Source organism: Cyprinus carpio, chromosome B22 (genome assembly GCF_018340385.1).
Source record: "Cyprinus carpio isolate SPL01 chromosome B22, ASM1834038v1, whole genome shotgun sequence".
In the NCBI taxonomy this organism is placed as follows: domain Eukaryota; kingdom Metazoa; phylum Chordata; class Actinopteri; order Cypriniformes; family Cyprinidae; genus Cyprinus; species Cyprinus carpio.
In genome coordinates this window covers 14,060,537-14,204,051 of record NC_056618.1, presented here as the reverse complement: position 1 = coordinate 14,204,051, position 143,515 = coordinate 14,060,537, and the positions used below count along the sequence as shown (strand labels likewise).

Sequence of the window (143,515 nt, the reverse complement as noted above, 5' to 3'; positions counted from 1 at the left end):
TTTCATGTGCTGTTAAAATATCATTTAGTGACTTCATCACGTAGACATAAGGTCAGATGCTGTATTATTATAGTTATCTACAATTATTAAATTGAAAAAAAAAAGTTTGTACAACTGAAACAAAATATATTAAGTTATTAAATCAGCTAAAACATCTCATTTTCATTTTCAAAGTAATGAGACCTGAAGTTAGTTATTAACACGTTACACAATTACTGAAACTCAAAATCCAATTCAAAAACAAAATTAATCTATATCGGAAAAAGATTTAAAATCTCAAATTAATGAATTAAATAAAACTATATTAGTATCTCAACTTTACTAAAATATCACTGGTCAGATATGAGTAATGTCCTTTAGTATCAGAAAAACAAAATTTGGACTGAAAAATTCAGTCATTTACAAAAAACAAATCGTCATTCCTCCAATACCATCTTTTTTTAGACTTTGTACAACACTTCAGTTGTTTCAAAGATGTTTTCTTTCAAATTAAATCAACGCACATGGATATAAACGATATAAAATTAATAAAATGCTGCACAATTTGTGATATGATGTGAATAAAACCCACACTTTGTTACACGTGACAAAAAAATGACTGGCTTGCAAAAAAATTGCTAATAAATTTCTTATGCTATATTACAGCATTTTTGCCAACTTCTCTTTCAATTAGCACAGGTTTTGGATTTATTTGTGTTTGTTTTTTGGAACAAAAAATCTGTATGTAAGCCATTTAAACCCACTCAAAAACTTATTTTTTTTTTAATTTTAAAATTTTATTTCAAAAGGTTATTGCGAATTTTTCCACAACAATTCTAAAAATTCAAAACTCTCGCAACTTTCAGAACTCTGTGATAAACTAAAAATTGTCAAAAAAACAAAAAACTTCAATTCTTCACTCAGTGTCTCTCAGAATAAGTCTATATCTCACAATTATGACTTTATAACCCGGAATTGTGAGTTTATATCACAATTCTGAGGAAAAAAAGTCAGAACTGTGAGATAAAAAGTCGCAATTACCTTGTTTATTTTTTTACTCAGTGGCGGAAATGGGCTTCCATAGAGCCGAGATGAGTAAGGGCCAAAAAATATATAATAGCACCATGTGTGGATAATTTTGGCAATATTCACTCAAAACAAACACTGTGTTGACTGAAAGACAACAGGTTGACAAAAGACTGAACCCTTATAGCTCATCACGAGACACTGACACGCCACCGGGAGCACCAGACTAGGTAAACCTGCCGAACTGAGCACGCACCCTTTTCTTGATGAACTTGAGCGCGCGTTTGTCCTTGGACACCTTGAGCAGCTCCATCGCGCGCCTCTCGTACGGCGCGAAGCCGCACACCTCGCGGATCATGTCGCGCACGAACTTGGTGTGTTTGGTCAGACGCTGAAACACAAGAACAACGTCGCGTTAAACAAGATAACAGTGAGGAACCCCAGGCCTTCTCTTCACACACAGAAAAACACTAAAACATAGAGCGTGCAGCACTCATCATAAGTCTATAATAACCATTAATAAACACACTTACTCCTCGCCTGCGGCTCTGCTTGGGCTTGGCGACGTTTTTGGTCACTGGGTGGCCTTTGTTGAGACCCACCGCCATAGGATACCTGATGGCCATGTCTGAGGAGAGAAATGAGTTTAATATGCATCAGAAACAGATTAAATATGAAAGCGCGCTCATGTGTGCGGAGAGGATAGAGCGCGCTCATGTGTCCGGCAGCGGGCCGTGTAGCGGCTCAAAGTCAATATTTCACGATTCGAGCGCATACCTAGCAACATTTTCACCACGTTTTGGGTTTGGAGAGCTCTTATTATGATTTATTAATAATTAAAGCGTTTGAGAATCACGTCAGGAGCGCTACTCGGAGATAAAGCCTCCAAACCACGCGAACATCAGGATTAAATCTCGCGATATCAGCTCGAAACAGCTTCGTATAGTCTATATTTTACAAAGCAAACGCTTTTGGGTTGGTTTGAGACGCGATGGATTAGATTTTAACACGATTTTATCACTTGTGCTTCTCCGGCGATTCATACCTGCGTCTTGCTAATGGCGTCCAAACCGGAAGGACCGCTGCCAGGCGGAAGCTGAGCTTTCACACGCGACGACAAGAAAGGAGTTCGCGGGAATACACGTGGCGCCGCCTAGAAGCGAAGAAAAATACTGCTCTTTGATAGAAGTGAGCAAAAGAGCTTATTAAACAACATCGAGGCCGGTGTGTGAAGAGATTACTATAAAGGTATTATTTTTAACGCATGTTTTTTTTTATCTTAATAATAGATCGAGTAAAATCGATACGATAATTTTATTTTCCTTCTACATTTTTCATCGAAATAAAAATATAATATAAGAAAATGGCACGTTTGGACATTTCTACTTATTTTTATATTATTGTTGTATATCGGTGATTTAGTTCTTAAAATAATAATAAAAGGCTTTTATTAGATTTATTTAGATTTTTAAACGTATTTCAGTGCCTTACCGAGTCTTACAGATTCATAATAATAATAATAATTATTATTATTATAATATCAGTGCGTGAATTATGAACCACAAACAAAATAAAAAAAAAAAAGTTTTGAAAAATATTGAACACATCAAAATCTAAACATGAAAAAAAAAACAGAATAGAAAAAGGGGAAAACATATAATAATATAATATGAAAAAATCCACCTTGTTCATGAATTATGAGCTACATACAAATGTAAAAATACGGAGAAAACTTAAAAACGAAATATGAAAATACACCACGGGAAAAAAAAATAGTTGCTAAGGCTCTTCGAAAAGTAAAAAATAATAAAACACTATAAAAATAACGACAATTAAATATTTTCCACATGCCTGTTTAATGTTCCACATCGCTTTTTAAGTTTCGGACTACATCTCCCATGAGCACTCGCGCTGAATTTTGGCGCGGTTTTACGTTAGCGGCGGCCATTTTCTTCTCACACCTCCGTTTCAAAGACAGCCAACCAGCTCTCGGACTACAAAACACAGTTTCATTCAAAAAACTCCGCAAACTATAATTTCCAGACGTTTCCGGAGAACCGTTCCAAGCGCGACTCGGACGCCGCTGCGTACACCGGGCCGAAGTGGAACTCGGAGGAGCGTTTATCTGAGCTGAAGTGGGTGTCTAGCGTGAAGCGATATGGCGACCGCAACCCCGAGCCGCGAGAAGAGCCGCGCGTCGGCCGCGCAGACGCCGCTGAGCCCCGCGCGCATCTCGCGCCTGCAGGAGAAAGAGGAGCTGAGCGCGCTCAACGACCGCCTTGCCGTCTACATCGACCGCGTGCGCTCCCTCGAGCTCGAGAACGACCGGCTGCTCGTCAAAGTCTCGGAGAAGGAGGAAGTCACGACCAGAGAGGTAACCGCGTTACCGAGCCGTTCCTTTGTGCTCCGTTCACGATCAATACATCTGCCCTGCGTGCCATCCACACGTACAGAGATGCCTAAGTGTCGCGCTTTTTGACATTGCTTGCGTTTAGCGTTCACTTTGTGCTTTTAACGTGCGTTTAAGCCTTTTTAAGTGTTGCGCGTGATGCACAACATTTGAAAAGTCGCGCGAGGAAGTCATGCATTTTGACACAATCAAGCCCTGTGCTTTGGAAAACGTGCTTTGCGTATGCAAATCCACGCACAAATCTGTACATAAATGCATAGCATGTGAAAGCTAATGTTTGGGAGCTCGTGATAATGCACGCAGGGAGTGGCCACTGGTCACTCAATAGCGTCCATATGCTTCTAATTTGTGCACTTTATTTTTTACCTATGCATGAGTTGATCTCTTTGTCATGCACTTCTGTGTTAAAATGCACGCGAAAGCACGTTAAACTGCTCTTCGTGTGCGTTTAGAGTGTGTTTATCGTGGATCCCGGACTTTGAGAGTTGTCCTGGAGTGCTTTGGGCGTTTTCCTCGCAGTCTGGGAGTGGCCAGAAATGCTCTTTTCAAATTTGAATCTAATCTCCAGCATCTGCTGCCTTGTTGACCACCGCATCACACTCAGCTCAACATGGTTTAACTCTAGACTTGCTGGGTCCTGAAATCATCAGATTACTTGTTATAGAGTAATGTGAAAATAACAGCGAGTCAAGTTTGGATAGGTGTTTTTAGTTTTCGTTAATATTTCGAATGAATTTAGTCTTTATGGAAACCAGTTTCCTCTACAGAATAATAATAAATAATAATAATAATAAGACTCACGATCCTGAGGAAAAAAGTCAGAATTGTTTGAGAAAGAGTTGCAATCACCTTTTATATTTTAAAATCCAGAATCACAACTTGTAAACTTAGAATTGCAAACAAAAAAAAAAGTCTAAATGATCTTGATATCTTGCAGTTATGGCTTTTTTTTTCCTTCAAAATTGCGAGTTTATTTCTCGTAATTCTGTTCACGTCTCCTAAAGTACGAATTTTGAGAAATTTGCCATTGATATTATTTTGTCACAGAAATGGCCCTCTCTCTCTCTCTCCTTCTCTCTCTCTCTCTCATCTTTCATGCCTCTTTCATCTTTGGGCACAAACTATAGTTACGTCTAGATTTTGTCATTTTAAACCTGTTAAAATAAAGTTATTAACCATTTTATAAAGATGAACTTAAAATGACGAGCGTCAGTTATTATTTAAAGTCTGTTTATGAAGGATTTACATAGACGTGTGGAAGAGCTTTTTTAATAAATTTCATGTAATGTTTAGTAAATTGGCAGTATTTTGTAAAATAAATAATCTAGGTCATGTATTAAGGTTATACATATTTTAATACAAACAACTATAATTGAAAATATGTATGAAATTATACTTTTTTCTTACTGATGTCACACTGAAGGTGTGATTTTCATAGTAGTGCACCCTTTAAGCTCACTTTAAAATAACATGCAATCTTTAAAAATTACAGCACTGTAAAACCACAGACCGGCAGTAAACTGGTAATTTATAATATTATGGATTTAATGCATGTGAAGTATCTTTTGGATCGAACTGTAATTATCTCCCACATCCAAGTTCTTGGTTATAATATGCAAAAGTCTAAACATTAATCTCTTAATATAACGTATATATACGTAGTGAAAAACACCCCAAATAAAGGCTTAAATATCAAAAAAAAAAAAAGCACTTTTAAGGAGCTCCTCTTTTGGTTAAGGTTTTCAGACAGTATGAACACACAGAGACTCGTATCTCAGTGTGCACTGATCTGATTGACTTGAAATCGCAGGAGGCATGTGGTTAAAAACACATCAATTTGCTCAGACATCAAGTATGATAATACATAATTCTTTCAAGCAGCAGGTGTTCTTCAATGCTCTTGTTTAACACTAATGACTCTGGTTTGAGGGCCAGCGGCGTGTGAGTCTCTGACGGTGTGGGGGTTTTGTCTTCCTTCAGGTGTCTGGGATCAAGTCTCTTTACGAGGCCGAGCTCGCGGACGCCAGGCGTGTGCTTGACGAAACGGCGCGTGAAAGAGCCAAACTTCAGATCAATCTGGGAAAAGCCAACTCTGAGCTCGAGGAGGTCACCCGCAAGTGAGTATTGCTCCAAAACACACTCGTGATGTGAGAAGACTATTATCATCTCTGGATTACCCGCGAGGCTTTAAGTCAGTGGTCGTCTTAAACTTAAGTTGGTCTTAACTAACCTGACTTAAATCCGCCTCCATCTGCTGCTGTGAATAAGGCCACCAGAAGATCAGCGTCTCAGAGTCTCTTCTTCTTGCACTTGACGTTTGGTTGATTTTGTTGCTAATGAGCGCGTATAAACAGGAAGTCTGACGCTTCGTGCCTGATTGCGGGTGGCTGGTTTAACCGCAGGAGTGTGTCACATCATGCTACCAACCTGCAGTTGTCACGCAGATTTCACCAGTTTTATCTGCACTTAGGGGATTTTTTTCTTTCTATTCTCGTAGGATGAGCATCTCGATTACGTCATATGAAATGTTCGCTGAGCTTGTGTTGTAGCAACTGGAAAAAAAATACAGGAACTTATTTGTAGAGGGATTAAACGTTTTGTTCATTGATAGGCACGCAGAAACATGTGAAACCCAGCCCGCGTTATTATTAATCTAACTTACACACATTTTTATAGTATTTCTTGTATTCATTTTAATAAAAAGAGACAATAGTATTATTTTATGCTTTTATTATTATTTTTGTGGTTTGCATATTTATATTTACATAATCTGTTTTTAAAATTTGTCTTTTAATGTAATTCATACATTTCTATCGCTAATATTTGTTGTTGTATAGTATTAAAAAATACAACATTATTTTATTATTATTATTATTTATGTGGTTTCTATTTTTTGTTTTATTAATACCATCTGTATTTAAAGTTTATATTTTTATTGGTCATTATCTGTTATTTTTTATATAATATATTGCTTATTTTTATTATACTTTTTTATAACCTTTTGTTTTTATATATTTTTGTAATTTGTCAATTTTTTTTGTCAAGAAGTAACATTTCTGTAACTTATTTTTTTGTAATGATTTTATTATCACTGAAAAATTTTATAAATTAATGTTTTTATATATATATATATTTACATTTTGTAATCTTTACCATTACATATTTTTAACTGTAACCTGTTTATGTTGTTGATTTATACAATTTATATTTTTATAACTTTTTCGTTATCAATATCATAATTAATTGTGTAACTTAATATTTTTCTTATTTTATATATTTACTTTTTCATCACATATAACTATATATTATTATTACTATATAATATATATGTATATTTATATTTTTGTTACTGGTAATTTTTATGTTTATGTAATTAAATTTTTTATAACTAAATTATTATTATTGTATTGAACATTTGAGTACAGTTGTTTATTTTGGGATTAGTGAGATCAACATATTTCAATGCACTAATATAATAAACAAGTACTTCTTGTTCAGTAGAGCATCTTTTATTGATATTTGGCGTCAATAAAATATTTTTATCAGACATTTTCTGTAGCTTGTTTAAAGAAATAAATTAAAATAAAGCAGTGCATTAAAACTGAACCCAATACATTTTGATATGAAAACACATTAAGAAGCACATTCAAGTGTAATGAATGTAATGCACTAACCATTCCTAAAGACTGGTTTTGATTTTTTATTCACCCAAAGACTGGCCGTCTGAATTTGTTTTCCAGCTATAAGAAGAAGGATGGAGACCTGGCTCTGGCTCAGGCTCGAATCAAGGAGCTGGAAGCGCAGTACAACAAGAAAGAGGCGGCTCTCAACACGGCGCTCAGCGAGAACAAGTCTTTATCCGCAGAACTCGCCGACCTGAAGGCTCAGCTGGCCAAAGTAAGTCCCTCGACCCTCATTTCAGCCGCCTCCGCTTCAGAATAACCTCTAACGGAGGCGCTGGTCTCGCCGTTTCAGGCTGAAGACGCTCACGGCGTGGCTAAGAAACAGCTGGAGGCGGAGACGCTAATGAGGGTGGATCTGGAGAACCGCTGCCAGAGTCTGGCGGAGGAGCTGGAGTTCAGGAAGACCATGTTTGAGGAGGTCAGTGCGGCTCCCTGCTACTATTAAAAGACAATCAAACTGCGCTAGGGGTGTGCGAGTATATCGCCAAAACCAAACAAAACACACCTACACAGTGCACAGACACACATTATATGATGAAGTGCGCATTTAGAGTGTGTTCTTTCACCACATGATGTGGTTTATTAAAATGCATTTAAAATCATCTCAAAATTCAAGGTATGGGGGCAGAAAATGTATGTATTTATATCATTTTGATAGAGTTGATTCAATATTTTACACTCAAAAATTGGCATCATTACTTAATTTCTTTTACAACAGTTCATATTGCCTGTTTTTGCGCAATTTCGACAACAAAAGTCTCTGAGCAACTTGACAGCGTTTTGTTCCTGAATGAATGAACTGTTTGAATGATTCGGTTCAATCACAATGACTCTCTTATTAACAGTGACTTGCTGCCACCAACTGACTTTAAATATCTTTTCATTAACAATTCAAGTGACTTGATACTGCACTTTACAGAAAATACTGGCGGTTTTAGATGTTATAGCAGAAATGGTCGTTTAAAGTATCTTTGCATTAAAATGTGGTAGTTCTGTATGTTCAAATCTGATCAGCGTTTCTGGAAACTGGAGCTGTAAATCCTATGGGATGTAATCCCGTGGCATAGAGACATAATTAGCGTAGCTGAAAAGTAAAAATTAATTCGTTTATTTATGCACATTTGATGATAAACTGCAGATTATGAGATGCATTATGAATGCATGTGTTTTTAATCTAGTCCCCAAACATGCAGGAGTTTTGGGAAACAGCTGTGTGGGACTTTGCTAACTTTGTGACATGATGGGTTTGTAGCTACACTAGTTAGTTACGCAGAGCTAAGCCATTAAATGGTCCTGCTGATACGGAACTTAATAGGTAGCCAGTGCAGAGACTGTATGTATGGGGTAAATATGATCATATGTTCAATATCAAAATGACATTAGGAGTCAGCCATCAGGAACAGGTAAACATGTTTTCGTATGGCATGGGAATCCTTTTCAAAGATACCAACACCCAATAACACGCTCAGCAAAAATTTTAAATATCATCTAATGTTATGTGTAATATATCTAAACGTTATCGGTAAAAAAATTTTTAAACAATATGTTGACAAAAAAAAATTCAAAAAAAAGACAAAATTAGCGGAAGACATAAAAAAATATGTTGTCAAAATAAGAGTCAGACAGAAGACAATATTAGCTGATCATTTAAAAAATGCTAAATATCGGCCGATATATCGGTGGCCATTTCTTTCTCAAGTCAAAGTTGGGCTCTAAAACATGAATGTGTAATGCAGGAGGTGCGTGAGACTCGGCAGCGTCGCGAGAAGCGCATGGTGGAGGTGGACTCGGGCATACAGCAGGACTACGAGTTCAAGCTGGCGCAGGCGCTGCAGGATCTGCGCAGACAGCACGAGGAGCAAGTGCAGATCTACAAGGACGAGCTGCAGCAGACCTTCAGGGCCAAGGTCAGAAACGCTAGCTTCGCAAATAAAGTTGCTTTTGGAAGCGTGGTGCGTTTAAGCTAACGGAAAGCTTCCCTCTGCAGCTGGATAACGCCAAGGTGTCGTCTGACCTGAACGATAAGGCAGTGCTCACCGCCCGCGAGGAGCTGCAGGAAGCACACATGAGGATCGAGGGCCTGAGCTATCAGCTGAGCGCTCTGCAGAAACAGGTACGCACGGCCTGCCGTGTCCTGAATAAAGTTACAGCATCTTCACTCCTAATACTAGGTCCTGTGCACGTTCTAATCAGTCAAGTATGCTTGGTTTTTAGGGTTAATGTTGCTTATAAACTCTTGCACTAGTGACGTTATGGCAAGAGTAGTTTCCATTTCAGAGTACTACATGTACTTTTTCAGGCAGGCTTTAGCCAGTGTTTCTGTAATACAGGGCCTGACGGTGAATGTTTTCACTCGCATATAAGACTACGGGTCCTTAAAAAAATTAAAAGGTTAAAGGTCATAAGTAGTTCATTTTAATACATTTTACGTTATTTATATAACTAACTTTTAAAATTTCTTATTTTTATGTAATATTATAATTTATATTTTATTTATATACATTAATTTTTTTACATTTTGTCATGAAGTGTATAGCTTTTATTATTTAATTTTTTATTTACTTTTTTTATAAAGTATTTTACATTTACAAATATCTTTAATGGCCTTATAAATATTATATTATATTTTAATATTTAATGTTATATTTAAGAGATCTCACAAATTGAAGATAGAAAAACAGGAATCCCGATACAGCTTAATGTTGATTTTATTAAATATAGTAGGATTAAATTAACAGTAAATCAGTCATTTAAAAAAATGTCATGTCATATATATATATATATAATATATATATATATATAATATTATATATATACATGCATATATACATAGTCGTAATAGGTTACACATAAGTTATAAAACATTTAAATTTTTACAAAAACAAATCAAATTTTTTTTTAAAAACCTTTGTATTATAATAAATTTAAATTATTAAATACATTTTCATTGAGCCATTTTCATTTCAAGTTTTTCAAATCCGGAGCACATGTGCTCTTTGGGGGAAAAAAATGAAAGTCAAAACTGGCAGAAACCCAAAAGCTGATGCCTAAATGTCCAAGTTGAAAGCCTTTTGAGTTGAAACTGTTCTCTCTGTAGTGTTAGAGGAAAGCAGCACACACTGTTGTAACGCCGAGCAGCAGAAATGATCCAGTGACTTGCTACCTGTCATTCACGACCTGTTTTTGTCCCTCCGCAGGCGTCTGCCGCCGAGGAGCGCATCCGCGAGCTGGAGGACATGCTGTCCAGCGACCGGGACAAGTACCGCCGACAGCTGGACGCCAAGGAGCGCGAGATGGCCGAGCTGAGGGAGTGCATGCAGCAGCAGCTCAACGAGTACCAGGAGCTGCTGGACGTCAAACTGGCCCTGGACATGGAGATCAACGCCTACAGGAAGCTGCTGGAGGGCGAGGAGGACAGGTGAGCATCTAAACCACACCTTGATTTCTGTGATGCACAATCCAGTCATTAAAAACAGGCTTATAGCTTTTAAATGATTGTCTGTGGCCGTATGATGCACAATCCAGTCATTAAAAACAGAACTTAATGTATATTTAAATGTATACAAAATTTTAGAATAAATTAAGTTGTTTTTATGCATTTTAAATAATGTTAAAACAGAATTTGGAAACAAATCATGCAGTGAAAGCCCTAAACATATCTTTGTGTAAGTTTCATGATTCTAATCAATTAGACATACTTTCTGATTAATAAAATTGAATTGAACCATTTAAAAAGTAGTTGGGAAAAAATAAATAAAACTGATTTCATAGGGCCTTATGTCTGAAATTGCGGTCTAATTGGCTCGCTAGGCTTTGAAACGCATTCAAACAGACTTGTGGCCAAAAGTGCTGCCTATTGAGAAAGCATATTGGGCATCAGACACATCAGAGTGCGTTTCTAATGTCTAAAATGCTTCCAAACCTAAGAGTGCTGTACCTTTTCTACAAATGGTGGCTTGTCAGGCAGTTTGTTAGCTTTTGAAACACATTTGAACACACCGAATAATAGGTTTGGACAAGCCTGTGTCAGAAAACGCCATCAAGGTAGGAAGCTCACTTCGTTTTGTGACGCATTCAAGTCAGCGAGGCACACAAACTAGGCGTTTCTGAGCCTTTTGCATCTGCTGATGGAGTTCTGACAGCTGGTTATTATCATTGTTTGTCTTCACGGACACCTGCGGTCTGTAACTGGTTCAGAAACGCTCGTCAAACACACTTCACAGTTTTGCGCTGCGTTCTTGACATACTCTGCGTGTGCTGGAGGAGTACGGTAGGTTGTAAAATGTCACGCTGGAACGATAATTATGTGTTTCGCTCGTGCGCGAGCGAACTGATAGCGGCGTTGTCGGAAAAACGAGAGGTCAGAGCTGATTTAGCGCACAGACTTGAAGACCAGCAGGCACAGCTAGACCATCTTGAAGATTGGGACGAGTTAAAGATAGTCTGCAGTTGAGATATTTGGAGCACAGATGATAGGAAGGAAAGGTAAGACAACAGAGTAGCTGCATAAACAATCGCTTCATGGTGCAGTTGCCCCTTTATTGTTCTTGCTATCATATATGCGATTTAACACGTGCGTCCCGTCTCCTGTAGGCTGAAGTTGTCCCCCAGCCCGTCCTCACGGGTCACAGTGTCCCGCAGCACAGCGAGCAGCACTTCTATGTCTTCACGTAGCACCCGCGCCAAAAGAAAGCGCGTGGAGCTGGAGGAAGCGTCCACCGCGGCTCCTAAAGTGCAGATCAGCCAGGAGGCCGAAGCCACGGGCAGCGTCAGTGTCGAGGAGATCGACCTGGAGGGGAAATCAGTGACCCTCAGGAACAACTCTGACAAGGTACATGTTTTAAGGGGAAGACGCTACAGGTGAAAGCACAGTTTTCTCTCATGCGCTGGTCAGTTTTGATATTTTGGCTTTTCATAAAGTGGAAAGAAAATGTCTAAAATACTCTTAAGTGTTATTGCACTTGCAATTGCAGTACATTTACTTCAGTTTTTGTCTGCACTTCAGCAGCGTTTACACCAAACTTAAGTTTTATTTCTATCTATATGCTGAAGGTCTTTTGTAGAGGGGTTTGTTTGTATCAGTCGCCTGATTTTATAACATTTTATTCCTAAATATCTTTTTTCTTTTTTTCTGGATTTTTGACAGTATTTTCTGATTTGCGGAGTGACAAAAAGGAATCCAAAATAATTATAAATCCCCCTTATTTATATATATATATATATATATATATATATATATATATATATATATATATATATATATATATATATATATATATATATATATATATATATATATATATTTTTTTTTTTTTTTTTTTTTTTTTTTTTTTTTTTTTTTTTAACAAAAATAAATATAAATCATGAACCTGGCTTTATCCACTTATGTTCTGGAAATATATGCATATTAGTGCAAACTTAATTAGATAATGCGTCATTTACATATTTAAACATTACATTTAAGAAAACGTAATCAGTCAACTGGGGAAGTATGGTATGGAAGCATGTTTCTGCCACTAAATTAAAAATAAAAAAGAAGGTAATTGCTACTTTTTGTCTCATAACTCATAATTTTTTTTTCTTGCAATTTGTGAGAGACCTCTGGCTTTTTTATCAATTATGTGATGATAACTAGCAATTATAACTTTTTTTTTCAAAGAGATTCAGTTTTTTTTTTATACCTCACATTTCTGGCTTTCGCAGAATTGCGAGTTTCTGAAAGTCAAAACGGTGAGAAGTTGTAATTACCTTTTTACTACGTTTATTCAATGGCAGAAACAGGCTTCCATAGTATGGTGATGTTTATTAGCTAAAATTTTTACCATGTGGTGCCTTGCTTTACAAAAGAACAAAGGAAAAAGTATTTCATTGTGTATTCTTTTTTTTATTTGTATTTTTTCTTCCAAATTTAGGATCAATCTCTGGGCAGCTGGCGACTAAAGAGACAAATTGGAGATGGAGAGGAAATCACCTATAAATTCAGTCCCAAGTTTGTCCTGAAGGCCGGCCAGACGGTAACGGTAAGCAGACAGGACTGTATTTCATTTTAAATCCATCTCAGTACGTTGACTGGATGTTAAAATGTTGGTTCTGTGAAAGGTGTGGAGCGCCGATGCCGGCGTGTCCCACAGTCCTCCTTCAGACCTGCTGTGGAAGAGCCAGAGCTCTTGGGGCACCGGAGAGAAGATCCTCACCTTACTGGTTAATTCCAGCGGAGAGGTATGAAGAATAAGAACACGTGAGGCCACAAAACCAGTCATAAGGGTCCATTTTATGAAACTGAGATTTATGCATCATCTGAAAGCTGAATAAATAAGCGTCCCATTGATGTATGGTTTATTAGGAGGACAATATTTTTTATTATAATTAATATTAATTATTTATTATTTATGAATTAACAAAATATCTTCATGGAACATGATCTTTACATAATATCCAAATAATATCCTAAATTTACTAATCAAAAATGAACTTTCAGGTAGGAAATTTACAAAATATCTTCATGGAACATGATCTTTACTTAATATCCTAATGATTTTTGGAATGAAAGAAAAATTTATAATTCTGACCCGTACAGTGTATTTTTAGCTATTGCTGCAAATACCCCCCAGCGACTTATGACTAGTTCTGTGCTCCAGAGTCACATGTTTCTGGCTTTTCCTTCGTTTTTTTGAATCCAATAATGAAACGTGAACTTTGGTTTCCAGGAAGTGGCAAAGCGAACCGTCACGAAAAGCGTGATAGAAATGGAGAACGGCGATGACGAGGAGGGAGACTTTGGAGACGAAGATCTCTTCCATCAGCAGGTTCGTAAAAGAAGGTCTTAATGTGAAACAGCGATCTTGAGATGTTGAATTATATCCGTAACCAAAATTTCTCTTGGTTCCAGGGCGATCCAAAGACCGGACAAAGAGAATGTGCCGTCATGTGATGGAGCCGCGCACCTTTAGTATTTTCCTCCCCAACATTCAGTCTTTTTTTGTAGAGCCACTACTTTTGTATTCTTCGAATCATGAGTTCATAACGCCCCTCCCTCGATCCTTTATTTGTACAGACCTCATTTGTAAAGCCAGTTAATCTTGAGCTGCGATGCTATTTCGAACATCCCATTACGTACCGTTGGCGAATGCCATCCGAGAATGAGTCAAACGACCTGAAATTAGAGAGTATTTGTGCGAGCCGATGACTAACGAATCTGCATATTCATGTCAATGAATCATGCATTTTCTGGTCACCGTGAGGTTATGAATGGGGGAATTATTATTGTTCTGTAGTGCACTATAGCGCGTAACTGACAGCTGTGCTTAGCGTACCTTATGTTTTTGTGCTTTGCCAACCAGATGAACAGGGTGGAAACGAAACTAGATTATTCTGAATGACCGTCTAAGCGTCATGTTTTGATTCATGCTTTACATAGTATTATGTATGTTTGAATCGGAGAGACATTTGAGATCCCTGCTCAACCTAAATGCATAACATACACAAATGGTAACCAGAATGGTGCTTTCTGATGAGTACACCGTAAAAAGACTTCGAGAAGCTACTCCATTCAGTATTCAAAGGAGTTTGAGTTCATTTAAATATTCAAAAGATTTTCCGTTTATTCAAATGTTCCGTTGGAATGTAGTGTTGAATGTTAAATTTGAACGAATTTAGCATGTGAAAAATGGTTGTTGAATTCTGCATTGAAATTGGACCCGATTTACAAAAGCACAGATGCTTGTGCAGAATAACCAAAGAAATGGACGACGAATGAAACCAATTTGACTTGTCAAATTTGCCTTTGTTTCTTGCTTGCTTTGTGCAATTTGCAAACATGAGACTCTAAATAAACTAAAACCTTTTAGTTGTCAGATCCAGTGAGTAATCTGCATCCATCCACCCTGTCGATTCTGTTGCATTTAAGTTTTAAAATAAACTCTTACTTTTTTTATTCTAAATGTTTCTCTGACAATTATGCATGCAGCAAATATTTTTTATAAGAAACTGATCTGAGTGTAACTGTGTGCTTTAGGGTTGACGTTTAAAATTTCCGACAAACTACGTAAAACAAATAGTTTGTTTTTTAGCTACAATCGTATATTTTTGATAGTTTTTCCTCAGGATTTTTAAAACCCTAGTGCACAAGAATCTTTAAATGCATTTCAAATTTACATTAAACGTCTTAGAAATTAGTGAATATATTCAGTGCAGTGTGTACAAAAAACTGACCTGGGAAACATTTTTACAATTTCTTTTGTAAGGTAATGCAGTGCGGAACTATTTTGTTATTTTAATGGGGTTATCATTATCTACAGGTTTACTTTTTAGGGATATTTTGAAGGTTGTGCGAGAACGAATTGTTTGATAGTGTATCAATTGGGGCACACAGAATTGTGTAAAATTTACGTGAAATTAAGCTCTAGTAAAGTTGTATTTGTGTACATTTGTTACTTGGCCTCTGAGCTAATAAAATCAACCTTTTTGTTTAGATTTTAACATCATGTGACATGAATGGAAACTGTTTTCTTTGCCAAACACTCCACATCTGTGAATTATAAATTTAGCTTCTTTTAGTTACATACACTGTTTTCAAGAGGAAAGCCATTTCCTTGTTCTTTCAGGTTTTATTAGACAGGGCTGTGACTTATGTAACGGATACAATGTGCTTTGGTGTATTTAATAGGCTATGAAATTGTCAATCTGTCGTAATAATCTACTGTAAAGTAAAAATTGCTATTTGAACTACCATCAAAAGCATACAAATGTGAGTTTAAGGCTGTAAAATTGAGCCATAAATTGTGAACTATTAATCCGATTTGTTAGGGGGTAAATTGTACGAAGACTTTTGAAGGCCTACAAGAGGAGGGCGCATGCCAAAAGTGTCTCATTAATTGTGATCTATTTTACTTTGATTTGTCTTTTTTTGTATGCAATATCCAATAAATGTTTTACATATTAAGCTGTGCCATTGTCGAACTCTGAATGACTCCGCAAAACACTGTTTGTAACATTGGCTCCAAAGTAAACCACTTTGTTGTTTTATTTGAAGTTGGAGGTTGGTAGATTGATGCAATGAAACACTTGGCTGTGATTTTAATATGGTTAAAGGATTTTAAGCACTTAATGTGCCAAATAACACTTTATACACTGAAATTAACAGCCTCGGGTGGCTTATTTTGGGTTTTTGTTTATATAATGTGGAAGCAACGGATAGAGATGGAAATATCAGTTTTATACTATATTTAATAACTCCTAGTCTTGCTGAAATATGGCACAATCTACAGAATTCCTGCGACATTCAACTTGAGCCTGCTACATGAATTATTCATGTGTGTATACATGCAATGATCTATACCCTGATAGCACACGTACATCACAGAGACTTGTATTTTTTAGAGTGTTTGCTCATTTGCAATACGTCTGTAAGGCATTTTCTATCAGATGTTTAGAAGATGTCTTTTAAGATGTTAATGATTTAGAATAAATGTAAAACTGACATCTTAGAGACGTCTATCAGATGTTTGTACAAAGCAGATGCTTTCCAGATAAAGCAATCTTTAACAGACATCTTACAGAGATACCGGTGCTGTCTGGGATATGTTGCAGATATGAATAATTCAAGAAATTGCCATGTTTATTTGAAATACGCAGATACACTCTGCCGCAGTTAAATTAAGGTATAGAAATATTATACCTTATATGGCATTATATCATACGTCCAAGGATCAGTCAGTTGTGAATTTGTTGTGTATTACTGTTTGATTTGGTTACTCTTTACCCACAAGCCATTTCACCACTAGAGCGCACCACACTCCTAAAGCACATGTTTTCCAACGTTTGATCACTCAGTTGATGACAGATGCGATATCTCTGGCTGTTTTTCTTTCCGTTTTCACTCGGTGACCTCTATATGTCGGGGGCTGTTTCCAGCAACGCCTCTGAAAACTGTAATATTACGTTCTTCACACAGCCAGCGCTAGAAAAGCGATCAACAGCTCCTCTTCAATGTTCCAGAAGAAAAGGGCTTTCAGTGTGTTTGTACCAGACTGCCCACGCACACCTCAATTTCTGCTCTTGCCGCTGTCTCTCAGTCATTAGTGTGCCGTGCCACTGCCTGCAGTAGGAACCCGGCCGTCTAGCCCTTTCTGTTGTGCCTGCAGTGAGGAAGGGTCTTTCGTTCTCTCTTTCTTCCTCACATCCACCCCCAATCAAACGAACGCTGGCTGTGGCTCCCACACACCCACTGTTTCAACACCCACACTGTGTGCTGATAGCCGGAGCGTGTTAAGTACTCCGCATTGGACATGTACCAGGCGACTCTGGCTCTTGTCAGTAAACAAATCAATGGGGGAGTGCGTACCATTGCTAGTTAGCTGCATGGACTGCATTACTATGCACTCTTAAAAATAAAGATTCCAAACTTGGTTTTCGAAGTGATGCCATTGAACAGGGGTCTACTGGAGAGCTACATTCTTGCAGACCTCAAGATCCAACCCTGCTCCAACACACATGCCTGTAATTATCAATTAACCTCGAAGACCTTGACCTAGCTCTCCAGAAGCAGTTTTGGAGACCCTTGCAATCGATGAACCATTTTTGGGCTTAGTGAGTTTGTCTAGTTGTGTTTGATTAGAGTTGGAGCTGAACTTTGCTGGAATGTAGACCTCCAGTAACAGGATTAGACATCCCTGATCTAAAGTGGTGGTTCCCAACCATGTTCATGGAGCCCCAGACCCAACAGTGCATGTTTTGGATGTCTCTTTAATCAAACATCTGACAGAAGCAAACATGCAAGATTTCCAGTGTTGGTGGGGCCCCAGGAACGTGGGTGAGAACCACTGATAAAGAACCCTTTGCTGGGGTGTACAAACGTGGTCCTAGAGTTTGGCTCCAACTTGCCTGGAGGTTTATGGTATGCCTAATAAGACCTTGATTAGCAGTTTCAGGTGTGCATAATTAGAGTTTGAGTTAAACTCTGCAGGACAGTGGCCCTCCAGGAGCAGAATTGGACCATTTTTGTGCATCATTGTTGGGGTATTATAATTTAATATCATTGTTGTACCTTTGTTATATGTCCAAACAGCATAGTAGTACCATTTTAGTATCCTACACTCTCAAAAATAAAGGTTTCAAAAGGGGCTTTCACAGCGATTTAACAGAAGAACTATTTTTGGTTCCCGATTTAAGTAAACAATTCTTAATAGATCATTTTAAAAAATATAAAGAACCTTTTTTTACTAAACAGAACCTTTTGAAGAATGGAGATGTTCCATGGATGTTAAAAGTTCTTACCAATAAAGAACCTTTTTTGTTGTTTTTAAAGGGGATGTCTAATGCTATTTCATGCATTGCTACTTATTTACACTGCTAAAGAGTTTGATTCTCATGCTAAACGTGAAAAGTTTCAAAAAAATTAGTTGGACATATGACAGTATTTCTGTGCCAAATACACTCCTTCAGGGTTCAAATAAGTTTCAGAATGTTTTTTTGTTTTGTTTTGTTTTTTTAAGTATGGCCCTGTGTGATTTCATAAAGGGAGGAATGTCTTTTATGGCCAATTCTACCAATAGAGTGCGTGGACACACCAACCACCAACATGCTTCATGCTCTGCCCACAGCATGCCTCCAAAAAAAGCTTGACTGTTTTTGGAGATTAGCGTTAAGCTGTATCTTTCGTTGACAAATCAGATAAAACTAAAGACCCCTAGGAGACATGAAGGATGCAATACTAAGTTCTTCAAGATTAACATGAGCTCGGCAGAAACTGTGTTATGTCCTCTTTAAGTACTATGTGTGTATATAATAACTATTACTATTTGGAATTGTAAATCTAAATAGGCATTGTGCTTGTGCTTGTTTTAGTTGTGAGTGCACGTCCAATGTCCAATTACTTGTTAATGTCAGCTGAAGCGAAAGAACATCACTGCCCTTTTGTTGACTGTCAGCGTCTTGCTGCAAATTGCATCAAAATCCAGCCGAATGCTATTGTGTTGTGTCTTTGTCACATTCCTACAAATGTCCAGTTTGAACACCCACCAACCAACTGACAGCACCCCCACTGTGAGTGAGAATGGGGCATCTTTCACCTGCTGTTCACCAACAAAACAACACAGCGAAACACCCCTTCACAGTCCCATTCATTATTCTACCCTCTCCCATTTCATCTGGTGCTCTCTAACCTTCAGTGCTATTGACAAGTTACTGTTAATTATGTATTCCCTCAATAAAGGTCATCTAATAGGTATTTTTCACACATTCATGCCATATTTAATGCAGTAGGCTTTCAAATATCCCAAGCTTTGCACTACCAAATGCCTCTCACAGATTGCATTTTGGTCCCAAAGGTCCAATTTCAGCCTATCTCTTAAAGGCTCAATATCAGAAAATAAGACCAATTTCTTCTAAATCTAAATATGAACTTAAAATTGGGATTCGATAATCTCCAAAAAGAGAACTGGGAATTAATTTAGGACCATGAATCAAAATGCATCGGTTATTCAACCATTTGCACAGTACCAAGCCAGACCCATTTTAAAATTCACTGCAGCAGCACGGACTCGAGAGCATGGGGCAAATTGTGCCATTGTCACTGTGGACAGTTCTCCTGTTGATAAAGTTCGCCGTGGACACGCAACACAACAGTATGCTTACCTTTTTCATCTGCTTCATCACAACATGCCTTGGAACTTGCTGCCGTGCTAAGGACTCTTAAATGAATCCCCATAACCTAAATTCATATTTCCTTCATTTTCCTTGTATTCTCCGGCATGGCACTTAACCACGTTCCGCTACATTGCACAGTAAATCCGACCCTGTCCTCTGTTAAGACAAGAAGTCTTCACCTTGTAGGCAGGAGTAGTCTACCTTGAGAGAGAAAAACTTTCTCTGTATGACAGTGGAAGTTATAGAGTTTGTGTCAGGCCAAGTCAAGTCAGGCAGTCTTCAAGTCTTAATGATGAAGTAAACGAACTATGATTTTAGTTTCAATAGGTTTCGCTGGTACATTGCAGAAACAACCTAAAAGCAGTTCAGCAAGTATTTCTAGCTGTTTTTATAAAACATGTTTGGATAGCACACATTTTCAATTCACATACAAGAGAGTTTATATTGTAGTCTTGATTTCTTGACTCCGCCATTTTTACGTCACGCGCATCATAGCAAACACTAGCAGACTCACGGACGCGGAAAGTATAACACAGGCTTAAGATCTGAAAATAATGCATAAATAATGACTCTTTTCAAACAGTGCTCCCTGTTTATCACTGGCTGGACAAACACATTCTCATCCCCCAAACATTGATGCAAAAGAGCAACGGGGTTTGATAGAGCCACACTTCAGAGGAAATCCACCTACAAAAGGCTTACTTATAGCTGTCTCTGCATATTAAGATTGCAAGAGAGTATTTTAACTCTAAAAGTTGCATCAGCTCTACACTTACACAAAAAAATGTCAATGCTGAGAAATGAAAGGGAATTTAGATGTTCTGATTTGATCAAAGGTGGTACTTCACCTCAAAGTACTGAAAAGCACTGATTCACAACACAGCTAAAATATTTTTTATCTTTCAACAAGATTAACCTGTAGCTAAAAGAGAACAAAAGAGTCCTGGAACAAATTAACTGTCCATCTGTCTAAAGAAAGTCTGTTTCTTTCTTTTTTATTTGTTGCAGCAGAGTGTGTGTGGGAGGGTGGTTGGATGTGTAGACGATGTTGTGCATTTGTAAAGGGGTCTGAATAAGTTATCATCATTCATAAACATAAATAAATATAACAGTAGTCTTTTTAACAGTTGTAAGCCAGCAGTCATTTAGTGTATGTCTTTATCCAAAGCGACCTGACATCCAACAATTCTGACATTTACTTACCACCGTGTCAATCCATATTTTTTGCATTAGAATGCATTCAAAATATGACGTTAGTGCACTGCCATAAAGCTGTAGTATGTATTCAATATAGTGTAAGACATCTGGAGCACTTCTGTGGTGCCCTTTTTTGTCATTTTTGGAGTTTAACTTAAAAAACAATTCTCTCGATGGGGAATATTGCCACACATTGACAACATCCACACTTCTTAAATGGGTTTTTCGGGGGATGAAATTGAAATGTGGACTTGCCAAAAATCGATCGCCCACCATGAATCTAATCAAACTTGCATTTTACCACAGAAAACACAGCAAACGCTGCGTGACAGAAGGAAATCAAACTGGCACCAAAATAATACTCACATCTGCTCAGAAGCTCTAATGTAAGATAAAAAACAATCACATTCATCTTGACAAAATACAATGCATAACGTAGTGGTATGAAAATGACGGCACGTTAAGCACATCAGGTTGCTATGCAGTACAGCTTCCCCCTGTTGAGTTTGTTGTGCTTGTATGATTTTAAATTGGCGCAAACTGTGTCCTTTAGTGCCCTATCATGCCTCTGACTTTATCATGCCGCTGTCTGTTAGCCTTAATGACTGTTGTGGTGCCTGCTGTGCCGGAAGGTGAACAATGGTGTGAACGCCTGTGACATTCACTGCAAAGGTCTCACAAAATCTGGGCCATAATCTACAGGAGCCGCAGGTGCTGTTAGAATCTTTGGGATTGTGGAACCCCAGGGACTGAGAATTTCCATATTAGTAATCTGAGTAAGAACATCTAGCCCAGTGTTTCCCAACCTGTTTTGCTCTATGTACCCCCTAAATCCCATTAAGTTAGGCTATTTGAACTAAATAGGGTTCATTTGAACTAATCTGATTCCACTACACAAGTTACCCACAAAAAACTTTCCACCAAGAGTAACCTAACCTAACCCTTACCAAGTTTTAAAAGCTATAGCAGATTGGTTGTCCTTTTAATTAATATACTTCTATCTGGTGACTGTTTTGCCAGAGCACATCTCCCACAAAAATCTACCACCAAGACACTTAACTAGCATAGCCAGCAAGATTTAAATGCCATTACCAAAAAGTAGTATACCTCAAGTTTATTTTATTAAGTATACTTAAGTAAAGTTCAAGTATATTTAGACTTTTTGTAAGTATAAGCCAAGTACACTTAAATGACATTTTAAGTATATTTCTGAGGAGTACATAAATCCCATTTCTGAGAAGTACATAAAAAGTAAACTAAAAGCACAAAATAATAATACTAATATCAACACATGAATAAACAAAATCACACAAAAATAAACCAAACTATAAAAAATCAACTAGCTTCATCAAAAAACATGCTGTAAGACAAGTTTTACCAGTTAAATTTTGCAGGTGATTTTAATGGTTAAAGTTGTTCAATTTTACCACATTAAAAACAGCAAATCATGGTCAAAAACACATTATCCTTGATCAAATCCAATGCGTAATCAAGTACATCCAACCATCAAACCAGAGACAGGTTCATTTGAACCAGTCTACTTCTGTCTGGTGACTGTTTTGCTGGAATTAGCATTTGCCAGAACTAGCATAGCCACCAAACCTACCATGGTCAATCAGCTTTATCAGAAAGACCATGCTGGTAGACATAATAATAATAATAATAATTCCTTATATTTATATAGCATTTTCTGGGCACTCAAAGCTCTTTACATAGAAGGGGGGAATCTCCTCAACCACCACCAGTGTTTTACCAGCTGAGTTTTGCAGGTGATCAGCATGGTTGATCCAGTTGTTCCAATACCTAGACCAGCACCAAACTAGCATAAACCAGCTTGAACCCCTAAAGAGCGGTGGTCTAAGCTGGTCTTTTGAGTGAAGTAAATTAGCTTCTTATAGCTGTAAGGGCATTAATTATGATATAAGCCCCTGATCAAACTTGTCCCCAACATTGCATTGTAATGTTAAACCCTTAAGCTTGGTTCTTGCGAACAGCTTGAGTCAGTCAGACTTCCGCAATTCAGTGGAACGTCTTCAAAGGAGTTTGGCCACAAATGTATTTCTGTGCGTCTTATTCTATCAGCGTAAATTCAGGATAGACTGACATCCACACATTTATGTGGGAGGTTATCATCTGTAGGCAATGGAAAGCTCAGAGGGAAGGTTCATGCTGATCTGTTTCAATGGAAGTATGACCTGTTCCCAGCCGTTTCCTTTGATAGTTTTTGAAGAATTGTGTGCATATACACAATGCCTAATAATCTAAAACCAACATTCCCGCTCCCCGACTGTCGTGCCAATTTTCTGCTTTTCTATTTGCGGCACAGCTACAAAAGGAACATCCAAGAAAGATACATTTAACCACATCTTTTCTTGAACTGTCAAGTAGAAAATATCAAGAAGTCACTTCAAACGCTGCTCTCTAAATGCTCGAACCATTGATCATGTAAACAACCATGTCTGTCCCCTCATTCACTTTACATAGACACCATATAGTGCAACAGCATCACCTGGTTAAGAGATTCAAGATTTTCAAATTCAAGGATCTGATGAGGATGCTTGTCATTGGGGTTTAATTAACTTGATCTCCAAACAGCACTGATAAATGGAGTGCACTCAAAGCCATCTGAAAAAAAAAAAAAGACTAATTCACTGAAGCAAAAAAGCAGATCAGAGCCGCAGAAGCGTGGCGACTGCTCCAGAGATAAGACCTGAGCTTTTAGAGGTGTATGCAAAATTCTACTGTGATTGCTAGGTGTTTTGGGCTTTTTTAATTCAGGCTATAATTATTGACCAATATAGTTTGAATATCAAATATAAGATCATCCTGTTGCCTCTTCTGGGGAAAACAAAAACCTTGCCTTTGGAGATTGTTAAACCTTTTTTGTAGAGCTTTTTGGAGATTATCCATGTTGCTCCTCTGTGATATGAACAAATTCAGTAAAATTAATCTCAAAGAACTGCGGAGGCACTGAATCGTGGGTACAAATATGAAATTGGCCTCAGTTGGATAACTTGGTTAAATCCATAAAGAACATAATTTAGAAAGTCTCCTGACGACTTTGAAATTGAATGCACAGTCTGACTGGTCCAAGATGAAAACTTGGCATGTACAAAACCACAAAATATATTTGCGTTACTTTTATAAGGATCCCCCTCCCCCCAAAAACACCAAAAAAAAATAAATAAAAAAATTTAAATGGTTGTAAACAAGTTTTAAAGCATTCGAAGTCATACAGTTATACTCATAAAGCCATTTTAATGATTTCAGTGTTGTTGACAATGACACTGTAACCATGAATCTAGTCAAGAAAAAAAACAAATCATAAAGAGATATACCCCAAAATTAAATTTGTTTCATGTCCTTCCAAAGCTGTATTACACTATTTCCTCTGTTAAACACAAAAAGAACACATTATTGAAAGTCCAGAGAGTGCTTAAAAAAAAAGGGGGATCAGGGCTGATCACTATAAATGACGGAAAAAAGCACCATAAAAATTGTCCACATGACACAGTTGCTACATTCCAATTCTTTCATATAAGAATTGATTGACATTTTCAAGATTTTCAGCTTATAAAAATGATGAGAACTTAATTCACATTTCACAAAACTTCCATTCAAAAACATTATTAGTTTCAATCTTGTCCACAGCAGGTGATATAGATTTCAGAGTTTGACTGAGAAGCTCATGTTTTTAGTGGTAGAACACACCTTATATTTTTCTTTTCTCATTTGAGCTGTAATGCCATCTCACATAGATCACCTCTTCTTCGCTTATCTATGTGAGTCAAGGAAGTGGAATATACAGTCAATAAATAATGTTGATATGGGCGAGACTGTCAACTGAATATGTTCTGAACACAAGCTGCATCACTTTTTCACCACAGATGTCCCAGAACATGCAACTTACATTAGCTAACAAGAGTGAAACAACTCTGTTCCTATTTTACTGCAAGACAAGAGATAGACAAATAACAACAGCACTGTTAGTTGCACTGTTTATATCCATCAATAAAAGGTCAAATCTTCATAAAGAATCTAATGTCGGGAAGTTTCAACAAAGAAGAACAAAACATGCATCAAGTAATGACATGGATTTCCATTGCGGAATTTGCTTGGGCGAAAATGTTTCACTTTCTTGCCTTGGTGCTTTTATTTCATCCTTAATACTCAGTGTGAAAGTATTAAATCCCTTCAGTTGCCATCAGATTGTCACTGGCAGGAAGGGCTTTCCTCGTGTGGCCGAACAGACTGCCGCTTGGGGCACAAAATCTTGGCAAAAGCCCGGCGAAAGCTGCTGTGGCAAAGCGGGTAGAGGAAAGGGTTGATGGCCGAGTTGAGCCAAAGGAGCCAAAAAGTGACTTCATACCAATGATGTTCCACACAGCTACCACTGCAGGCCGCCCGTATGATCATAAGGAGAGTGTACGGTGCCCAACACACCCCAAAAACGCACACTATGATTGCCAAGGACTTGGCAATCTTCTTATCTCTCGAGAGACGTGCTTGTCCTCCGCTTCTGCATGGGGCGCATGGATTTGATGCCTCCTGCGCTCGTATTATGCGCGTCCTTACCCAACCGCTGAGCAACCCTCGCTTTTTAATGGTTGTCTTCATTGTCAAAGACACGGAGTGGGTGCTGCTGGGATCGCCGCTGGATGATGGCGAAACCTCCTCGTCATCTTTGATCACGGCTGAAACGGTTGCTGGCTCGCTAGAGGACACCTTGCGTGTTTTGACGAAGAAAACAGACGAGGCCTGTCCGTCGATGACCCTCCAGCCGTCCTCCTTCTCAGCTTCCACATGAGCCATACGACTCCGGTTCCGCCGCTGGATGTTGAGATAGATGCTGAAGTTGAAGAAGGCCACGGAGATGAACGGAGAGAAGAACTCGAAGGTAGACGCGGAGAGCAGAAAGTACCAGGTGCAGTAGAACTCGGCGAAACATTCGTCCTCTGGAACGATGCTTTCTCCAACCATCAGTTCCCAGAAGATGATGGCTGGTCCGTAGAGGAGGAATGCCAAAACCCACACCGCCAACATCTTGACCACGGCCAGACGAGTGACTCCCTGCTGGGCCCGGTACCTCACCTATGGAATAAGAAGAAAGATTAAAGTCAAACGAGAGAGACACATAAAATAGCCATAGTTCAGAGTCATAAATTGGTATGAGAGTGATCCCTGGCAGCTATCGCACTCAATAAAGTCTATGCACACTCAGTGTGACTGCCTCTTCTTTTCATGATTTACTCAATTCACAGCCTAGGATTCAGAGCACCGCGAGGAAAAAGAACCAATTTCAGTACTGCAGAACTGATCGGTTATACAGTGAGCTAATGATTTGGACCAGTTCGACTAATGTGGCTATTATAAGTTAATCAGCATGTCCGATTAATCTGATGACATGAAAATACAATTTACATTTAATAAAAGATCAAGACACATGACTAAATCACTTTACACCATGAATACCATTTTTTTCCTACCTTTTTTTAGAAACAACTTCCTGTGGCTCTGTTTCAAAACCTAGCAAGCTGCCTTTCTCTCTACTGCCTTTATTAAAAAAGAACGCAAAATAGGAGGATTACACATAGCATAAATATATATATATGTTTGCTGAATCTTCAGACAAAATATTTTTTAAAATTTTATACATGATATATATATATATATATATATATATATTTATATACCCATATAAATATAAAATATAAATATAAAAATAATATAAATATAAATATTAAAATACAAAACATTTTTTAAAATATTATAAATTTATGTTTGCTGAATCTTCAGACAAAATATTTTTTAAAATTTTATACATGTTTTTGTTGAGTATCATATTTGATACATCAGGCATTTATGGCTCATATATAGTCTGATATAGTGATATCTTTATAACAATACAGCAGATACTTACGTAAAATGGTATAAATATTAGTTGTCACTCTATATCTCCAATAACATGTCTTAGTAAGATGTGATTTAATGATCCAAACCAATCCAATAATGATTGAGAGATGAAGAAATAAACATTCCTCAAAAGTCGGAGATGTTTTGGAGGCTTGGGAAGATTATTCCTCCAGTGCAAAACAGTAAAAGTAAAGCTTCTGGAAACAAACGTTTCTCAAAAGATCCTGATGATAAGATTTGAGACTCACTGTTTTTTTCTAAAATATGATTGATGGAGAATCAAGTAATGCTGAGCTGCTTCAGTCCAGTAAGTGTTAATATTGAAATATTACTACAGTTATTCTGACATTTACTTGATAAAAAATAGCAAAGATTTGAAAGCAAAAAGACACTTGAAGCATGAGCTGAAGGTGGACATTTGTACAATTACTCTAAAAGAGCTTTTACTGTATAAAAAAGTATCAACTATCAATCATGTTTTTCAAAGTTTTGAACATGTTTGTAATTTAGAGGCCATTGAAATGAACTGTAAATCTTCTGAAATATAGCAATGAATAATTGACAAGCGTAATTGTCTTCACTGATGGACAGTGTGACAATAAGGCTGTCTTCGCCATAGCACCTCACTCTCTAGAGTCCGGCCCGAAACACTTTTCATTTCAGTAATTTAAAAATGACAATTGGAAAGATGACAACCAGAGAAATGAATCATCTATTCGAAAAAGACTGGAGCCCTCAAGGGTGTTTTCTTGTTATGAACTAATGCCATTTCAGCCCTGAAATTACAGCAAATTACTACCTCAGACAAACATCACGGTATTTCACACCTTCTAAAGCCCTTGAACTGGATTCTGGGACGCTGGAGATGGTGAAGTTTTGTTGACATACTGCCCATTTCAGTTTTGATGTGTCGCCCAATGGAAAAGCACTAATGCTTTAATAGAGAAGAAGCTTTTTATATACAATTCATTCGTCTAGATTATATTTCACCCCAAAAACAAATAATTATTAAATGTAAATAATATTTGTTGCATTGTGACATTGTTTTTTTATTTTTTATTTTACATGTAACCATTTTATTATTAACAATAATTGATTATTTTGCAATGACATATGACTGAGACAGCTTGACCAACAAATCTGCACAACAAAAATAATCTTATTTAATAGTACTTATGAGAAAACATATCATATGTAGACCTCAGAGGTCGGGGATTGTTGTTATGATAATCCCTATGCATTGCATAATCTCGAAAAACACACAACCTTTGGAAAACACACTATCTTTCCTGAACCTTATTCTGTACAGAACATACTTAAGGAAAGAACCATCTCTGACTTAAATAATTCACCACCAAGGAGAATGATTAAAGCCAGACATTCTTGTCAAATGCCACTGATACTATCACATAAACCGCTACTTTCAATTACTGACAAGTCTTTTTGAAATGACATTTGAGGTTTGAAAAGCATTTAACTTTGTCATTTATGACGGATGACGGATCGCTACTCTTTCAAAAGCAATCTCAGATAAAGCCCATAGACATGTTGTCAACAGGAAGTAACAACATTAAACAATGAGTACTTCAGAAGAGCTGGATAAGAAATGTATTCGCAAAATATGCAAATTCTAATACATTATGCATGAAGCCACGGCGGAATAAACTGCTGAGATGTCGTTGCATAATCTATTAAAAGTTATTCTCCAGATATTCAGTCACAAGCAGTTAAATTACCTTTCAACACATCTGCAAGATCTCGTAAATTTGTTATTGTAGCGCATATCTATGCCTTAATGTTTCTTAACAATTTTGATTCTACATTTTCCACAGGAAATCAATATTTGCGTTTCATAATTCGCCCAAACCCTGCTCTGGAACGTCAAAAGCTGTTTAAGGACTGGGAAATGGGCTTTAACACCATTTTCGCTCAGCGCATTCGTCTTTCACAGTAGGGCATCATTCCCATGTTTTCTGAGCTTATTTTGCTCAACAGTTTAGTTGAATGTGAAGAGAGGTTATTTAAGGACCTCAAGAACCCAAATTCAACATCGTTTCACTGTTTGCAATGGAGATAAATGCACACACTGAATGGAAAAAAATATTGAACTTCCTTCCCCTTCCTTCCTTCCTTTTATGATTTCACCAGAAGAGCTGGTGTACAGCCACGTGGTTTTCAAAGCTACTTCAGATCCAGCTACTTTAAAACTGTACAAGCAACTCATGATTTAAAGTAGTTAATCGATGGGCAGGTACTCCTTAAAACCAGTTAGAAACACAACAAGCTATGAACAAAAAGCAGACAAGTACATTAAAGCAATTCAAACGGGTGATATTTTTTAAATATATAACTTTTGGACTATATAATTAATAATTTAATCAGAGCAGTATTTAGCTCGCTCAAAAATGATGGATTTGAATGAATGAATCTTGATTAAAGTGACAGCATTAAACTTATAAATTTACACTTTTACATCCGAATGAATCAGTTCAATATAACGTCTTGCCAGTGCTATGTTTGAGAGAGATAGAAGCGCATAATTGATTACTTCCTCATATTACGACATAAAATAGTGACTTTGGATAAAGTAGCTTGGTACTGAAAAAGATAGTTAAGTTAGTAGCATTAGTAGGTTTTACTCTTCAACCCAGATGAAAAAAGTGCACTAAAATACACTTAAGCTAACCTTAAAGTGTACTCAACTGTGCTATTTTGAGCCACCATGAATATGAACTAAAAAGCACTTTTAACATTCTATCTTTGTATTAAAATTGTATTTAGTTACCACTTTTAAACCCTTCTGTATATTTGGTGTACTACAACGCATAAAATCAACTTAAGTGTTAGTGCTAATTAGTGCATTTATATTAAGTGTACTTAAGTACCACAGTTGGGAAAATATAACTAGTACATTAGAAATATATTTTTAATAAAATCAGTTTAATTTAAACATATGATTACTATATAAAAGTCTACTAAGATTGAGCGATTTTTAAAGCATTCAGAGCACACTTAAGAAATACACTAATAGAAGATTTTTGCACTTTATTTCAATGCACTAAAAATCTATTTAAATATCAGTGGTATTTAGTATACTTTTTCAAGTGCACTGAAGTACTACTGAAGTAGAAATATACTTTTAATTAGTGTATAATGTATAACTTACACAATTTATGTACTTGCTTGTACTTAAGTATTGTTTAGTGCATTCAAGTATACTTTATTTGTACCTGGGTATCCCTCTTCAGATCACCGACTAAACTGTAACACAGAGGCACATATATGTGGTTTCCTTACAGTAGCCATTTTGGTGGGTAGGTGCCTGTTTTAGACATGACTTTTAGCCATGTGGTTTTCATCAGAGGCCTCTCTCAGGATGTAAAGGTCAGGAGAGGGGGCAGCCTTGTTATAGTCGCTCCCCGTGAGTCATTATAGCCTCACAGAATCACTGGGCAGCTGCCTGCATGTCCAAAATAGCTGTCTGCAGCATGCCAGTCATAAACCAGAATTCAGTCAAGCCACTAGAACGACTGAGAGGGACACTTAAAAAGCACTTATGCAACAATACAGCAGTGCATTGCAATACAAGACCAAAGAGTACTTCCTGTACTTTTTACATTTGTTACAAAACATGTAGGAAGCAGTTTAAGGCATTGTCTGCACACTTTCTGACGCAAAAGCTGTTCTAAAAGATAGGAGGCATAATTATACTGCAAAGAATCGGCCAAATTCTATGGCAGCCATTCATAAACTCTTAAAAATAAAGGCTCTTTATTGGCATCAGTGGTTCCATGAAGAATCTTTTAAGGGTTAGTTCACCCAAAAAATAAAAATTCTGTCATTAATTACTCATCCTCATGTCATTCCAAACCAATAAGACCTTCATTCCTCTTTGGAACACAAGACATTTTTGATGAAATTGTTTCTGATGAGATCTGAGAGCTTTCTGACCCTGCATAGACAACAGGGGAACTACTACATTCAAGGCCCAGAAAGGTAGTAAGAACATTGTTAAAATAGTCCATGTGACATCAGTGGTTCAACCGTAATTTATGAAGCTACGAGAATACTTTTTCTGCACAAAGAAAACAAAAATGATGACTTTATTCAACTGTTTGTTCTCTTCTGGGTTCTCTTGCAGTCTATGGAGGGTTAGAAAGCTATCGGATTTCATCAAAAATATCTTAATTTGTTTTCTGCAGATGAACAAAGGTCTTAAAGGTTTGGAACGACAGGAGGGTGAGTAATTAATGACAGAATTTTCCTTTTTCGAGGGAACTATCCCTTTAACATCAATGGAAACATTCCATTACACAAAAGCTTCTTTAGATGATTCAAATGTTCTTTACTCACTCTAAGAAAGAATTGCTCTTTTATGAACTGTTCACTGAAAGGTTCTTTGGGAACCTAAAGTGGATCTTTTATGGCATTGCTGTGAAAACCTTACTTTGTAAATAAAGAATTGGTCATTTATGAGGTACATTTCAGTTGGGATGAAGACAGCAAGGCAGCTCAATTGGTTTTGGAACAGAGCCCAAGTTTGGATTTTTAATAACCCACTGGTCTTAAGGTTGACTCACTATGAAGTATGAATATGAATTGATGATGTCGTCCGTGACTAACATAGCAGATATTTGCAGTAAATTGCACTGAAAAATTCATGACCATAGAGCAGTTGAACGCTGGATCCACCGAGGATGTGAGCATCATGCGTTGGGTGGGCCGCTATTATCTAAGATCTGTCGCCGGGGCAGCAAGTCATTTGCTTATTATTCATCTGATTGCAATAACACTGTCTTCAGTGTCTTGTGGGTTTTGTGAACAACTCATTTGTTTCAGACAAAAGGGAAATGTGCAGTGCATCATCTGAGGCACCAAGCGAAAACTTGGTTTGTATGCATTTGTAGGAGACAACAATTAGAATATTTGAAGAACATAAAATGCTTCTGACATAACGGACAAAAAAATGGGTTGCAAACACTGAATATTGCAATTGCTTACAAGTTTTGCTTTGTGTCTCAGATTATGTACTGGAAATTTCTCTTTGAAACAAATGAGATGTTTACACAACTCGCAAAACAGTATTTTTTTTTTACATGAAAAAAGTGGCAAGACTTGTCTATCATGAATTGATTGTGATCGAGAAATGTTTGTGTAAGGTGGTTGAAGAGCAGAGGTTGGCTTATTTTTGGTCTATTTTGATGAAAAACTACTACGATTTTGTCTTTGGAAGAACAGATATGCCAGAATGCATCGTGTTGAGATAACATTAACACAATATGGTGGACGAAGCAAGAATAATGTCAACCTTTAATATATTTAATGCAATACTGAAGAGTCCTGATAAAAATAGTTCAATCTAATCTAACGTCTGGAGCTCAACGACGCTGCACTGTAAACATAACATGCAGGTTTGGAGTGGCATTTACTGACTATTACTTTAAGTAGACTAATTGGATGTTGATACTTACAGCTCGGGTAACGGACAGGAAGCGATCGTAGCTGATTAAGACGATATTGAAGACAGAAGCCGTGCACAACAAGTAGTCCATCACAAGCCACAGCTTACACAGTCCACGGCCCAGCATCCACCTGCCCGTCAAGATATAGGGCATATAGACCGGGATGCAAAAAGCCCCTGGAAAGAGAGAGAGACATCACATTTTACTGTATTATATACAGCCCTCGACTGGTATCAATGGCCACATGCTTCTCCTGGTCAGGATATAATAGGCTCTTCAGAGCACAAAATCAATGGATCATGTCACGAAGGAGTCGCTTCACAATGTGACCGATAAACCTGAGCCATTATCAAAAAGCCATCGAGCTGCAAAGGGAACGCTGACTGCTTTCTGAGCTCTCTACCTCTTTCTCTTGCTTTTCCACACCTAGAAGCATCAAGAGAAAGCTTTTTCACAAAGCCATACAAAACAGCAATCTCATCACCGCCTAGTCTTTGAAGGACACTGAGATTTCACATCTATCATACTGTCAAATACACAGCCATGGCTCCATTATTTAGAGCTTTTAAACTGGTTGGCATCTGAGGAAAAAAGCAGCGCTTTGTCACACTTTGTTCATCTAAACTACGTGGGCATGTTTTCGGGTAGAGCGGCACCTCTTATCTCTCAAACCAAGTTGTTTAATTTTTTTTTTTCAAAGAACTTCCACTGAGCACTACATCGGCTGAGCACTAATGCCTATGAGCCGTAAATAAACACTCAAGCAGGCAGAGAGGGTTTGGTGAATAGACCACGAGGCTGTGCGGATCTTGAAATGAACCGCAGATAGGATCTCGTTTCTTAATGCACTCTTAATCCAAGCCAATAATTGATGGTGCCAGCACACCACAGAGCAGCAGAGAACTAAAGGTCTCTGTCTTGGTACTGCAGATGGATGGGTGTAATCATTCCTTTTTCCACCGCAGAACCTGCTTTGCTAAGAAAGCATGACAAGAATATGATCTGAAAACAAAAGAAAATGTATGGCTCATTGGGAAATTTGAGTCTTCACCCATATAGTGGATGAAGCAATATTATAATAATATTATTAATACATATATATGCAATACTGAAAATTACTGATAAAAATAGTTGACAACCTGGATCCCCTTTCACTTTGAGTTACTGGAAATTATAAAAATGTATGGCACTTTGGGAAATTTGGATCTGGTTAGCTTCAGGACAGCCATTGTGGGGTTTTCATTGCCAAATATAATGGTGATATAATACACAAAATAAAATTTAATGACAGCAAATAAGACAAACACTTACCCTCACCCTATACTCACCCTATATATCTACTCATAATTCACAAGCAAAAAGAAAATTAGACCAAAGAAAATCATGTCGAAATTGCAAAATGAGGATGCAGGTCCATTTCAGTGGATTTGAGAGGTTTGACCTACTAGTTTTGTATTCCTTGGAGAACAAACTTTTGTTGTGGTTGCTGTTATGAGTGGTCTAATCACTCTCCTGGTTTTCAAGATGAGGTCAAAGCAGACAAAACCAGAGAAATGTGGTTTATGTAATAATTCACTCTGAATCCATTTCCTGCAAAGCAGTGATGTGGTCAGGACTGCAAATCATGTGTAATCAGGTTTATGAACATACATCACTTTTATGACATACACTCTAAAAGCAAGCACAGCTACAATAATTTACATTTATCATTTGGCAACAGGCCATGCTAATGAGTACTGACTTTCAAAACTGAGCAAGAAACCAATACACAATACCTAGACCAATATATTGGCCATTGTTGACCATTTTGAGATTCCCAACACTGAATGAAAACTTGGTTGTACAAGTATCATATTAATGTTCTTTTTGTACATTTTGGGTACTCATTGTGCAAAACCAAACATTTCATTTAAAAAATGTTGTTCATATTTGATTTGCTGTTATTAAATTTCATTATGTACACATCATTCACGCTGCACTCTAGATTGGCGTTGACTGTGATTTCATCAAGTACAACATGTTCCTGGATCAACATCCTTATTGATCCTGGAACAACATTCCAATTAACCAATCAGAATTGAGGGATAACTTTTCAGGAAATATCAGTTTTAGGCTTACAGTCAGGGTTAGGTGCTTCTACACTCTTGTTAATCAGCTATCATTTCCCACTGATTTTAGGAATAAATTATAGGTAGGGTTAGGTTTAGAGGAGTGGGGTAGGGATGAGGTTTAGTCTACATTTTTGGACAGTAATGTTGATTCACGATCAACAAAAGATGTTGATCCAGGAACATGGCTTACTTGGTAAAATCAAGGCGACCATAGATTGGTATCGATCTCTCTGTTGCATATCCAGTACATATGTTTGATCGATCCGGCATTACTCATCAGCTACACTTGCGTGTTTTATCGAGTAAGGTCTAGTCTAATCTATGTAACTTTTCTTTGCACTATCATTTGGGTGTCTATCAAAGCCAATATTCCCACAGATCTCATCAGATGTACAGTAAATATGATCTCCAGAACGCTTTGATCCTGTAGAACAAAGGGGCTTCTATTGCTCGATGCCATGCATATCATTTTTTAAGAGATGCAATATCTTATATTCACATGCACATTTGCAATGCAAAAACAAGCGCATATGAAGCTTTTTGAGTTGGTTAATTCAAATGCACATTTATACATACCAACAAGGAAGTCCGATATAGCCAAATTAAGGAAGAAGTAATTGCATTGATTTCTGAGGCTCTTGTCCACGACGAACGCGAGAATAACCAACGCGTTCCCGACCACCACCACGACCACCAGAGTTATCATGAGGATCGCCAGAATGACCATCGTGTACCCTGGGAACGGAGCCCCATCCGAGCTGACGGCCGTGCTGTTGGAGCTAGAGGAATTGAAGCAGTTAACCATTGTCAGATCGAGGACATTTGGAGAACCAGCAACAGGTCTGAAGTCATCATGTGAACCTTTTCCCGCTGACGATGATGACAGCAGAGTTTTCATCCCTTTAGGGCTGCGTTAACTTGAGCGCGCGCGGAATAAGCATCCAGTTGGAGTCTCCAAACCTCTGTGGAGTGCGCGCATCTTTGATGCGTCCAGTGCAATACCAGAAACACATGACGTGAAATGACTCCTTCCTGAGGGGAACTCCAAGTCCTTGCACTGAGACTGAGCGCAAAGTTTGTGCTCTACGATTTTTCAACATAATAGCGCGTTCCTGTCATGCGCGCACATCAAATGTTGCGCTCTCGCGCCTCCCGTTGGATCGCGCGCTGTCCTCAGATAGATACGAGGTGTACGCGGTCCACTTTGTAACTTACCTTTGTGAGGATCTGGTTGAAGTATGATATCCAGAATTGCATAAAGTGCAATGAACCTTTTCCTCTCTCTCCATTTGTCCAAGTACAGAGAATATTGTTTTTATACAATCACACAGTGTGATTATGTATATTGCTCTGCTTGAATAGTTGTTATACACATATGAATGACCCATGCGTTGAGAGTCAACATACATTTAATTAAAAAGCAAAGACAGTATAAATTGTTTTCAGATAGCCTAGTCTATCTCAAATATAATTGTGACCCTGGACCACAAAACCATTCGTAGGGGACAATTTTTTTGAAATTGAGTTTTATACATCATCTGAAAACGGAATAAATATTTTATTGCGTTTTATCAATGTTTAGACATTTTTAGAGAAAATAACAAAGATACTCATTATGAATGTTTATAATGGCAATAATTTAGTATTTTTCAAGTTCACCCAAAATTCAAATCATTTACACGTCATTCAAATCGATTTCTCTTTCTTCTGCATAACACATAAGATATTTTGAGAAATGTCTCTGTGTTTTTGCCAATGGGGTCCAATGTCAGTCTTCAAAATATCTTCTTTTGTGTTCTGCAGATTAAAGTAAGGCACTCCTGTGCTTTAAAAGATCTAGTTTTTGTGTTATGCTAAAATCCTATGAACCAATTCCCCTTCCCATTCTTTAGGACTGGCTTTGAATGATGACAGAAATTCCAACGGGAATCCTGGTCACATTTTTTTGACTAGTGTATTAGTGCTCTTGTACTGTTCATTGGTTTCAGAACCATGGACAGCAGCTACTACCATCCACTCAAGGCAAAGCTCAGGCAGGTTATTTTCTTCAAAGCATTCCTTCCCTACCCAGTGGCTGTGCCTCAACTACATTACATACTATGTCGGCTTTTATGAGGCATGATGAAAAAAGAGACTGTAAATTCAAGCATTTAGGGACAAAAAAAGAGAAAATGTTAATGCCTCAATCAGCCGAGTACATGACGTTAAAGGCATGACAAATAAACATCCTAATTGCACTTTTAAGTTTTAAATTGCACACCATGTACAGTACGCCTCCTCTTCCTAAAGTCTGTGTTCTAGGTATAAAAAAAAAATCTTAATTACACTCGCTGTCAGAGATGTGGTCTTCTTTTCCTGTGTGAGTCATTTCCCTACTGACACAAAAGACCGACTTTAGCCCTGTGTGCTTTTCCTCAGCTGTGCACCAGAGCAAGACGATAGCAGACACTTTGCCCCTGCATTTCACACACACGTGCGTGACATTGATACTGAAATAATGGTGCATCTGTGAAATCCAATTTAGCGGCACTGCATGGTGCACTCCTTTAACTTCCATTAGTCCAGCAGTTGTGCAGTTAAATTCTGTCTAAAACCCTTTTAAATGTGTCATTCTACTTTAATTATGAAGTGCTAATTAAGCCCTGGGCTCTTAACCCAGGATTTCTTGTCTAGGCCCCACAGTGATTCCAATCACTTCCAAAGAGGGTCACTTGAGAGGCTGGGGAACGATTTGATTAGCTTAAGTGTGTTGTTAAAACGTGAAACAAATGCTATAAAAGCACAGTGGAAGATCTCTCTGCCAAACCTGACACAAGTGTCCAACTAATTTAAAGACTTAAAAGTCAACATGAGCTCAAAACGGATGCTATTTCATTGATGCATTTTATTCTAAAGAATAAAAGCTTTCATTTCACCTTTTTTCGAGCGAGTTGTAGTATTTGAAAGGGTTAAAGCCTTCATAGTCTTGTTTCAGGTTGCCACATTTCATGTTGCTAATTAGCAGGGATTTCAAACATTAAAGCATTTGGACTAAAAACATAGAGGCAGGTGGCAGAAGAAGATAACATGGAAAGAGGCTAAGTGCAATCAAGTTCTTTGTTGTATTATTCTTGCAGCGGAAGCAGAATTCTGCGTATTCCAAAGGCCCAGAGCGAGAGCTTCAACTCATTTCAACAGGGATCTGCTCTATCACCTTCTAAAGAAGTATAGGAGAGACTCTTATGAAACAAGCTTTGTCTGCTCCCTTCTGATGTTTGATCTCCAGAGATGAAGAGGCCTGACCCTTACTTAAACAAACAACAACGGCCATCTCCCAGTGCCACTTGAGGCAATAAAACAACATGAATTATCATTCTGCTCTGGTCTTCTTGCTCCTCAAGGCCTCAACGGAGGACAGCTAATGTGCTGATTTGATTTCTCCCACGATTAATATTATTCATTGATACTGTTGTCAGCTAGGATACAAAAGGGAAGGGTTTCTTATCCACTATGCAAATTAGCCACTTTCATGCAATGCTAATGGTTCACTCTTGGTGTCTATATATGGAAGGATATTATCTGGTCAAGTCGAGTTGTGAAGTTCAATATTGCATTTACTCTCACAGTGGGTTGCATCAAACAGATGATTAGCATGTCGGAGATCTGGCTTAGGCTACTTAAAATGTACCTTAAAAAAAGCATGGTATTTTCTTACATACTGTAATGATATTTGTATTTAAGGTTAGCTAGAAGTGTTTCTGACCTGGCATTAGTGGTATGTGATAAAGTTGTCCTTTGGGTAAACTCTGCTTGCTGTGGTAGAAAGAATTGTGTAAACATTGGTTAGTTGGAGCATTGATAAGAAGCCAAACAATCCTTGAGCAAGTTTTGCCCAGTCAAATCAATAATTAGCATGTTGGAGATCAATTTTAGGCTGGCGAAACACAGCACTGCATGTTCAAGCATACAGTCCAGCTATCTGTACCAAAGAAAAAAACAACTCTTTGGCAGAAATTAATCTTCGAATGTCACAATAAAACTTTTTAGCCATCAAATTGGCCATTTTCATGACACATATTTGGCTTCGACAATTTAAAAAGTGCCAGTGCACAGCATGGAATTGTCTGATGTATTGTGGAGTTATTTCCATCCAAATATAGCACAATTCCCCACCAGATGTCATTTACACCACCATGACTCTGTGGCCCAAAGTAAAAGAGATCTGCTGGTTATAGTTCAGATGAGATTTGTTTAGACCGTTGGGTGGTCAAACAGACAATTAGCATGTTGGTTTAGTCAATTTAAAGGATCAATGCACAGCATTATTTTTTCTTTACTGCACAGTTATTTGCAAAGAAGCTTGATTCCTCATGAGAAACTATATTAGCTGAGAGTCATCCTTTGGGAAAACGGTTTTCACATTTGTTGTGATTATTTAGACCAAATAAAGACATCCATTACCCAGGGCAAAGATGAGCTGCCAGACTGGCCCTGGGCGAGTATTGTCCAGTCAAAATTAATGGTAGCTTGTTGGAGATATGGTTTAGGCTGCTGGAACACAGCATTACAATTATTTGAACCAACAATTAGCTTGATTGTTCTGCAGAAATTGAAGGCGCAGTTATCCTTGCATATCATAACAAATCTTTTTTAAAAGAACTGTTTGGACATCTAATTGCCAATTAGCATATCACAAATCTATTTGTCACTTTAAAAAGAGCATGGTATTGTCTTGAGTAGGAGATATTTCAATGCACAATTCCTCACCAGATGTCATCTACACCAGTGATACTGTTGCCCAAAATAAGATAGATCTGCTGGTTACAGTTCAGATTTTTGTTCAGACTAATGGTGGGGTCAAATAGACAATTAGCATGTTGCTTTGGTCAACTTAAAAAGTATCAGTGCACAGCACTGCATTTACTGATGTAATGCAAAGTTATTTACAGAGAAGCTTTATTTCTCAGCCAGAAACTATATTAGAGAGTCCTTCTTTGGGGAAACAGTTTTCACATTTGCTGCCATGATTCTGTAGACCAAATAAAAGACATCCATTACTCAGGGCAAAGATGAGGTGCCCAACAGGCCCTGAGCAAATTTTTTTCAGTCAAAGCAATGGTTAGCTTTTTTGAGATATGGTTTAGGCTGCCGAAACACAGCATTACAATTATTTGAACCAAAAATGAGCTTGATTTTTCTGCAGAATTCGAAGGCACAGTTATTTGCATTATATTTTTTTCCAAGAACCATTTGGACCTTTAATTGGCAATTAGCATAGTCACAGATCTATTTTTGTCACTTTAAAAAGCGTATTAAAAAGGGTATTTCTATCCATATATAGCGCAATTCCTCACCATCAACACTAATGTGATACTCTGGCCCAAAATAAAAGGCATCCGTTGGGTACAGTTGAGATGAGAAGCTTGAGCAATTTTTGTTTGGACTGTTGGGTAGTCAAATGGACAATTAGCAAGTTGTTTTAATCAATTTAATGTATCAATGCACAGCACCATTATTTGCAGGGAAGCTTGATTCCTTGCCAGAAACTATATTAGCTGAGATTCATCCTTTGGGAAAACAGTTTTCACATTTGCTGTCATGATTCTGTAGACCAAATAAAAGACTTTTCAGGGCAAAGATGAGGTGCCAAACAGTTTTGCATGCAAGGCAGATTTAGACTTATACACAGAAAACATGTCACAGCAAAAGAACACCAAAGCATTTAGCAATGCCCCTTGAGTCGAAGCAAGCAATTGAATCTGAAAGGGTAGGTGCTGACAGTCAAAAGATCTGTTAATATTCATTGAAAGGAAATAGAGTGGGAACACAGGGAGAGAGACCGAGAGGCAGGCATGAAAGAATAGTCCAGAGAAAAGGGAATAGATGCATGCAGGGAGGATGAAAGTGAGAAGACTGAGACTAGCACTGCAGACAGGAAAGAGGCCAGAATGTCAAAGACCCAAAGGTATTTTAGAAGGAAGACAGCAACGATGTGTGTGTGCACCTTAGAGAAAGAGCGCAACCAAGGCGAGACCTCAAAAAGCATTCGAGTACCTTTTCTGGGTGACTCATTCCCACAGAAGAATTCACCAGCCGCGAACCCTTCTGAGCTCCACAGGTTGAGCAAAGACTCAGGGACGCTGGTACGCAAACCAACTAGTTGCTTTCCGAGACACGGCACCAAACCGTCACGCAAGTGCCTGCCATTCCAACTTGGTATTCAGATGGTTCTCCCGTGACCTAGCATCTGCTTATTAGAACATCATGCGCCAAAATGATCAAGTTATTCTCACATGAGCTAATTAAGCACACTTAGCATGCGAGTCATAGCGCTGCAAACTCACCAGGTGGCGGTGGACTTTGGCCCTGCAAAGTTCGAATGGTAAAAATACCATGCAATATTCAAAAGGTTAAGTATGAGCGAAAAACGCAATACTGAAGAGCGACTCTCCATGGGACTAAATAATAGACATTTGACAATCAGACATGGGAATGACAATCTCATGCACTTTCATATTTGCCGTAAAAAGTCTCCTTATTCGGACATTTTTGGTATGACGCTCCTTGAAAAGCTCAAATTGCTTTTGTCAGGCTTTATCAAATTACATTATTAGAGCATCATTAAACCGGAAAAAGGATCAAAGGTCGCTGATGAATGTCAGGGGTATTTATTACCTGTTTCACACTCGTTTGTCCTTGTGGCTTCAGGCGAGCCTCAAACCCTCTTTTGCAAATCAATTTATAATTCATAAAAATCTTTATTCATAAGGCAAAGCACTTAGTGTGACATAATGTGTAGCAACAGACCATTAAACACAATTGCATACAAAACCATTTTTGGTATGACTTTAAAGTTGTTCAACCCTCATCACAACACTGAATGATTTTACTAAGCACTAATACAGCATTTTCAGTTTATTTTATCTGTCAAGTCTGTCTTCATTCCAGGTCTCAGCTGTTCCAGGAAGGTTTTTTTATTTTGCCTTCTTGCCCTTGGGTCTTTTGTTCTTGCCTCCAGCTTTGGATGCTTCCTCCTGAAAGGGAAAACATAAAAGACAAGTGATAAGACTGGTGAAAAGAAAAGCTGAAATGAAGATCTTCCTGCTGGAAGAAACAGAGAAATCTATAATAATGTCAAAAACATCTGTGCAGTCTTAAATTACTACATTTAATTAGAACAGTGTTAGGCTGTGCTGTCAATAACAGCCTGAAATTTGCGGTCGCAGATGAATGTTCAAAATTAGAGACAAAACCCGATTTGAGGGGGAAAAGAAGTATGATTTAATCAACCTCAAGCCATCCGAGGTGTATATGACTTTCTTCTTTCAGACAAATACAATCAAAGTTATATTAAAAATACAACTTGCGGGTGAGTAAATCATGGGGTCGGCTAATTTTAATTTTTGGGTGAACTAACCCTTTAAGCCTATGTTGAGCTCCATTACAATGCGGAACGATATTTTAGCGATATTTTATTTTTGGTACCCTCTTCTTTATTAGTAAATTATTTGATATTTCATTTATTTATCTTTTCACATGGGCATCACATAAAAATTGCCAGTGTGGATATCAAGTATCTGTGAGATTAGTTCTCAAGGTTTTTGAAGCGAGTGTTTGATGAATGTGAAGCCAGCGTCTTTTTGATTAAATATTGATATAATCAAACATTCATATCACGAATTTACTTGATTAAACTGAAGGGTCTGACGTTAAAATACGTGTGTGTTTCAGCTTAAGTGAAAAAATACCTTAATAAAAGCAAAGCCGTCCATGAAAACAAACAATTTCCACTCCTTCATAGTCCTGTGAACAATTGCCTGTGAGCATTCAAAGTGTATGGTTGAGAATTGGAATTGAAAGCCAATTTTTGCGTTGCTAGCACCATGCCTTAGCAATCAGGCTACAAGAAGACTTTGAGTTATAACTTTTATCAAATATTGCATGTTTCCCTGATGCAATATAAAGCAACTGTGCCATAAATAATGTCACTGTCATTTTTACCAGTAGCGTAGAAGGCTTGTTAAAATTCCTCTGACTGTTTTTTATTATTTAGACTGCGTCTCTAGGGACCCGATGGTGTCCAAATGAGTGTTTGGGAAGGAGTCTGGTTTAATTATTCCACATGTGACGTGCTCGCGCCCCGGCTACTCTGCACAGCGGTGGTCGTTATTATGCATTGTATGTTAATTACTCTTGAGCCGCAGTGGACAGAATGTGAACACAATGAGTCAGCCGGCTCAAACTGCGAAGATAACACAACATTCATCTTCACCCTGAAAGAACAGCGTGATGCATCTGAGCCTGAGACATGCACGGCGTCAGGAAATCTATACGAGCTGACGGCTCCAATCAGACAGCTAAAACTACAAATTCAGCACGTGCTTTGTGAAGAATCACCAATACACATTACTGAGTTCTTCTTAAGCCAATATGTGAACATAAAGAACTTGGATATGCATGCAATGCTAAATGGGCTGGAAATGAAGGCAGCGAGAAGGACTCCTGAGTTTCTAAATGAGTTTCAATACGGTTAGATTTGCATGGATGATTTATCTCTCGACTATTGCATTTAAGAAGAGGTTTGACTGTGCATTCACTTTGTGTTACAGTTCTAAAGCGACATAAAATAAAACTGTAATTAGCGAAATGCTCAAAAACACAGTAATTAGTGTTTTTACAAAGCGCCCACTCGTCTTTAACAGGCATGCTGCTGTAATAGTCTCTTTAGTTGTGCGAGATATTCAAGTAAACAACTAATATTTTTGTATGTATTAATCTATTGTTTATGTAAATAAATACTAATCAACAAGGAATATATAACACATCATTTGTTAATTTACATAACATTTATATACAGTATTGTATATAAATTTAGCTATAAATTATATACTGAATTAAAGAAATATTAAAATATATAAATGAGCATTCTGTTCAGATAATAATAAATGTTTTGATAACAATTATATTTTAGTCACTTTTATATTTATTAGTATTCACTTATTTGTATTAATGTATATAAATATCCTTATAAACAGTCTTTATATAAATAAATATTAATTGTACACACACACATACATATTTATTACATATTTAAATAAATATACAAAACTTGTTATATATACTTATTCATACACATATATATATAATTTTAATTAATATTACATATATATATATATATATATATATATATATACATATATATAGATATATATATACACACATACACATTTTTTCTATTTATATTATTACTGTATTATATATTTTAATTCACATTTATTTAGATATTTGCATATGTATTAATTTATTACTTATATAAATAAACACTAATTAAATTATATAGGCATATAGTAATTATAATTAAAATATAATTATATTTAAATAAATATACAAATATAATCATTCTGTCCACAGCTTGCTTTGGCTCTACATTCACTTTAATGTGTTATAGTTCTGGAGTGGCATGACAAAATAAAACTGTAATTAGCGAAATGCTCAAATTATAGTAATTACGACTTTTACACAAGACCCACTAGTCTTTAATAGGCAGTTTTGCGTAATGGTCTCTCTAGTGGTGCTAGATTGTCAAGTAAACAACTTTTGGGGCCGCTGAGTTGGGAAACAGACTCATTCGGTCCATTATCAAAGGAATTACAGAAAACCTTGGCTTAAAATAGAAGCAGAAGAAGAAAAGTGCACCGCGGAGCTGCTTTTAACGTCAATCACCGTTACGGCATGCGGCGCGACGGATACCAATTTCAAAACACGTCACAAACTATGATCTGAGGGCCTGAGCTCGCACTCATGAATCGTGACAGCTTCAGGCGAAGCGGACGACGCTGCTGTGATGAACAACACATGCTGCTTTAATTGACTCAAGCTTTCTGTAATGAATTCTAGCAAAACCTTAAACAATCATATCACACATGCGTGTAATTGTACGTCTGCGATGTGACGACGCGCCCCTATTATCTGAGTAACCATAGCAGCCCCGCAGCTGTGCACCAGGCCTCATTTGCACAGAAATGAAAGAAAACAACAAACAAATGAATCCTGGGAAGAAGTCAGGCGCATGCCGGCAAATCTCCTCACAACTTGTTTTTGTGTGACCTTATCACTGTGATTGTGGGGTGAGTAAGTGGCGGACACTCGAGAGGAGAGCTTCTCTCCGTACAGACGCAACCAAAAAAATGCAATAGTGAACATTTAGTACTCGACAAGCTCAGAAAGAACAAAACAAACACGTCGACAGAAGACTTGTGCCACAACTGTTTCCATTTAATAAAAAGACATTACAAGAACCCAATGACTTTCAACACGGTGCTTGGGTTTTTGAACGTCTGCATTATTCTGCTGATTTTAAAACATTACGTCGTATACATTGGTCTATTAATTGGTTATTTTAATTAATATCAGTTTATTAATATTTTAATTAATATTCAGATGTCTTATTCGGTCGTATATATAAATAAATATTAATTAACAATACATACACATAATTTGTTTACATATAATTTTCATATAATATTTGACATACATTTAGCTTTAATTCCACGTTTAAATAAATAATAAAATAAAATAAAATACACAAACATAAGCATTCTATTAACACTATTTAAATAAATATATATATATATATATATATATAAATGGATAAATATTTAAATTATATATTTAAATGAATACACAAATTTAAGCATTCTGTCCACATCAGCTAAATTAAAAATGTATTATTTTAAGTAATATTTATTTTACATGTGGACTTAAAATTTACGTTTAATTACTTGTTTGTATCTATACTTAATTATAAAAATGATATACATAGAAATAAGCTATAATATTTAGATACATGTAATGCATATATAAATATACAAAAAGCTATAATTCAATAAATATAAGCATTTTGTCTACATCAGCGGGAGAAATGCATCGTGAAATACACAGGATGCAAGGCTTTAAACTGTATTATTCATCAACAGTCTTGGGGAAAAGAGCATGTTTGTTCTTATTCTCACTGAAGTGTCGGTGTAACCCTCCTGAATGAGGATGTTCCTGGCGCAGTTGTTGATGTGTTTGAAGCGGTCGGGGCCCAGCAGGATCCCGCCGTACCACCGAGAGACCACCACCAGCACGTTACGCACGTCCAGGATCTGCACAGAAGCCGAAGAAAACACATTTCAACATTTCTGAGGGAAACTCTGACCGCGGGATTATATTGTTGACACGTGCTGCTCACAGATCCCCTCCAATACAGCGCGACATTTCTCATCTAAATGTAAACCAGCAGATTTTGGCACAAGTCTGAAACATCAGATGAGAGTCAATCCCAGGTTTAGCTAGGAAACCTGTTGCATTGTAAGCAAATACACAACTTCTTAATGCAAAACATGTGTTAGCTGAAAGATGGATTTTTTTAAACAGTAAAACACTGGATGACGTGTCACTGATTCACAATCGTTTCCGCACAGCCTGTCAGTCCCTGTTTGGGAAAGGAGTCGCTTCAAAGGCGCAGATTAGACTAAATATGCTCTTTGTGAAGAATGACAGCTCTCAAGTGTCTTTACAGTGCTGGCTTGTTGTGTTCTTTCCCGCAGCGCTGCGGGGAGGGAAATCTCAGCCATCTGCACACGCCACCTCTATTAATAGTCGTATCTCTTTCAAAACATGCCGTCAGATTTGCGAAACAGGAAATAGTGGGACGAACTCCAATCGGTTAAATGAGCTCGTGTGAATGGCTGTTAGTGTTCGCTGGTGTATTTTCATTCATGCACCAAGAAAGAGGTCAACAAACGGGCCATATTCTACTTTTTTTTATAGCATTTTCTTTCCCAATCAAATCCTTTCATAGCCAAGAGTTACAAATTATGAACACATATCAATGCATCCATTTGTGTAAATAAAACACAAAAATAATATGTACAAATAAAAAACGAATGCAATCAGATACAACAATAATGTCTCAAATAAACTGATAAATTGGACATCAACGGAATGAGAGACTGGACGCTTTCAACTGATTTACGAAAAACTGGAAAGGTGGCGTTCATCATCTCAAGACGATTCATAAATCGTGATAGTCTTTTTAACCCAACAAACTAAATCACGCTTGAGAGAAGATCATTTGGAAAACAACATCACAGATGCTCCGTTTCCTGATAAATTTAACGAATGTCATGGCAGACCGTGGGCTTATTTCCCGTAGAGGTTATTGACAGAAATGCTGTATGGGTTTTTTGGTCGGGTCTAAATGAAAGTGGGTAGAGATTACAGTGTCATGTCATATTTCACACCGGAGGGTGTTGACGCCGGCGCTCCGAGGCCTTTTAATCAGAGAACAGGAGATAAGCACGAAGATGAATGACACATCGGAGTGCAAATATCTGACACTGCAAGAAAGGAATTGGGATCAGGACAGGAGGAGGGATGCCTGAAATGTGTCATTGACGTTTGACACGTGCACAGCTTGCTTCAAACCACAGATTAAAGACAATGATGCAGTTTGCTTTTTGTAAATAAAATCATTTACAAAAAAGCCCCAAGTATTGGAAATGTCATGCGATTAATTTTTTTAATCTAATTAATCACACATCAGTTTGAGCTGAGAAATCCCAAAAGATGATTTAAAGTCATTATTGTCCTGAGTAAAGCACTGAATTGACATAACAAAAATGTAGCTTTAGAAATAAAAACATTTTATCTTAAATATTGCATAAATAAGTGTTTTTATAAAGAATATTGAAATATGAAATGATTTTAAATAATGAAATGATACTCTTAATATGAAACTAAAAGCACAAGTCACTGTCTTAATGAGTGAGTCATTGAATCATCCATGCAACCGTTTCATTTCGAATGGCAAGAATCTTGATGAATGAATCACTAAATTATTGACTCACTAATGGATTCATTTAGTGATGAATCGCTGCTGTGTGTTGTTCGGACCTGCACAGCAGTTCTGCTGTAGCTTTGATCGGAACGATTTTTGTTTGCGAATGAGCAAAACGCATGATATTGACAGTATTGGGTTTAAAACTGAACACATTATTAACTTCACTGTAAAAAGTGTTAACCTGCAATTCTTACTTTAAATAGCTATTTCTACTTGTTTTAACTTAAAATTAGTTTTGCTGGTATAAATTAGTGCTGTCAAACGATTAATCGCAATTAATCGCATACAAAATAAAAGTTTTAATTTACATAATATATGTGTGTGTACAGTGTACATTTATTATGAATAAATAAATACACACATGCATGTATATATTTTGGAAATAATAATAATAATATAATCGCGATTAATCGTTTGACAGCACTAGTATAAATTAATGCATTTAGTTGATTCAGTGATGCTAAAAAATATATTTGGTTTAAATAATTAATGCATAAAAAATAAACAATCAAACAAAAAATTCCAATCAAATAAAAAATACATGTATATAAATATATATATATATATATATATATATAAATATATATAATTAATTTTATTTTGTATTTTTTTTAAACTCGACAGTCCATAAAAACAAGAAAATCTAAATAAAAAAAAAAACATCCAAAAACCAACAGATCAAAACATCAAATAACACAAACACACATTAAAATCACTATATCATGAATGACATCCACTAGCCAACAGTTCAGATGATCACCTGACTCAAACACACATTTACCTGCAAGAGATGGAGTAGTCGGCCCCCCGCTGCTGTTTCTCCGTCGTCCTCGCAGTCCTGCAGGAAAGAGTTTTTATCCTCACAGTAGATCCTGATGAAAACATGAAGGCACTGTTAAGTAAATGTAAAAAAAACAAAATCACAGCTCTTTGCCCTGCGGACCCTCAGGAGCCACTTTTACAAAAACTCACGACGGCAGCAACTTGCTCTCACATTACGCTGCGTCTGGGGTTTTGTAGTCGTGGGTGTATTTCAGAGAAAAATTGGTTGAGGATTTGGATGCAGCGTAATATCAGGCACAGGGGGAGTGTGGGAAATCGGGACGCCCCGCTGAAGGTTTTTCGGTGTTGAGCGCACAAGGTCCATCATTTGGGGAATAGTTGTTGGGAATGAAAGGCAGCAGCAGATGCTGGCAGCAGATGAGCACAGTGTTGACAGTCACTTTGCTAACAGCCAAGAGATGCAGCGCTGCCCAGAGAGACCTTTCAGCACATATGGCTCCGCGTGTGTGTCAGAGACAGGAATGACGGGAGTTTGAACGCTTTCTTTGGGTATCTGGTGTGAACAAAGTGGCCAATCGGTGCTAAATCACAAAGTGCACAGTCCAGAGTTTTGATAAAACAACAAGACCTCACCAGATCAAATGTAACCATTAAAGAAGAAGAAAATTTAATGGTTTCTAAGGTTGTCCAAGTGGTTTTGACATCAGATTCATCATTAGCACAATAATGTGGCACAAGTTACATGCTAATGTTAAACAAGATTAGGGCTTTGTTTAAAAGAAGCATGTGGTTTTGTTGTATATTACTGGTTAAAAGTCTGGATTAATTACTTTTTTTCATGTTTTTAAAAGAAGTGTCTTCTGCTCTCTATATTTATTTAATCAAAATTACAGTAAAAATGGTAATATTGTGAAATATTTTTACTATTTAATGTAAAAATTAGTGATGTCAAACGAATAATCACAGCCAAAATAAAAGTATTTGTTTACGTAATATATGTGTGTACGGTGTATATTTATTATGTGTACACACACATGCATGTACATAATTAAGAAAAATATGTTTTATTTGTATATTAAATATATTTATATATAACATTATGTATAATATAAATAAATACATGTAAAAGCAATTTTCTAAATATATACTGTATGAGTGAGTTTTTATATATGCATAATAAATATACACGGCACACACACACATATTATGTAAACAAAAACTTTTATTTTGGATGCGATTATTATTTTAGATTCATTCAGAAACTGAGACGCACAAGCTGTGGCTTTATAGATAATGTTTTTGTTGGCAAAACTGAGCAAAAACAGACAATATTGTGTTTAAAATACAACACAATATCAACATTATGTACTGAACTGTTGTGTAAAATCACATTTGCACTGAAACGGCACTGGTGTGTTGCTCTGGCTGCTGGTGCGATATTGCTTATCATGTGATATAAATATGAGACAATAACTCATACAGGAGCATTTTTATACCAATATCTTGAATTTTAGGGCATAACTGCATTTATGGAAATGTTTCCCTGCATCATATTTGTCAACTGTATGAAATGTAAGATGACGTACAGGTCTGGGGGCGGGCCAGTGCGTTAACTGCATTAAAATATTTTAATTTAATTTTTTTTTTCATGTCTAGTTAATTAAGTTAACGCATTAAACTGGCAGCCCTATTAAATCCTAATGAAAACACCAGCTTTCTTTTGAGGTTTTGTGCAGCTGTGAGCGTTGTGCTCCGGCTCTCCTCATTCACCAGGGGCTTCAGGAACATGCTGAATGTCAATATCACCTGTGGTTTAATCTCAGCCTCTCCACCCCTACTGTATGTCACTGATCATGTCCTGAAGAAACCCCGCTGCAGCGCTTGCTTAAACACACACACGTCCCGCACTGACGTTACACTCTTTGTGTCAATGCATAAACCTAAATGCATCAATAATTGAAATACTGGCTGAAATCTAATAACATACCAAGAAATAACTTCCCATAGCAATTGCTGAATGCAGAACAGTGTTATTATAGTCAACTAAAACTAAAAAAAAGGAAACTTTATTACTTAAAAAAAAAAATTTTTACTGGAATAAAATCAAATATATAGAAACACAACTTATTTTATTTAAGCTGGTTGCAAAGGAAGCATTTCTTATTTTAATTTAGATGAAGTACTAAAATTAAGTAAAATAATTATTAATAAAAACAATATAACATTTAAAAAACAACTAAAAGATATACGACACAACAGTTCACACTTTATCTAAGATTAAAATAAAAGTAGAAATTAAAAATCTCACTCAAAATATTAACAAAATTTAAAATATCCGTAAATCTGATGTAAACTGAACTGTTGAATGTATCTTGTTTTAAGGATGCTTTTAGTCATAAAACAAGATACATTTACTTCTATCCTATAAGATATTAATTTTCAGAGAACGTACCTTGAATTAAGTTTATTTTTCTTAGTACAGTGGAAATGTTTTTTTTTTCTTGTTTTAAATGTAAACCTCAAACAGTTTTGTAAAATTTAAATTTTAATACCATTTCTATCAGTACGCAAATACTACAATGAGCATTTACTAATGCAACTCAATGGGAGATTACTTTCACATAAATATCTTAAAAATTAGCTAGAAAAACGACGTATGAACTGCAAAATGGTATCTATGGTAGAAATAAAACAAAATTATGTACAAATGACTGAAAGGAGTCTGTAAATTTGCATAAACTTGTGAAAAGAAAAAAATATATAAATATTACTGTTTGCCTAACAACTGCAAATCTTTATAATGGATTAAAAACTGAAATACCTGTATGCGTAGATATTGTGAGTGGCACTTGCAATCTTCTTGTTTTCATATAAATGATTCAGAACCCTTTGAACCTGCAAGTAAATAAATAAATAAATAAATATGAACCTAAAACATGGAAACCTACGTGCATACCAAACCAATACTGTTTCAACATACCTGCCTTCAGAATATAAAAAATTATGCGAATAACTAAAACTGTTGGAAAGAGGCTGCAAGCAACAGAACATTTCACAGTGATGCAACACGACTGCCAACACATGAACAAGCACACGTTCACCAGCATAGGCTTAATTCACAGTCCCTGCTCGTCTTTAAAGGACTGAAGCTTGGTTTAAAAATCATCTGGGGAACGTATGTGTTAGATGGGTGTGCACATAACATATTGACACTAATAAAACACTGTTTCAAAGGACACGAGCAGACTTGAAGCGCAACTTATTATTACTGCGTCGCCGACCAATTCCTGCCACAACAGGTTTCGGCCGTAAACAACTCGTGGCTGAATCTGAGCATATGGTACGACTATGAGATATTTATTTAAATACAGCAAACTAAAACTCACAACCTAGAATTATATATAAATACAAGCCTTTTTCATGCAAGATAAATAATACATTTATTTCAATTTAAATAGTGGGCGCAATTGTTGCAATCAGGATACAAATGTGTAAGCAAGCAACATATGCCCTGCAAACTAAAAGGTGATTCACTGTTAAAAATTTACTGTGAAATTTACTAGCAATTTGTGAGTGAAAATCTGTACTTCACCAGTAGATGGCATTTGTACTCGACTTTTTGATATCCAGCACTATAATTGGTTGGCCTTTTTATTTTATCCTTGTGGCGAGAGGCCCCGCCCACAGTGAAATCTGATTGGTCCACAATCAAGCTACTCATGTATATTAAAAACATGGATGAGGAAAGATTGATTGCAGAAAATGGGAAACGGTTTCATCGGTTAGCACATTCGACTATAACTGGACGCCATCTGGAGAAATTTTATTTATAATTTTCTGGCATATCAGAGTCAAAGTCTATATTCATGACAGACGGAAGAATAAAGTGTAAAATAGTCTTAATAACAATAATTTAATACATTGTATGCAATAATTTAACAATGTTATGTTTGCAAACAAACTAAATAATAATAAAAAAGCAATTAAATGCAAACTTTCAAATTTACGTTTGATAAAAATTGCCTAATCTAATATTTTCCAGGAGAAACCTTTTTTCAAATTAGGCTATTAATGTACTTTCTGATTAAAACTGTTTCCTAGTATAATTTAAACCAGGACACTCTAATAAAATGTTTTATAGCCAAGGAAGTGCCTTTCAAAAATCACATAAGGCAAATCTTCTCCTTTCAATGAATATACATGGGTAACTCGTGTGACCAATACTACATCTCCGTCTGGGGAAGCATCAATTACGATACGTATTCTTAGTTTTATGCGCAAACATTTCTGCTCTGATTGCCTTATTTTGGCCATCCAGCGTGAACCAAAAAGTGGAATATTGTTGGGTTAATTAAGCCAAATCTGGACTTTGTTTTACAAAATGCTCCCTGATCTAACATTACACCAAACCGTGAGTTCTTTAGAGAAAGAGAATTATATTTAATTCACTATAAACACTGTACGTCAACAACTTTGCTTAGAAATCGTCAGTGACGGACAGGTTTAGGTGCTTATGAAAGAAGCGACATATCCCTGGTGCAATGCACGAAAAAACGCACTCACACAACCTTCACAGCGGCTCTGGGTTTTCATGGATTTACAGGCAATGTCTGGCTTTGCTAAAAGAACCAGCTGGGCGAGAGCGACCAGATATTGAGTGTAAATCTGTTTTGTACACAACACCAAGGACTTCAAATATTGCTGTAAAACCCTTGGGAAGGACACTGCCAGTTGTTTCTGTCCATCAAAATGGGTTTCAGCCTATATGCGCTGAGTGTCCCTTCGTTATTTACCAAGAAAGAGAGTCAAAAATAGGTTCAGAGTGCTTGCTCGTACTGCAGAGTTGGACCTTATTGATACCAAAGAACGACAGACAAATGCAACCGTCTTCTTGACTGCGATTTCATTCACGAGTCGAGAAAAACAGCAAGCTTGATGCTAATGAATATGTACGGCGGCGCGCTCCCCTAAAGAAAGAGTCATCACGAATTGGAGCCCCTATCAGTGCGATTCATCTGTTTTCTCTCCGGCTAATACTCTCGTCGTGAACACCTGTGTCGGGCAGAGGCTAATGAGATATCTTTTGAATGCTGTGTGCAAATGCTGCCTTTTTATCAGTGCTGATCTAAAGCAAATAGCAGGAAACACAAAGCAACATCCTCTAAAACGTAAAAACCCCGGTGATATTTCCTCGGAGGCTGCATTGGGTTTTGTGTTGGGCTATTGTGAAAACGTCTTTTGTATGGAACGGAAATCTAATTAAATGTTTTGAGATCTATAGCTTGTGAAGATGCTGAACACAAACAGGTGCGTGTTCCCGCCAGAGTCTGGCGTCTTGGGTTCATAGACAAACTCATTTACCAACTTCTGTCAACACTAACCTATTATGAAAATTAGAGCACAGCCAAACTTTGAAGTTCCTGCTGATAACACAATATCAAAGATCAAAAAGCATCAAAATGGCCTCTGAAATCCCAATAGAACTACAAAGTGACTAAGAGATATGCCTGCGAATGCTTTTTCCCCCCTTTCTCATGGCCTTGTTTGTATGGAACAATTCGAAGAGTGCGTCTAATGCACTCAGACAGACCCTCTCAGCTGTTCAGCTGAACTAAACATATCCATTGATTTTATATCAAGCTTGTCTAGCTAATTTCGTACTGATAAGGTTGTTCAGTCCGCTTCAGGGCATCTGTATAGCACTGCAGGTGCAATGCGCCATAACACTGTTGATTGTCAACCAAGAATCCATATGGCTTATATGGAGAAAAATGCAACAGCACAAGCTAGACTTTTACATGTTTTCTCATGTGAAAAGAGGGATCTTCTGGTGTCTAGATTTTTAATTTAGGTTGTCTATGAGGTGAAAATCGTAACACTGATTACTTTAAAAAAATAGTTCACCCATAAAGTAGACTTTTGTTGAGTAGTCGTTTGATCTCATATATCCTTATGTAAGAGTGTGAAATAATGTGGTTAGACCAGCGTGGCACTGTAGCACAAGACTCTAATTCAGCTCTCCTGGATGGAAGCAGATTAGTCTCAAATATAATTCACGCAAAAAACACGCTGCACGCTTTCCTCTCAATTTCACATGCAACGAAAAAAAAAAAAAAAAAAAAACTGACAGCGGTGAGAAAGCAGCAGTTAAGAACGCATCAGATTACAGCGATGTGAATGTTTGCACAAGCTCTGAATATGTAGAACTCAATATTTTAATTAATTGCAAAAACTGAATAATCAAAGTCTACTGATTAATCAGTGAAATAATCGACGATTAGTCAATTAATCATTCTAATAATCATTAGATTGATCGATTATCAAAATAAATCATTTGTTGCAGCCCTACAGATTTTAAAACTCTAGGCATCATGTATTTACTTAATGTTACAGAGGAAAAACTGGGCATCTTACACTAAATGATTGAGGATCACACACTACTTTAATTTGTTCCCAACACAACAACCTCATGCAGAAACACATGACAAATTAAAAAAAAAATGTGTTTTAAAATCGTCTCAAAATATCAAACATGTTTGATTAATTGGACTGGATAGAATCAGTCTAAACAATCCCAAATTTCTGCTCATCATACACTATGCGATTTTCTAATATATCTGTTGACTGGCTCTGACTTTCATAAACTAACAGTGACTTGTCCAGACTGTAAATTGGTGCAAAAGTTGTGTAGTATATTCCAGACTAAAGTTACAACACGGATGAAGCTAATTTTAAAGCTAGCCACATGAATTTCATACATCCATTTTGGAGCCCTAAAAGAGTCAAAGATAATGGAAAAAGCTAATCAGAAAAAGACAAAGAGGAAAGAAAAGAAATGATAAGAGAAAGAAAAAATGTATTAATGCACTACTATCAGAATGAATTTTAAAGAATAAACATCTACAGCAGATGACGTTAATCAAGCACTCGGTCTGTCTGAAACATCATCTACCATCTAATTTAACCAAAGAACTGTAATTTAATTCCTCACTTGTCTGGGGGATTTCAAACAAGTTTTTATAAAGCTCCTCATTTGCATTAGCTGTATTATACTGAAAATCATCTCAGGTTCATAACTGCAAATGCTTTAAACACACCTCCACATAAAGTCGCAGCATTAAAGAAAAGAACAAGATTCAGCACTCACCACACTTACAATTTGAACAAAATACGGTGTGACAGATTAACTTTATACTGAGACATAATTACGCCTCATGCCACTCCATTCAGCAAAAAGACATTTTCAAGAACTTTAAGGTACATGTTTCCTCTTCATTTTAAATTGGGAACAATAAGTTATTCAATGACTGATTAAAGTGAAGTGTAAAATAAGGGTTAGGCAGTAAAAACGATTGTTGTTTTGTGATCTAAATGCTCAAATGGAGTAAGCAGAAATGTTTGAATATTCATTAAAAAACATGTCTTGACTAGCCCTGCTACGCAGCACTGAGGGATTGATCAGGACACTAGTTTATCACTTTAATGCAAAAAGCACCTTTAAAAGTACCTTTAACCCAAGTAACTGTACAGCAACAAGCTAAAAAACACCCGGGACACACTAGCAATTACAAAGTAACAAGCTAAAACCACCCAGAACACCCTAGCAACTGCATAGCAACATGCAAAATAAATAAATAAATAAATAACTGCATAGCAACTTATCAAAAAACATCCAGAACAGCATAGCAACATGTACAAAAACAACACCCCAGTAACTGCATAGCAACTTATTAAAACCTCCCTAAACACCCTAGCAACTGCATAGAAAAATGTAAAATCTCCCCATTTACTGCATAGCAAAACGTAAAAAACAACACCCAGTAACTGCATAGCAACTTACTAAAAAACACTCAGAACACCCTAGTAAATGCATAGCAAAATGTAAAAAACAACACCCAGTAACTGTATAGCAACATGTAAAAAAAATAAACACCCCAGTAACTCCATAGCAACTTGCTAAAAAACACCCAGAACACCCTAGTAAATGCATTTCAACATATAAAAAACCCCAGAAAAAACTTCATAGCAACTACTAAAAAGCATCTCAAACACCCTAGTAACTGCACAGCAACATGCAAAAAAGAAAAAAATAAACACCCCAGTAACTGCATTGCAACTTACTAAAAAAATTCACCCAGAACACCCTAGTTACTGCATAGCAACATGTAAAAAACAACACAGCACTAAGTACATAGCAAAAAAAAAAAAAAAACGCCCTATAGCAACATGCACAAAGACATATAAAAAAAAAACACCCCAGTAACTGCATAGCAACATACTACAAAAACACCCAGAACACCCTAGCAACTACATAGCAACAAGCAAAAAAGAAACATAACACCCCAGTAACTGCATAGCAACATACTAAAAAACACACAGAACACCCTAGCAACTGCACAGCAACATGCAAAAAAGAAAAAAAAAAACACCCCACTAACTGCATAGCAACATACTAAAAAACACCCACCACCCTCGTAACTGCATAGCAACATACTAAAAACCACCCAGAACACCCTAGCAACTGCATAGCAACATGCAAAATCAACATAAAACAAAAAACAACACCACCCCGGTAACTGCATAGCAACATACTACAAAAAAAACCAAACTAGCAAAGTAACTGCATAGCAACATGCAAAATAAACAACACCCCAGTAACTGCATAGCAACATACTAAAAAAACACCCAGAACACCCTAGCAACTGCATAGCAACATGCAAAAAAGAAAAAAAAAAACACCCCACTAACTGCATAGCAACATACTAAAAACCACCCAGAACACCCTAGCAACTGCATAGCAACATGCAAAATCAACATAAAACAAAAAACAACACCACCCCGGTAACTGCATAGCAACATACTACAAAAACACCCAGAACACCCTAGCAACTGCATAGCAACAAGCAAAAAAGAAACACAACACACCAGTAACTGCATAGCAACATACTAAAAAACACCCAGAACACCCTAGCAACTGCATAGCAACATGCAAAATAAACAACACCCCAGTAACTGCATAGCAACATACTAAAAAACACAGAGAACACCCTCGTAACTGCATAGCAACATGCAAAATAAACAACACCCCAGTAACTGCATAGCAACATACTAAAAAACACCCAGAATGCCCTAGTAGCTGCACAGCCACATGCTTCAAAACACCCGCAGCACCCTAATAACCATGTCGCACTGTCCTAATAACCAGAATTACAAAGTAGCCAAAACGTAAACACATCTACCTCTATTTAACAGTTTAATAAACACTCCAGCACTTAAAAACACCAGCTGTATGGGTTCATAAACCCACTGTGTGCTTCACAAATGCATTTGTTTTCATATAAAGCTGGCGGAAGACTGAACAGGTAAATAGTCAGCATTTGGCTTCAAACTGTCAATCACACAAAGAAAATTGGTTTATGTATGAACAAGTGGCGGAAATGTCAATGTCTTACTTAAGGGCATAGTGCCATTCGAGACGGCTGCTCTTGTGTCACGCAATATTCGCAGTATCAAGCATGTTGTAACTCATGCACAATGCCGACACCTGTGCAGCCAATTTTCGTTAAAAACGACCGCGACGTGGAACATGGAAGACAATGAAGTTTGGGGAAGAGAGTTTTAGATGCAGCCTGTAATAATATGGCAAGAGCCGTGGCGTCAGGGGCAGGTGTGCGTGAGTCATACGCCATACATCCAGCTGGGCACGGTGAACGGCGATGCTTCCGTGACACGTCAAGTGTCTGTTTGCACCACCACACGGGGGAGGGACTCGACAGTGAACTCCAGAAGTTAAAAAGAGAAGAAAGCGAGTGCTGATGGCACTAGAGACCGGAGTGATCGGCGTTTCAAAAACAGTGTCAAGCGCTGATATGCGAAACAATGACGGCTGTTATTAAACACAGATTCTGCAGGCCTGATATCTTTGGCAAGAAAAATGGTTTAGTTGGCACATAGAGTCTGATACAGGGAACATGGGTTATGACTCACACCTGTTTAGGAGTCACCACCGCGGCTAAATGAGGCTGGAATGTGCTCCGTCTATCCGTGATTGTCTCCCCATGTTTAATCAGTGGCAACTCTTCATCTACAACAAAAAACAAACAACAAAAGCAAATAAAAGCAGTCCTTTGAATGACTGGCGAGCCACTAATGACTAATTAACTGGGATCGCTTTACACAAGACGTGCCTGTCATCTGTCCTTTTAAAGAAGATTTAAAGTCAAACCTGACTCTACAGTTTACTTTCTCAAAGCTCAAATGCTTGCAGAACTTCCCACTTTTCATGATCTAATCAGTTTCGTGTTGATAAAAAGAGTCCCGAACAATGGGTCTCATTTACTAAGCATGTATACGCTAGGGATGCAACAATAGAGTTGAATACATACATACCTCGGATTTTTAACCATGGTTTTCGGTTCTGATGGCTTGGCACATCAGAGTGTTTTTATTTCATTTTTACAAATGCAATGAAAATACAGGTATCAGTACTCGGTATCGGCAAGTACCAAAAATATCGACCTCGTTCTGGGAAAAAGTGGTATCGGTGCATCCCTACACGCAATTATTAGTATTTAAGACCTAGTGTTTCTCTCTTTAGGAATTCCTTTGGAGTATGGAAATAAATGTCAATACATTTGAACATACCATCAGAAGCACTGGAGAGGAGCTGAGCTGATTGGTTGGCAAGTTTTAGCATGCTGTAGTCTGGAAGATTGTCCTCGTCGTAGTCATGACCTTCTTCCTCTGTTGTCACCGTCTTACTCATTTCTGGTCCATCTAAACACACAGATACAAACCCAGATACATGCGCAGGCCAATGAATTATGGTGGAAACTAATAATTTAACAGACCATTGCACATTTCAGTCAATCAGCAAGGACGCCAAGGACATGCAATGCAATATGCAAGGCATTTTACTCTATAAAATGATATATAATGAATAAAATAAACCGTGCTCAAGATGTAAATAAAGAAAGGTCAGTGACATTCTCCCACAAGTTTCTTTATCAATTAATCTTCAAACATACCTGAATGCAAATAGTCCTTAACGTCTCTTTTGAAACAACACATACTTGCACTGTATCACCCAATAATATATAAGATAAATAATTAATGGAAACATCTCTCACTCATTAAACAACAGCAGTTGAACATAAACTGAATGCAACAATTTACACTCAAAAAAGTCTGTGGTTCAGTGGAGAACCTTTGACCCCCATGGAAACTCTCCATTGGACAAAAGTTTTTTATATATATATACTATATGTGTGTATAGTGGAAAAAGGTTCTTTAGATTATTAATATGTTCTTAAAAATTATTATTTTAAGAATTGTTCACTGCAAGGTTCTTTGGGAACCCAAAATGGTTCTTCTATGGCATCACTGCAAACTTTCTGGGACCTATTTTTAAGTATATATATGCTAAAGACGACACATTCAGACTCAAATCACTGGCAGTCATTTTCCATGTGTCATTAGGAATCTTGAAACGAGAAACTAAATGAGAACTAAATGAAGTCACAATCAGCCATTCCAGCTGTTCTGAAGTACAGCATTAAGATTCAGTGATAAAAACAGCCTTCCCACACATTCGACCAAGGAATCTCCTATCATGGTCATAGAGGCTCAAAACGTTTCAAATCCCTTTCCTGAGATCACTAGGGGTGATTTTCATTTGTATGCCCTGTCAGGTACTAGGCCTTGGCATCAGGGGTGTCAGAACAATGGGAAAAGAGGGAGGAAGACATTATAAATCTCATCAGGCTCTCTTCAGAAGCATGACATGGTTTTAAATGCCTAGCTGACATTCATAGTTGACACTATTTGAAAGCCTAAACGCTAAGTTCAACAATAAGACCTAAAGCTAGGTGAATTTAAAAAGACTTATTTTCTTCTCATCTGTTGTTCCCATCTTGTGTCCTCAGGAAGTTTGTTCAGCACACAAACTCTGTGCCAGATGTGGCTCAGATAATGAATATTAATTGCATTATGTGATGGTTGGCGGAGATTTCTGCTTGATCATAATGCTGATGTTCTACATCAAACCAAATAAAAATATCTTGCTATGTACTGAAATGTGAGAAGTAGACCAGTTTCTGAAAGTTCAAGTGGTTGCGATTAAATGTCAATGTACAAATGTCAAAAACATCCCGAGATCCGAACACATCTCAATGGGAGAATTGATTTTCTGGGTTTCCCAAGTACTTTGAAATTTCAGTGACTTCAAGGATTTCAATGACTATTCCATGTCTGGAAATCACACACTTTAAATTCTCTAACACTTCCAGGTTTTCCATGACTGTTGCCATAACCTGGTTGGTATAGTTAAGCACATATTACAACCCTTCTGACCACAAAATTAACCTCAAGCTCATCTTTAAACAAACACCTGAGGGATCTCATCAGAAAATACCTCTGAAACTGCTGAGGTGTGCTTGGATTTTCTTCCCTGTTTAGTTCAGTAAATCTGAGGCAAATCAATTATAGCTCGTCAAATATTTAAATTGGTTCCAAAGCTTTAACGACCTTTGACTGCTTTCCATTTCTCCTCAACTGCCCCCACCTCTCAGTGTCAGATGTGAATATTCATGCCCCGCGGAAATATACAATAAAAAAAAAAAAAAACACAACCTTTTGATCTCTCTGAGGGGCCTTCACCAAACAACCTGCTGTAACTAGGATCTCATCTGCATAATTACTCTAAAAACAGAGCTGATGTTTGCCGAGTGCGAAGGGAGAAAAATGTTTTTTTCATGACACCGTCGAGTATTAGGCATGTAATCATTCAGTTGACGAGGGAAGACGATAATTACCTTTCCTCTGAAGTTTGATATTAGATTAAGTTACTTCTTCCTTCGTGACGTCACCATCAAGCACGAGAGCCATGTATTGGGAGCCGGGTGTATTTAGGCCTGTTTGTTTACCAAAACGTGTGGGGGGAACAAATTAGCATCGCTAATGTAATATTCGCACTACAAAAAAGAAACAACCGCACACACACTGAGCACATCACAGTGAAACAATGGGGTTTCGGAATCGCACACGGAGTCGTCAGAGCAGAAACTTTCATTTGAAAACAAAGGAAATCAAATTCGAACGAAACAGATGTTCAAAACAGGTAATCAAGGGCTTGATTTAACTTTGGCGTTCGTTTCTTCAAAACACTAATGAATCATTCAAAAGACAGATTCTCCGTAGGACACGGGCAACCTGTCAAAGTCGTGATCTCGAGATTGAGACTTAAACGAATGGTGTAGTAAACAACACAAGGTCGCTGTCGTCAATTGCCTCCAATTTGCTTGACATGCTGAATACAGGTTCTTTGCCAAATCTTTTTATATCTGCTCACACATCAGAAATTTAATTCATGGGACCCATGTAAAATCCCTGCCAAAAACTATTTACGGTGGTTAGCTGGTGTCTAGTTAGTCATCTATTGTTTTTAGAGGGTTTCTGGGCACTGGTTACTCTGAAAGACGAGCTAACCTAACTTAAGCTGGGTACATACTACAGTTTGGGCCACGATTGTCACCTGAGGCCTCCAACAAATTTCTGATGGTGTCACAGCCCTGTAGTGTAACGACTCCCCCAACGGCCTAATGAAGAGAATAATGATACATGTAGAAAAACAGATCGATGTAAAAACTAGATTCATATCCTGTTTCTCCTCAAGAAGTCAATCCAAATTATGCAGTTTGCATCCTACAGACATCTGCTGACAAATAAACACTGATATCTGGGTGCCAGAGAAAGACGACACAGTTGATTTTCATCTACTACAGACATTGTTACAATACGAAACTGGTTGAAAATTGGTAAACTTATCCTTTAACCAACAACAACAATGAAAGTGCAAGGAAAAATGGCTTTAGACCAGCAATATCCTCCATTCATGCTGCCTGAGGTCACAGTTTCTGCCCTGATGGTTTCTAGTAGGTGCTCATGCAGTGGATCACCATCTGCTCTGCACCTCGAGATTGATTTTGTCAGCAGGGATGTGTCTCGTATCCAGGTGTCTTGATAGGATGTCAAGACTCAACGTGCAGAATACTTACTGATGGGTGAAGGTCAAATCAGAAGGTCTGTTTAATGCTGTAATTACATCCTGATTACCATTGTTTGATTTTGTCACCTTGAAGCGTTGACAGTAAAGCAGCACTTCTACTCAAGACTTATCACTCGAACTTTGTTATGTCTACAGACATGTAATTTTGTTTCTATTAAAGGGTCGTAATGAAGCAAGATCTGATGCGTTCGCCAACCCACACACCTGTAATTGAGTGTCCTTCTTTCTACATCTGAGTTTATGGAGTATGGCACCTTACGAAGACCTCATGGCAAGGCGAGACTTAAAATAATTAATGGGACTTTGCTAATGAACAGGACCGCTAGTCATGCGCCCATTTCCATTTTTCCCCTCCATTCAGTTGGAGCTCCATTTCCCTCTTGAGCGCACCATTCATAGAAACTCATTTGCATATTAAAACCGTTGACATGCATATACATAATTTCAGTCGCAATTATCACATTCAGCGAAAGGCGTGGGAGAGCTGTCCTTCAAAAACAATAGCTTTTAAGGATTCGTACGGCTGTGTTTGGAAGTGGACTATCGTCTGACCGTTAACCAGTGATAAGCCTAGATTAAATTGCATACTACTCGTACTAGTATCGAACAACAAGCAACAAGTAGCACTTAGCCAGTTGACGTTATTTGTAATTTGTAATCATTTTTTGCATCTACATACCACCAATGAGTAATTAGTTTCTATTGTAGCACGTTACTGGCAGACAGAACTTCAAATCAAAGACTTAAACATTGCAATTATGAGCTTATTAATAATGAGAAGTTCCTATATGATGGGAGGAAATTATGTAACAGATATACTGTAAAATGCTTACGAGCAGGATGCAGATAAATTATGTGTAAAAAAAAAACACCTCTTGCAGACTTGGCCTCCTCTCAAAATGTATCCCTCCCAACCAAATCTGCCAATCCAGAACATGCAAAAAATGATTGACAGGCATCAACTACCTACACATCTTTAATTGAGCCAAAAAATAAAAAAGCACAGCCAGCACTCAGCAGGATTCTTTATTTGTGCTGTAAGGAATCAGGGGCTGTCATGGAGTGTGATTTCTCAGGACACCTTGTGAGCTTTCGGGTAATAGGGACATTTTATGTGGCAGAAAAATGCCTACAGCACCTTTATGCAACAAATAAACATGTCTACACTCAGATTAACTCTACTTGGGGGAAAAAAAGTGTTATCGACCCAGGCTAGCAAAGTAAATTCCCTTCTTTAAAAAGGTTTTGAAAAAAAGATTTTCTCCACCTTCCAAGAAGAGCCGAGAAAACGAGCTGAGTGTCAAAACCCATCAGGGTCAATTCTTGGACTTGCCACTGACCTCATGGGAACCGTTAGAGCCCTGGTGAAAAAGATTAACAGGTTCTGTCAAGGCAGCACAAGTCTCTTCACTGATTACGATTAGATCTCTCCAACGCCGAGGTCTGTGACAGGAGGGAGAAGGAGCGCTCTTAAAAAAACATCTACCTTCACTGCGGCAGGCTGCTGTGTTCGTTTTATCCAAACAATTTCACTTTATCGAGATGGCTAGATCAAAGGCATGGATCCAATATCCGGCGTGCAATAATTTTGACAAACATTATGTTCAAAGGCAAGAGAGATTTGAGGCAGACAATGAGGAGAAATGACACGGGAACGAGAGACTGGGCTACAATACAACATTTTGCATTGTGTGGCGATTCACAAGAATTTCAATATGCAGGGAAAAAGTGTGAACGTAAAAACTTGCCATCCAGAGACTGGACTTGTGGGATATTATCCTGTCAGGTGCTGAGGTCCTGTCAACCGCCCACTCGGTATCTACAGGGTTATTTTTACCATGACACACTGAAGTGAACCTTCCTGTAGCTCAGACAAGTAGACTATGAAGTTAACAATAACAAGGTCATGGGTTTGATTCCCAAGCAACGCAAGGGCTGACAGAATGTGTATCTTGAATGCTTTTAATAAAAAGCATCTACCAAATGCATAAATGTAAAAGTAACCTGATGTTGGCACAAGTATTTACCACAACCACAGTTTAACCTTCAAAATTAGTTTGTCAAGTCATTCCAAACCAGTATGACTTTTGTAAGATGTTTTGTAGCGCATTGGGAACTGAATGACTCTGGAACCCATTGACTTTCATTGTATGAACAGAATAACACTGCAACATTTGTCAAAATATCTTTTTCTTTCTTTTCTTTGTGGTATGTGATAAACTGCTTTGGATATTCCCATTTGGAAGCTGATGTTGATAAAAGCGCAAGCTATATTTTGTAGAACGTTGGGAACCAACCAACTTTGGACCCCATTGACTTTCATTATATAAATGGAATAAACACTTCAGCACTTTTCAAAATACCTTCTTTTGTGATGTATGATAAATTGCTTGGGTTTAGGGCTGGACAGTATTACCTAAAACCTTAACGTCCATTAATTGAACACTTTACTTTGATTATGATAATTGAATGATTATTTTATTTTGTATTTATTTATTTTTATTTTTTTGCCCTCATGGTTCATTAAAGGTTTGTACTGTAAATATACTCAACTATTAAAGGTGGGATATTTTTTCTAATGAAAGAGCGCATTTCATATCTTTGTGGTTTCAAAATAATTTACGGAAACAATCTATTTCTGGTTATTTGTTGAATATTTCGAACTACTGAAATCAAAGCTTGCTTGAAATTAAGACGTCTTATGAAAAAAAAGTCAAATTTCAGTTTTTTTGTAAAAAAAAAAAAAAAATGGAACAATAGAAAATAACTCCTTTTTTTGCAAACAAAATAAATGAATATTGCCAAAAGTAGAAAATAAGCAGTATTTCTTTGATTGCTCCACTGTTTTGGAACTGACATTGATGAGTTTAAATTATTTAATGCGTCACTCACGTGCGAGACGCTACAAAAGACTCGAGCGCAACAGTCATACACGTCCGTAGAGCGCAGACTAAGGGGAAAGTATTAACAGGATTAAAAAAATTAAATAACTGACATGGGAAAATTATGTTAGAGGTTCTGAATTTTGGTTTCGATTTTTTTCAATGAATCGTCCAACACCTACTTGGGATATTCCCATTGGGAAGCCAATTTTGATAAAAGCACCATATTGCTATTTTGTAGAACGTTGGGAAACAACTAAGGACCCCATTCAATTTCATTGTATGGACAAAATAAACACAAACATTTTTCTTTTTTTTGTGATTAAGGATAAATTGTTTGGGATATTTTCATCCGGAAAGTGGTTTTGATAAGATGTTAGATGTTTTATACAACGTTGGGAACCAAACGACTTTGGACCCCACTGACTTTCACTGTATGGATGGAATACAAGCTTAAACATGTTTCAAAATATCTTCTTTTGTGAAATATGATAAATTGCTTGGGATATTCCCATTCGGAAGCTAATTTTGCTAAAAGCGCCAGCTAGATGTTTCGTTGAATGCTTTCGATAAAAGCGTCTGCTAAATGCATAAATGTTTTCTGAAATCCAATCCAAGCCATATTTTTCAGTGCACTGTAACTGCATATTTAACTACACACCACAATCTCTTGACTCTGCCAGCATTTACAGCGTGATTATGCCCAGTTTTTATAACTTCCTCGGTTATTGAGATGCTGCTGTCCACCTACCAGTTTCGAACAATCAAAAGAGGCTGCTTTCCGTGAGCTGAAGGGTCTATTACTTCTAGGTTAATGACAGGCCGTGTACCTGATTGCCGGCAGGCCCCGTGCACCTGTTTCAATTGTGCCTCCTTCCTGTATATTTCCGCAGAGAACACTGTATGCCTCCTTTTCTTTTCAAAGGGCTGATGAAACCACAGATCCAAACATTTGCTTGATTTCTCTATATCTTTTTTTTGTTTTTGCATCTGGATACAGAGACGGTCATGTGTAATTTCCATCCGCCGGTGGAACGCTTCCTTCCTAAAAAGACGGAAATAAATAAAAGACAGATTCACCCCCCTACCCAAACTAACCCTCCCTCCATACATAACTCAACACACAAATAAACTAGCTCCCATCCAGCCTCTCAAAAAAAAACAAAACAAAACATTTAAAACCGAGGGCAATTAGTTCACAGAAGGAGCCTCTGGTGCTGTGACAAAATCCAAAAGCACAAGCGCTCCGCATTCGGTGTCTGTAATGAGAAGACGCTTGCACTGTCTGGAAAACCACGTTCTGTATGTGTGTCTATGTTCTGCAGAATATAAAGCTGAAAAGTTTCACTCAGCAAAGCAACATAACATACATCTAAATCAACATTTGCTTTATGAGACGTGAGAATCAGTGGCACTCCTGCCAATGACACCAAATGCATTCACACACCACATTAAAAATAAAGAAAGGTAGGGAAGATTAACCAATAATGCCTTGTGCATGGGTCTTATGAGCTGTTAGTACAACAGGTAAGTCTAATACTTCACGTGTGTTTGTCACGATAATTACTGACTTCAGCATCTCATATCTCACCCATGACAAACCTACTTATACAGTCCCTAGATATGCATCAGTCTTGCATAATAAAGACTGATTTGAGCCTCTCACATCACATTTCATCTACTGCCCCCTACTGTACAACCCCATACCAGCACAGTTATTACTTCCGAAAAGCCACTTTCATTACTAAATGATCAAATTATAACAAGATAACTAAAGTTCAGGCCCATCTAGTTTAATTCAGCACAAGCTACATTAGCTCTCACCTGCACTTTGTGATTTTTCTGCGAGGAATTCTCTTATTTTCTCCACCCACAGGTATAGAATACTCTCCCCTGCGTTCTCCCTAAAAACAAGAAAAAGATAGTGTGAAAACACATGTGGCAATGTGACAGAATAAAAGGCTGATATTATACTCAATACACACAACATGTACGGTTACGGAGCTCTGTGAAGTGTCTGTAGACTCACGTGACTGATGAGTATATTACACTGACACAGATACTCACACATACAGCTCCTCTAAACTGTTGGACAGAGTGATTCTGTCTGCTCCTCTGAGCCAGCCAGCGCTGTCAGGACAAGAACAACAGGTCAGTCACACATCGTATTTAGCTCCCAACAACAAACTCAAACTGCAAGCCATCAGACATGACGTTACTTGATCTGATATACCGGAGGCGCTGAGCTCGGGTAATCTGGAGGAAGTATGATTTCAAACAAACAGAGACACACGTTACACATTCAGAAACACATCTGTGACCCTGGAGCACAAAGGCAGTCATAAGTAGCACGGGTTTATTTGTAGCAACAGCCAATTGTACGGGTCAAAAATATAGACTTTTCTTTTAGGCTAAAACAATCATTAGGATATTAAGTAAAGATCATGTCCTACTGTAAATATATCAAAACTTCATTTTTGATTAGTAATATGCATTGCTAAGAAGTTAATTTGAACAACTTTAAAGATGATTTTCTCAGTATTTAGATTTTGTTGCACCCTCAGATTCCAGATGTTCAAATAGTTGTATCTCACCCAAATATTGTCCTCGTAAAAAAACCATACATCAATGGAAAGATTATTTATTCAGCTTTCAGATGATGCATAAATCTCAGTTTCATAAAACGGACCCTCATGACTGGTTTTGTGGTCATAAGTCTGGTGTGTGGCTCTCACACCTGTAAACAGAGCGTGAGTCTGGGCCGCTGCGAGTCATCCGAGACTCTGATGCAGAAAACTCTGGCGGCTTCATCGATCACACACCACTCCTCCGCGTAGATAGAGGACAGCGCCTCCACCTCCTCCATCTGCAACACACACAAACGTTTCTGTGAACTGTGTACCCCTGACAGAAAACCTGTTTGCATTCTTTCACTTTCAGACAAACATCATTTACTACTTTTAATCATTTTTTCATCGTACAATGTCCAAGATTTCACGTTTTATACACACATTGTGTTTCTATTTTTTAAGGGGACTCTCCATAGGCCTAATGGTTTTTATACTGTACAAACTGTCTTTTCTGTCACCCTACACCTCACAGGAAACTTTCTGCATTTTTAGATTTTCAAAAAACTTCATTCTGTATGACTTAGAAGCTTGTTTCCTCATGGTGACCTAAAAACGTGTGTGTTTGTACCTGGTATTCATCACATTAAAGGACACACACACACACACACACACACACACACACACACACACACACACACACACACACACACACCACGTGACCGACTCACCTGAGCCCGCAGGTCCGCGTCATCGCGCTCCTCTGACGTGTCCATCTAATTCCACACACGCATCGCTGAGCTGAGAAGAGTTCAAGACACAGTTACAGTCTTTCTGACTCGTGAATATGTATAATCACATACTGTAAGCTTCGATCGAGGCAGTAGAGAAGTAGAGTCGTGTGTTCAAAGTGTTAGGTGTAAAGCACGTGTGATCTTACAGAAGGAAAAACTCCAAAACAACTCACACTCAGCGCTGTTCATACACAGAAGAGCCACTCACACTACTTCCGGGTTACTGCATAGTCACGTGGCCACCACGGTTGAATATTAAATTTGATATTTGAATATTAAAATGATAGGATAATATATATATATATATATATATATATATATATATATATATATATATATAATATATATATATATATATATATATAATTATTTATTATATTTAATAAATGTAATAAGTATTCATATGCATACATATAAAAAATAAATAAATAGATTTTATATATGATCATTAATTTTATAGAATAAAGTATTATATATAATTACTATATTTGTGTGTTTGATTATTAATATTATTACATTACATTTAGTCATTTAGCAGATGCTTTTATTCAGCTCGACTTGCAAATGAGGACAATAGAAGCATTTTTATTATTATTTTATTATTATTATCACTAAACAAACTGTCTGCTAAATAACTTAATGTAAATTATTTGACTATCAATAAAATGATACAAAAAATGGATAATAAATATTATGCTAATACTACTTGTTTTAATAATAAATTCAAATGACTAATATTGTAAAATAATGTTTTATTTATCACTAAATAAATATATTAAATATGATATTTTGGTTCAATTTTAAATTCTTGATGTGTTCTAAATAAATAAATTCTATATATGATTATTGATATTACAGAATGAAATAAATAATAATGTATAAATAGGATTAATTTGTGTTTTGGATTATTAAAAATTCCCATATTACATGTAATATGGATTATATGTATTACCTTAAATTAATGTGATATTAATTGCGATTAATGCAATATTAAATGCGATACCTTAATATAAATATAATATAAATATATACTAGTGCTGTCAAACAATTAATCGTGTTTAACCCAATGAAAAATAAAAGTTTTTGTTTAGATAATATATGTGCTGTGTATATTTATTATGTATAAATCATGAACACACACACACACACACATGCATGTTTTTATTTAAGAAAAATGTTACGTTTATTTATTAAATATATTTCTATATGATATCATTTATATGAATATAAATATAAACACAAATACATGTAAATATTTTTAATATATACACTTAAACTTACATTTAGTCACACACACACACACACACACACACACACACACACACAAAGAAAAAACAAGTAGATAGAATAGAAAAAAGAAAGCTAGAGTTTTTAAGAATAAAAGAGGATAAAGAGATAAAGTAGAATTAAAATAGAAATGAAAGTGCTAGAGTTAGAGGGTCAAATAAAGATGGAACAGGTGTTTTTAGTCGTTTCTAGAAGAAATGTAAAATAAATATATATATAAATTTAAATTAAATTTATGCATTTAGCAGACGCTTTTATCCAAAGCGACTTACAGTGCATTCAGGCTATCAATTTTTACCTATCATGTGTTCATATATATATGTTGACAATAATATTTATTTTATAGTTTAAAATGAAAAATATTATTACAATGATTTTTATCGATGTTTTGTTTATTTTCATCTCTCTCTCTCTCTTCATCTATCGATCTACGGCGATGGACATCGAAAGAACGCTAATGAGCCAAGCCCCACTGCCAGCCAATCACAACACGGCATTCAAAAGCGTCACCAATCAGCCACTAGCGGAGAGTTGCCTCATTAATTATTCATGACATGCCAGTGTTGTTCCAGCTCACGCGGGCTGTCGGAGGAGAAAAACACATCGCGAACGAGTGGAGATCGTCACCATGGCGACAGCGATTTATCTCGAACATTATCTCGACAGTGAGTAGAATTCATTTCGGCAGATTTACGCAGGATTTGACGGATTTTCAGGCGGGATGAAGGCGTGCCGAAAGGTCCAGTTTGGGGATGTTTTGGTGGCTAATGTCAGATTAGCATTAGCCAGCTGCAGCTAGTTAGCCAACACTATGATTAGCTTCATTTCGACTCTACGAAACTACGTAAATCTAATTTATTATTTTATTTAGTTGCTAGGTCATTATATATACATCTACTGTAAAGCCACAGCAAGTTGTAAACACAGGACAGAAAGTAGTTAGCCAGCATGCTAACAACATGCTAAGTCAACAAACTCATGTTTTAATGTTTTTAGTGAGTGTGTGTGTGTAAAGAACACAAAAATAGACAGGTTTCTGTATGTTTTCTGCTTAAGAGTAAAGAGAGGATGGTGACTGACTCACTCCACAACTTTCCTCATGTATGTAAACAACATATTAAATTATGAATGTGTTTTTTTTACGATCCTAGGCATTGAAAACCTGCCCTGTGAGCTCCAGAGAAACTTCACACTCATGCGGGAACTCGACAACAGAGCCGAGGGTGAGATGACACGCGGGCTGCGTCTCAAACCGTAGTGTGCTGTCTACCTAGGGAGCATTTCTGGGCATCATCGGAACATATGAATTATGAATATGTGTCGTCTTGCTTTTGCTATTACTGCTCGTCGATGAACACGTGACCGTTTGTTGTTCTTCCTTTGCAGAAAAGAAGTGTGAAATCGATAAGCTCGCAGAGGAATACATCAAAAACGTCCGAAATCTGGCTCCGGATCAGAGAGTGGAGCACCTGCAGAAGATTCAGAACGGATTCAGCAAATGCAAAGAATACAGCGACGACAAAGTGCAGCTCGCCATGCAGACGTACGAGATGGTCAGTGATCCAGTTTTTTAATAAATCAGTGTTAATTCATTTTTAATTTGTGCTTTCAGGATTTCTATACTGAAGATGCCTCTAAATGTGTGTTTTTTTTAATTGGCAAGGATCATAGAATATTTTTTCTTGTAGTAAACATAATTTTCTAGATTTTATATTCAGATCTGAAATATTTAGTTGAGTAAAAAATGTTTTGATGTCAAAAATCATAGAGTTAATGTAAATAGAGAGTAAATTAAATTTTTTGTATTTTATACTTGGCTTTAAAATATTTAATTCAGAAGAAATAAAAAAAGATTGTTAAAAATCATAGTAAATATCATTTTCTGTATTGTTCTCGGCTCTAAAATTTTAAATTGAGTAGGAAATGTTTTATTGAATTTCTTTACTAGTAAACATAATTATCTATTTTATACTCAGCTGTAAAATATGTAATTGAGCAGAAACTGTTTTATTGTCAAAATGATACAATATGTTTATAGTAAATATAAAATCTGTATTTTACACTCAGTAGAAACTGTTGTTTTATTCAATATATATTTTTTTTGGTATTTTATACTCGGCTCTAAAATATTTAATTGAGTAGAATTAGCGATTTATAAATGCAAATATGTATATGATTTTTAGTTTACCTTTATTTTAAAGCGATAAAAATAGGAAAAAGGAAATTTAGTTTTTTAATATTTTAACAGAAATCAAAATGAAGTTAGACAGAAGTTTTTCTTATTCTCTGAATCATGATAAACAAAAAGATGTTTATAAATAATAATAAATAAATAGTCAATGACTAATGTTTCTAAATAGTTGGATTAGAATACTGTACGTTTGCACTGGGAATCTGCATTCATTTTGTTCTCGGTATTATTATTAAAAATAGTGTGAGCCTTTTCTCACCAGGTGGACAAACACATCCGAAGGCTGGATGCCGATCTCGCGCGCTTTGAGAATGAGCTGAAGGAAAAGTTGGACGTCAGTGGCTACGAAAGTCCAGACAACAGAGCGTCCAAGAGTAAGACAGACTGTGGCTTGATCAGGCCAAATATAACACATGTCACAATCAACATGATGTACGAGGATAATAAAACCAAACTGCTGTCTGTCGTAGAGGCAGGTGTTCGAGGAGGTCTGAAGGAAAAACGACGGCCGAAAGGAAGAGGACGCAAACCTTCAGACGACGACTCGCCGCGGAAAAAGAAAACGAAGAACAGGTGAGAGTCGCAGTGCATGAACTTTAGAGGAACAGGACAACCGCAAATGAAAACTTATTAGGATGAGTTTGTCGCTTCATCACATTCGGAGAAATGTAGCATTGCATCACTTGCTCACCAATGGATGTGAATGGGTGCCGTCAGAATGAGAGTCCAAACAGCTGATAAAAACATCACAATAATCCACAAGTAATCCAGTTCATCAGTTAACATCTGGAGAACACAAAAGATGAAACAAATCCATCAAGACGTTTTTAAGACATTTGGACTCTCATTCTGACGGCACCCATTCACATCCATTGGTGAGCAAGTGATGCAATGCTACATTTCTCCAACTTTGATGAAGAAACAAACTCCTCTATCCATCTCTATCTTGGATGTTTACTCAAAAATACAGGTTTGAAGTGACATTTACGTGGTTTTCTCGATTCCGCAGCCCTGAGTTCTCTGAATCCGTCCTTCCAGTTCACCCGTCAGACGTCTTAGACATGCCCGTTGACCCCAACGAGCCCACATACTGCCTGTGCCACCAAGTGTCATATGGAGAAATGATCGGCTGCGACAACCCAGACGTACGGCGTTACGCTTTGAACGGTTTACTAGCATTTCCTCATCGTATTTATTTAACCAAAATGCCTTTGTTAACAGTGTCCCATCGAGTGGTTTCACTTCGCCTGCGTTGATCTGACAACGAAACCCAAAGGGAAATGGTACGTCTGTCTGTTCACCAGAAACCGGCGATATCTCTGTTTCCAACAGCAGAAAACAACGTTTCTTTCCTGTCTTCCAGGTTCTGTCCACGATGCACCCAGGATCGAAAGAAAAAATGAGATGCGCATTTGTAACGTTGAGAGATTACATTTCTATATGAACATATACGTATGCATATATATGTATTTTGTCTAAGTGGTAAAATAGGATAATATATACTCCTTTATATGGCCGTGATGAAATATACGAGGGCCGCGAGGAAACAAAGTTTTTATTTTTGAAAGTACTTGAAATGTTTCCACATGTTTAAGTTTCATTCTGTGTTGTCAAATTGTCGTTTTCGGACAATCTAGGATATATTATATATGATATATATATTTTTCTCTTTACTTACTGATTAGTATGTATTTTCATTTTTATGAAGCTTCAAGCAAATATCATGTCATTGTGCTTTGCTCGTGAAATGTTTTTAGCGTGGCACAAGTCGTTCGAAAGATTTTTGCAAACTTTTAACGCGCTGGATTCGTCAGCAAACATATGATTTGTATTTGCCGTTCTTGCACTTACAGTATAATGCGACTACTTTTTTCTGCAACTATCGATTTGCTTTGAAATTCAGCTTGTTGTTCGAGCAAAGTGAAACTTTGAAAGCAAAGTGATATGTTTTATTGTTATAATTATGTAATTACAGACGATAATCCAAAATCTCATGCAGCATAAGTGCCGTTGTTTAAGTTTCTTTTTTTCCCATTCAAATTCTGCTTTATCCTTCGCGGTTAGCAAGAATATTTTGCAGAACTTAAAGCGACTAACTACCGTGGAAGCTTGTTTCCACCTCAGAATTTAAAAATAAAAAAGTTATTTTACATTTTTTTCTCGCCATTCTCAAAATGTCGCAATTCTGAAGCTTTGATGTGGCAATAAACTTGAATCAAGTCAAGAAGTCATGTCGCAATTCTGCCTTTTTTTGTCATTATGGCGAAAAATGAAGTCTGAATTGTGAGATAAAAAGCTGCAATAATGTGTTTTATTCTGTGGCAGGAAAACAAAAACCCTGAAGTTTTTTCTCACAATTGCAAGTTTAAATTTCTCAATTCTTTAGTTTATATCATGCAGTTGTGTTTTTGTTTCCACCAGGGAATAAAAAATAAAGAGTGTAATTGCGACTTTTTATGTTTTGTGTTTATATTTCACAATTCTGACCTTTTGTCGCAGTAATATCACAATTTGGACTTTTCTTCTCAGAACTGTGAGTTTATATCTCGCAATTCTTTAGTTTGTAGCTTAGATTATATATTTAGTTAATAAAAAGCTACAGTTACTTTTTATTCTGAGGCAGAAACCAAAAAAAGCAATTCTGGGATTATATTTAGTTATAGTGTTTTTTGTTTCTGCTATGTAATCAAAAGTAAAAAAAAAAAGACAATTGCAACTTTTTATCATAATTCTGAGTTTATATCTCACAATTCTGACTCTTTCGGAATTGCAAGTTTATATGCTTAAATTTGTATCTTGGAATTCTCACTTTTTTCTCGCAATTGCAAATTAATTCCGTGGCACAAAAAAAATGTTTATATTTCTTTAGTTTATATCTCGCAATTGTGTTTTTTTTTTGCTTCTGCCACGGAATAAAACAAAATTTAATTGTGAATTTTTATCTTGTAATTCTGAGTCTTCAGTTATATCTCAGATTAGATCAGAGTTTTTTCTTGCAATTGCAAGTTTATATGTCAGTTTAGACTTTTCTTGCAATTCTTTGGTTTCTATCTCACAATTCATACTTTTTTCTCAGAAATGTGAGATATAAACTCATAATTGCAAGAAACAAAATCCAAATTGTAAGATAAAATGTCGCAATTACCTTTTTTATTCTGTGACACACACAAAAAAAAGAATTATGAGATAAATTTTTCTTTCTTTAAAATACCGATCTTTAGTTTATATCTCGCAATTCTTTAGTTTCAGAACTGTGAGATATAAACTCATAACTGCCAGGAACAAAGTCCAAATAGTGAGATAAAAAAAAGTCACAGTTACATTTTTTATGTTTTCTTCCCATGCGCGGAAACAGGCTAGCATTAACCACCGTGTTTCAAACTCCTTCTTGAAGAAGCGTCTTGCTCCAGGTCTGAATGTTTTAAGCGTGTGGTTTTGGCAGTATCTGCCATCCTTCCTTCAGCAGCTTTGATACACTTTTTAATCGACCAGATTTGGCACTTTGGCCAGAACACTTTCAGATTCACTGCCGTTTTTTTTATGGCTGTAATGTTTGGAAAAGCAAACCAGCTTTCAGTGGATCAACCAAAGTGAGATCAAGCGGTGTTATGTTATGTTATCATTCTATATGTGATCCAAATATAAAACATGAAATATTTCCCATCATACTGACGTGAGACTACCTTATTGAACACACGTACCTGTACTTTGTATCTTGTCCTCAGTAGTGGGTAGAATCCACAAGGTTGAAAGTGTGACAATCGAGTAGCGTTTTATTTTTTCATGTTTAACTATCCCTGAAACATCTGGACTAGATGTTCCGTACAGCTTTTCGTAAAAACAAACAAATAAATATTTACCATTACATCTTTCTCTGTCGTTTGAAACTTATGTAAAATATTGTGATATGAAGCAGTGTTGTTTTAGTATCATTACTATACTTAGTATTTATTAATATTTTGAATTTAGTTTTATATGTTCCCTCTACATTTTATTATTATATAAAGTACATTTTAGTACATTTTTAAAAATATATATATATTTACATTCTTATTATTTGTTAATATTTTGTTTTGTTTTTTGGTTATATTTTTATGTTTTAGTTGTAAAGTTTTTTTGTCACTTTTAATTAATTTTCTTAAAATGTCTTCTATCTTAGTATTTATAGATATTTTGAATTTAGTTTTCATTTGTATATTTTACATTTTAAAAATAATTAAATTTTTTTCTGTCTTTATAATTAGTTGTCTTCTATCTTTATACTCATTACTATTTTGAATGTTTAATTATTAATTCAGAATATTTGATTTTTATATTTTCTCTTTCCATTTTAGTTTTAAAGCTGTAGTAATTGTATTGTTAAATACAGTATGTCTGTTTAGTTTGTAATCATTTTTATTTGACTTTTAGTACTTCAACCTAAACTAAACAAAAACTAGAAGCTAATTTAACTTTGGTACGACTAAAAGTTGATAATATTTTTTTTTACAAAGTTCTAAAAAATATTGAGGCTTAGGGTTTCAATGTCCTCCATTTTTTTTTATTTTTATTAATTTAAATATTTTTAATATGATCGATGCTATAATAATGTTTACCATAGAGGAAGTGACCTTAAACAACATGTAGCAGCAAATGTATAGTTCAGCATCAGACTTCAACAGAAGCCCCATAATGCACCAGTTCTCCATGTGTGTTCACTCTGGATGAGTCTGAAATCCCTTCCAGTGCGTCCGATCCTCTAAAACTCCTCATCGGACTGCTCTTCATCCCAGCTGCACGTCTCTCGCACGCTGTTCTCTGGAAACCACCTCCAGGTCGTACACGAAGTCCGGATCCTCCTTGTGTTTGCGGTTGCGCTGGAACAGCTGGTCCATCTGGGCCTTCCTGCGGTTCAGCTCGTCATCGCTCAGTTTATTCAGGTCCTCGTCGCTGGCGCCGGACACCCGCTGGGCGGCGAGACTCTCCTCCAGACTGAGACCCTTCAGATGATCGCGCAGTATGAGGTGAAGCCTTTCCAGCTGAGCCAGAGAAACCGACTCCAGATACACGCTGTGACGCACGTGATGCTTCAGTCTCTCCGCTGCTCGACTACAGTCTGGAAACAGGGTGTGATAACTTTATATTCACATCCATTAAAACAATAGTTCGGCCAGAAATAAAACTGGCTGAAAATGTGCTCATCGGCAGGGCATCCGAGATGTAGTCGAGTTTGTTTCTTCATCAGATTTGGAGAAATGTAGCATTGCATCACTTGCTCACCAATGGATGTGAATGGGTGCCGTCAGAATGAGAGTCCAAACAGCTGTTAAAAACATCACAATAATCCACACCACTCCAGTACATCAGTTAACATCTGGAGAAGACAAAAACCAAGCCAAAACAGCTCTAAACAAATATGTGACATTATTATGGACTCATATGTGACCCTGGAGCACAGAAGCAGTCATATTTTAACCAGAAGTGATGTTTTGAAGTTAAAAACATCTCAATAATGGATTTGTTTCCTACAAACACGCAGCTTTTGGCTTCTCTAGACATTAACTGATGGACAGGAGTGCTGTGGATTATTGTGATGTTTTTATCAGCTGTTTGGACTCTCATTCTGACGGCACCCATTCACATCCATTGGTGAGCAAGTGATGGCATGCTACATTTCCCTAAACCTGACGAAGAAACAAACTCATCTAAACAAATATGTGGCTGGATTTCGATGTGAGAGACGACAGGAGATGGACATTATTATGGACTCATATGTGACTCTGGAGCACAGAAGCAGTCATAAGTAGCACGGGTATAGCATTAGTAGCATTAGCCAACGATACATTATATGGGTCAAAATGATCAATTTTTATTCTATGCCAAAAATCATTAGGATATTAAATAATATATTTAGTAAATTTCCTACTGTAAATATATAAAATGTAATTTTTGATTAGTAATTTGCATTAATAAGTACTTCATTTGGACAACTTTAAAGGCGATTTTCTCAATATTTAGATTTTTTTGCACTCTCAACTTCCAGATTTTCAAATAGTTGTATCTCGACCACATATCGTCCGATCCTAACAAACCATACATCAATGGAAAGATTAATTATTAAGCTTCAATTCGAATTTCTAAAAATCGTCCCTTACGACTGGTTTTGTGGCCCAGGGTGACCTATTTTAACCATAAGTGATGTTTCGAAGTTGAAAACATCTCAACAATGGATTTGTTTCCTACAAACACGCATCTTTTGTCTTCTCTAGACACTAACTGATGAGTTAGCGGAGTGCTGTGGATTATTGTGATGTTTTTATCCGCTGTTCGGACTCTCATTCTGACGGCACCCGTTCACATCAATTGGTGGGCGTGTGACGCAATGCCACATTCCTCTAAACCTGACGAAGAAACAAACTCATCTACATCGCTGATGGCCTGAAGGTGAGCACATTTTCAGCTAATTTCCATTTTTAGGTCATCTGCTCCTTTAAGTCCGTGTTTAAGTGTGAACAACGGTTCAGTACACAACCAGGTCCTTGGATCGCTCTCAGACAGACTCACCTGAATACTGAGAGAAGTTCCTCACAGGTATGACTCTTTTCCTCATCTTGCTGCTGTTTGTGTTCTCATATATGAGGATGATGGAAGGGGGGACAAATTTCACTCCACATCGCTTCGCTACTATGGACATGTTCACTCACGCTTCGAAACAAACGAGAAACAATGTCCATACAGAGTTTAAACTATCTATCTATCTATCTATCTATCTATCTATCTATCTATCTATCTATCTAGCACTGTAACCATAGCAACAGTGAGTCGTTTCGCTCTAAGGACGCCGGATTATTTATCGGTCGCTTGTTTCGGTCCGGTTTTCTTAAAGGCGCAGGCTCCCATTTAACGAGGTGCACGCTTTCGTAAATAAACCAGCTAGTGAGCGTAAAGCGAACGCGTTTTACGGTTGTCGTGGTTGTTTGAGCGAGGTTTCCACGCTTCCCCTAGTCGCTGTTGTTGTTGTAACGGTTCTTCTGCTGAGGGAGTATCGCGCGCGACGCTCCTCAGCGCCCCCTGCCGGCGCGACGTCATCAGACCCGGAAGTGAACCCGCCGGGATTCCGGCACGAGCGCGGATCGACCATGTTTAGGTGTTGTTTATTAGTAACTCTTTTGTGTTTTATACACCGTGGGAATTCAGAAGAAGGTATTAGCAACGCTAGACGTGCTTGGTTCAGTACTAGTCATAAACTCGCAACAAATAAACCACAGCTTCCTGCGTTCAGCCAGTTATTTGTGTGTGTGCCCCATTCAGCAGACTGTTTTCCATCGGAGTGGTTGAAGTCAGTGTCGATGTCTGTGAAGATCTCCAAAGCAGGATTTCACAGGTCTCCTCTTGCTCTTTCTCTGCTTCTTTGTGTATGTCTGTCGTGTTTTGATGTTAAATGTGATGTTTGGTTGCTAGAGATCTTCACTACAGAGTTCAGTGGAGCAAAACAGAGCAGGAAGTCCACGCTTTACTAGTCCAGAAGCTGCCCAGTGGGGTTTATATGGATGAATATCAGCTGGATACACTGAGACGCGACACGGGTTTGGAGGTCAACACTGTCTTATCTTCATTTCATGGCAGTTCGTGTTGAAATATTGCAGCATATCAATTAATAATTGCATTGTTTTGTAGGTTCTCCTGGATTCAAAGGTCGATGTGGAAGCTCCAGAGTATCTGTCCTCTGGGTTCACGGCGCTGGTGTTCCTCTCAGGAAGACGCGAGGCGGTGGTTCCCGTTCACGGCCGGTACCACAGACCCTCAGACTCCAGCAAACGAGTGAAAGTAGAGCTGGAGTCGCCCAGACTGCTCCTCAGATCAGAGCAGTGTGAGACTCTGCAGACGCTCTCGCTGAATGAATCCAGCCTGGTCCGTCTGTCCTCTGAACCCGCCGTGTTTCTGTGCTTCTCTCAATCACAGGTGAACGCGGCGTAGCGGTCGATGCTCCCTGTACCGCCAGCAACCACAGCATCTGCTCCTGGACGGAGATCCTGGAGCTAGAGGTGATGCATGCAGCCAACGTTTTGCATGCAGATTTTAGTATAATGCAATATGTGTCATAACAATGAGATTTTGAGTAATATTTTATGTATTATGTAATTTTATCTTTATCATGTTATTTATGGAAATATTATATGTTTAATAAGTTCATACGTTTTCTAATTTAATTAATATATAATATGTAGTATTATTACTTTTAATGATAATAGTTTCTATAAAAATGTATAATGTAATAATAATAATAATACATACTTTAATATAATATTAATAGTAATAGATATGTTAGAGATTAATGCAAATTATATGTAGTATTATTTTTAATTACATATTATATAAAAATAGTATAATTTTTATTTATAATAGTAATAGGCCTATACAATATTATAAAAAGTCACACACATATTTAAAATATATTTAAAAATATATAAAATATAAAATACACAAAAAATACTTAAACAAACACACACACATACTAATAATAAGATACTGTTATATAATATATAACAATACATGATTAGATTTTATTATTATTAATATTTAATATAATATATCATGGCAGAGTTCATGCATGTTTTAATAAAATGTATATTCATAATGATATTATATATAATAATTAATTTTGCATTATATAGTTATAACATATATATTTATGATAGTAATATATAACAATATTATTATTCATAATAAAATATCGTATGATACATAATATTTGTATATAATTGTATATTTATAATAGAAATATTATCTTATATAATGTAAAACAAATATTTAGATTTTTTTGTATTATTAATATTTATATATAAAATATTGCAAAGTTAATGCATACTTTAATAAAATTTATATTTATAATACTACTATTATTATTTTAGCAAGCTTAGATTTATAATAACATTATTTTTAGTTATAAACATCTTATAATATCACAGTAACAAATATTTAAATATAGTTTTCTATTTCTAATAACCTTGATACAGTATTAGAGTGAAGTTAATGCGGAGTTTTTGCTCGTGCGTGTGCTTCAGGATCATGCGGGAGTGAGTCTGGAGCTCCCGGTCGGTGATTCGTCGATGATCATCAGTGTGTGCGGCGTTACTGTACTGACAACCGTACTGTGCTGTGTTTACCTGCTCAGAAACATCTGGAAACACGGCAGCTTCTGATCACACAGTGACAGTGTAAGAAGAAGAAGGACGAGTGCTTTAGAGAAACGTGCATGAATGAATGGATTAATAATCATGTATTGCTGCATTACTGTAATTGTAAATAAAGCTGAATGTTACTTTGTTTAAAAAAATATTATGTGTTGGTTATTACATCAATGTTTTAAATGAAATATATAAAATTAAATTAAATATAAATTAAATATTTTAAGTAAATGTATAATTATTAGCATTAAGATTATTTCTTATATATATATATATATATATATATATATATATATATATATATATATATATATATATTAGATTCAATATTTATATTGTCACTGCACATGTAAGGTACAAGGCAACGAAATGCAGTTAGCATCTAAAGAAGTGCATAAGCAGTAAGTACAGAATATACAAGGTCTACAATATGTCCAATAAACTATACAGATAAGTATTATGGACATAATTTACAGATTTTAAATTTTAAATACTATATATATATATATATAATTATATATATATATATTCCCATATATATATAAAATGCGATTTTAAAATATATAATATATTTATAAAGTACAAATGTATAATCATCATAAAAATATAAATATAATGAATTAAAAAGTTCCCATTACTGTGGATTTAATTTTAATAGTTTTATTGTTAACTTTATGATAATTATAAATAAATTCTGACACTAATTCCATGATAGTTGATAGCATAAAATGGTTATGATGATCCTAAAAATCACCTTAATATTTTAATGCTAAATATAATTATTATTATTATTAATAGTAATAATAAATTATTATTAATCTAAGGACAGTTATTCTGAAAGACACACACACACATATATATAGTTATTTTGAAATATTAATATTTTAATAAAAAAGTATAATTGTTATTTTTATGCATTAAGTTTTTATATGAGATGTATAATATAAAGTCAAATTTTTTAAATTATATAACATTTATTTTATCTCATATTATTATTTTTATACAAATAATTGTGGAAATATATTTTTTTAGAGAGATCCTTTTGTTAATTTTTGTTTATTATGTCATCAATATTTTGAGAAATATACATTTTATTAAGATTAAAAGTATAATCCTTAATATTAACACATTAATGTTTATATAATACATACAGATTAAAAGTAATATATATTATTTACAGCAATATGTGAATTATGCAACATTAATAATAATAATATATTTAATATTTATGAGTAACCATTTAGAAATATTAAATACTTAATTTATAAAATATTGACACATAATCATAATTGAATGTGTGTGCAATATTAATAATTATAAAATAGATAGTTACAAGTAATTGATTTATAAGTAACAATTTTGAAATATCAAATACTTAATTTATAAAATATTGATACATATATAATCATAACTGAATGTGTGTGTATATACAATGCCAAGCTATCAAATATTTGAAGAATAGAAATCCTTTAAAAAAGTATAATCCTTAATATTAACGCATTAATGTTTATATAATACATACATATTAAAAGTAATATATATATATATATATATATATATATATATATATATTATATATATATATATATATATATATATATATATATTATTTACAGCAATATATGAATTAAGCAATATTAATGATTATAATATTTTAAAAAAATATATATAAGTAAGTATACATGTTAATTGCAATAAATCAATAATTCCTGTTAAAAGTAATTCTGGAATTGAATTTGATCGCCGGACTTTTATTTTGTCGCTCGGTTCTTCAGAATCCGGTCGCACCGGAAACAGTCGCTGGCTGTTTGCTGCAGGCGAGGGCAGAAAGAGACGCTGCTGGGCGCCTCCCCTTCCCCAAACCAGCACAAAAACCACCAAAAATAAGGCGATACGCAGCAGATAAGGGCGCAGAAAGCTTCGGACGCCTCCCGGACAGAGCAGCTCCCCCGCGGCCCGCTGGAGCGCGTCACACTGAAGTCCGAGCTCCGCTTCGCAGGTGAGCCGCGACGAAAGCCGAGGTCCTGCGCCGGCCGCGTCCCGACACCAGCGTGCTGCCTGCCTAGACAGCAGCCGCGGGCCTCGACGCGAGCGCTTGGGCGCTTCTGTGCAGTGCTGTCTGTGTAGGGCTCGGGTTTCTCTCTGCGTGTGTGTCGCTTCTGCTCGCGCCGGAGAACAGGGAAGATTAGAAGTACAGTACTGGGTCAGGAAATACAATCATTAACCACCGCTGATTAATTAACTAACTAACTAATAACGCTAGTGCTGCTGAGATGAGTTCTGGAGAAGACCTTCGAAGCCAGGACTCCCTGGAAGAAGGGAAAATAAAGGATAAATAAAAAGCCTGACGTGATTTTAGCGTTTTGGATACATTTTTTAAAAAGTTCTATTTTTGCTATTATTGTTGTTATTATTACAGTAATTTTGGGGTAATTTTAATATTTTTTGTTTTTGTTATTTTTAGGACGATTATTATTTATTCTGTCATAATTAAGCATAAAATAGTAATGATGGACGTAATCCAAAATATAATGAATCAAAAAGTTCCCATTAATGCTGATTTAATACCTTTTAATTGTAATAGTTTTATTGTTAATTATTATTAATTTATTCTGACGCTATTTTCATGATAGTCGATAGCATGAAATGGTTCTGATGATCCTGAAAATCACCTTAATATTTTAATGCTAACAATATTATTTTATTAAAGAAATCTGATTATTATTAAGTGTTTATTAATATTAGGGCAGTTGTTATTAATTTATACTGACATTATGTTTATGGTAATTAAGCATAAAATTGTATTGATGGTTGTAAAATCATCTGAATATGATTTATTTAAAAAGTTTCCTATTAATTATTATAATAATTGTTATTGTACTTGTTTTATAGTAATTAAATTTTTGTTTGTTTTTGTTACTTTTTATGACAATTATTATTGATACATCCCATAAAATAGTTATGATGGTCCTAAAAATCACCTTTATATTTTTAATGCAAAATATAAGTTCTTATTAAAAAAAAAAATGTTAATATATATTTATTATTATATATATTTTTTTAAATACCGGTAATAATTATGAATTATTATTCATCTTAGGACATTTTTATTATTATTATTTCTGACATTATTTCCATTATAATTAAGCATAGTTTAGTATGATTCTAAAAACGGTCTAAATATTCTTTATGCGAAATATAATTTCATTTTTTTTCTTATTTATTATTGTCATGTTAATTAAATCTAAAAGTGCAATAATGTAAAAATATATTATTTTGTATTTTTTCCATTAATATTAATAGAGTTATTATTTTTAAGATTTTTTTATTTATTTATTTTATTTATTTGTTTTACCTATAGAGTAATTATCAGCCACTGACTAAACTAAAAATAAATAACAATTTTTTTTTAAATGAATAAATTAAATAAAAATTAATTACTTGAAATAGATGTATTTCGTATTTAACTGCAATTTCACACTTAATCATCACAATAATTATATCGTGCATAATTGCAGTTGAATGGAGGCGGAAGGAAAGGCTGCAGTGTTTCTGATGTGTGTGTTTGTCGCTGATGCCGTCGGTTCGTCTGCGTGGCTCATCTCTCCGTTGTGCTTCCCTTCTGCTCCTGCAGCTCTAACTCCTCCTTTTCTTTATCTCCACCTGTACACGTTCTCCTCCACCCACTCCTCCTTTCTTTCCTTTCTGCTCGTCCCGGACCATGTGTGATAATGGGGATCTGGAGGACAAGCCGCCTGCGCCGCCCGTCAGGATGAGCAGCACCATCTTCAGCGGCGGGAAGGACACGCTGGCAGCTAATCACAGCTCCAAGCCCCTGCCCTCGGTGCCCGAGGAGCGCAAGCGCAACAAGATCTACTCCATCTTCTCCGGAGCCGAGAAGGGTGCGTAGCCGTTCAGATTCACTCGCGGTGAGAGACGTGTGAGGACGAGCTAGGGCTGGACGATTAATCGAAACCCAAATCAAGAACCTCTAACAGACGTCATTTTCCCACGTCGTTTTTTTTTTTTAATCCATCAATACTTCCCCCTTAACTCTTGTGCGTCAATTTAAAAAAAAGTCCTGTCAAAAAACTGTCATAAACATTTGAATCTCGGTCTCATTTTAAAGAAGACCCTTGGCAGATTGTTTTTAATAATAGTGCATTATTAACTGTATTATAGTGCTGTTATATAGTGCTATATGTATTCTATATATTTTATTTAGTGCTGTCAAACGATTAATTGTATCCAAAATAAGTTATTGTTTACATAGTATATGTGTGTGTACTGTGTATATATATATATGTATATGTATATATATGTATGTGTATATATGTGTATATATATGTATATATGTGTATATATGTATATGTATGTATATATACATGCATGTGTGTGAGTATTTATTTATAAATGTAAGAAAAATGTTACGTTATTAAATATTTATATATACATTTTATTAATATAAATATGTGCATGTAAATGTTTTCTAAATGTATATATACATGCGTGTGTGTGTATTTATATATACATAATATATATACACAGTACACACACACACACACATATATATTATGTAAACAAAAACTGTTATTTTGGATGTGATTAATCACGATTAATCCTTTGACAGCCCTGGGTATATAATTATCATTTTGTTATTTGTATTTTATTTATTATTTAATTATAGGAAGTCAAAAGTTATTTGTATTTCAAAAATCTTAATTTGTTTCTTAAGTTGTGTTCCGAATTAAATTAGACATTGATATCTTCAAAAAATTCCAGTAATTTTTTTTAAGATTTTGTTTGGGTGCAGTACCAAAATTTTGATTCCAGCAAAGCTCCAGAAGGATTTGTGATTCACTGTACAGTATAATTTTAAAAAATCAAACAAACAGGTGCGCACACACAAACTGAACAACACAATTGAAAATGTTGTAGGGGTAGGGTATACAAACAAACCACACTCTTTATATTAGAACAATATAAAAAAACATCCAGTACCTTTTAATAGTTTTGAAACATATATTTTTACAGTGCAAACCTTTAATGAAGCCTATGAGGGCAAAAAACAGAAAAAAAATCATCAGTGACGATGTAGCGTTACAATTTAAAATAAAGTAATCGAGGTACTTTTAAGTGTTTTGTTGTGAGGCCATATCGCCCAGCCCTATCAAGAACCGGGCGTGTGCGAACTGAACTGTGTCTAAAACATTATTATTACTTTAAATAAAATTCAATTTATATAATAAACATTTCTTTTAACTTTGTATTTTATTTATTATTTAATTTGTTTCTTATAGAGTGCTTTGATCTAAAACTAAATTAGAAAATTTTTATTACTTGAAATAAAATTTCAGTAATATTATCTTTAATTTTTTTTGTTATTTTAATATTTTATAGTATTATTTTAAATAATGAGTTGTTCCTGTTGCCAAAGTGATGTTTTTTAGTTTCTGAAAGTGCACTTGTTAGATTTAAAAAAATTAATAAAAAAAGATAAAAATGCACCTAAAAATGACAAAAACACAACAAAAAGTTACTGAAATCTTCAACAAAATGTAAAGATGAAAATTTGGATGTCGAATATATAGATGTTTGGTTATGTTATATATACATGTGGAGATATCTACCTATATATATATCGGGTATCAGTGTATAGCGTCGTGATATATAAGATCATATATAAATGAAAATATATCGAATTAAGGCGGCATTTATGAATTATTAATATAAAGAGCGTAATGACAGAATCATAGTAAAGTAACACTGATTGTATATTTATTGTTTCAATTACTTGAAATAAAATAAATATTAGCTCAAACAAAAAAATATTTAATATTTAAAAAATTCTCATTTTGTTTACTTTTTTATAAATAAAATGTTTTTGAGAGTAAAACTAATAAAGTAACAAATTAATAAAAACTATATAGACATTTAATAAGTAAAAACTAATAAAAAAATATAAAATAAATATACAACATATTAACAAATATTATTTGAATGATATTTTTGATACTCTTATTTGCATTATTTTAATAAATTTTTTTTTTTTTTTTTGTCACACCGCAGGAGTTAAGCAAACTGAAAAAGATGCATAAAATGCACCTAAATTCATCATTTTTATCTTATTAAAAATCAATAGTCACAACACACAAAAAATTCAACCAAAACCAAAAAAGATTCAAAAAATGCAAAAAAATTCATCAGAAATCAGTAGTTTTAAAATTAACCAGAGCTCAACCAATCAGTTTTAAGTTTGAGGTTTGCAGAGCTCTAAGGCATGATTTGTGAGCTCGTCGAAGCCGCAGAGTGTTTGGTTTGTTACTGTACATGTGGAGATGCATCACCTCGCTTCACACTCGGGTTTCAGTGTGAAGCGTCGTGACTCTGTTAAGATCATGATAGTGAGAGACTGTGTGTGTCGTGTGGCAGGCGGCCGGGTTGTCGTGCCTGGTCAGGGCGGTCCGAAGGGCCATCGGACCGAGATTTTTGAGCGTCCGGAGACCTTGGGCCAAAGCCGGCCAGTGGGGCTAGACTTCGAGCACACAAGGCGGATTCACGTGGGGAGAGCGTCAGACGCCGTTACCGGAGAGATCACGGTATAACACCAGCATGAAAAATACTTTTAACTGTATTATTACATTATTTTAAAGTAAAAACTCAATCCATCAAACTCTAAATATATCACAAAATTATAAAAATTAAATCACAATACATCAAACACTAAAAAGCTATATATGAAGAAAAACTCAGTTTTTTAAATGTTATAAATAAAAAATCATGTTTTTTATTATGCTTTATTGTTTTTTTTTATTAGTTTTGTTAGTTATTCTTTAAGCTTATCATAATAACCCGAATTCAGTTTGATTGAGATTAATTTGAATGCACAATGAAAAAAAAACATGTTTTTTTGAAAATTGTTAAAAACGGAGTTATGTTTTTGCAAATGATCTCTTATATATAAAATTTGGCATTTCGCAGGTATTTTAAATATTACAATAAAGGTTTTTAAATAGTTCATTTAATATTTTCAATTTTCAAATTAAAATTTAAAGTAATTTGTAACCAAAATAAAAACAACCCATAAAAATTTAAATCAGTGTGAATATTTACCAATATAAAACAAAAGGCCTGTTAGCATTTTTTTGTGATTGGTAGTTCCCGTGACGAAAAAAATGTTTTCCTGATAATTACTTTCACATATTAAACTTTTATCTATTTTTATTGAAATGTTAATGAGATGTTTTGTTTTATATTTTGGTAGCTCATGCTGCTATGAGCACTTTACCAATGAATATTTAAAATAATGTAACCAATATAAAAATGCATTTTTTAATGTCGATAAATATACTGTAATGTTGCAAGATTTTTAATTGTATATTTTACTTTGAAATATTTTTTCTTTATTGTAGCTTGCCCTTATGAACACTTCACCGATAAATATTTAAAATAATTTAAAATAATATAACCAATATAAAAGTCCTATTAGACATTGAACACAACTTTAATTTGGTTGTTATTAAGAAGTTTAATTGTATATTTTTTTATTAAGTTTTAACCGCATAGCAACACCCTAGCAACATGCTATTTAAACTTATTTTTCTTACTAAAAATGTTGACTCTGCAACCGCATAGCAACACCCTAGCAACCACCCCAAGTACCCTAGCAACCACCCAGAGTACCCTAGCAACCGCATAGCAACACCTTAGCAACCACACCCTACCAACCACCAAAAGCACACTAGCAACCACCCCAGTTAGCAAAACAAACCACACAAAAAACACCCTAGCAACCGCCCCAGTTACCGTAGCAACTGTCATAGCAACCATTCCAAGTACCCTAGCAACCACCTAGAATACCCTAGCAACCACTCTGAGGTCCTTAGCATCTATCTATCTAAAGTTTATCTAGTTATTTTTTTTATTTTTTTTTTTTGCTTTGCTTAAATATTCACTGAAGCTGATACATTAAATGAATGAATGAATAAATTAAAACAATATTCTTATTTTTGATTTTGGAACTGGCACAATGGATAATTGATGCTTTTTGACCAAATATCGTAATGTCTAGCAGAAATGATGCAAAGCTGAAACCTGGTGTAGTAAAAGAGGAAATGAACAAAACTCAAACCTGGTGATATTCAGTTAAATATGGTCCACGTGCTCATCGTTTACAGCCGTTCTCTACGGTCAGAGCTGATATATAATGCATCGGTGGCTGTGGGCGGCTCTGGTTCAGGTTTAATCTGTGGTTTCTCTTTCTCTCAGGGAATGCCGGAGCAGTGGGCGCGGTTACTGCAGACCTCCAACATCACCAAATCAGAGCAGAAGAAGAACCCGCAGGCCGTCCTCGACGTGCTCAAGTTCTACGACTCGACGGGAAACGGCCGGCAGAAGTACCTCAGCTTCTCCTCAGGTCTGCTGGATGACTCGCGCTCTCATGCTAAGCTTACAGGAACTGTCATGTGGTACTGACCGCTTTTCTCCGTCTGTTTGTCTGTAGAGAAGGACGGATTTCCCTCGGGTGAACAATCGGTATGTGTGCATCACTGTCGTCTTACTATTATTGAGATACTCGTCGTTTCTTATTCCTTAAATTTTTGTATTTTCCATTTTTATTTTAAAGTTTAAGCGACTTTGTTGTGCATTTTTTTTTTTATTAGTTATTTTTAGTTATTTAAAAGTATTTACCCAGTAAACTGGTTTTTATTTACAACATTTTATTATTTGTGTTTTTTATTTTTCTGTAGGTTTTATTAATTTTTATTTCAGTTTTAGTCTTAGTAATTTTAATGCTTAGGTAAAATTAAATTAATTGTTGCTTTGGCAACAAACTGAAACGAAATACGAAGTTTAAAAATATTTATTTTTATAAATATGTTAATATGTATTTTCTGTTGTTTTTTTTTAAAGAAGTCTTTATATAGGTTTTACTTATTTTTATTTGAGCTTTAGTTTTAATTATTTTAGTACATGAAGTCAATTTAAAAGAAAAGTACAAATATTGCTTTAACTAGCTAAAATAAAGTTCATTAATATGGTGAACTAGATTTTATTTTCAGTGTTTGATGTTTTAGTTAGTTTTATTTTAGTTTATTTTAGCACTTAAACTGAAAAAAAAAACTGTTGCTAAGGCAACTAATAGAAATATTTTGTCAGTTAACATTTGTTTTATTTCAAGTAACAAACCCCTTTTTCTAGTTTTCGTTAACAACAAAAGCAGTGACTAAACCAGCTCAAGCTCGTTTCTGAATAATAATTGTAATGCTTTCCTTCTTTAAAACCAAAGCCTGTGAAAAAATCACCTGAGCCCTCGTCTCCAATCAAAGCGGTGGATGACGATGAAGATGACGATGATGAGATGCCGCCACCTGTTGTCGCACCACGACCAGAACACACCAAGAGTGTAAAAAACCCTTTAAAAATAGTTTTTATGTACATTATACACTATACTTTACAAGTAATGTGTATATAAAAAAACTAAGATATTTGGTTATTTACAGTGTTAATTTAGTATTGGTGTTCATTTTATTTTTAAGAATTATTTAGTAATGTAGTTTTTTCCCTTTAACATTGTTTTGTTTTTTTTGTTATGCCTATCTAGTTAAACAATAGCATTGTTATGGGGATTTTGGGATATTAAATAAAAAAATGCTGCATGGAAATGCCAAGATGTGCTTAAAAGCTAGTAGTATTGAGGTGCTATTATTTGTATTTTCAGAATTATAAAAAAAAAAAAAATATTTGTAGCAATTCTGTTGGGATTTTTTGTTGTTGTTGTTGTTGTTGTTGTTGTATATTTTGTTTTCTGTTTTTTAAGTGTAAAAATACCAAAACCACTAGGTTGAAATGCCAGGATGCACTTAAAATCTGTGTTGATCTGGTAGTATTGAGATACTATAGGTTTCATCTGAATTTTTAGATTTTTTGTTTAAAATTTTTAGTAATTTTGTTGGGAATTGTTTTGTGATTTTAAGTAGGGTTTTTTTTTTTTTAGATATTGCATCTAAAACACCAGATTGAAAATGTCAGATCTCTTTTGGTGTCATTTTTAGTAATTTTTGTTCTTTTTAAATGTCTGCAAAGTTTTTATTTATTTTTTCCCCTTTTTTTATTAAAAAATAAATTAAAATTAGAATTGTTGACTTTACAAGTAGCTTAAACAAAAAAATAACGTTAAATTTATTTCAAGGAACAAAAATGATTTTTTTTTTATTTAAATTTCTTTTGCTCCCAGTTAACTGTGATAGCACGTTTTATTTCAGGTATATACTCGACCATCGGTCATCGACCCCATCCCTCCTCCAGTGGCATCTCCGGACAGCGAGGTCGCATCGAAGGCCGGCGACCGACAGAGACCCAAAAAGGGCAAGATGACGGATGAGGAGATCATGGACAAGCTCCGTACGTCACTGTATAAGAAGTTTTTTTGTGCTAATTCACTGCTTTGCGAAATTCAAACCACATGTCCTCTATTTGTTCCCCGACAGGAACTATAGTCAGTATTGGAGATCCAAAAAAGAAATATACACGATACGAGAAGATCGGACAAGGGTAGGTCCCGCAAATCTTTGCAACATGTTATTGTTTAGTTAATGGATGGAGATCAATCATTGAGTCTTTCCGCAGAGCTTCGGGGACAGTGTTCACTGCCATCGATGTTGCTACTGGACAGGAGGTAATGCAAGAGAGCCAAATGGATTCATTGTTGTTCTTTTTTTCCCAGTTTCTTCATCTCAACACGTTTCTGTCTCTCAGGTGGCCATCAAGCAGATCAACCTGCAGAAACAGCCCAAGAAAGAGCTTATCATCAACGAAATTCTCGTCATGAAGGAACTGAAGAATCCAAACATTGTCAACTTCTTAGACAGGTAACCGCTCTTCAAGAAACAATATCGCTTGTTAATTTTGTGAACTTGGCCTTCCCTTCCAGGTCAGGATTTTCCAAGTTTACATTAATAATTGGATACCCATTTGCATTTTTAGGCAAATTTTGGGATATCACAGCTTAAAATCTGTGTAAAACTTTAGAAGTGGATATTTTCTATCGGAAAACATGCGCAGAAACTGTGATGTAAACGTGTTTACCGAATACATTCCTCAGTGTGCAACAAACTTGCATGACGTTGCCTCAACAGAATGTGTGCTTGGATAACTGGACTAATCAGTGCACAAATCTCATTGCACACCATCTAGAAGGTTGTTTAAGTCATTCTAAAATGCCCAAATGCAGGATAACACAACAGCTTTTATTATTGTGTTTCATCCGTAATTTAACTCTTATAGTTTTCATTTCGGAAGTAATTTATTATGGTGGGAAAAGAGCCAAAAGTGTTTTGCAGCATCTTCCATATTTATCATAGAAAAAAGCACCATTTCTTATTATAAACTACACCAGGGTTTTAATGCGATATTCCATTTAAAAAAAAAAAAAAAAAAAAATACCAAATAAATTCATACTTTAGTTGTAAAACTAGCTAATGATGCCGTGAAGGTTTCATATTGTTAAAATTTGAAACTTTGAGGAAATAGCTGATGATTCCATGACGGTTTGAGAATGTTAATTGTGAAAGTTTTATGCAAAATTAAAAATACCCACAAGATGCCATTAAGGTTCTAAAATCTAAAATATGCAATTCCAATTTCTCACACAAGTTTAATTCGTAAATTTCAATGGAAACATAGCTACAAGATGCCATGAAGGTTCTAGAATGTTAATTGTGCAAAATTTTAATGCTATATTCCATTTTTTTTGCTCAAGTTTAATTTGTAACTTTCAATAGAAATTTGGCTAATGATGCCATGAAGGTTTATGAGTGCTAATTGTCTCTGCTACAGTTTTCTGGTAGGTGAGGAGCTGTTTGTCGTGATGGAGTACTTGGCTGGGGGCTCGCTCACAGATGTCGTAACTGAGACATGCATGGACGAGGCCCAGATCGCCGCTGTATGCCGAGAGGTGCGTTGAAGTCGAAGCATCCTCCAGTCAAACTCATAGACTTGCTGAATTACCTGCTTTGGTTTTTTGGGGAAACCCTGACAATGAATGCACAATTGAACTCTGTTCAAATTCAGGCCTTTTATGTGTTAACAGGAAGTAACCCTGTCGCTTACCTATTGAACTTCCTCTTGTCTGTTATCTCATACAGTGTTTGCAGGCACTGGAGTTTCTGCACGCTAATCAGGTCATTCATCGAGACATCAAGAGTGACAACGTGCTTCTGGGAATGGATGGTTCTGTCAAGCTCAGTACGTTCTCGCTTCTGCATGCAAACGCTCTGGTTTTTACAAGTGGAATCGGACTGAAGTGTGAATTTCAGTTAGATCGAGATGTTGATTGTGGTTAGGTGCAAAATCTTTGAAAGGTGTCTTCACAACAGGTTCTCTGAGAACCAGACGCAGTAAGTGTCATTTTTGGTTTGGTTTAGATGCTCGTTCTTAACAAATGAGCTGTTATGAGCCAAAACTCGATGACTATAAAGAAACTGCAAGGAAACTGTTCCAACAATAGGCATTCAAGTGAATAGTGTTTGGTTTTCACCCAACAATACTTATTTGAAGAAATTTCATTAGTATTTTGATGTAATCTGATAACATTTAATCAACTTTTTTTATCGCAGCCAACAGCCTTTTCATTATATCAACGTTTCTTCTGAAGTGTTGCACCCTAGACATGCAGTGTGAATCAAACTAGCCCGCAATAAAATCCATTATTTACTTAAGTCAGGGTAGACGCCATGTTTATTTAGACACTAAATAAAACGAGGCTATGAATGGGCCTTATTCATGAAAATACAAACTGTGTAAATCGATCATGAAACAGTACGGTTTACTTAACTGTGATTTTATGAACAATTTGGACTTGTATCATGAATGGGACCCATTACATCCAGAGGTCTTGGGTTACGTTACTTTTTTCATTTTAGTTTTTAATGTTTACCTGAATTGTTTAAGAATTATGTATTTTTGGTGTTTTGTCATCATCTTGATCAACACCAAATTACGCAACCATATGACGCACTGGTCTACAATTCTCACATCCTGATTGTCATTGGTGTTAAAAATGGCATCTAATGCGACTGAGGTCCATAAGTTCCATTTAAGTCGTCAATGAAAGGAAACAAACCAGAAAATGTCTCTAAACCATTTTTTCATCTCCTACTCCGCAGCGGACTTTGGATTCTGTGCTCAGATCACTCCCGAACAGAATAAGAGGAGCACCATGGTGGGAACGCCATATTGGATGGCTCCGGAAGTCGTGACGCGCAAAGCCTACGGACCCAAAGTCGACATCTGGTCCTTGGGCATCATGGCTATCGAGATGGTGGAAGGAGAACCGCCGTACCTCAACGAGAATCCACTGAGGGTACATTGGTATCATTGGTTCTTCAAGAAGTTAGCAATGTGGCAACTACAGAAACTAAACTCCCCAACTCTTTGCTCCTCAGGCGCTCTACCTGATTGCCACCAATGGGACTCCAGAGTTGCAAAGTCCTGAAAAGTTGTCGCCCATCTTCCGAGACTTCCTGGGTCGCTGTCTGGAGATGGACGTGGAGAAGAGGGGTGGAAGCAAAGAGCTTTTGCAGGTAAACCATTTAGCAACAAATTCTAGTGATTAAGGAATAATAGTGTGACTTGTGTGAACTTGTTCACTGATCAATCCTGCTGTCGTCTTCAGCATCCCTTCCTGAAGTTGGCCAAGCCTCTCTCGAGTCTCACTCCTCTGATTTTGGCAGCCAAGGACGCTATGAAGAACAACCGCTAGCTGTGCCCACGAGCGCAGCAGACTGCTGAACACTCTTGAAATCTGTGCCAGGTGTTTTTTTTTTTTACCAGTGTGTCAACAACATATCAGTGTTGCCAAAACAAAACTCCAAGCATTATATTTGGGTCTTTGCCTTTTTTTAAACCTGTATTGACTGCCATGGTGTTGGGGGACATTAGATGTTCTCCTCGTCCTCCTGCTCTCGTTAAATTCTTGTGGGACTTTGTCTGTGTTTTATGTATGAACTCTTCCACTCTTTGGCTTCTCTAGACCTCATATGTTCCATAATTGGTGACCAGAATCAATTATGGTGATTTCAAATCCAGCTGGAGATCTTTTTGTTAGTTTTTCTGTAGCCAGAATCACGACTGAAAACTGTGTAGCCTACTCCTGTTCTTGACCCGAAGGGAAGAGCACCTTACCGATACACGGCAACTGCGTGCAGTGAATGATTTTTGTAGTCACTTGTGCCTTTGTTGTTATTCCAGCAAACACCTTTATACTCTGTCTGAAGGGGCAGGCTCTTGCCATTGAACTTCCTCTAACCTGAGACGAAACTTTCATGTGATGAAATGTGTATATGACATACTTCGAAGAAGCGTAGCATTTAAGTTGATATAGTTAACCAAAAGCAGGATGCGTAGATTAGATAGGTGTATGTTTGTGTACATGAACACTTTTCTTGTTGTTTTAGTAACTAACAGTTTATTACGAAGTAAATGCAGTTGTTGAGAAGTCATGATGTAAGAATTGATAAATATTTTTATGCTTTTCAGTCACAATTGTTTTGCAAGTAAAAGGCGGATTCCTGCAAATTTCTGTGAACAATACAGTCATGGCAACATTGTGTACATCTCTTGTTCTTCATTAAAAGAGGACTTGAAACTTGAGATTAGAATAAACTCTCTCTGTGGGGTATTTGAGCTCTTTCACTTAAATTACAGCACATACTTGTTCATGTTTGTGTCGTTTTACCATGAAAACCTATTCCACTTCCCTGTGGTTGATCGCATTATGGACCTTTTTGTTAGCTGCAAACTCAAAAACTCACTTAATTGTTTTAAAAAATATGATTTCTATATTTTTACACCGTTAAATATTTTTATTTATTAAAATATTTCAGAGGCATGAAAAAATATTGCATGGTTGAAAACTGCGTAATAATCCATTTTAATGTTAATCTATTCCATCACTGAATGGGAAGCTTCTTTAATTGGTTTAAATCGGTCTGAATATGTCACATGTTCAGGAGTTTCGTTACATGATTATGTAGTTTACACTTACAAAAATAAATAAATACATACAAACCGTATTAAATACAATATTGTACAAATAAAAATTTTTTTTTTTTCATTTTTTGATTTTAATTTAAACTTTCTTTCCCGCCACTAAAAATTCAAACCTCAACGGTCGCGAGGGCAGTGAGGACAGCGGGTATCACCTCAGGATGGCGGAGATGATAATTAGCGATTATTTCTGTAAAAAAGTTGGCCATTCTTATTTCGAATACACTCCTGAATGAAATGTTAACGTGATTTAAGTAATTTGGCGTCGAAATCAGCGTTTGGGTGTATATGAAGGATATCTGAAGATTACGAACTGCCCCATCTTGTTGGTGAGTATCTGAAGTTTTTACGTTTGGTCGAAAACTGAACTAAATAAGTTAAAGTTAAAAGGGTTTCTGTTAAACGAAGGTATGTTTTTCAGCTTTATTTTATAAAAGTATAATTAATTTTAGGCTCGAATGATGGTGCGTAGGCCAAAAATCATGACTAGCTTTTTTAGTTTGACATGACGTTAAGTCTAATGATTCAACGTTAGTACTTTATTTACATTTACATTTACATGAAAGAATCGTGCCTTTATTGCAAGAAGATGATGTTATTTTAATAAGATGTTTCTTGTGACCGTGCTAGCCAATTTATATCGACGTTTCTTGATTAAGATTGTCTTTAGTGAGCGCGAACTCATTAAGGTAACGTGAAGTTCTCCAAATAGGGCCACTTTTCAAAATAAAACTCGAGGTTTTTTTGCATTTGTTTATGTGAACTGATTAGTTTTTAACTTAAGCGTCAGTATAGTTTCAAGACTATCACGTTTAAAGCGCACTCTAGTGACCACACGTCTTTCAACGTAAGTTTTACGTCAAATGTATTCTAGTGTGCTTTTTCTTTTTAATTACAACAGACTTTATGGGGTTATTAACTGTCATAGGTTTAATAGCTTAATAGAAGTTGATCTGAGTCAACAACTCTAGATCTTGAGCCGTAAGCTGAAATACTTGTTCTGTTTGTGAAAACTATTAATATAAAAAAAAAAAAAATGAAAAAAAAAAAAACGTTTATAAAGATAATCTATTAATCAAAACCAAATACATAAAATGAAACAAAATAAAATATGGTGGTTGATTAAATACCAAACCCTCAGTCCAAAAAGGTTTTTCTATTTCTTTTTTTTTTTTTTTTTTTTTTTTTTTTTTTTTAGATATGGTGGTTGATTAAATACCAAAACGTTAGATATGGTGGTTGATTAAATACCAAACCCCCTCAGTCCAAAAAGGTTTTTCTCCAAATATAACTTCACTTTTACAGTTTTAATAGCTGTTTGTAGATCTGGGACTCCAGATTTTAAGTCAGTAGACATTTTATGCTTTACAATTTGTGCTTCATGTGTTTGTTGTTCACCTATTTGTTCACATTTTTCTTTATCTTTGCAAAGGTGAAGCGGGCCGTTGGGACGTTGAGGAATCTGGTAAAAGTAAGTATTTTTAGGGTTAGTCCGCTTTATGAAATGTTAACTATTTAGTTTATTTTCAATGCATTTAAGGGCATACTAAAGGCTGTTACATCACAAAATGTCCAGAGCTAAAAATGCTACCATGTGAGCATTGGTGGTTCAGTGGTAGAATTCTCGCCTGCCACGCGGGAGGCCCGGGTTCGATTCCCGGCCAATGCAGCAGCTTCTTTTGAATATATTTTACACACTTAAGCACCAATGCATTTATTATTAAGTGACTTACAAACAGGGTGCAAACATAACTCATTAAGATAGAATCATTCACAAAACACATCACTGTAAGGTACTTTTTATTAAGGTCCCATTACATTTACAGTTCTAAAATGAATTTGATGCTCAACAAAGCATTTAAGGATTCATCGGGAGACCATGATATAAGCGCCGCAAAACAACATGAAGGTAAAATATGAGTTAAAACAGTGTTTTGTTGTTACTGCAACACTACAAAACCTGTTTTTCCGCTTGTATTTAACATCAAAATACATTCTCAATCTGAACGCGGTTATGAATGAATGCGGTTGTTATTTTAATAAATATTAGGGGCCGTTTACATATCACGGTTTTTGTGCACTCAAGTTCGTTATTTCAAATGTAGATGCGTGGCAGTCGCGCTTATAATGGAAGTGACGCGCTAATTTTTTTTCAGAATGCCACAAGCGCTCCGTGGGTCATGTGACAAGAACCAACTAATCAGCTTCATCCTTTTCCGTAACAACATTGAAAACTCAGCCAAGATGAAGGAACAGCTGATCATAGCTGTACAGGGATAGCCATTTTTAGCTGTGTGAGAAATGTTTTATTACGGATGCGCGCACTTTATTTCACGTTTTCTGAACTGTTGAAAACCGACACCCCCATTGAAAGGCTTGGAGGGACCAGGACAATTTTTAATATAATTCTGATTGCATAGGTCTGAAAGAAGAAAGTCACATATATCTAGGATGCTTTGAGGGTGAGTAAAACACAGGCTAATTTTCATTTTTGGGTGAACTATCCCTTTAATAGAAGTTGATCTCAGTCAACAACTCTAGATCTTGAGATGTAATCTCAAATCCTTTTTCTGTTTGTGAAAACTGTTCATATTAAGCTTAAAAATAAAAAACTAAGAATTTTTGAAAAGGTTCAATTATGTAAAACCAAATATATAAATATGTAATATGAAACCAAATATAATTGGTAGTATGATAACATTAGAAGTCTGGTATAGAGCTGTAATCGGGCCTTAAAAGTTAGGCCCGACAGGACCCGAGCCCGACAAGTTTTCCCGAAAAAGTTTCGGCCCCGAGCCCGACAAGTACATTTGATTGACAGCTTTTCAAAAGCCCGAACCCGTTTACAGCCCGACATTATTCAAATCTGCGCACACACACAGCTCTTTTGCCTTTTGTGCAAGAATTAGTAATTTATACACGTTTTGTAACATAATTTATTTCATAACTAACGTAGACTAGACCACTTGGACGTTGGAATAAAAGAAATAAAATACGTCCTCTGTAACATCTTAACATCTCAGCACTCTAAATAGGCATAGGCTCATTTAGCCTATAAATAGACCAACACACCAATAAAAACGAGTCTTTTTTAACAAATTAAATTAAGATAGGCGGGTATTTGGCAATAACGAAATTAAGATAAAGGCTCCACAGGATTTGCTTCGCCACTATCAGCTGACATTTAATAAAAGAATAATGCCAACATTAGCGTATACTCTGTCCACATTATGCATTTTTAGACTTAATGAATATTTAGTTATCATTTGAAAAACCTTACTCACAGAGATTTGGCTAATCCTACATGTTTTTTGTGGAGGAAAATTATTGAATCCACTGTAGATGGCTTCAGCACATTCCTGCGCTCACTGATGGTGCGTCATTATTCACATCATATATTCTCATTATAAACATGGTCAAAACTTTTCCACACCTCAGACTTTGCTTTAGTTGCTGGTGCAACCAAAAACGTAATCGCCAGAGGCAAGCCTCCGTTATACCTACTCAGCATCCATTTTCGCATCTTTCTCGCGCTAATCGGTTACAACATCACATGACCGCTCGTTTCACCACCTCGCAAACCGGAGCGCAAGCCCAGCAAGCCCCCGCCGCGAGCACCGCATAAAATAAACAAATAAGCCCAAACCCGACCGAACCTGTCGGGTCCCATCGGGTCCCGTCGGGTTCGGGCAAAGATCTTCAGCTCTAGTCTGGTATACAATGTTAAACGTTAGATATGGTGCGCCACCTAGTGGTTGATTAAATACCAAACCCTCAGTCCAAAAACGTTTTTCTCCAAATATAACTTCATTTGTACAGTTTTAAGTAGCTGTTTGTAGTTCTGCCTCCAGAGTTTAAGTCGTAGACATTTTATTCTTTACGATTTGTGCTTCATATGTATGTTGTTCACCTATTTTTTTCATGTTTATGTTTCACTTTGCAATAGGTGAAGTGGCATTTGGGACGTTGAGGGGTCTGTTAAAAGTGAGTATCCGCTTTATGAAATGTTGACTATTTAGTTTATTTTAAATGCATTTAAGGGCATACTGCAGGCTGTGACATCACAAAATGTCCCGAGCTAAAAATGCTACCATGTGAGCATTGGTGGTTCAGTGGTAGAATTCTCGCCTGCCACGCGGGAGGCCCGGGTTCGATTCCCGGCCAATGCAGCAGGTTCTTTTGAACCTATTTTACACACTTAAGCAAAAGCTTTTATAATAAAAAGACAAAAAAAAACAGTACAAAAACAAAACTCTAAAATATAAAAACACACAAAAAAAAACACAACTTAAATGTACTTTTTATTAAGGTCCCATTACATTTACAGTTCTAAAATGAATTTGATGCTCAACAAAAGCTATTTTAGTTCAATATTGTGCCAACTCTGCTTGGGTGTTGATTATATATACATCCTGCAATCAATCGATACAAAAAAACACAATAAACTCAACAGCAAACAAATAAACAACCCCCACAAAAAAAACAACATGAAGGTAACATGAGTTAAAACAGTGTTTTGTTGTTGCTGCAACGCTACAAAACCTGTTTTTCCTCTTGTTTTTAACATCAAAAGACATTCTCGATCTGAATGCGGTAAGTCGAGCGTAGCAGGAAATAGTGGTGAGAATTTGTCCTTGTTAATATTATGCAACAAACAATTAACAACACTGTAATAATAAAAATAAAGCAAATAACAACAAAAAACACCTTAATAGTACTCTTTTTTTTTAAAGTGTGTTCACAGGAAAACTCATTTATAGACTCCCAAATGTATATCTAAAGATTACTTGAATAACATAATTGTTTTATTTTAAAATAAGACAAAACATCTCATTAGTAGATATCTTTTAACTAACAAAAAGGGCCAACCCTTTTTCCTTTTTAAAATAAAACGTCCCTCACATGGCTCCAGGGAGGAAATAAAGGCCTCCTGTAGCAAATCCATGCATTTTTGTAAGATAAATATCCATATTTCAAACGTAATAAACACTTTTTTCTCACTTCCGCTGACTGTGGTACGTGAAGACATGCAGGCAGATGCCTGGCTCTAGACTAACTGGTTGCACTGGTGCGCCTAGATTTTTTTCTTAGGTGCATCCAAATTTTCGACCGCATTGCATTTAAAAGCAGTGCTTTGACCATCAAACCGCATTTACAATGTTCAACATTTTTTTTTACATTGCTGTCAATATAGTTATTGACTTTCACTGAAAATAACTAACATCTCACATAAATGACTAAACATAAATTCTTTTCCTGATTTCGAAGCACTATGGCTAGGTCCAGACTAACCTAATTGCACTTTACTGAAACCTAGTGTTGGTGCCATAAAGTGCTTACGAAGGTGGCATTTAAACTTTAAAAGTGATCTCACCCTATGGAAATGAAATAATGAAACATCTAAATTAACAATTTTAAAAGGGCTTCAAACTGAACATGTGCTCATGATGCATTGTTTCTTATTGTGTTTTGCTATGTTCAATCTGCAGTCACGTCTCTTGTGTGTTTCCCTATGTTGTTTCATGTTTTTCTTTTCTCTAGCAAAGGTGGTGAAACCTGACTGCTTCTGGGACGTACATTCGGAGAGTCTGTTAATTTACAGTGAATATGCTTTTTGAGGGGCTTACGTTTAGCAGATTTGGATTTCGTCTTATGAATTAGTTGAATGAAATATGAACGTTTTTACCCTACTGTCATTCATAATGTCTAAATCATACTTCAGGCTATTACACAGTCCCTACTGTCATTCATAATGTCTAAATATAATTGAATGAATACCAAAATATATAGGCTATATTAGGGAGTGGAAATGGCCTATAAGTACATCTCTGCAGCCGTCTACTAGTGGTCATTTAATATATATTTTTTTATTTTTAAATAAGTGTTTGCTTTCCTACATCATGAAATGTTTAGTTTTATACATGGGGGAAACCTATGAAGGATGAACAAATATTGTCACATTAAAAATAACTTTTAAATTCGGTATTACTTGAAGCATTGAAGTGCTGGGAAAAGTTGTGTGAATCATTTAAAATCACTTTAAAACATTAGAGCATTGCTGCCACAAGTTGTTCCTGTAGTTTTACTGTTAAATCCATGGTGAATGGTGGAGATTTGTGTTTATTGAATAATGTTTTTCCTGGTTTCCACATCAGTGGCGTTTGTTCTGATATCAGCTTTAACAGAATTATTCGCTGAATTTGAATGCTTCTCACAAGATTTCACAGAGATGTTATTGATTCTTTGGAGAATTCGACTGCTTTCTTCACACTGTATCTCCCAGCACTGTGTATATCGGTGTTGTGTGATCGAGATCAGCCCGCGGCTGCGGCTCGAGCAGATAAACGGTCTGCACTGCATAGCCACAAGTGTAGCCCGAACTAGTAGCGCAATTCATTCTGCTTTTGGTTTATTTATCTGATCTAGTTCTTGTAAAACGGTCATGATGAGAACGCTAGGCCTTTCTTTGACTGAATGCACATTGCGATGACGTGACGGGACGCTTCTAAGGCCAAATTCTGCGAAAAATTTGAGGAAATTACGAAAATTTGCGATCTTTTGCGAAATCATGGAGGGACTGGTTACATCACAAAATTTCCCGGGCTAAAAATACTCCCACGTGAGCATTGGTGGTTCAGTGGTAGAATTCTCGCCTGCCACGCGGGAGGCCCGGGTTCGATTCCCGGCCAATGCAGCAGCTTCTTTTCAACATATTTTACACACTTAAGCACCAATCGCTTTTATTAACAGTGAGCCTCAAACATAACTCAATTAAGATAGAATCAAATCATCACGACTTTTTTAAAATGAAATCATTCATTCATAAAACACATCACTGCATAAACAATGTTTAAACGTCCCATTACCAGATAAAAATGTGCGTTATATCCAATCTGATTGTGAACAGTCGCTATTTTAGGACATGGAGACGCTTATTTCTCTGATTTGGCATTTTGATTTTAGATCCTTCGTGCATTTTTGACATGAAGGTAAGAAGTAATACATTCATCGTAACTGCAAAGGCTATTTTAAGCCCACTCCACAATATCAACAAAACGTTGTGCTTTTAAGAAATAAAGAAAACAAACACTATGCGCTTTCTGCGTTCTTTTAACAGGAGTACAAAAATGAACCGAAACTCAGTGAAAACATGCCTCACAGACATGATAAATATATCTATAGAAAGCTTTAAATGATTACTTAATGAAATAAATCAAAAACATCTTACTCGTTTTTTCATTAGATATAATCTGTAAAGATGCACTTCTCTCTAAAGGCGGGTCTGAGGAGATGGCGAGGCAGGATCAGCAACTTTATCCTTGCGACACAGACATCAGAAAAACACTTGTTTATTTTAGTAAATAAAGAAAACAAATATCTGCTTACTATTTCCCGTCACGTCTTTGTGGTAATTACTTTTGAACCGGTGCTTTGCGGCAAGCTTGAGCCTATTGCGTGTTTTTAAACGGAGAAAGCTTTAAGCTCGCGCTGCTGCTGGCGGGACAATAAACACCGTCGAGCCGCTCTTGACAGTCACGGTAGCACGGTCTCGTGTTGTTTTCACCAGCGCGCCAATTTTTTTATTTCATCACTAATTGATGGATGTCTAAAATATAAAAGTAAGGAGAAGTCTAAAACAGGCGGGAGGCCCAGGCCCCGCGAACAACTTGTTATTACGTGAAATATTATCCCGAATCGGCCGTCTCGAGGGCATAAAAAATGAGTCGGGGCAAAACGTACGGGCTCGGGCTGAAATGCAGGCTCTAGTGTCTATTGTTGATATGTTCAGATACCTTTAGAGTCTCAGAGACTTTTTTTACCCTCGAATGGCTGGTCGCACAGGTGCGACCTCTGATTCCTTTTAGTCATACCATTGAGAAATTAGGTCGCATGTGCACTCTAGAGCCCTGGGATGACATAGTATGTTCAGCACTCGCACCTCTGAGAAATACAGGAGCAAAGGAAACAAAGTTTCCTTACTTTAGCAAAGAAAAACCAGTCTCCTCTTGGCTTATATCGAAATCCTCCAACATTTTTCTTTATAAATCCTCAATTTGTGCTTCGATTTCGTGAACAGCGTTTTTTGTTTTGTTTTGTCTCTCCGCTAGTCACTAATCACGCAACGCAGACGTATTACCAGGGCTGCACATAAGTGGTCTGCATGCGCGACCAAAATAAAAAAATGTGCTGTAAAAATAAGTTCTGACAGCGCATTTGCGTACCGACATGGTTGACATCTGTTAATACACAGTTACCATTTTAGATCGACAAACCCACGCATTTTTAGGTGCGACATGTGAACGGCCCCTTACATTAAATTTATTTAAAAAAAATTGTTGTTGCTCCAATTAAGCTCAGTTTGCTCTCTTTAAGCCCTTATACATAGAACGTCTATGTAAATACTTCATAAACAGACTTCAAATATTAAGTCATGGTTGTCACTTTAAGTTAAGTGAATTGATTTTCTATGGATTCTGTCAGCTCAAATCTGCAGACTGGCTCTGATCTTTGACAACTAGCATTGTCTTCTCCAGACTCTAAATCAGTGGAAAATCGGGGCAACAATTGTGTAGTGTATTCCAGCCTTAAGAGAATATAGATAAGTACACATCCATTTAAAAAGAACGAAATGTTTTATTGGTTTGGTTTAGTTGATTTTTGAATTTGTGTTACTTAGCTGAATGTGGACTAGTCTAGATGTTGCTTAAATGACACTTCATCCTGAATATATAACTGATCAAATTGAATGCCTTGCTACTTGATTTTTTGTGTTCTGTTTTTTATGTGATTGACTTTGTACATTAAAAAAACAAACATTTTTTCTTTATAAAGGTTGTTAAAAATAAACAAGATTTTTTTATAAAAACATGATGTGAGCTTAATGGGAACAGGGGTGTGTTTAAAGGGGACAAACATGCACCCATTAAGCACAGCCAAACTTTTTGCATTTAATGATGCATATTTTAATCAAAATGCTTTTGTTATTTAAAAAAAAAAATATTTTTTTTTTTGTGGTAGAGATTAATATTTTATTTTAACAAAACTTTTTGTACTGAAGCCAATTACTTGTGCACTAAAAATGTCTCAATGTAGATTTTGGTGAGCTTAATAGGTAAGATTACCATGTCTTTCAAATATGCATGGATTGGCTACATTAGGCCTTTATGCCCCCCTGGAGCTGTGTGAGGGATGTTTTATTACGGATGCACGCACTTTATTTCACATCTTCTGAACTGTTGAAAACCGACACCCCCATTGAAAGGCTTGGAGGCCAGGACAATTTTTAATATAATTCCGATTGGATTCGTCTGAAAGAAGAAAGTCACATATATCTAGGATGCTTTGATGGTGAGTAAAACACGGGCTAATTTTCATTTTTAGGTAAACTAACCCTTTAATAGAAGTTGATCTCAGTCAACAACTCTAGATCTTGAGCTGTAATCTCAAATCCTTTTTCTGTTTGTGAAAACTGTTCATATTAAATTTAAAAATAAAAACTAGGCATTTTTGAAAAGGTCCAATTATGTAAAACCAAATATATAAATATGTAATATAAAACCAAATATAATTGGTAGTATGATAAGCATTATTAGTGTGGCACACAGTGTTAAACGTTAGATATGGTGGTTGATTAAATACCAAACCCTCAGTCCAAAAATGTTTTTCTCCAAATATAACTTCACTTGTACAGTTTTAATAGCTGCTTGTAGTTCTGGGACTCCAGAGTTTAAGTCAGTAGACATTTTATGCTTTACCATTTGTGCTTCATATGTTTGTTGTTCACCTATTTGTTCATGTTTTTCTTTCTCTTTGCAAAGGTGAAGCGGTCCGCTGGGACGTTGAGGGGTCTGTTAAAAGTGAGTATTTTTAGGGTTAGTCCGCTTTATGAAATGTTGACTATTTTCAGACATCACAAAATGTCCCGAGCTAAAAAGACCACTGTAGGTCTCCAGACTAACGTTTGATGACACCAGCACTAGTGCCATTAAGTTCTTCAGAAGGTGGTACCAGGTTGCACATCTTGGAGACATCTAATGTCTGCATTTACATACATCTTGGAGACATCTAATGTCTGCATTTACATATGCAAGATGTGTTTTTTAGAGTGCTTGTTCATCTGCAGTACGTCTCTAAGATGTTTCCTGTCAGATGTCAAATAGACATTTATTAGAATGCATGTACAACTGCTTCTGATCAGAGAGTACACAGCAGATGATTCCCAGATCTTTACCAGAGTCTTCATGATTTAATAAATATATTACATCTGATAAAATGTACTTTTATTACTGTCATTTATAATGTCTAAATATAATTGAATGAATACCAAAATATATAGGCTATATTAGGGAGTGGAAATGGCCTATAAGTACATCTCTGCAGCCGTCTACTAGTGGTCATTTAATATATATTTTTTTATTTTTAAATAAGTGTTTGCTTTCCTACATCATGAAATTTTTAGTTTTATACATGGAGGAAACCTATTGAGGATGAACAAATATCGTCACATTAAAAATAACTTTTAAATTCGGTAATACTTGAAGCATTGAAGTGCTGGGAAAAGTTGTGTGAATCATTTAAAATCACTCGAAAACATTAGAGCATTTCTGCCACAAGTTGTTCCTGTAGTTTTACTGTTAAATCCATGGTGAATGGTGAAGATTTGTGTTTATTGAACAATGTTTTTCCTGGTTTCCACATCAGTGGCGTTTGTTCTGATATCAGCTTTAACAGAATTCTTCGCTGAATTTGAATGCTTCTCACAAGATTTCACAGAGATGTTATTGATTCTGTGGAGAATTCGACTGCTTTCTTCACTGTATCTCCCAGCACTGTGTATATCGGTGTTGTGTGATCGAGATCAGCCCGCGGCTGCGGCTCGAGCAGATAAACGGTCTGCACTGCATAGCCACAAGTGTAGCCCGAACTAGTAGCGCAATTCATTCCGCTTTTGGTTTATTTATCTGATGTAGTTCTTGCAAAACGGTCATGATGAGAACGCTAGGCCTTTCTTTGACTGAATGCACATTGCGATGACGTGACGGGACGCTTCTAAGGCCAAAATCTGCAGAAAATTTGTGGCAATTACAAAAATTTGCGATCTTCTGGGAAATCCTGGAGGGACTGGTTACGTCACAAAATTTCCCGAGCTAAAAATGCTACCACGTGAGCATTGGTGGTTCAGTGGTAGAATTCTCGCCTGCCACGCGGGAGGCCCGGGTTCGATTCCCGGCCAATGCAGCAGCTTTTTTTGAACTTATTTTACACACTTAAGCACCAATGCTTTTATTATTAAGTGACTTTCAAAAATAAATAAAAAATAAAGAACAACAAAACTTTTTTGTTCATTCATTCACAAAACACATCACTGTAAAGTACTTTTTATTAAGGTCCCATTACATTTACAGTTCTAAAATGAATCTGATGCTCAACAAAACATATTTTAGTTCAATATTGTGCTTATTTCTCTGTTTGGCTGTTGATTTTAGATCCTTCTTGCAATTGAGCGGTACAACACGAGATTCATCGGGAGACCATGATATAAGCCCCCGCCGCAAAACAACATGAAGGTAAGACATGCCCCTCGGATGGCCAACTCCTGTAGTTTGGCCTTCTTGATCTTTGGCCTTGGCTAAACCAGCTGGCCACACTCTCTCTAGAATCAAAATCTTCCAGACTTGGCCCCAATACACTGATTCTTATCAGATCTTCCACTGTGTCTGAATGAAGGGATGCTCTAGTGTCTGATCTGAACAGCTAAACAGTCTAAACAGCTTACTACTGTCTCAGCTATTAAAATAGTTCAGTTTTGTATTTAATAGCAAAGTGATTATATTTCGTTTCGTTTTTTTTTTAGTAAGTTAATTTAGAAAAAAATGTTTGGAGCAATTTTTTTTGTTAAATATAAATTTTAGTTTTTTTTTTTTAAAGTAACGACCAATCGGCCAGCGTTAGACAGTGAGCCTATGTTTGCAAAAATGATCCTTCTCAAATCATCACGACTCATGCCTAAAATGAAATCTATAGATATAAAACAGTTCAAGCATATAACAATGTTTAAAAATAGACCCAGATAAAAAAAACTCTGCGTTATATCCATAGTTTGTGAGGAGTCGCATTTCTCTCATGGAGACGCCAGCGTGATAACTTACATTTTTTTTCAGTAGATACACCGTCATTTTTGCACATGAAGGTAAGAAAATACATCATTCGTAACTGCAAAGGGTATTTTATTATGTGCACTCACAATATCAACAAAACGTTTGTGCTATTTATGAAATAAAGAAAACAAACACAAGCTTGCGCTATCTGCGTCTCGTCTTTAACAGGAGTACAAAAATGAACCGAAACTCAGTGAAAACATGGTCTCACAGGTGCGACTCTGATTATCTATAGAAAGCTTTACCATGATTACTTATTGAAATAAATCAAAAACTGGAACTCTTTCATTATAATCATAGTCTGTTCAGATGCAATTCTCTCTAAAGGCGGGGCTGAGGAGATGGTGAGTCAGGATCAGCAGCAAAGAAAAACCAGTCAGAAAACTCTTGGCTATACATTTTCTTTACAAATCCTCAATTTGTGTTTAGATTTCGTGAACAGCGTTTTTGCGTGAACAATTTTGTTTTGTTTTGTCTCTGCGCTAGTTTCCCGCGACCAAAATAAAAAAATGTGCTATAAAAATAAGTTCTGACAGTATTACCAGGGCTGCACATAAGTGGTCTGCATGCGCGACCAAAATAAAAAATGCACTGTAAAAATAAGTTCTGACAGCACATTTGCGTACCGACATGGTTGACATCTGTTAATACACAGTTACCATTTTAGATCGACAAACCCACGCATTTTTAGGTGCGACATGTGAACGGCCCCTTACATTAAATTTATTTAAAAAAAAAAATGTTGCTCCAATTAAGCTCAGTTTGCTCTCTTTAAGCCCTTATACATAGAACGTCTATGTAAATACTTCATAAACAGACTTTAAATATTAAGTGATGGTTGTCACTTTAAGTTAAGTGAATTGATTTTCTATAGATTCTGTCAGCTCAAATCTGCAGACTGGCTCTGATCTTTGACAACTAGCATTGTCTTCTCCAGACTCTAAATCAGTGGAAAATCGGGGCAACAATTGTGTAGTGTATTCCAGCCTTAAGAGAATATAGATAAGTACGCATCCATTTAAAAAGAGGCTTCATAATGAAGCTAGTTTCTGTGTTCATCCCCACGAACGAAATGTTTTATTGGCTTGGTTTAGTTGATTTTTGAATTTGTGTTACTTAGCTGAATGTGGACTAGTCTAGATGTTGCTTAAATGACACTTCATCATGAATATATAACTGATCAAATTGAATGCCTTGCTACTTGATTTTTTGTGTTCTGTTTTTTATGTGATTGACTTTGTACATTAAAAAAACAAACATTTTTTCTTTATAAAGGTTGTTAAAAATAAACAAGATTTTTTTATAAAACATGATGTGAGCTTAATGGGAACAGGGGTGTGTTTAAAGGGGACAAACATGCACCCATTAAGCACAGCCAAACTTTTTGCATTTAATGATGCATATTTTAATCAAAATGCTTTTGTTATTTAAAAAAAATATATATTTTTTTTGTGTGAGAGATTAATATTTTATTTTAACAAAACTTTTTGTACTGAAGCCAATTACTTGTGCACTAAAAATGTCTCAATGTAGATTTTGGTGAGCTTAATAGGTAAGATTACCCTGTCTTTCAAAAATGCATGGATTTGCTACAGTAGGCCTTTATTCACCCCCTGGAGCTGTGTGAGGGATGTTTTATTACGGATGCGCGCACTTTATTTCACGTTTTCTGAACTGTTGAAAACCGACACCCCCATTGAAAGGCTTGGAGGGACCAGGACAATTTTTTTCTATAATTCTGATAGGATTCGCCTGAAAGAAGAAAGTCACATATATCTAGGATGCTTTGATGGTGAGTAAAACATGGGCTAATTTTCATTTTTGGGTAAACTAACCCTTTAATAGAAGTTTATCTCAGTCAACAACTCTAGATCTTGAGCTGTAATCTCAAATCCTTTTTCTGTTTGTGAAAACTGTTCATATTAAGTTTAAAAATAAAAAAATAAGAATTTTTGAAAAGGTCCAATTATGTAAAACCAAATATATAAATATCTAATATAAAACTAAATATAATTGGTAGTATGATAACATTAGAAGTGTGGCATACAGTGTTAAATGTTAGAAATGGTGCGCCACCTAGTGGTTGATTAAATACCAAATCCCCAGTCTAAAAGCGTTTTTCTCCAAATATAACTTCACTTTTACAGTTTTAATAGCTGTTTGTAGTTCTGGGACTCCAGAGTTTAAGTCAGTAAACATTTTATGCTTTACCATTTGTGCTTCATATGTTTGTTGTTCACCTATTTGTTCATGTTTTTCTTTCTCTTTGCAAAGGTGAAGCGGCCCGCTGGGACGTTTAGGGGTCTGTTAAAAGTGAGTATTTTTAGGGTTAGTCCGCTTTATGAAATGTTGACTATTTTCAGTGAATTTAATGCCATACTGAAGGCTGTGACATCACAAAATGTCCCGAGCTAAAAATGCTACCATGTGAGCATTGGTGGTTCAGTGGTAGAATTCTCGCCTGCCACGCGGGAGGCCCGGGTTCGATTCCCGGCCAATGCAGCAGCATCTTTTGAACATATTTTACACACTTAAGCACCAATGCTTTTATTATTAACTGACTAACAAACAGGGTACAAACATAACTCTTTAAGATAGAATAATTAGCTTTTTTGTTCATTCATTCACAAAACACATCACTGTAAGGTACTTTTTATTAAGGTCCCATTACATTTACAGTTCTAAAATGAATTTGATGCTCAACAAAGCATATTTTCGTTCAATATTGTGCTAGTTGCTCTGTTTGGGTGTTGATTTTAGATCCTGTGTGCAATCGAGCGGTACAACACAAGAGATTCATCGGGAGACCATGATACAAGCCCCCACCGCAAAACAACATGAAGGTAACATGAGTTAAAACAGTGTTTTGTTGTTGCTGCAACGCTACAAAACCAGTTTTTCCTCTTGTTTTTAACATCAAAAGACATTCTCGATCTGAATGCGGTAAGTCGAGCGTAGCAGGAAATAGTGGTGAGAATATTTCCACACTCACTCCTCGTTAGTATAGTGGTAAGTATCCCCGCCTGTCACGCGGGAGACCGGGGTTCGATTCCCCGACGGGGAGAGTACTCTTTTTTTCCCTCTCTGTGTGTTCACAGGAAAACTCATTTATAGACTCCCAACTGTATATCTAAAGATTACCTGTGAATAACATAATTGTTTTATTTTAAAATGAGACAAAACATCTCATTAGTAGATCGTTTTACTTACGAAAAGATGCTACTCTTCTAAACTAGACTTGTTTTTGTAGGTTTTTGCGTCTCTTTGATTTTCCACTGACTTTGAAGTGAAATATCTAGAAATGTTTTCAAAGCAGCTTGTGAATCATTAGTTAAAACAGCTCTGCTGTGTTGGTTAGCGTGTGGTGCTAATAACGCCAAGGTCGTGGATTCGATCCCCGTATGGGCCAATGTTTAGCTTCTGCAATGGTTTGATTTATATTTTAACTTTTAAAATCTGTTTCATAATAATAATAATAATAAGGAAAAAAATTCAGCATCTCGTGTGATTTTGCTGATTAAAGGTATAGTTTAGTTAAAATTCTAAAAGGCCCTGAAAAGGTCTTGATGGTTAACATTACATAATGTATTTGCTAATGTGAATAACATGAATAATGAGCAAAAAAATTTTTTTTTTTTACAGAATTCTAAAATATGTCTTATGTTGGTTGATAAAAATATAGTTTACCGTCAGGCCTCTATTTTTGTTGCATTAGTTAATGGAGTCTTTGTTAATCTTAAAAAACAAAACAAAAAAAAATATGTTATATATATATATATATTATATTAATATAATGTTTATTCATAGAAATTTGCTAATGTTAAAATAGAACTTGTGAATTTAAAAATATGTTAGTAAATCTTAAAACTAACAAGATTAATTGATGTGGAAGTGCTGTTTATAGTAAGTTAACAGTGTACTCATGATGTTAGCTAATGTTTACAAATGAGATCATATGTAAAGTGTAACTGACTTTTCAGTCATTGCTATAATATATTCACCCCGTAACTGGTATAATTTAATAACTAAAGATCATTTGAAAAAAGAAAATGATATTTTCCAGGTGGTTTTATTTTAATATTTAAAATAAATTAAATGTTTTAAATGTTAATATTTTAAATTAGATTTAGTTAGATTTAAATGTTAGATTTTTAAATTTAGATAAAAGTTTATGTTTTTGTGTCTTACTATTATAGTTTTGATTACTATTTTGAATTAAAGCTTAGCTTCAATGTTTTCATTTTAATTTGATATTTTAAGTTTGTCCTTTTTTTGTTTTTTCTTTATGTCTACTCAATGTTATAGTTTTAATTGATGTTTTGAATTATGTTCCATTTTCTTTTTAATTTCACAGTTTTTTTGTCAATTTTATTGGTTTTTGCCCTTTTAAAATATGTAAAGTTATTAAAAAATTAGCTATTCTAGTACTTGAAAAAAGAAAAGAAAAATGCTGTTAACTAGCTAAAATAAATTAAGTATAATATAATATATTTTAATTTCAGTTAACACTTATTTTAAGTAACAAAATATTTGTAATGGTTGCAGTCAATGATGATGACATTGGCAAAACGCCCACCAGATGGCAGTATTTCTAATAGACCTTATATAAAACAATGCTAACAGCTTACAGCTGAGAGTAAAAAGTGTGAATATCACTAAACTATCTTTTCACAGATTAAACAACATCAATGATTTTAAAATCTCCAGCAAAACCAAAACACTTGCCCCGTGTGAGGCTCGAACTCACGACCTTCAGATTATGAGACTGACGCGCTGCCTACTGCGCCAACGAGGCCTGAAGAGCAAGTGTGCAAAACCTCCCCATGTTCCTGCAGGAACGCATCTGTGAGTCTCAGCAAACTGGTTTGCATTTCAGGTCTGTCCTTGATTTTGAATATCTGTTCTTTACTTGATATGTTTGGGTTAACATCTGCTACAATCTCAAAAGACAAGTTTGTACAAAAATGACTGAGGAACAATAGAGCAGTTTAAACAATGAGATTCAACCTCGCCCACTAGAGGGAGCCAAAGCTAACAGCCACTTTAAACACTGTAGATTTAGGCCCAGTTCTATTTTATACCCCTTCACCTATCTCTCTCTCTCGAATTGGCAATATCTGAGAAATGAGAAAATCTGATTCATTTGAAATATTTATGCTGAAATGTATTTATGAAATGTATGCTGAAAAGTAAAATGTATCATGATTTACACAAAAATATAAAGCATAAAAAATGTGTTCCGTGTTGTTGATAAGAACAGTTATTATTGATTGAGCACCAATAATCATAACAGAGCAGCAAATCAGCATATTAGAATGATTTCTGAAGGATCATGTGACACCGAAGACTGGAGTAATTCACATCGAAAACATTTATTATAAATGTAAAAAATATTTCTCAATATTACTATTACTGCAGTCTTAGTGATCAGAAGACACTTGTTTAAAAAACATTAAATACAAATTATATATATATATATATATATATATATATATATGTATAGATATATATAAAGTACAGGTCAAAAGTTTGGAAACATTACTATTTTTAAAATGTTTTTGAAAGAAGTTTCTTCTGCTCATCAACCTGCATTTATTTGATCAAAAAATACAGAAAAAAAATGTAATATTGTGATATATTATTACAATCTAAAATAATTTTTTTAAAATTTATTATACTTTAAATTATCATTTATTTCTGTGATGCAAAGCTGAATTTTTAGGATCATTATCACATGATCCTTTAGAAATCATTCTAATATGATGATTCATTATCAAAGTTGGAAACAGTTCTGCTGCTTAATATTTTTTTCAGAACATGTGATACTTTTTTAGGATACTTTGATGAATAAAAAATAAAAAAAAAAAAAAAAAAAAAAAAAAGAAGCTATGTTTTTAAAATATAAATATTTTGTAATAACAATATACACTACTGGTCAGTAATTTGGGGTCAGTATTTTTTTTTTCTTTCATTTTTTAAATAAAATCAATACAAAAGGATGTGTTAAATTGATAAAAAGTGATAGTAAAAGAAAATATATTATTAGAATATATATATTATTACAATTTTTTTTTATTTTGAATAAATGCAGTTCTTTTTAACCTTTTATTCATCAAATATATTAGACAGCAGAACTGTTTCCAACACTCATAATAAATCAGAATATTAGAATGATTTCTAAATGATCATGTGATAGACTGCATGTTACATGTGACACTGAAGGCTGGAGTAATGATGCTGAAAAATTCAGCTTTGCATCACAGGAATAAATTATTTTTTTTAAAGTATATTCAAATAGAAAACTATTTATTTTAAGTTGTAATAATATTTCACAATATTACTGTTTTTTTTCTGTATTTTTGATCAAATAAATGCAGGCTTGATGAGCAGAAGAGAATTCTTTCAAAAAACATTAAAAATAGTAATGTTTTCCAAAACTTTTGACCTGTACTGTATATATGTATACTTAAATATATATATATATATATATATATATATATATATATGGGTCGTGTATGGCATTAAACATTTTTTAAAATGGCATTAAAATCATTAAATTAGATTTGATGATACCTGCAGAAACCCTGTTTAAATAAAAATCCATGCAAAAGTTAATATCAGATCATTTTAGAATAGTATAGGATTCAGAAGTATAGGATGTACTGAATATTCTTCAGTTTTATGCAAAACAGAAATATGATATATCAGATCTCTGTCATATGGCCAAAAATAAATACAAATAAAAAAAATTGTACTGTAACAATGTATCTGACAAGGTAACACACTGTAACCTTGCTCTCACTTGAAATGTGTCCTCACATTAAGTCCTTGAATTTGAGGGTATTGGACCTGAAAGTCCTTGAAAGGTCCTTGAAATTAAAGTTAACCAAAGTGTGGGAACCCTGACCCAGGATGCCTTAGGGGTGAGTAAAACACAGCCTAATTTTTGGGTGAACTAACCCTTTAAAATGCTTATAATAAGAAAGAAATGCAGATTAAAGATATAACAAAGTTATAAAAATATTAACTAAGGACTGTGCATTTAAAATGCATATTCTGACTATATTTGTACAAAGATGATTGAGCAACAATAGCCTAGTTTAAACAATGAGAGGCAGCCTGGCCCACTAGAGGGAGTCAAAGCAAACAACCACTTTTCCAGTGGTGGCCTTGAACAGGTCAGTGTGTTTTTTTTGGCCTAAAGTGTGTCTAAAAACCCCATTTGATAAGAGCACAGCGTGTCCGTGTGCCACGTTATCACATGCTTTGAGCAAATACACCGCTGCTGAGTTCAGATCTTTCTTTCTGTCCAGCACAGCCGTCTGAACAGCAGCATGTCAGGCCTTAATACTTCGCTGGGCTATTTTTCAGCCATAGTTGGCGTGAGTGCGGTTGGGCGGGTGTTGTTCGCGCGCTGGACGTTCCTGACGGAGTTCATCGCTGCTTTCGCTCTCGCTGCCAGCAGACTGGAGGTGGACACCATTGCGGAGGTCGGCCAGTGGGCTGGCGCGATTGGGCCCGACTTTGCCGTCACTATGCTCTTCATATCCCTTGCTATCCATGGCGTCGTCATGCAGGGCGTGAGCGGGAACCCTTCGGTGACGCTGATGGGGCTCCTGCAGAAGGACGCGGGCGCAGCGTCGGTCGTGCTCAGAGTGGCGGCACAGTTACTCGGCGCGTACGTCGGGCTTCTGGTCGCCGGGAAGTACTGGCAGATGGAGTTGACCGACATGCACATGATCAAGAATCTGTTGATGTCTGAGTGCAGCACGTCGCTGCAGGTCCCGGCACTGCAGGGAGTCTTCGCTGAAGCCCTTGGAGCCCTGACCTTTCACCTGGTTTACCTCATCATGAAGAACAGGTCGCAGCTACTGCAGATTCCCATATTCACCGTGCTGCTGACATTCATCGCCTATGCAGGTGATTACATTTAAAATTTACATCTAAAATGCATATATTAAATTAAAAAAATTGCACATTTCTAATACATATAGTAAATGATATTCAAATCTGCACTGCAAATGCAAATTCTAAATAAGGATTATATATTTAAAATGCATATATTAAGGATTGTGCATTAAAAAGTAAATATTACATAAAAATTGTAGACTTAAAATGCATTTATTAAATGAAAAGCTGTATCTCATATGCATAAGTAAGGATTTTGTATTTACATATATACATATTAAATAAAACAGATGTAGAATATGTATGTTAAATAATGACTAAATATTTAAAATACATATATAAAGGATTGTGCATTAAAATGTAAATAAGTAAATATTGTAGACTTAAAATGCATTTATTAAATTAAAAACTATATCTCAAATGCATAACTTAAAAAAGGATTTTATGTGTGTGTGTGTGTGTATATATATCAGGTTTTTTTTTTCTGCATTGAGAATTATGAGGCAGCTTCTGGTTGTCTACAAAACTTAGGCAGGCAGTCATGTGCAACTGTCACAGAACAGAGTCCATTAGAGCTTTTAGTTCATATTTGGAAAAATACTGATATTTTTATACAAGTTTACTTGATAGTTCTTTACACGGAATCATCATTTCTATTATTTTCCACTGATTTACGCGGTCTGATAAGCATTAACTCGTATTATGTGATCATATCTCTGTACGAATGAATGACGCAGTTTTGTTTACTACACACACACTGAAGCGCGTGTGATGCTCGCGGTGATTTCAGCATCTGTCATCTCACTAAATGAGGACATCAATACATGAACAACATCTCCAGAACTGCTCTGAGAGTCACTTTATGAGCATTTGATCGTTTAATTTCAGTAAAACTATCCTCGTATGATATACACCTAGAAATTTAAAGGTATTCACGGCAACCCATCAAAATAAAAGTTTGGTTTAAACTGAAGATATTGCGGTAGAAATATATTACTATTGTTCAGAAGAATGTACATACTACTACTACTACTACTAAAATTATTAAGACTTTATTTTTTAAGGAATGATCACACAACATTTCTTCCATGTTTTAATTTTAATAGTAAATCCCCTTTGTTTGCCGAAAAATAGTTTCATTTTCAATAATTTAAAGATAAACAAAAATTCATGTTTTATGCCTTCATTTGATAACCAGATACACAACACAGACTTTCTGAGGAAAAAGAAAACATTTAATATAGCTATTTTAAGAATAAATTATGTTTTTATATATTCTAATAATAGGACATGCTACAACACCACAGTATGGTGAGGGGCATAACATTTCCGTCACATTCTGCCAATCACAGTGCACTGGATAGCTGGCCAATCAGAGCACACCTCACTTTTCAGACTGGTGAGCTTTGTAAAAAAACTACTTGTTTCAGAAGGCGGGGCATATAGGACAAACAAAAATCTACATTATGTGGAAAATGTGTTTTTTGACATTTAATTGCACCAAATACACAAAATAATGTTCTTTTAGCAACATCATATGACCCCTTTAATACACTTAGGTGAAATTGTGTAAGTTACATGATTTTAATTAATTAGACATGCTTTTTGATTAATAAAATGTAATTTAACCATTAAAAAAGATTCTAGAATATTTAGAACGGGAAAAAATTAAACAATTTTATAGGGCCCTATATATTTAACACACGATTAAAATATGGTTTGTAAGTTATTTTCATGAGATTTGGGGTGTTCTCATAACATTTAAGAATATTTACATGAGAACTGCCAAGTTGGTGTAACGATTAGCTTAGTATAAAAAACTACAAATAACTTATTTCATCAACATTATATGACCAAAATCCACATTAGATTGCAACCATAAGTTATTACCAACACTCAGTGCTGGTTTGTAGTGAGATTTGAGCAAAAGCTTTCTATTCATTTTATAAAAAGCCTTAGCTTGATGCTAATTTGAGCACTAATACACCTGTTACCCTGCTGCGATTGCATTTCATGATGTATTCTATCAGAATTATTCACACACAGTTGCAAGAAAATGTTTTGTTTTCTAGAAAGACACATTAAGTAGATAAATGTATATTGGATCAAAGCAATGTGGACCAGGAGACTGTAAGGAGTGGATAAAGATTTTCAATTCCATGAAGTGTTTAAAAACCTTATGTTATATGTTCAGCTATACTATTGAAGGGCCCATTTTTGCTAGAATGTTGTATGTAATTTAGTTGAAGGGTGGGTACATTGTGTGCACATGATCAGGATAGTACCATCTCCGCCTCATTTTGAGCCAGGAAAAACCCTGTGTGTGTGTGTGTGTATATATATTTCTCTCACGGGACACTGCACTTATTACTGTGATGACATAATTAAATTATTTGCATGTGCTTTAAAGCCTTACTGGTTAAACCTTTCATTCGCTCGCTGTTCTGACATTCTAAAAAGCCTGTCAAACAGCACCTGATTACTGAACTAAGTTATCCTTTGGGCTAATACTGTCAAAACACACAAGGATTACATATAAACTCAGTTGATTATGGCTAAAATGAAAGTAAACAGTTGAGAGAACAGACGCGTGCCTGTATATGAGATGTGTGCAGCTCTTAAAGGAACAGTGCTAAACATGCTACCGATTGTCATTAAAGGGATAGTTCGCCCTAAAATTTAATTTCTGTCATTATTTACTCACTCACATGTTATCCCAAACCAGTATAATTTCTTTCTTGTGCTAAGCACAGAAGATGGTTTGTAGAATGTGGCAAACCAAACATTATCTGGTCCACAATGACTTTGAAAAAAAATGCTGTGGAAGTCACTGTGGACCAGCAACTGTTTGGTTTTCCACATTCCTCAAAATAGCATTTATGTTCAGCAGAAGAAAGAAACTTATTCAGGTTTAAAACAACTTTTGAGTGAGTAAATGATGGTAGAAAAATAAAACGCTATGACAGAATTGACAGAAAGATGACAGAAGTTTTATTTTTGGGTGAACTATTCATTTAACGTTAATAAAACAACAAAACACAAAGAGAAAAATTACTCACTATTCTTGACAGAAAAACTTGAATACAGTTGCGTTGACAGGAATCAATCTATTTAGTGTTTTATTTTCATTTGTTCATTCAGTTTCTTGAATGCTCCTGCTAAATACACATATTGTACCTATTGTACCACATATTGCACATATTAAGACTGGTTTTGTGGTCCAGGGTCACAAATAAGGATTGTAGATTTAAAATTTACATAAATAAAGCTTTTCAAGGAAATAAAGTTTAATTAGAAAATCTATTGCACTTTTTCAAATGCCGGAGTTTTTAAGAGCTGCTTGTTTCTCAGGAGAACATCTTGACTGTTTGTTAGAAATGATGATGTGAAGTATTTTAACTCCTTCATCCTATCCTCACAAATGTCTCTGTCACACCAGGAAATAACTACACGTCTGGATATGTGAATCCATCCCTGGCTTATGCCATGACATTCACCTGTCCAGGACACACTTTCCTAGTGTATTCTCTTGTCTACTGGCTCGGCCCTCTGATTGGTGAGTCTATGTAGATATCTGAAATATTCTTTTATACCAAGGAACATATTAAAATAATAATGACACAGTTTAAACATATATCGGTCCATAAATGCTTTTTTTGGCACTCCTAAGATGTTTTGGTGTTGTAAATTGTGTATTTTTCCAGGCATGACTCTTGCACTCTTCCTGTATTTGGGAAACATCCCACTGCTGTTCAGCAGGAATCTGCTTTACTCCAAGAAGCCACGTGTCCGGGTTCCCAAAGGGAAAACCTCTGAAGACAAGAGCAGCTGAAGAGACATAAAAACACAGCACTGATGTGGTCACTTCATAAACCATATTTTATATTTACATGTCACAAAACTTATTATGGTTTAACTCTAAATCTGGTACAACTTCTTTGGTTACATTTCTGTTCATCTGGTTTGAGGTCTGCAGCCAGTTTCAGCAAACCCATCGTCTTGTCTGAAATTTATACTAACATCTAGGAGCCAAAGAACATTTTATTAATTATATAACAAAAATATTAAAAAAAAAAAATATTTAATAAGGGGGGAAAATAAAAATCATACAAAAGCACAAGAAAATTGTGATAGGTTGTCTGTAAATGGCACTTTGATAAAATACTCAAAAGTATGCCAAATTGTAATAAAATATTCTTTATTGTGGCCTGTTTAAAAAATACATAATAAACAATAACATTTCTTATCAAAAGATGTATATATATATATATATATACACACACACAATGCCCTCCATAAGTATTGCAACAGTAAATACAAAATTGTTCTGTTTGCTGTGGAGTCAAGAAATCTGTAAATATGATTAAAAAGATGAATATGAGACAAAACTACAGAATGTCATATATATTCTGTTTATATATATATCTGTATTATATATATATATATATATATATATATATATATATATATATATATATATGTAATCTATAAAAATGTTTCTTAAAATTTGAACCACACTGAAAACTGATACTGTTTGTGTGTGTGCCTGTGGAATTTTTTTAAATAAATAATCTGTTGTTAGGCTTAGTCTTGGTCTTTGTAAAAACAAAGTACTTCAGAGTACTTGAAATCTATCTACAGTCAGTAACTTATTCTCAGCAGTAGATGTCACTGTCTTTATACATTTAGACTCGTAACGAGCACATCAGAGTGAAAACTGATGTAATGATTTAAGGAAAATGTCGAAATTAAATTACTTTTTTTCACTCATCCAGCGAGGTAAGTTCTAGATTTAAGTACTTTTTAATGTTTTAACTAATTTATTTTTAATGTTTGTAGGCCTTTTTTAAATCAGTAAATATGCAGTGTTTACCCAAACACAGAGAAAAAAAAAAAAAAAAAGATTTAATTCATTAACTTGCTTATGTACTAGATGTGTACAATTTGCAGGTTAAAACGGCATGCTGGTTTAAATGGGCCGACAGATAGACATTTTTGTGTATCATTTCTCTCACTGCTTTTTATGTCCTGCTGAGCCGTTTTGTTCGATTCAAGAACAAATGACTCCTTTGAATCTAATCATTTACTGAATCGTTTAAAGAGACTCCTAATTGTTTAAAGAGAGCTCATGACCTCATGCATTAGTGATTGGGTAACCAAACTTTCACAAGTTATTGTTTCTTCCATCAGTATCTCTCTGGATTAATCTTGCTGGATTAATGGTAGTGTTGTAGCCTACATAAAGACGTCACAGCAGGAATGGGTTTTCTGCAGTATTACACTATGGTCACAAGTTCTGTCGTTACCAATAGAGTTCATTGGAACTAACGACCATAGTTAGCTAACAATGCTTTTAGGAAACGCAACCTGAATAGATACAAATGCGTTAAAATGCTGAGTCTGAACTGTTAATGAGGGCAGTAAACCGAGGGCCTATAAACTCACGCCTGTGGTTTATTCTGCTTGGTACACTCTATGTTTGAAGCACAGTGTGTGGGTGAGATGTACTTTCTTACATCCGTAAAGGAACTTCTTGAGAAGAACAGAGTGCAAAACTGACTTAAGAGTCAGACTGAAAGTGCAATTTAAGTAATCTGGTAAACACTCATCAGGCAGGATGAGTTTCTTTCTTCTGTTTACGCTTATCTTCTTCATCTTTTCAGGTGAGTCGCTGAAAAAATATACTTAATTGGATGTTTTATCACATGATTTTGTATTTAATGAAACAGTTAACAATTAATCCGTTTTAAGGGCCGTTCACACCAAGGACGATAAATCGATTAAATCATTTAATCTTTAAAACCTAAAATCATTCTAAATTCATGCTAAAGCTATACACATAGCAACCATATCATTTGAATTACTTTCAGAACTTTTATTTCAGCTGAAACTTATTACAAACATTGACAGCTTATCAGAATCCACCCTGCTTAAGAGCTCGAGCATTTAAAGCAGCAGGAAGTGCATAGGTGTGAACGGGTCTTCACACATTTTTACAGTGTATACTTAACTGTTAAAAGTGCATAATCTTTATCATATGTACTTGAGAAAGTGCTTTAAATGATTTTCAGGTGTGTTTGGTGCTGCCAAAGTCAATGAAATCCAATCCATATCAGTGATGAGGGGAGATTCTGTCACTTTACACACTGATCTTACTGAAGTACAGAGAGATGACCTGATACTGTGGACATTTGGATCAAAAGATGTTCCAATTGCTGAAATCCATGAGCAGGTCATCTATATGTATGATAGTAAAGGACGTTTCAGACTGGAAGAAAAGACTGGATCTCTGACCATCAGAAACATCAGAACTGAAGACTCTGGACTTTATGAACTAACAGTCATCAACAGCGGAAGAACCTCATACAAGAGATTCAATGTTACTGTCAGTGGTGAGTTACAGATTACTTTCGTATTTCAGTTTAGTTTAAAGATTTTGTAAAGGACACATTTTAATAAATCTGAAATGTCTGTTTATACAGATGCTTTGGAAATAAATGTCGCTTACCTGCCAGTTCCTGTCATCAGCAGAGACTCCTCACAATGTTCTTCATCATCATCATCTTCAAACTGTTCATTGTTGTGTTCAGTGGTGAATGTGAGTCATGTGACTCTCTCCTGGTACAAAGGAAACAGTTTATTGTCCAGCACCAGTGTGTCTGATCTCAGCATCAGTCTCTCTCTACCTCTGGAGGTGGAATATCAAGATAAAAACAGCTACAGCTGTGTGATCAACAATCCCATCAGCAACCAGACTCAACATCTGGACATCAGCAAGCTCTGTCACACATGTTCAGGTACGGCAAATGTAACGTTAGTGCACTTTAGAGAACTGAAGGCATTAAAGTGCAATTTATAACTATAGCAATAACTATATCAACGTCTGTACCAACAGTCTGTCAATAACTATAACGTTAACTAAAGTGATAACTATATTAATGTACACTCAAGCAGACAATAATAGCCGCTTTTCCACTGTCGGTCCAGTGCGAGCCAGGGCTTAAAACGGGCCGGGCGGGGCTAATAGCCTCGGGCCTGTAGCACGAATCCAAAATAGCGCTGCGTTTCCACCGTCGGGCCAGAAGCTCCGCTGCGCGTCACTAAAACCCGCCCTTTACACGCCTCTCAGGAACAACGTCACACAATCCAATCATTTCACCAACAAAGAGAAGTTATCAGAAAACGAATAAGAAATAAATTACTGGAACATGCGCGATCACAAAACGAACACGCTAACAGCGGCCTTTTGTTTGCATGCTTTGTTAAATATTTAAATTCAAAAGCATCAGTGTTTTACTATAAGTGATACATTGAGCATAATGAATTAATTTATCAGGCTTGAAAATTTGTCACAGAAATAAATGTATTTTTATTTTATTTATTTTTAACGCTGAAGCGTTAAGAAAATAGCCTGCTTATTCAGTCGAGACTGTTTGTGTTTATTTGTAGTCACATACATCACATTTAGAATGAATGATAATTTCTCTATTTTTATAAAAGCTCCAGAACAAAAATTATTATTATATTTTTATGACAGGCTACGCAGAGCTTAACTCTCGAGACGAGACTTATGACAGATAAAATATGTTACTATACGATTGTGATAGAGAATAAGAAGCTGACGTCTGATTTCTTCAAGCGGTCGTATTTATCATGTTTACTATGGTAATGTTAATACATAGCGTGCATATTTTTATGCATCGCTTATAAATATTTCTGCCTTTTATGGTGATTATAATCCACATCGGATCGGATCGAGTTATTTCAAACACTCGCTGCTGACTGAAAGTGAGTTCATGAGCTCAACTAATTTAAAAAAGTGTTTAATGCTGGTGTTATAGCTGTTAACTTTATGAAATGATCCGCGGTGCTGACGCTCTCCAGACGAGGAGAAACTCTGTCTTTGTTCATAACCACTCCTCTAGCCCCAGCTGGCCCGCTTTGGCCCAAGGTTTTCGTCGGGCCAAAAAACTCAGAGGAAGCCCCGACGAGGCACGATCAAGCCCCGGAAGTGACAGTGGAAACGCGACTGGCCCTGGCACGCACTAGCATGCCCGCTTTTGGCCCGACAGTGGAAACGCGGCTATTGATAACTATATTGTCATCCACAACAGCTGACAATAATTATAACAATAACTATATTAGCATCCACAACAACAGACAATAACTATAACGATAATTTACATTAGCGTCTAGGGTTGGGAACCGAGAACTGCTGTTTTTTTTTTTTTTAAGAACCGGAACCGTGAGCAATTTACATGTTACGTTCACAAAAACGGTTCTGGTGCGACACGTGACCAAGCACTGTGAGCAGCCTTGCGCCGGTGTTTCTGTAAAGTATGTCACAAACCAAATAACAGAAACGCCTCCCTGCCTCTTAATATACATACTGACTGAGGGTTAGATTATTTAGTGTACAGGTCATTTCAAGAGTGATAAACAAAGTGATGGAAAATATTTATTTTCATGCATTTTAAATGTTAAAAAAATGTGGAAACCATTCATTGCATCACACCATCTCCTGACTGCATTATTATTTGTAAAATAGGGGCTTTATGGAGTGTGTGTATACATGGTTATATAACCGTTAATATTTAATTAATTTAGGAAAATTAACAAATGTCTTAGCACTCAAGGGACTTTGGTCAGCCAGCTTATTCCTGCTTGAAAAGCAAAATGTTATTGATAGTGTAAAAAAATCATCAACTTTGAAGCACATGTAATTGATGGACTAGAATTATTCAACATTACTTGCTACCTTCCATCAACACTACATGCAATGAAGGTAAAATAGTGAAAAAATAATAATAGTTCATTTAAATGGAATCGGAACCAGGAATCGTTCAGCAAAACTGGAACTGGAATTGGAACCAGAAAATTTCTTACGTTACCCAAACCTATTAGCGTCCACAACTAAGAATAACTATAACGATAACTGTATTAGTGTCCACGCAAATGGGCAATAACTATAACGATAACTACACTAGCATCCACACCAAAGGATGATTTCTATAATAAAAAATGTATTAGTGTCTACACCGATGGACAGTAACTAAAACACTAATTAAACAAGCCTCCACATCAACAAACAATGACTATAACAACTGTAATATTCACACTGATGGAAAATAACTATAACAATAATTGTAATAGTGTCCACACTAGGGATGTCAATTTTCGATCATTTCCATGATCGATCGTCGTTTAAATTAACAATCAATTAATCGTTAACCTTAATGCTGCAAAATGCGTCTGGCACGCAGTTACCAGTATGACAGGATGTGCAAAACCCACTCAAAACCCACTGCTGCAGCAAAACACACTGTTTCTCACATCAAACATTTTTGTGTGAGTATAGGCTATTATGACCAGTACTTAGTTTAATCCTGCTGGATCCTGTTCCGGAAAATGTTTTTTAAAAATCCGGCATTTACATTGCATTAGATTGTGACATTGGTGCATGCGTGCATGCCTACGAGGACGGAGCGACCACGGGTTTGGCTGGATGTATTTGGAGGTTATTGCTCACGTCTCATTCGCCACAAATCCAAATGTTTCCATACTCGCAATGTATTTGAATGTTAAACTATTATTTATAATTTAAACTAGGCTTGACCTTTACATATACACGGAAAAGGTCATCCTCTTCAAATTAGCAAAAACGTCCTTGGCATAACAGACTGACAAGAAGAAAACTCACCAATTGCAACAAGAATTGAACAAAAGAGTTTTGGAGATTCTAAAGTTTTTGTGTTGAAGATCAACAGACCGTGTCTGTGGACATAAGTTATTTGAATCAGCTTGATCCTGTCTCAAAGATTCTAATTTGGTGAGTGAAACTATCAGCTCTCTAAAAGAACTTAAAGAACACTTTTTCATAAGTAAGCAGATCATTTGATGTATGTAGTGTAACCATAATAACCAGTGTAGCACGGTTTAAGAAATGTTTGGCTTAGGCCTTTCTCTTGAGTCTGGAGGAACCTTTTACATGATTTAGTTAATTCTCCTGAGACTGTAGGAGCTATAGAAAAAGTGTTTATAGCTTGGTCCTGTTCTCTTGAGTCTGTAAGAATCATTTAAGAAAGAGGTTTAGTCCGTTCTCATGAGACTGTAGGAGCCATAGATGTGTAATTATAGGCTTAATCCTGTTCTCTGCAGTCTGTAGGAATTGTTTAAGAAACAATTAAGTCCGATAAATCAAGAGATTGCAGAAGCAGAGGCTTGGTCGTTTCTCTTTTTGTCTGTAGGAATTGTGTAAAAAAACAATTTAGTCCATTCGTCCAATGACTGTAGGGCCCTTGGAAAGAATTGGGACTGATGTTGCTGCAAGAATTCAAAATTCTTGACTGGGTGCTTATTCAGTAGCCACTATTGTACAGTTAGTATAGTATAGTTGTATAGTTAGAAGATGATGGCATAAAGCCATGAAACTATAAGTTTGTTTGCATTCCGTGAAACATACGGAAATATATCATGTAAATTGTCTAAGGGACAAATTTGAAAAAGTAATTCAGCCTTCTAAACTAGAACTCAATTCAGACATTAAACAAGGAAAATTTGCCTGAATGTAAATGTTTTAAATGTAAGACTGAAAACTAAGCTGAGCTTTTAAACTAAAGATATGTCTGTGTAACTGAAAATTGTCAGTCTAACAGACTGCTGTGATTTTAAATCTGAATAAGTGCCTTTAACAGTTCTAACACCTTTTGTTCTGTTTTCACACCTCTGAGGGCACTTTTCTTGTATTTGCCATGGCTGAGTCTGCACAAAACAATGGCAATAGTCATGCATTGAGGCCAACAACAGAAAGACATGGGACAGATCCTCCAAATGTTACCATTGATCAGATGCTGGAGAATCTGAATGCATATCTGGACAAAAGGCTGGGACTGAGGAAGTGTCATGATGACATGTGCCAGAAGTACAGCATCAAGTACTCAGAGAGTGGACTATGGGCTTTGCTGGACATTAAAAGGGCTTATGGAAAGATGCAGCGCTTAAGGACAAACACCAACAGAGATGGCTTGTCTGTAATTTTGCTCAAACAAATTCGACAGCATACAGAGATGTGTAACGACAAATTACAACATGAGAACAAAGCAGAGAAAGCAAAGGTTTGAGCACTGGCTGAACAATTACAGACTGTAAAGAAGGACAAAGAAAGACTGTTACATGAGAATGACAAATTGCTAACTTTCCTCTCCAAACCACTGGAATCAAAATCTTCAAGCAGCTCTGATAACAGTGATGCAGATATCAACACACATACTAAAATTACAAAGGACAAACTGAAGGTTAGACTTGCTCCTGTAATTATTAAGAACAGAAGGACTGAAGTTGAAACTGACAATGAAGAGGATTATGAGGAAAATGGTGAACGATGAACTCGCACAGTAAAAAAGGTGGTAAAGAAATATGTTCTCTACAGAACATACCAGCCAGCTACTCCAGAGCAAGTTGACAAATGGTCAAAAGAATTGCCAGATGTGTACAAGCAACCATGGAAAGTTTGGCAATTTCTTCAACGCTTGCAGAAAATCTACAATTTACTTCCACTGGACAGTGTGATGATTGTTAATGTGAAATTAAGAGACAATGACCAACAACGACTTACAGAAAGTGTTGAAAGAAGGATTGGTGAATCTCAAGAAAACATTGAAGCTGGATGGGAAGCGGTTCAAACCTTCATATTTGAACTGAAACCTGCAGAGGTTAATTGGGCCAAAATTACCTCTTGTGTGCAGAAGACAGGAGAAAGTGTCGCAGAGTTTGAAGAACGCTTCAGACAAACTTGGATGGAACATGCTGGTTTGAACAACAACATTGAAGAACTCTGTGAAGACACTAGCATGCCTCTTAAAACCACATTTGTGAATGGACGGAAACCTGAGGTTTCTAAAACTCTTAAAATCAGGTATGATGACTGGGACAGCATTGGAACAACATTTATGCAGTTTGTTGAATGGTCAGCAAAGATTGAAAGAACACAGGAAGTCTATCTCAGAGTTTCACAATCCAAAACCTTGTCATACAACAACAGGACAATGGGGTATGAAAAAAGTGAATATCAGAGACACTCAAAGAGAGAAAACTCAGGGAAGATGTAGATATTGTAACGAGGATGGACACTGAATTCGTGATTGTAAGCTGAGTTTGAGACATCAAAGTGATGAGGACAACCTGTTGAAGAGGTTTCAGCAGTTGACAGCCAAACAAAATCAGACTCTGCTAAATGCTGTGGAGCCACAGGGCAACTGAAGAACCTCTCTCTGCAACACCAGCTAGTGACATCTTGTCCAAAAGCTGATGGACTCCATGTGTGTGCAAACAAGAAGGGAAAAGCATACACAGAAACCTCAACAACTGAAGCCAAAGATGATGTCCTAGTAGGCAGTGCTGCTAAACAAGCCGTAAAGAAGGGAGGTGAACATGCAGCAGCATTAAGACAACTTCAGCAAGGCTCACAAGCAGTTCTACATAGTAAACAGATTCAAATTGAATTGTCCAGGAAACAATCATCATTGTTAATGGAAGATGGAAAACCACAAGGAAAATGGACTATGCCCTTTTGAACATGTCACAGGCCGGCCCATGTCCAATGAAAATCTAACATCTAACAGCCTTGTCCAAACTGATGAAAGACTCAGCTTGGCAGTACACAATGCCAAGAATCAAGTTTTGGCACCTCCAAAGGGCGGCCATGGTATAGTGCCCAACAAATGGGAAAAGATTAAAAAAACTGATGTGTCACAACAAGAATACAGGTGGGAAAGACCAATTGAGGATATTTTAGTAACTGATGCAGCAGTTAAGGTGCAGAGAAACAATGAGTGGATTGATGTGAATTTGCCTAGAGATGAGGGATAGATGGCAGTAGTGTTTTTCAGAATCCAAGATATGGCGGGACTAGGGTTTTTAGGCTCTAGCTTGTCGCCTGAGGATGAAGACATGAACATTTTACCACTGATAAACACTGTAGTGTCCTGCCAACATTAAATAGGGACAGTTTTATTGGAAATTAGGCATATTTTGTTTAAAACTATTTCTTTGGAAAGATTTGTTTCCCTTTTCTCTTGTGTGTGATTGTAGGTGTCCCAGCGTTTCAGAGGATGAGCAAAGACATCCAACACTTGGACCAAACTGCTCTGGCCACCTAGATGAACATGCCTGAACATCCACAGAACACAACAACATCCGCCACTTCCACAAGATCGCAACATTAAAATAAAAGAACTTAGGCATTCAAGATAATGCAAACCTCGCCATGAACTCTTATTCTGTCATCTTAAGTAATGGAGCCTGTATGCAGCATTCTGTATTCAAGATTACTGAGAAGTATTGCAAGAAGGAACCTGTATACAGCATGTGTACATGACTACTAAAATGATAACTGTTTTGTATGTTCTTTTTATTTGTGTGATCAAATATGATCAAAGGGGGGATTGAAAGATTATTGGTTTTTAATCAACTTTAGTCAAATGTATTTGCAATCAACTGTAGCCAGCTGTCTTTGTTTTCAAATGTGTGAACCAAGTGGCCCATATAATTAGCCTCTTAGGTCAACATCAGATCAATGAATGGGCTCTCCATGGGAGAGATCCTATCAAGTCATCATAAGGTTACACTATCATTTGTTCTCCATGGAGTGTTATTGTATTGTTTGTAGCACATTTGTTACCAGGTATAAAGGTCTGTTCTCACAGACAGTACCTTGGGTTAAGATTGTTTGAAGGATGACATGCTAACATCACTGCTGAAGAACTGCTACACTTCTACCTTCAATAAATTCTTCTCCCCACAAGAACTTTGGTCAAGCTTACTTATTTTATGTATTAGAGAAATCTAGTACATTGGCGAGCCACCCAAACTACGGCTCAGCCAAATACAGCAAAATCTAACAACACTCACAGTAAAAACAGAAGATTTGTGCTCTTGTAAAATAAAGCAAACAAACAGAATGCACGTTGTCATCCTTTCCTTTCTGTGAACTTGCTTATGGAGCATTGCAACACTTCTGTTTTAAATCCATTATCTTAATTAAGTCAGATATATTTAGCATTTTTTTTTTTTTTTTTAATGAAAACAAATTGTTATTTTTATTTTAGGCCTATTACTTATGCATTTTTTTTTAAAGCATCCCATTTTTTAATGAATTAAGAATTTGTTCGATTTATTCATTTGTTCCCTCAATTCACTTAAATCCTGGGTTAAGTAACAAAATTAATGAAACATGAACAGTTGTCACAAATTAATAAGTCGTAGGAACGAATTAACAAGTTGTAGGAATGAATAGGCTATCTGTCCTGTGACTGTGTCCCGCAGCCCTGCAGAGCGCAGGATATGAAATAATTATCTGGTGAAATTACTTATTTACTACATTTCTATAACTTTCCATGTTGAAGAACTTTGTGTTGTTTCTATTTTAATGTACTTTTAAAGTTTAAATCACATTAAAAGCTTAATTTGTACATTATGAATGAATGATGATGCATTTATATACCATCACCATCACAATCACTCACAGCTGCTCGCACGTGTTTTTCGATCATCTATTAATGGTTGACATCCCTAGTCCACACCAACTGACAATAACAACAACTGTATTGACAACTGTATTAACATCCACACCCATGAACAATAACCATAATAACTGTATTGACAACTTTATCAGTGACCACACCGACAGACAATAACCATAATGATAACTGTATTGACAACTTTATCAGTGTCCACACCGCCGGACAATAACCATAATGATAACTGTATTGACAACTTTATCAGTGTCCACAACGACGGACAATAACCATAATGATAACTGTATTGACAACTTTATCAGTGTCCACACCGGCGGACAATAACCATAATGATAACTGTATTGACAACTTTATCAGTGTCCACAACGACAGACAATAACCATAATGATAACTGTATTGACAACTTTATCAGTGACCACACCGACAGACAATAACCATAATGATAACTGTATTGACAACTTTATCAGTGTCCACACCGCCGGACAATAACCATAATGATAACTGTATTGACAACTTTATCAGTGTCCACAACGACGGACAATAACCATAATGATAACTGTATTGACAACTTTATCAGTGTCCACACCGGCGGACAATAACCATAATGATAACTGTATTGACAACTTTATCAGTGTCCACAACGACAGACAATAACCATAATGATCACTGTATTGACAACTTTATCAGTGTCCACAACGACGGACAATAACCATAATGATAACTGTATTGACAACTTTATCAGTGTCCACAACGACGGACAAAAACCATAATGATCACTGTATTGACAACTTTATCAGTGTCCACACGGCGGACAATAACCATAATGATAACTGTATTGACAACTTTATCAGTGTCCACAACGACAGACAATAACCATAATGATAACTGTATTGACAACTTTATCAGTGTCCACAACGACGGACAATAACCATAACGATAACTATATTGATAACTGTATTAATGTCCACACCGATGGACAATAACCATAATGATAACTGTACTAGTGTCCACACCGACAGACAATAACCATAATAATGACTGTTTTGATAACTGTAAAAATGTCCTCACCGATGGACAATAACCATAATGATAACTGTATTAACAACTTTATCAGTGTCCACACCGATGGACAATCCCATAAAGATGACTGTATTAATAACTGTATTAATGTCCACACCGATGGACAAGAACCATAAAGGTGACTGTTTTGACAACTTCATAGTGTCCACCCCGACAAACAATAACCATAATGATAACTGTACTGATAACTGTATTAGTGTCCACACCGATGGACAATAACCATAACGATAACTATATTGATAACTGTATTAGTGTCCACACCGATGGACAATAACCATAAAGATAACTGTACTGATAACTGTATTAGTGTCCACACCGATGGACAATAACCATAATGATAACTGTACTGAAAACTGTATTAGTGTCCACACTGATGGACAATAACCATAATAATAACTGTTTTGATAACTGTAAAAGTGTCCTCACAGATGGACAATAGCCATAATGATAACTGTGTTAGTGTCCACACTGATGGACAATAACCATAACGATAAATGTATTAATAACTGTATTAATGTCCACACTGATGGACAATAACCATAAAGATAATTGTATTAATGTCCACACTGATGGACAATAACCATAATGATAACTGTATAAGTGTCCACACTGATGGACAATAACCATAACGATAAATGTATTAATAACTGTATTAATGTCCACACTGATGGACAATAACCATAAAGATAATTGTATTAATGTCCATACTGATGGACAATAACCATAACGATAACTGTATTGATAACTGTATTAGTATCCACACTGACGGACAATAACCATAACGATAACTGTATTGATAACTGTATTAGTGTCCACACCGATGGACAATAACCATACAGATAACTGTATTAATGTCCAAACTGATGGGCAATAACCAACGATAACGGTATTGATAACTGTATAAGTGTCCTCACTGACGGACAATAACCATAATGATAACTGTATTGATAACTGTATTAATGTCCACACTGATGGACAATAACCATACAGATAACTGTATTGACAACTTTATCAGTGTCCACACCGATGGACAAAAACCATAAAGATAACTGTATTGACAACTGTATTAATGTCCACACCGATGGACAATAACCATAATAATAACTGTATTGATAACTGTGTTAGTGTCCACACTGATGGATAATAACCATAATAATAACTGTATTGATAACTGTATTCGTGTCCACACTGACGGACACTAACTATAATGCTAACTATATTGGTGTCAACAAATAATAACAATATTAGCATCCATAAGTTCTTCAAAAGTCAAATGGATTTTAACTGACTGAATAATTTTCATCTTTCATCAGCAGTAAATCATTATTCCTCTTTGGCAGTATAGTTTAGATGTGACTTTTAAATTTTTACGGTTATATTTATGGTGAAAACAGGCCTTAATGTTTCAGTGTTCTTCTGTTTCTTCCCTCAGACTCAGTCACATGTTGTGGTTCTACAGAAGCTGTGATTCGATTGGTCATCTCTGCGCTGGTGGGCGTGGCTACTGTCACTGCAGTGATTTATGACATCAGATCTTAAAGAGTTCAATAAGACAGGAATACAAGGACACCTGGGCAGCATTCCACTTCAGAACTTACAGTGGACTGAACTGAAATGTCCCAAGTCCTTGATCACTTGGAATCTGCAATGGAGTTGATTTATTAATTACATTTTTTTTTTTACTTACAAATTAGATTGATGAGGGAGTAAATTAAACTCGATCTGTGGTGACATCACAATCGTGTTGCATTGTGGTATATGGAGCTGCCTTATGTGTTGAGGGTCTATCCATATAAACTTCCCTCGTCCACTTTACGAAGTGGAACTTCCTGCAGGAGGTTTCTAATCTAACCTTGGATCATAAGATCAATGATTTAAAATGACTGTCAAATCTCATTGCTTGTAAATGCTTTGTGTGTATTATAGTCACAGCTGAGTCTAGGTGAAATTATGACCTAACCTGTTTCACTATAGTAATATATTAGTATACAGTAGGGCTGGGCGATAAATCGATTTTATTGATTAACTCGAATGTGTAGTTTACATCTGTTTGTTTGAATGAAAATCGGTTTTCTTTTTAACATCCACCGACGCTCCACTCAGGGCTCCCGTAGTTCCGATTGGGCTCAACTCTCCCCCCGCGCGTTTGTCATAGAGACATGCTGCCGAGCAGAGTATGTTTCTCCGGAGCGCGGAGTAGAGCGGTGTGATTTTGACTGGAGCGAGGAGTGGATTTTTTTTTAAAGTCAGAGCGTCATGGTTTTCACTCGCTCCAAGAGCGCTCCCCCACCGCTACATCACGAGTACAATTCATCCCAACGCCCCGTAATATAATTGCATATTTAGCAAAAATTCACATGTTAAACATATTTAGCTATAGCTTGAAACAGATGGATCTCTCAAATCAGAAGATTATAATGACAGCAATAACCGAGCGGGAAGTTATAGGCTAGTTCTCAAGGAGTTTGTCTGTTCCTTTTACTGAATATTTTCGGCTTAAAGCATGATTTAAATAGATACAGCAAATTCACACGCAATCGCTTTCGCAATAATGGATTCATACAAATGTAATCTTACAGTACTTCATCTGTGTCTGATTTTAAATGATTTTGAAATCTGTAAGAAATGCATCGATCTGTAGATAAAATGAACTGCTATTTTCATCACAAACAAAATTTGCACAGCAGAAAGCAGCAATTATACCTTTTAATGCTGACAATTTTATTAGTTTGGCATGTGGTAGGAAAAAAAAAAGTTTGCACACAATAGCCTAAGCCACTTTGAAACTCTCCTGTTATTTTTTTTCTTTTTTTTTAATATAGGCTACGTTATGAACATAACATTTCAAACATACTGAAATACTTTAGCCACGGAGCTAAGGCGTAGCGGTGTTTCTGGTATCAGTGAGCGCGGAGTGGAGCTGGAGCGGAGTGATTATTAAATGCTTGGAGCGCAGAGGGAAATAGTTGCCGCTCCACTCCACTGACTGCTCTGCTACCGAGTGAGAGAGATGTTTGCCCTACAAAATGAACAAGACCGCGGCAGCACAAGCACAGCATATCCACCAAAAAGCAACCTGCAGCAATGCTCGTTGCGCAGCTCACCAACAACAACTCTCGCGTCCGGTGTAGTGTCTGCTCGATTTACAAATAATTTATATAAGAAAAAAATTACTCACTGCGTAGTTGCCAGTTTTAATCTTAACAGCTCTTAATGCCGAGTGGATGGTAAGATGCATGATGGGCTAGTATTAAATTAAAAAAAATAATAATAATAAAGGTCTTTCCAGCATTAAGGTAATAACGTTACTGCTTTCTTTTTTTTTTTTAATCACCTTCTTAGTTATAAATTTGACTGGTAAATAATAAATAAAGAATTATATTAAAACTTGTTTTGATCAATTTCTTTGTCATTTGTATATTGTAGGGGGACAAAAAAATAGATTTAAATCGTAAATCGGATTTTTGGTGAAAAAATCTGGGATTTTTTTTTAGGTCCTAGTATACAGTGCCCTAGTATACAGTGCCCTCCACTATTATTGGCACCCTTGGTAAAAATAAGCAAAGGTGGCTTTGAAAATAAATCTGCATTGTTTATCCTTTTGATCTTTCATTCAAAAAATCACAAAATTCTAAGCTTTTGAATGGTATATGTATAATGTCACAAAACCTTTTTATGTCAGATAAATGCTGATCTTTGGATCTTTCTTACTGTTTAAAAAAATTTGACTGGTAGTGTATGTATGGATAAAAATAAAACGTCAGGTCAGACAATATCATGTCTTTTTACATTTAAATATAGCTTTATCCGCATTGGCTCATGGAAACCTCTATGAACACACTTGACTTGGCCAAAATATCTCGGGGGATGTTGATATATGATTATATGTTTTTATTAAAAATAGTTTGTTTACGTATTCTGCACTCATGTTGCGTGCACACATTAGGACAGGTTAGATGCCTGCCTCCGTTGCGAGTCCCTGTCAAGCACTTTACCGATTAAACCCCTCTCTTCTTCTCCTCCTGCCTGGCTTTTTGGTCATCATCAGTCACCACAGAGCAAGCCTGTTCTTCATAAAGCTGCTGTGAAAACGTGGGAAAAGCCGACGCGGAAGAAGTTGGGGTGATACTATCATTATATAGGCAGAGCAAAATACTTAATTGCTCCATCTATAGCACATTGTGATTGGATGTTTACACTGACAATACAGGAGACAAACAAATGGGACACTGGCTGCTCGCTGTCCCTGTGTGATGGTCCTCGGCAAAAAAAAAAAAAAAAAAACTTAAGTGCGTCGGCCCACCGGGAAAATGCCGGTATGCCTGATTACCATTCCAGCCCTGGTGTCACATGACAGAATCTCTGTTTTTATGATCCTAAATGTGAACTCGGTGCCTGTGTAATTCAGCTTCTTGGTCAGTTTCAGTTCTTGTCATCTTATCACTGTCTGATTCACTCTGAGATATACGTAGGAACAAAGCTCTGTGAAGGAAAGGTTGACGAAATGCTGCACAATAATTGCTATACATAAATCAACTACCTTCCATTATCATTATAAACCAAAACCAAAACCAAAAACAAAAAATAAAATTAAACTAACAGAACAAAAAAAAAAAAAAAGTGAAAAGTGAAAAAAAAAAGTGAAAGTGACGTGACATACAGCCAAGTATGGTTACCCATACTCGGAATTCGTGCTCTGCTTTTAACCCATCCAAAGTGCACACACACACAGCAGTGAACACACACACACACACCGTGAACACACACACGGAGCAGTGGGCAGCCATTTATGCTTCGCGCCCGGGGAACAGTTGGGGGTTTGGTGCCTTGCTCAAGGGCACCTCAGTCGTGGTATTGAAGGTGGAGAGAGCGCTGTACATTCACTCCCCCCACCTACAATTCCTGCCGGCCTGAGACTCGAACTCGCAACCCTTGGGTTGCAAGTCCAACACTCTGACCGTTAGGCCACGACTTCCCCCGCAAGCGCGAGAGATATCTCTCTTCTGGTCTATTAATTGCAAAGATGCAACATAGACTATATAATACTATATAGAAATGGTTAGCGAGACACAATTCAAAAGATACCATTTATAAATGTTCATTTTATTAAATAAAATGTTTTTTCTTAATTTCAAACAGATTATACTTGGTTCTGGTACCCATCCCAGAACCATGCAATGCTACAGTATATGATGGATTTTTTAAATGCATCATAAATGGAAGAATATCTGCTTGATTTAAAAACAATAAAAAACGCAATCAAAAAATGAATGTCAGTTCAAAAATCTTATTTCAGCTTCCAGAACAAGAATAGATTTACTATTAAACTCTGCAGTTGTGAAAAACTTTCCACACAAAGAACATGAATGTGGCTTTTCCTTCATATGAACTTTCAGGTGATTCTTCAGGTGTGAAGCCCACAAACATGTTACAGTTGAAACTGCAGGTCTTGAAGATGAACTTTGTTCATGGGGACTTAAGATGATGTTTCTTTGTTAGGACAGATTTATACAGAAGAGTTTTGATTCCTTGACGCTTTATTGCGTTACGTTTGGTGAGGATGTCATCAGACCTGAAAGTGCTGGATCTGAAGATGATCTACTGACTGTGAATCTTTTTATTATGCACAAGTAGATTAGATGAATCAGTGAAACTCTTCCAACATACAGTGCAGTGATACGGTTTCTCTCCAGTGTGAATCCTCTCATGTCTTTTCAGATGTGCTAACAGTCTGAATCTCTTGTCACAGAATGAACACTTGTAAGGTTTACCTCCAGTGTGAATCATCTCATGTGTTTTCAGATTTCCTGAACGACTGAATCTCTTGTCGCAGTGTGAACACTTGTAAGGTTTCTCTCCAGTGTGGATCCTCTGGTGCAGTTTCAAATCTGCAGCTGTAATAAAAGTCTTCTCACACTCAAAGCACATATGATCTCTCACACCAGTGTGTATCTTCTGATGAAGTTTTAAACTCTGCGGTACTGAAAAACTCTTTCCACACAAAGAACATGAATGTGGTTTTTCTTTCGTATGAACTGTCATATGCCTCTTTAGGTCTGAGGCCCTCAAAAACGTTTTTCCACACTGATCACATTCATGCAGTTTCTCTGCAGTGTGGATGTTCATGTGCATCCTAAGGTATGAATATTGTGAAAAACTCTTCTCACACTGATCACAAGTGAACAGTTTCTTTCCATTGTGGATTTTCATGTGAATCTTGAGACCCTGTTTGTACGTGAAACTCTTTCCACACTGATCACATTCATGAAGTTTCTCTCTAGTGTGGATGTTCATGTGTTGCTTAAGTAATGCAGATTGTCTAAAACTCTTCCCACACTGATCACATGTGTAAGGTTTCTCTCCAGTGTGGATCATCTCATGTGTTTTCAGGGATCCTGACCTACTGAATCCCTTGTCACAGTGTGAACACTTGTAAGGTTTCTCTCCAGTGTGGATGCTCTGGTGCAGTTTCAAATGTTCAGCTGTAAGAAAAGTCTTCTCACACTCAAAGCACATATGATCTCTCACACCAGTGTGTATCTTCTGATGTGCTTTTAAATTCTGCAGATGTGAAAAACTCTTTCCACATAAAGAACATGAATGTGGTTTCTCCTTTGAATGAACTTTCAGGTGACTCTTCAGTGATGAGGCCCACAAAAATGTTTTTCCGCATTGATCACATTCATAAAGTTTCTCTCCAGTGTGAATGTTCATGTGATCCTTAAGGATTGATGATTGTGTGAAACTCTTATCGCACTGATCACAAGGGAACTGTTTCTCTCCAGTGTGGATGTTCATGTGAATCTCAAGACTATATTTGCTTGTCAAACTCTTTCCACACTGATCACATGTGTAAGGTTTGCCTTCAGTGTGAATCCTCTCATGTGTTTTCAGAGTATCTAATCGGCTGAATCTCTTGTTGCAGTGTGAACACATGAAGGGTTTCTCTCCCGCATGAACTCTCATGTGAATCTTGAGACTCTGTTTGTTTGTCGAACTCTTTCCACACTGAGTGCAGGTGAAAGATTTCTTGTCTCTTCTCTTCTTTAAATCTTTATGTTTGGTTTGAGAGCGACTAGAAGGTTTTTCTCCAGTTTTGAAATGATGATTCTCCTCATCTTCATTCAGTTCTTCATTCTCCTCGTTTTCTTCAATCAACTCTGAAATTGAAGTATATTTAAAAAAAAAAAAAAAAAGAATTCTGTAAAAATTTTTTTTTTTTTTACCATTTTTCCTACTGCAACAGATCTAAAACAGCTTGAAGCTTTATAATATTAATGTTCTTCAGTCTCATTGATGAAGGATGAAGAATAAACACCAACCTGTTTGTTCTTCAGTGTGTTTGATTCTGCAGGGTTCTGGATCTTCATGTTCTCTCTGTCCTTCAATAAACTCTGTCTCTGCAGATTTCACTTCTTCCTGATGCTTTGATGCTTGTCTTCACTTGTAGACTGATGGGAATATCCCAGCATTTATTCATGAACTGCAGTGGGAGGAGCTTCACTGATGGTGTGATTGTTGTGGGAGGAGCTTCAATGAAGGTGAGCCTGTTGTGGGAGAAGCTTCTGTGTGGTTGAAACAGATCTGGAAAATCAACAATAAATCAGTTATTGAGTTTGTTTTTCACTTATATACAACTTCACCTCAATCTTTGAAGAGACCATAGCCTAAGTGTTGTCTCTTTGTAAATCATTATATAACAGCATAGGCACAAAGATCACTGCACAGCAATGTAAAACATTAATTTAGTAACACTGCACTCACACACGTGTTCATTCTCACAATCTATGCATTTAAAATCCCAGACTCACTGTTTGTCTGCTGAGATCACTCTTTATTTTCTCATTTATGAGAGAAAAAGCAAGTGTTTTAAAGTAATATTGACATAAAATTGATGCGGTAGTTCTAAATTATATTGTTTGTTGTGTTTTCTTGTCAAAATGAGTTCATTTGGAATTATTCAGCCTTTACGAAAAAGCAAAAGGTTTAAGTTACGCACATGGTGTGAATTTGAAAATAAATGTCATAACTGCATAAAAATGACTACACAATGTAGACAACACTGTGAATTGTTAAATGCATGCACGTCTGACTAATGGTTACAGAACTTTTATAACTATTATTAACACACAAGTAGTTTTTAACTGGCAAAATAACCCAGCACACAACAATTTATGAAACTTAAACTATTTGGAATTTGAGCTGCTAGCTAATAATCAGACAGTATAAAATACATTAACCCTCTGAGGTCTGGAGAAGTTTAGACATGCCTTGACATTGGTGCTTTTAATATCTTAATGGTTAAATAATGTATTCACTGTATTTCAAGTTTGTGCTTTTGAAAAAAAAGGGTTTATGCATGGTTAGTGTCATTGAAATAAGGCCATAAAACACAAACAGAACAATTGTTCACAAGACTTTTGAGAACTGGAAGTGGTAGACTAGAGTTTTTGCTCCAAAATGATGTGAAAATCACCCTGTTCACTCATTCACAGAAAACAATAGATTGTAAGACATGTTTTGTGTTAGAAAGGCTGTATGTGAAGAAATGTGACAATGGCCATGAATATTTCGTGATTCACACCTGAGAGACAAAGGGCCTCCCATAACGGGCCATCAGTGTGACTGTGAGGCAGGTAAGAAAGAATGTGAAAAGATTAAAATAATGGGGGTTTTGATTATTTGTATTTTATTTACAACACCGTAATATGACTCGTTGATTTAGTGAGGATATCTTAAAATATAAAGATAAAACCAAAATTAAACAACCCCAAAACATAAATCAAAAAAAAAAACATTAACATACCACAATAAGAATCAGCAAAATGTTCAATTATTTTACCACAATAAGAGGGATCATACAAAATGCATGTTATAGTTTATTTAGTACTGACCTGAATAAGACATTTCACATAAAATATGTTTACATATTGTCAACAAGAGAAAATAATAGCTGAATTTATAAAAATGACCCCATTCAAAAGTTTACATCTCCTTGATTCTTAATACTTTGTTGTTACCTGAATGATCCACAGCTGTGTTTTTTTTTTGTTGTTGTTTGTTTAGTGATAGTTGTTCATGAGTCCCTTGTTTGTCCTGAACAGTTAAACGTCCCTCCATAAAAACACAAAAATCCCCAAACACCCACACATTCTTTTATTTTTTTTTTTTTTGTGTGTGTGTTGAACGCTCAGTGATGCTCCAGAAGGGAACACAGTACATTAAGATTTAACTAGGGTTGTGATGATAAATCATATCGTGGATTGATTCTGGGATTTTCTCGAATATATCACGATTCTATCTGTAATTGTTTCTGAACTTTTTTTTTATTTTAACAGCACTGTAGGCTAGTTTTTAACCGCACACTCAAATGCTTACGAAGAAGACCGCTTGTGCGTTCGACTAAGTAATGTAAGTGGTTAAATGTACTTACACCTCGGTTATTATGGTTTTATGACGTGAGATTTATGCAAAAACAGCCCACTGTGAACACATTTCAACCTTTTTGAACTTTATGAAAGATTATTTTAAGTGGTGTGTGTAAGGAGCTGGAAGCACGCAGTACCATCTGCTGTTAAAAACGAAGCTTAGAATCGATTCGAGGGAGAATCACAATGCATTCGGAAAATTGCAGAATCGATCCACAAATCGATTTATCGTCTCACCCCTAGGTAGAATGCCTGCATGTCATGTTGGTCTGCAGCAAATTTTGGACTCTGAAGCCACTTTCACACAGCAGGTTGGTCCCAGAAAAATTGCCGGGTCGCCTTCTGTGTGAACGAGAACACTTCCCGGGATTGATTCCAGGATCGATCACAGGTTGGGGACCTAGTAACATTGCTGGGTTCAGTCTCGGAACAAACTCTGTCTGAACAAAAGCCAGAACTAATGCCATAAAGGGTGTGTCGTGGTGATGACACACGTCATCATGATAACACACTACATAATGTTACCAAATCACATAAACTAAAAAAAAGAAAAAAAACAAAAAAACGAAAAAAATGCGACGAAAAAAATGTGCAAACTGTAATGAAGCAGAGATCAGTTAGCTCCTCACTATCCGCGCTGAAGCTGAGATCATTCGCTAGCTTAAGTGAAAGTTAACGTGCCTTTCGTTTTCGACTCGTACATTACACGTCACATCCTGATGTCACGTGTCATTACGGGACCTTTACAGGTTGTGTGTGAACGCACGCACATATTCTGGGAAATCTCTGACAGTGTGAAAGGGGCAAAATCTAGTGACCCCGGAAACAATTGCTGGGACATATTACCCGTGTATTTTCCGGAATCACAGTTTGAAAGGGGCTTGACTCACTCTGCGTAAGATCGGATGCCCTGAGAAATTTATCAACATTGTCCGTTCATTTCATGAGGCCATGTTTGGTCAGGTGCTGGACGACGGAGAGCTGTCTGACCCATTTTGCATTTCAAATGGCATTGTTATTCAACATCTTTTTTCCATGATTCTATCTGTGGCTTTTAAGGACTGTGACATGGACATTCTAATCCAGTTCCGTACAGCATTTTCAGTTTATGCAGGCTTCAGGCTCACACATTGAAATTATTGCACCAAGTTTTATGTTAAAAACCGACTGATTTTAAACATAAAAATGTTTGATCATTTACAGCAATAACGTGTTACATTATCTACTAACATGTACTACGTTCAAACAAAGTTTTGACAAAAAAATGTTTAAACGTTTAATCTCACATTTCAGACTTTAAATTATACATTATAGGCATTTTATCTGCTCCATAAACTACTCTGTAGTCTACCTTATTCTCAGAGCATTAAGATTATTAGAACGCACATTAGTTTTTTCTTTTTCTTTTTCTTCTACCTGTTAAGATTTACAACAAAAATAATGGTCCAGTTTTTGCATTGAACAGAAACAGCAGACAGCCTGAATGAAATTGTAGATCCACTGTCTGACAGTAGGTGGTGCTTATGGAACAGCAGAAATAGAGCTGTTTTCTCAGTAATCTCTTTAAACAAAGCAACGCTGAACTCATAAGCACTACTGTACTACACCTTTCAACCTTAGATTTTTTTTATTTTTAAATTATTAATTTATTTAAATTATATGATTTAATTATAGTTTAATTAATAGTTTTTCATGAACTCAATAACCCCCTGAAATGTACTTGTGATCCCCTTTTAGGAAACCCTGTTCTTAGGCATCTTATCATAAGCCCACAAACAAATTAATTTTTCAAATTGAATTTTTAAAAATGCATTAATTATTAAAATAATAAAAATAAATTCACATCATAAAGTGGCTAAACCCATCTAACACACAAAAAATAAACAATGATAAAAAATGTAACCTTTGGAAATAAAATGTTAAAGACATGCAAAAAAAAAAAATGATGTTTAACATTTAACATGCAAATTCCGAGGTCACCGTAGCCACCAGATCCAGTCTGTATCCAGATCAGATGGTCACTGCAGTCACCCGGATCCTGTACGTATCCAGACCAGATGGGGAAAAAAACATTAAAAATATTTTTCTCTAATTTTTAGCTTTTAATTGGCTTAGAAATCAGATAACTGCTGGAAAATAATCAATAATAATGATTTGCTAATGTTTATATTGTAAGGGTGGTTTCCCCACAGAGGTTCAGGCTGTAGGATTGCTGAATGACTAAAGAAACATTGTCAGCACGATGGTATAAAAGGTATAAAACTGTACATTTCTAGTCTATTACCACCCACTGCCACTTATACCAATGACGGAACTAAGCGCAGTTAGAATA

At 36.0% G+C, this 143,515-nt stretch overlaps 11 protein-coding genes, 1 long non-coding RNA gene and 7 other non-coding genes across 25 annotated transcripts in view; 13 read left to right on the top strand and 6 right to left on the bottom strand.

The window, feature by feature from the left end:
• Positions 1-2,199, bottom strand: part of rpl36 (ribosomal protein L36) — a 2,399-nt gene extending 200 nt beyond the window's left edge. The window contains exons 1-3 of the mRNA XM_042749380.1: positions 2,051-2,199; positions 1,539-1,633; positions 1,262-1,396 (exon numbers count right to left, since the gene is read on the bottom strand). Of these exons, the coding sequence (XP_042605314.1) occupies positions 1,262-1,396; positions 1,539-1,631 (228 nt within the window). The 5' untranslated portion in view covers positions 1,632-1,633; positions 2,051-2,199. The remainder of the gene's footprint in view (positions 1-1,261; positions 1,397-1,538; positions 1,634-2,050) is intronic.
• A 737-nt stretch (positions 2,200-2,936) lies between these two features.
• Positions 2,937-16,039, top strand: lmnb2 (lamin B2). Its single transcript, XM_042749379.1, has 12 exons — positions 2,937-3,379; positions 5,396-5,532; positions 7,156-7,312; positions 7,391-7,516; positions 8,835-9,005; positions 9,086-9,211; positions 10,296-10,516; positions 11,692-11,929; positions 13,011-13,118; positions 13,198-13,317; positions 13,806-13,904; positions 13,988-16,039. The coding sequence occupies exons 1-12, from the start codon at positions 3,164-3,166 to the stop codon at positions 14,027-14,029; spliced, it is 1,761 nt and encodes a 586-aa protein (XP_042605313.1). The 5' UTR covers positions 2,937-3,163; the 3' UTR covers positions 14,030-16,039.
• An 8,281-nt stretch (positions 16,040-24,320) lies between these two features.
• LOC109060530 (histamine H3 receptor) lies at positions 24,321-35,825 on the bottom strand. The gene is made up of 3 exons (XM_042749656.1): positions 35,003-35,825; positions 32,325-32,491; positions 24,321-26,031 (listed from the first exon to the last, which is right to left on the bottom strand). Exons 1-3 carry the CDS (start codon positions 35,322-35,324, stop codon positions 25,153-25,155), a joined length of 1,368 nt encoding a protein of 455 aa, XP_042605590.1. The 5' UTR covers positions 35,325-35,825; the 3' UTR covers positions 24,321-25,152.
• Positions 35,826-41,057: 5,232 nt separating this feature from the next.
• Positions 41,058-68,619, bottom strand: impact (impact RWD domain protein). 4 transcript variants are annotated; one of them, XM_042749177.1, is made up of 12 exons: positions 68,529-68,619; positions 68,320-68,389; positions 67,759-67,887; positions 67,241-67,293; positions 67,089-67,151; positions 66,846-66,925; positions 58,719-58,850; positions 58,064-58,158; positions 50,896-50,969; positions 48,073-48,163; positions 45,418-45,552; positions 41,058-41,439 (listed from the first exon to the last, which is right to left on the bottom strand). In XM_042749177.1, exons 2-12 carry the CDS (start codon positions 68,362-68,364, stop codon positions 41,380-41,382), a joined length of 957 nt encoding a protein of 318 aa, XP_042605111.1. In that variant the 5' UTR covers positions 68,365-68,389; positions 68,529-68,619; the 3' UTR covers positions 41,058-41,379. The 4 variants fall into 4 exon arrangements, with proteins under 4 accessions (XP_042605111.1, XP_042605112.1, XP_042605114.1 ...); XM_042749178.1 differs by having other exon boundaries at positions 68,556-68,619; XM_042749180.1 differs by having other exon boundaries at positions 67,255-67,293; positions 68,556-68,619.
• A 1,596-nt stretch (positions 68,620-70,215) lies between these two features.
• ing5a (inhibitor of growth family, member 5a) lies at positions 70,216-74,087 on the top strand. 2 transcript variants are annotated; one of them, XM_019065372.2, is made up of 8 exons: positions 70,216-70,334; positions 70,821-70,892; positions 71,056-71,222; positions 72,123-72,234; positions 72,331-72,433; positions 72,870-73,005; positions 73,082-73,143; positions 73,224-74,087. In XM_019065372.2, exons 1-8 carry the CDS (start codon positions 70,298-70,300, stop codon positions 73,261-73,263), a joined length of 729 nt encoding a protein of 242 aa, XP_018920917.1. In that variant the 5' UTR covers positions 70,216-70,297; the 3' UTR covers positions 73,264-74,087. The 2 variants fall into 2 exon arrangements, with proteins under 2 accessions (XP_018920917.1, XP_018920918.1); XM_019065373.2 differs by lacking the exon at positions 70,216-70,334 and adding an exon at positions 70,339-70,408.
• A 2,000-nt stretch (positions 74,088-76,087) lies between these two features.
• Positions 76,088-78,685, bottom strand: cep19 (centrosomal protein 19). Its single transcript, XM_019065390.2, is given in 3 exon segments — positions 76,088-76,665; positions 76,667-76,955; positions 78,404-78,685. Coding segments are annotated over 3 exon segments (486 nt in total). The 5' UTR covers positions 78,534-78,685; the 3' UTR covers positions 76,088-76,598.
• Positions 78,686-78,925: 240 nt separating this feature from the next.
• On the top strand, positions 78,926-81,176 carry pigx (phosphatidylinositol glycan anchor biosynthesis, class X). Of its 3 annotated transcripts, none has more exons than XM_042748824.1 (6): positions 78,926-79,042; positions 79,154-79,223; positions 79,301-79,433; positions 79,517-79,709; positions 79,802-79,884; positions 80,905-81,176. In XM_042748824.1, exons 1-6 carry the CDS (start codon positions 78,979-78,981, stop codon positions 81,040-81,042), a joined length of 681 nt encoding a protein of 226 aa, XP_042604758.1. In that variant the 5' UTR covers positions 78,926-78,978; the 3' UTR covers positions 81,043-81,176. The 3 variants fall into 3 exon arrangements, with proteins under 3 accessions (XP_042604758.1, XP_018920946.1, XP_042604760.1); XM_019065401.2 differs by having other exon boundaries at positions 78,929-79,042; positions 79,151-79,223; XM_042748826.1 differs by having other exon boundaries at positions 78,929-79,042; positions 79,151-79,223; positions 79,517-79,754.
• Positions 81,177-82,789: 1,613 nt separating this feature from the next.
• Positions 82,790-95,679, top strand: pak2b (p21 protein (Cdc42/Rac)-activated kinase 2b). Its single transcript, XM_042748822.1, has 16 exons — positions 82,790-83,026; positions 84,662-84,933; positions 85,715-85,724; positions 87,513-87,626; positions 89,296-89,443; positions 89,531-89,562; positions 90,317-90,433; positions 91,293-91,431; positions 91,518-91,581; positions 91,657-91,705; positions 91,786-91,898; positions 92,866-92,983; positions 93,174-93,273; positions 94,194-94,390; positions 94,473-94,610; positions 94,703-95,679. The coding sequence occupies exons 2-16, from the start codon at positions 84,749-84,751 to the stop codon at positions 94,787-94,789; spliced, it is 1,611 nt and encodes a 536-aa protein (XP_042604756.1). The 5' UTR covers positions 82,790-83,026; positions 84,662-84,748; the 3' UTR covers positions 94,790-95,679.
• Positions 95,680-97,673: 1,994 nt separating this feature from the next.
• On the top strand, positions 97,674-97,744 carry trnag-gcc. Its single transcript has one exon. It is a non-coding gene; the product is annotated as a tRNA-Gly (tRNA).
• Positions 97,745-100,173: 2,429 nt separating this feature from the next.
• Positions 100,174-100,244, top strand: trnag-gcc. The gene has a single exon. It is a non-coding gene; the product is annotated as a tRNA-Gly (tRNA).
• A 2,454-nt stretch (positions 100,245-102,698) lies between these two features.
• Positions 102,699-102,769, top strand: trnag-gcc. The gene has a single exon. It is a non-coding gene; the product is annotated as a tRNA-Gly (tRNA).
• A 2,935-nt stretch (positions 102,770-105,704) lies between these two features.
• On the top strand, positions 105,705-113,592 carry LOC109047743. Its single transcript, XR_006157904.1, has 3 exons — positions 105,705-105,932; positions 107,562-107,642; positions 112,908-113,592. It is a non-coding gene; the product is annotated as an uncharacterized LOC109047743 (long non-coding RNA).
• trnag-gcc lies at positions 107,243-107,313 on the top strand. Its single transcript has one exon. It is a non-coding gene; the product is annotated as a tRNA-Gly (tRNA).
• On the top strand, positions 110,665-110,735 carry trnag-gcc. The gene has a single exon. It is a non-coding gene; the product is annotated as a tRNA-Gly (tRNA).
• trnad-guc lies at positions 111,226-111,297 on the top strand. Its single transcript has one exon. It is a non-coding gene; the product is annotated as a tRNA-Asp (tRNA).
• Positions 112,956-113,028, bottom strand: trnam-cau. The gene has a single exon. It is a non-coding gene; the product is annotated as a tRNA-Met (tRNA).
• A 1,896-nt stretch (positions 113,593-115,488) lies between the features above and the next one.
• On the top strand, positions 115,489-120,347 carry aqp12 (aquaporin 12). The gene is made up of 3 exons (XM_019065361.2): positions 115,489-116,153; positions 119,581-119,697; positions 119,846-120,347. The coding sequence occupies exons 1-3, from the start codon at positions 115,568-115,570 to the stop codon at positions 119,971-119,973; spliced, it is 831 nt and encodes a 276-aa protein (XP_018920906.2). The 5' UTR covers positions 115,489-115,567; the 3' UTR covers positions 119,974-120,347.
• A 914-nt stretch (positions 120,348-121,261) lies between these two features.
• LOC109047469 (CD48 antigen-like) lies at positions 121,262-133,335 on the top strand. Its single transcript, XM_042749311.1, has 4 exons — positions 121,262-121,804; positions 122,213-122,533; positions 122,624-122,938; positions 133,188-133,335. The coding sequence occupies exons 1-4, from the start codon at positions 121,759-121,761 to the stop codon at positions 133,292-133,294; spliced, it is 789 nt and encodes a 262-aa protein (XP_042605245.1). The 5' UTR covers positions 121,262-121,758; the 3' UTR covers positions 133,295-133,335.
• A 3,504-nt stretch (positions 133,336-136,839) lies between these two features.
• On the bottom strand, positions 136,840-140,372 carry LOC109111556 (zinc finger protein 271). The gene is given in 4 exon segments (XM_042749507.1): positions 136,840-138,915; positions 139,102-139,122; positions 139,125-139,155; positions 140,340-140,372. Coding segments are annotated over 4 exon segments (1,647 nt in total). The 3' UTR covers positions 136,840-137,353.
• Positions 140,373-143,515: the final 3,143 nt, after the last annotated feature.

What these genes read in the sequence shown, in the direction of transcription:
- ing5a (XM_019065372.2), top strand. Translation starts at nt 70,298, where the DNA reads ATGGCGACAGCGATTTATCTCGAACATTATCTCGACA. An exon ending in AGACAACAGAGCGTCCAAGA is followed by an intron (nt 72,235 to 72,330) that starts GTAAGACAGACT and finishes TGTCTGTCGTAG; the next exon opens with AGGCAGGTGTTCGAGGAGGT. An exon ending in ACGAAACCCAAAGGGAAATG is followed by an intron (nt 73,144 to 73,223) that starts GTACGTCTGTCT and finishes CCTGTCTTCCAG; the next exon opens with GTTCTGTCCACGATGCACCC.
- impact (XM_042749177.1), bottom strand. Translation starts at nt 68,364, where the DNA reads ATGGACACGTCAGAGGAGCGCGATGACGCGGACCTGCGGGCTCAG. An exon ending in CGGTGGTGACTCCTAAACAG is followed by an intron (nt 50,970 to 58,063) that starts GTGTGAGTCATA and finishes ATTTACTTGCAG; the next exon opens with GTTCAAAGGGTTCTGAATCA. An exon ending in GACTACTCCATCTCTTGCAG is followed by an intron (nt 45,553 to 48,072) that starts GTAAATGTGTGT and finishes GCTTCTGTGCAG; the next exon opens with ATCCTGGACGTGCGTAACGT.
- LOC109047469 (XM_042749311.1), top strand. Translation starts at nt 121,759, where the DNA reads ATGAGTTTCTTTCTTCTGTTTACGCTTATCTTCTTCATCTTTTCAG. An exon ending in TATCTTCTTCATCTTTTCAG is followed by an intron (nt 121,805 to 122,212) that starts GTGAGTCGCTGA and finishes AATGATTTTCAG; the next exon opens with GTGTGTTTGGTGCTGCCAAA. An exon ending in ATTCAATGTTACTGTCAGTG is followed by an intron (nt 122,534 to 122,623) that starts GTGAGTTACAGA and finishes CTGTTTATACAG; the next exon opens with ATGCTTTGGAAATAAATGTC.
- aqp12 (XM_019065361.2), top strand. Translation starts at nt 115,568, where the DNA reads ATGTCAGGCCTTAATACTTCGCTGGGCTATTTTTCAGCCATAGTTGGC. An exon ending in GACATTCATCGCCTATGCAG is followed by an intron (nt 116,154 to 119,580) that starts GTGATTACATTT and finishes CTGTCACACCAG; the next exon opens with GAAATAACTACACGTCTGGA. An exon ending in CTGGCTCGGCCCTCTGATTG is followed by an intron (nt 119,698 to 119,845) that starts GTGAGTCTATGT and finishes GTATTTTTCCAG; the next exon opens with GCATGACTCTTGCACTCTTC.
- LOC109060530 (XM_042749656.1), bottom strand. Translation starts at nt 35,324, where the DNA reads ATGAAAACTCTGCTGTCATCATCGTCAGCGGGAAAAGGTTCACATGAT. An exon ending in TATATCGGACTTCCTTGTTG is followed by an intron (nt 32,492 to 35,002) that starts GTATGTATAAAT and finishes CTCTCTTTCCAG; the next exon opens with GGGCTTTTTGCATCCCGGTC. An exon ending in TCCTGTCCGTTACCCGAGCT is followed by an intron (nt 26,032 to 32,324) that starts GTAAGTATCAAC and finishes CTTATTCCATAG; the next exon opens with GTGAGGTACCGGGCCCAGCA.
- lmnb2 (XM_042749379.1), top strand. Translation starts at nt 3,164, where the DNA reads ATGGCGACCGCAACCCCGAGCCGCGAGAAGAGCCGCGCGTCGGCCGCG. An exon ending in CTCGAGGAGGTCACCCGCAA is followed by an intron (nt 5,533 to 7,155) that starts GTGAGTATTGCT and finishes TTTGTTTTCCAG; the next exon opens with CTATAAGAAGAAGGATGGAG. An exon ending in AAGATCTCTTCCATCAGCAG is followed by an intron (nt 13,905 to 13,987) that starts GTTCGTAAAAGA and finishes TCTTGGTTCCAG; the next exon opens with GGCGATCCAAAGACCGGACA.
- pigx (XM_042748826.1), top strand. Translation starts at nt 78,979, where the DNA reads ATGTTTAGGTGTTGTTTATTAGTAACTCTTTTGTGTTTTATACACCGT. An exon ending in CCGTGGGAATTCAGAAGAAG is followed by an intron (nt 79,043 to 79,150) that starts GTATTAGCAACG and finishes TGCCCCATTCAG; the next exon opens with CAGACTGTTTTCCATCGGAG. An exon ending in TCCAAAGCAGGATTTCACAG is followed by an intron (nt 79,224 to 79,300) that starts GTCTCCTCTTGC and finishes TTTGGTTGCTAG; the next exon opens with AGATCTTCACTACAGAGTTC.
- pak2b (XM_042748822.1), top strand. Translation starts at nt 84,749, where the DNA reads ATGTGTGATAATGGGGATCTGGAGGACAAGCCGCCTGCGCCGCCCGTC. An exon ending in ATGTTGCTACTGGACAGGAG is followed by an intron (nt 91,706 to 91,785) that starts GTAATGCAAGAG and finishes TCTGTCTCTCAG; the next exon opens with GTGGCCATCAAGCAGATCAA. An exon ending in ATTGTCAACTTCTTAGACAG is followed by an intron (nt 91,899 to 92,865) that starts GTAACCGCTCTT and finishes TCTCTGCTACAG; the next exon opens with TTTTCTGGTAGGTGAGGAGC.